This window comes from Dama dama, chromosome 2 (assembly GCF_033118175.1).
Source record: "Dama dama isolate Ldn47 chromosome 2, ASM3311817v1, whole genome shotgun sequence".
NCBI classification, from domain to species: domain Eukaryota; kingdom Metazoa; phylum Chordata; class Mammalia; order Artiodactyla; family Cervidae; genus Dama; species Dama dama.
The window spans coordinates 42,406,524-42,550,702 of NC_083682.1; the positions used below are offsets into that span (position 1 = coordinate 42,406,524).

The following is a 144,179-nucleotide window of genomic DNA, read 5'->3' on the forward strand; positions in this document are numbered from 1 at the left end:
TTCATTCTTTCTGCAGTTATTTCTCTACTCTCCATTCTTTCTGGAGTTATTTCAAGAGACTGACCCAGACTTGCCCACGAGTGGCCAGGAGTCTCCGGGGATGTGTGGGCTGGTTGTGGCTTGTGGCAGGGTCAGGGATGCTGAGTGCAGCGGTGTCTGTATGGGGTCTTTTGAAGGAGGTGGCCATTATCTTCATTACCTCCACCTAGTTTGGCCTCAGGTCAAGCAAAAGGGAGGGAACCCTGAGTAGTATAGCAGCAGTGTTTAATCCAGAAAATTGGATTAAAGATATACTGAGCATGGCCCTGCCCATCAGAACAAGACCCAGTTTCCCCCTCAGTCAGTCTCTCCCATCAGGAAGCTTCCATAAGCCGCTTGTCTTTATCCTTCAGAAGGCAGACAGAGTGAAAACCACAGTCACAGAAAACTAACCAATCTGATCACATGGACCACAGCCTTGTCTAACTCTATGAAACTATGAGCCATGCCGTGTAGGGACATCCAAGATGGACGGGTCATGGTGGAGAGTTCTGACAAAACATGGCCCACTGGAGAAGGAAATGGCAAACCACTTCAGTTTTCTTGCCTTGAGAACCCCATGAACAGCCGTAGTTCAGTGCTTGGAATCTTTTGACTGCTCTTCACCTCCACCCTCTGCATGACGGTTACTATGACTCTTCCCATAAACATGAGGTGGAAATAACAGGAGGTCAGGGAATTCCTTAGAGCATCCTCTCGAATGGAAAATCTTGCTCAGCAAATCTCTGCCTCAGTGAGAGGTTTTTACCTGCAGCGCAAGGTCCTATAAATTTCCAGGTGAGAGGCCATACATTTTGGCAGCCCAAACAAAGGAGGAAATGTGAATGTTTACAGGATTCAGTGTGTAAAAGAGGAAGGTAAACCGAAAGCATGAGGAAAAACACACATCAACTGATATTAAAAACCAGAGAACCACTTCTCTGGGACCTCACACAGAGGACGCTGTTTGATTTAATTAACAATGCCCGCAAGAACACCCTGGTTGTAAAGACAGCACTCAACAGAAAGACCATAACCATGAAATCTCGGGACATTCCCACTGGTCATTTGCAAACTAGAAATAGATTTTACAGTGCCTAGAGGAGCAAATCAACTGTATAATTTTCAGACAGTCCTGCATAAGCATCATTTTCTCAAAACCAATTTGATAGGCATGGAGAATCTGTGACTTTGAGAACCATCCCCCTGAGTAGTATAGCTGCAGTATTATATGGTGGCTAAAAATCCAGGTTCTGGACTCATAATTACCCAACTGCTTACTGTCAATTCTATGATCCTGGGAAAGTCACTTGCCCTCCCTGGGCTTCAGTTTTCTTGTCGATAAAAATGGGGATAACAGTAGGATCTATATCATAGAGTTGTTATGAGCAAAAAATAAAATATGTGGAAAACACTTAACTCAATATGGGAGACATGGTAAGCATTTAATAAATGTTAGTTATTAACACATGCTACGAAGGGAAAACATTAACTCTCCTAACACGTCACTTCCTTTAGTTGAGTTTGGCTACATTTCATTGGTTGTATGTCTCTTCATTTCTTTTTAAAATTAATTTTTATTGGATTGTATTTGCTTTACAGAGTTGTGCTGGTTCCTCCTGTGGAGCACAATGAGCCGGTCAGCCGTACATATCCATACACCCCTTTCTTTTGGACTTCCTCCCCGTTCAGGTCACACAGCGCATTGGGTCGAGTTCCCTGTGCTACACAATAGGCTCTCGTTGGTTGATTTCTTTCCAGGGCCTCTGCTAATGTGAGGCAAGGAATCCACTTGATTAGGCAGTTACTCCTGTTATGTGAAAACATGAACCTCACTTCTTGAAAGAAGCATCATCTTTCAGGAACGTTCCTAAACTAACCATGAATCACGCAGCTCAAAGGCCTCCACACAAGCCATACACCTCTTGCAGGAGGAAGCTCCTTTGGTTTCTGCCCAGAGTGTTCCTCTTGGGATTCAGAGTCCAATGTTACTAGCCTCAGGAATGTTCTGTTTCCGGGTTTGCATGGGGCCATTCAGTAATGGTTTATTAAGCACCTACTATGTGCCAGCTACTGCGCTTGCTCCTGAGCCTCTTGTAGTGAACAGACTGCATGCATCCTTGCTCACAGGGCCCCCAGACAGGCTCCTCAGCTCCTACTCCCCACATGCTTCAACGTTTTGTAAAACATAATTTATTTTAAAAGAGCTTTTTGATCTTCCCTTAAAAATGGAACTGCTCTGTCCTACTTGAATCCTCAAATGGATGATAAGCGTTTGGTCCGGTGGTCTGTCCATCTGCCTGTGTGGGTCTCATTCCACTCCAGACCTCTCAGCAGAGCTCCTCTGTGTACAAAATGTGTCCTACCTACAGAACCACTCCATGGCTGATCCAGGAGTGGTTACCACAGGCGTCAATGCATACCTGAAGTCACATCATTTTGTCAGCAAGTCTGGACATAACTGGACACACAGGCTGGACACATGGTTGATGTATCTCCGAGAACCTGGCCTGGCTCACTGCCAGCCAGCACCGAAGCTTGAGCTTGAAGACTAGCCAGTCAATTGCAGAGGGTGCACACGTGCTACCTTCTCCCACCCCAAGGCTGCGTCCTGAGACTGGATGCTCACAGTTTCCTTGGAGGCTCTAGCTGCACTATAATAATCTTGGCAAAAGTAAGCCTTTGTGATTCTATGCAATCAATTAGGTCAACATTGAATCGTGTGGATACTCACTGAGCTCAGCAAATGAACGGAATCCACATCTTCACTTTTAGCTCCTTGGCATGCTACAGCGTCTCTTAAAGTGGCCTATCTCTGAGAGGCAAAGGCAAAAGTTATTCAGAGTGGCCACAAAAGGGAGAAGGCACAGTATCCATTTTCCTACTCTTTATGCAAACATACTTTTGATCAGGTCCACCTTCCTTTCTGTGTCCAAAGAATAGATAAATCCTTGCGTCTCATTAAGAACCACAGATCTCTGGGTATTACACTTGTTGTTATTGTCAGTCGTGTCTGACTCTTTGTGACCCCATGGATTACAGCACGCCAGGCTCCCCTGTCCTTCACTATCTCCCAGAGTTGGCTCAAATTCATGTCTGTTGAGTCAATGATTTGCTATCTAACCATCTCATCCTCTGTCATCCCATTTTCCTTTTGCCTTGAATCTTTCCTAGCATTAGGGTTTTTTCAATGAGTCAGCTCTTCCTATAAAGTGGCCAAAGTATTAGAGCTCCAGCATCAGTCCTTCCAATGAATATTCAGGATTGATTTCCTTTAGGATGGACTGGCTTGATCTCCTTGCAGTCCAAGGGACTCTCAAGAATCTTTTCCAGCAGCACAATTCAAAAGCATCTATTCCTCAGTGCTCAGCCCTCTTTATGGTCCAACTGTCACCTCCATGCGTGACTACTGGAAAAATCACAGCTTTGACTATATGGACCTTTGTTGGGAAAATGATGTATCTGGTTTTTAATGTGCTATCTAGATTTGCCATAGCTTTCCTTCCAAGAAGCAAGCGTCTTTTAATTCAATGGCTGCCGTCATTGTCCGCCGTGATTTTGGAGCCCAAGAAAATAAAATTTGTCACAGCTTCCACTCTTCCCCCTTCTATTTGAAGTGATGGAACCAGATGCCATGATCTTAGTTATTTGAATGTTGAGTTTTAAACCAGTTGTTTCTCCTCTTTCATCCTCATCAAGAGGCTCTTTAGTTCCTCTTCATTTTCTACCATTAAAGTGATGTTATCTGCATATCTGAGGTTGTTGATATTTCTGTTGACAGTCTTGATTCCAGCCTGTGTTTCATCCATTCTAACATTTCACATAATGTGCTCTGCATAGAAGTTAAATAAGCCAGGTGGCTGTGTACAGCCTTGATGTACTCCTTTCCCAATTTTCAACCAGTCAGTTTTTCCTTCTCCAGTTCTAGTTACTGCTTCCAGACCTGCATACAGGAGACAGGTAAGGTGTTCTGGTATGTCTATCTCTTTAAGAATTTTCCACACTTTGTTGTGATCCACACAGTCAAAGGCTTTAGCATAGTCAGCGAAGCAGAAGTAGACGTTTTTTCTGGAATTCTCTTGCTTTCTCTATGATCCAACAAATGTTGGCAATTTGATCTCTTGTTGTTCTGCCTTTTCTAAACCCATTTGGAAGTTCTCAGTTTGTGTCCTGTGGAAACATAGCTTGAAGGATTCTGAGCATAATCTTGCCAGTATGTGAAGTGAGCACAGTTTTACAGTAGTTTGAACATTCTTTGGCATTGCCATTTTTGGGGATCAGAATGAAAAGTCATATTTTCCAGTCTTGTGGCTACTGCTGAGTTTTCCAAATTTGCTGAAATACTGAGTGTAGCACTTTAAAAGCATCATCTTTTAGGATTTCGAATAGCTCTGCTGGAATTCCATCACCTCCACTAGCTTTGTTTATAGTAATGCATCTAAGGCCCACTTAACTTCACGCTCCAGGATGTCTGGCGTGCAGCGAGTGACCACATGATCGTGGTTACCCAGGTCATTAAGACCTTTTTTGTATAGTTCTTCTCTGTATGGTATGACATAGAAAGACTAGTATAATACAGTGTCACTTGTATGTGCAATCTTAAAAGAAAGGGGCATAAATGAACTTACTTACAAAGTGGAAATGGAGTTAACAGATGCAGAAAACAATTATGGTTACCAAGGTGTAAGGGGGCAAGGAAGGGATAAATTGGGAGGCTGGAATTGATACATAAACACTACTGTGTGGGGTTTCCCTCATGGCTCAGACAGTAAAGAACCCGCCTGCATTGCTGGAGACCCAGGTTCAATCCCTGTATCGGGAAGATCTCCTGGAGAAGGGAATGGCAACCCATTCTAATATTCTTGCCTGGAGAATTCCATGGACAGAGGAGCCTGGCAGGCTATATAGTCCATGGGGTCTCAAAAACTTGGACACAACTGAGTGACTAACACTTAACACTACTATATATAAAATAGATAACTAATAAGTACATACTGCATCACACAGGGAGCTCTACTCAGTACGCTGTAATAACAGAATACTTACAGAAAAGAATAAAAAAACATGGATCTATGTATATGTACCGCTGATTCACTTTGCTACACACTTCACACGAATGCAACATTGCAAATCAACTATAATCTAATTTAAAATTTTTTTTAAATCTCTGGGTCTTGTTAAGATTATTCAGACTTCTACTTCCATCTACCTTATAGATAGATTCGTGACATTGTACAAGATAGGTTCATGACATTGTACAGGAGGCAGTGATCAAGATCATCCCCAAGAAAAAGAAACACAAAAAGGCAAAATGGTTGTCTGACTAGGCCTTAGAAATAGTTGAGAAAAGAAAAGAAGCTAAAGGCAAAGGAGAAAAGGAAAGATATACCCACTTGAATGCAGAGTTACAAAGAATAGCAAGGAGAGATAAGAAAGTTTTCCTCAGTGATCAGTGCAAAGAAATAGAGGGGAACAACAGAATGGGAAAGACTAGAGATCTCTTCAAGAAAATTAGAGATACCAAGGGAGCATTTCATGCAAAGATGGTCTCAATAAAGGACAGAAATGGTAGGGACCTAACAGAAGCAGAAGATATTAAGAAGAGGTGGCAAGAAAACACAGAAGAGCTATACAAAAAATATCTTCATGGCCCAGATAACCACGATGGTGTGATCACTCACCTAGAGCCAGACATCCTGGAACATGAAGTCAAGTGGGCCTTAGGAAGCATCACTATGAACAAAGCTAGTGGAGGTGATGGAATTCCAGTTAGGCTATTTCAAATCCTAAAAGATGATGATGTGAAAGTGCTGCACTCAATATGCCAGCAAATTTGGAAAACTCAGCAGTGGCCACAGGACTGGAAAAGGTCAGTTTTCATTCCAATCTCAAAGAAAGGCAATGCCAAAGAATGTTCAAACTACTGCATAATTGCACTCATCTCACACACTAGCAAAGTAATGTTCAAAATTCTCCAAGCTAGGCTTCAACAGTATGTGAACAGTGAACCTCCAGATGTTGAAGCTGGATTTAGAAAAGGCAGAGGAACCAGAGATCAAATTGCCAACATCTGTTGGATCATTGAAAAAGCAAGAGAATTTCAGAAAAACATCTACTTTTGCTTTATTAACTATGCCAAAGCCTTTGACTGTGTGGATCGCAAAAAACTGTGGACAATTCTTCAAGAGATGGGAATACCAGACCACCTGACCTGTTTCTTGAGAAATCTGTATGCAGGTCAAGAAGCAACAGTTAGAACCAGACATGGAACAACAGACTGGTTCCAAATTGGGAAAGGAGTATGTCAAGGTTGTATATTTTCACCCTGCTTATTTAACTTATATGCAGAGCACATCATGCAAAATGCCAGCCTGGCTGAATGAAGCACAAGCTGGAATCAAGATTGCTGGGAGAAATATAAATAACCTCAGATATGCAGGTGACACCACCCTTATGGCAGAAAGCAAAGAAGAGCTAAAGAGCCTCTTGATGAAAGTGAAAGAGGAGAGTGAAAAACTTGGCTTAAAACTGAACATTCCAAAAACTAAAATCATGGCATCATGTCCCATCACTTCATGGCAAATAGATGGGGAAACAATACAAACAGTGTCAGACTTTATTTTTTTGGGCTCCAAAATCACTGCAGATGGTGACTGCAGCCATGAAATTAAAAGATGCTTGCTCCTTGGAAGAAAAGCTATGACCAACCTAGACAGCATATTGAAAAGCAGAGACATTACTTTGTCAACAAAGGTCCATCTAGTCAAGGTTATGGTTTTTCCAGTAGTCACATATTGATGTGAGAGTTGGACTATAAAGAAAGCTGAGTGCCAAAGATGCTTTTGAACTGTGGTGTTGGAAAAGACTCTTGAGAGTCCCTTGGACTGCAAGGAGATCCAACCAGTCCATGCTAAAGGAAATCAGTCCTGAATATTCATTGGAAGGACTGATGCTGAAGCTGACACTCCAATACTTTGGCTGCCTGATGTACTCATTGGAAATGACCCTGATGCTGGGAAAGACTGAAGGTGGTAAGAGAAAGGGATGACGGAGGATGAGACGGTTGGATGGTGTCACTGACGCGATGGACGTGGGTTTGAGTAGGCTCTGGGAGTTGGTGACGGACAAGGAAGCCTGGCAAGCTGCAGTCCATTGGATCACAAGAGTCGGACATGACTGAGTGGCTGAACTGAAGTACCTTTCTGCATCTAGATTCTTGTAACACTGTATGTCAGACAGAACAAGAAAGTACAGAGAAGTCAAGCATCTTGTTCAAATCCACAAAGCAGGAGAACAACTGAGTTGGGACTGGAACTTAGCTCTGACTCCAAAGCCATATTTTCTGTTATATCAGGGTTTCTCAAACTTGGCACTATCAGTGCTTGGCAGCCAGATAATCCTCTGCTAGTCTGTATGTCCTACATCCTATATTTCAGAATGTTAGCAGCAACTTGGACCTGTACCAACCAGCTGCCGGGAGCAGTCTCCGTTTGTGGCAGCCAAAATTCTCTCTAGACACAGCCAAATATCCCTGCATTAAAAACCGCTGCCCATGATAGAGAGAAGTCATTTATCCAACCTAAGTGGGCCTTCCTCCTGAAAAATCATTGGAAGAACAAATTACATAAGGCACTCTGTTAGGGACTGTACCACTGCAAAGAAACATGAAGCATTTACCTTTTAGGAACTTAAGAAAAAGACTCTAGAATCAGGGAAAAGAGGTTGGGATTGCTTGTGGGGATAGTAATTTGTGTGGGGATAGTAATTTGTTTTATCAAGGGAGGGAACTATTAAAGAATTGTTGTTTATTCATCGATCTGTCCAACATTATCAATACCCTATAATGATGTGACGGTAACATGAATTGTAATAATCACAGTTACAACAACAAACTTGCTAATACTGCAAATGAGGAAGCTGAAACTGAGGGAAATGAAGTGGCCTGCTTCAGATCAGGCAGCTGTGAAGAGGAAAGGCCAGCACAGACATCCATTTCTGTCTGGTTCACACCAGCATTTATGGGATCACCAAGGGTGGACAGTCAGAGATGCTGCAAAAGACCCAAGTGCAAGCAGTTGGCAGAAGCTTCAGAAGGGAAGTGAAAATAGCAAATTAAGCATGAGTTGCAGTGCCGAGTAAAATAAGAATATTAATCATACATATTTGGAAAAAGCATCCCAGATGTCTAGAGACATTAGCCTGTTTGTATATCGTAAATGAAGACATTGCTTTGTTTAATAATCATTTAAGAATTAAATTGCAATATGTGTTTGCCTTAAAAAGAGGACTGCATTTAACTGGTAACATATTTAACTAAGGCAAATTAGAAACATTGGGGCGATGGAAAGACTTTTTCTTTACATAAACTTAATTGAAAAAAAAAATTCAAATGATATCACATTTTTTATCCTAGCTTGTTAGCAAACTGAAGCCTCGCTGGCGGTGTTTCTGCCCTTTGTGCCTGTGAGGCACTTCTGCAGGCTCCAGAGAACCGCTCTGAACGGTCCAGCGCAGGTGAGGCCTGCCTTCCTCTCCTGTGATGACTGGCAGTGCAAGGAAGACCTGCCAGGCCTCTGCGCCGGGCGCCCAGCGGGCGCCGCAAGGAGATGTCGGTGAGAGGAAGCGAGCGGGCGCACCCTGCTTCCACCTTCCTGTGACAGCGTGTCTCATCTCAGAGACTGTGCGTCCACTCCATCCAGTCCACTCTGAAACACGGCCTTCCTGGGGGGGAATTTATTTTAGTATAGGGGAAAATCTTTTTTAATTGTTTCAAGAGCTGTCATAAAAAATGCTTAATGTACTGGGAAAAAATGACATGAAAGGATGTAACAAAGTTGGGAAATATTTCTAATAGGTATGACAGGAAAGGACCTATGGTTTTTCATATACAAAGAGCTTTCATAAATCAAGAAGATGGAGATGATTAACTCAATAGAAACAAACAAAAAAAAGTACACAGGAAGACATTTCATGTGAAGAAATGCATTGGCCAATAAATATAAGAAAACCATGTTCACCAACACAAATTTTAAAAATTAAAATGAGATGTGTTATTTACTTATTATCTTGATATATATGATGTATATATTTCAAAACATATATATAATGTATACATATATATATATGACAAAACAGGGTCAATTTTGCTGTTCTAGAATTTTTTTTCTTTTCAAATTCTCACCACCTTGGAATTGTCAGATAAATTTATATTTGAATAGCAACATTTTAAAGAGGAGAAAAGTTCAATAAATAATGTATAGTAAAAAATTTTTAATGAAATAGATTTGGCAATCCAATACTAAATTTGCAGTGCTTCAATCAAATCTGTTTTGTAGTTACTTCTGTAAATCTCGTCTCTCCAGAAGCATCTCTGAGCTCCTTATGGAAGGTGGTAGCACTTGTTTTCCCTGAAAAGCAGCTGTTTAACATAACTGCTCTTAATTAACTTGAGTAAGACAAAAAGACAACATAGGAGAAGAAATGGACTAAGAATTCAGAGACTGTTTTCTAGTGCCAGATTTTACACTAAAAAGGTTGGTGATCTTCAGCAAGTCCCTGAAATCCTCTGGCTTGCATTTGCCTCACCTGTTAAATAAGTGTTAGACAAATTAAAATTTTACAACCTCACACATAATTGATTTCCCCTAATTCTACATGGCCACCTGATGCAAAAAGCTGACTCACTAGAAAAGACTCTGATGCTGGGAAAGATTGAAGGCAGGAGGAGAAGGGGACAACAGAGGATGAGATGGTTGAATGGCATCACCGACTCAATGGACATGAGTTTGAGCAAGATCCTAGACAGAGAAGCCTGGCATGCTACAGTCCATGAGGTCGCAAAGACACAACTGAGCTGAACTGAAATTTAACTAAAGTCTAACATCTAGGATTTGACCAGCTTCTGTGACTTCATTGTCCTTCTATTACTGTAGACTTCAGTTCAGCTCAGTCGTGTCCGACTCTTTGTGACCTCATGGACTGCAGCACACCAGGCTTCTCTGTCTAGGAGCTTGCTCAAACTCATGTCCATTGATTCGGTGATGCCATCCAGCCATCTCATCCTCTGTTGTCCCCTTCTCCTCCTGCCTTCAATCTTTCCCAGCATCAGAGTCTTTTCCAATGAGTCATTTCTCATCAGGTGGCCAAAGTATTGGAGTTTCAATTTCAGCATCAGTCCTTCCAATGAATATTCAGGACTGATTTCCTTTAGGACGGACTTGTTGGACCTCCTTGCAGTCCAAGGGACTCTCAAGAGTCTTCTCCAACACCATAGTTCAAAAGCATCAATTCTTCGGCACTCAGCTTTCTTTATGGTAGCTCTCATATGCATACATGACTACTGGAAAAACCATAGCCTTGACTAGACAGACCTTTGTCAGCCAAGTAATGTCTCTTATCTAACTCCCAATTCCCTCAGCAGTTATATGGTGAGAATAATAGTACCTAACTCATAGGGTTGCCACGTGACTTAAAGACTGTCACCTACAATATGCTCAATAAATGTCAGCTAGTTGCAGCAGTAATAGTGATAGTGCTATTAAATAGCTTTTAATGTGACAACCTTGAACTTTATCATGTTTTAATATTTTCCTTCCTCCCTCATTATGGGATCATAAGAGGAAAGATAGTTTCAGTGCAAAAGCAAGAAGGAGGAATTACTACTTCCGTGTACATTAGTCCTAAGAAATGTGGAAAAGTGCCCATATTGACTCTCTAGCAGGATCTTTGTATCAGACAAGTTTCTTATGAAGTGGACTCCAAAGGCTTTTTTGCTTTCAGATATTTGGGTTCAGCAAGAAAATAAGCATGCCTTTATGAAACACCTACTGTATATTTTGGCTTCCCAGGTGGTGCAGTGGTAGAGTCACAGGAGACGTGGATTCAATTTGATCCCTGGTTAGAGAAGAGCCCCTGGCTTAGGAAATGGCAACCTGCTCCAGTATTCTTGCCTGGAAAATGCCATAGACAGAGACGCCTGGTGGACTACAGTTCATGACCTCACAAAGAGTGGGACACAACTGAGCGGCTGAGTACACACACACTCACACACACACACTCACACACACACACTCTCACACACACATTCTCTCTCTCACACACACACACACACACACTCTCACACACCCACTCACACACACATGCACTCTCACACACGCACTCACACACACTCACCCGCACACTCACACATACTCACTCTCACACACACACTCATACACACTCACTCACACACTCTCACACACACACACTCACTCACATGTACACACACACACTCTCTCACACACACACACACTCACACACACACACTCTCTCTCACACACACACACTTTCTCACACACACACTGTATATTTAACACTGTTGTAGATGCTAACACAAGATGGAAAAGAAAAGAAAGAGGTGGTTTCTGACCTATGTTGTAAACACTGAAGAGATAGAGAACAAAAATAAATAATGGAAGTATAATCCTTTTGCTATGAAGAGAGAAAAAGCTCTGAAATATAGAGTTTCTGGGAGGACTCACTGAAATAAGTCCATTTAGTGATAATCCAATATGTTCAAAAAACCATGCATTTTAAGCATTTAGAGCAGATGACTATGGGATTTTGACAGGTGTTGCCTGAAAAAGAAAAATTTGTATTCAAGTAACTTGAAGGAACTGTGGTTAAACCTTAAACAGATTCTTTTATTGAAGTGCTTATCAGAGCTTTTATTTACTGACGCACAATGATAGTTTTCACAGGAAAACTATAGAGCGCACCGCCTTCCAATCTTACTTAACTACAGAACCATATTTTCACAAATCACCCTTAGTAGAACAAAGATGACTTGTGCACATATTCTGGGAACTGCAACTTAGAAAGATTATACAAAATTGAAAAAAAATTAAGTTATACTAAATGATTTTCTAAGAATATTTTTGAAAAATTCTGAAAATTTTTATATGTAATATAGATATACTTGCTGTGAAGAATATTTCCATCTAGTATTTTTGTCTCGTTAATCTGGAATGCCCCGTACTTTACACCCCTAGAGAACCTGAACATATTTATTTTCTCAGTCTTCTTAGTATGCAAACAAGTTGACCTTGACCTGGGTCAGTGCAGCCACAGAAACAAATATAGACAGCAGAGTAGAACAACAAGTGTTTCCAAGTTTAGTGGGGAAAGAATAGAATATTTGATTATGGGAGAAAATGGGTAACTAAAAATGCCTGAATGTAGCAGGGGTGGGGCGGGGGATAAATTAGGAGTTTGAGATTAGCAGACACAAACTTCTATCTATATAAGAGGTGAACAGCACAGCCCTACTGTATAACACAGGGAACTGTATTTAACATCATTTAATAAGGGAAAATAATGTGAAAATAATACATATATAACTGAATCACTTTGCTGTACACCAGAATCTAATGTAACATTGCAAATCAACTACACTTCAAATAAATAAATAGGACTGAGTCTTGAGTCTCACACTCAAAATTGTGTGATGTGTATCTTTGGGAAAATCAACACAGCCAGCTAACACATTTTATTAATTCATGGGTGGGTATATTAATAGTGAAGCCCAGATGGGTGGGGTAAGGAGGGGCAGGAAGGGGATATATGTGTACATGTGGCTGATTCCCTTTGTTGTACAACACTGTAAAGCAACTATATACCAATTTTTTTAAATAAACAAATTAAAAAAAAAATAGTGAGGCCTCATAGGATTGCCATGAGGATTGAATGGATGTATGAAGTTAAGAGTGGGTTTTGCCAGAACTGAAAGAGACACGTGTACCCCAATGTTCATCGCAGCACTGTTTACAATAACCAGGATATGGAAGCAACCTAGATGTCCATTAACAGATGAATGGATAAGAAAGCTGTGGTACATATACACAATGGAATATTACTCAGACATTAAAAAGAATACACTTGAATCAGTTCTAATGAGGTGGATGAAACTAGAGCCCATTATACGAAGTGAAGTAAGTCAGAAAGAAAAACACCAATACAGTATACTAACGCATATATATGGAATTTAGAAAGATGGTAATGATAACCCTATATGCAAGACAAAAAAAGAATCACAGATGTATAGAACAGACTTTTGGACTCTGTGGGAGAAGCTGAGGGTGGGATGATCTGAGAGGATAGCATTGAAACATGTATATTACCAATTGTGAAACAGATCGCCAGTCCAGGTTGGATGCATGAGACAAGTGCTCAGGGCTGGTGACTGGGATGACCCAGAGGGATGGGATGGGGAGGGAGGTGGGAGGGGGGATCGGGATGGGGAACACATGTAAATCCATGGCTGATTCATATCAATGTGTGGCAAAAACCATTACAATATTGTAAAGTAATTAGCCTCCAAAAAAAAAAAAAAAAGACTGGGTTTTGGAGAGTGAACCACAAAGGTTATATAGCACAATAAGACATTTCTCAGTTTACATCCATCATGATACAAAGAGAAAAACACCTCTTTGATTTCATCACGTGTCCTTAAGAAAACTTATATTTCAGGTTAGTTTTCTGTATCTTTTTCTGGGCATTTTAATGAGAAGTTTGGAGAAGTATCAAGTAAGGTGATTGTAAATTTATAAACTGCTGCCTCATTTACAGAAGAAATAACCCTGAAGTGACCTCAGCCCTGCACAGTCATGGCAGACTGCTTTGTTCTATAATCACCGAAGCACTCAGGGACTTCTGCTGACATTTCTGATTTGGAAATTTAAACACACAGTTTCTAACAGATGGTGAGATAATAGGTTCACCTGATTGCTAAAGCTCCATCTTAGACACACTCCCAACTCCTCGCTGGCTCTCTGCATGTGGACGCGGCAACATCTTTCATATCAGAGGACTTACTGAGTTATCATTTGAATATGTTGCCTGAGATTATCGCAGCCAAAATATTACTCTCAAAATAGTTGGAAATGCATGCTGATGAGGGAGAGGAAGTGATTCCACTGGATAAATCCTGGGTCTCAGCCTCCTACCTAAACATTTTGAAACAAGTATGTTTTCTTTCTAGAGTTTCGTGTAACTCATATCCCCAGTAAGAAGTCAGGATGTTTGTATGTAATACTATAAAAGCATGTAATATCAAAAAAAACCACAAAACAAAAGCATGTTGCTCTTAGTCTATGTGACATGGTTACTAAGGATAAAATAGTACAGTTTGAATTGCAGAACATGGGAGGATGTGGCAGGCTCCCAGCAGGAAGTGGGGCCTGGTGGTCAAGTGTACAGGCTGTGCCCTTAAACACACCTGGATTTGGCCTCTGTACAGTCAGTCACCAGTAAACGTGAACTGGAAGAAATGACCTGAACATTCAGGTTCTTGGTTTTCTCATCTGGAAAGTAGTTATCAAAATTTCTCTTCTGTAGGATATTTTTAAGAAGCTTAATTTTTCCTCTCAATTTTTCATTCCAGTATGAACTGTCTTCTATGATAGAGCCATATTTGATGTGTACAGTTTATGAGTTTTTCAAACGTGTACCAGCTTTCTTCAAGATATAGCACATTTTTTTGGAGAATCAAACGTAGAGAACAGATTTATGGAGTGGGGTGGGGGAGGAAGGAGAGGGTGGGATGTATGAAGAGAGTAACCTGGGAACTTACATCACCATATGTAAAATTTACAGCCAATGAGAGTTTGCTGCATGACTCAGGACACTCAAACAGGGGCTCTGTATCAACCTACAAGGGTGGGGTGGGGAGGGAGACAGCAGGGAGGTTCAAAAGGGAGGGATATATGCATACCTATGGCTCATTCATGTTGGTATTCGGCAGAAAACAAGAAAATTCTGTAAAGCAATTATTCTTCAATTTAAAAAAAATTTTTTAATAAAATAAATTAAAATTTAAAAATATATACAGCACATTTTTATTACCTCAGAAAGTTCTTTTGGGTCCTTTTCAGTTAATTCCTGTCTATCTCACCCAAAAAGCAATGACTGTATCGATATTTTTATTACAAATTAATTTTTCCTTTAGGATGACAAAATGTGAAATAATGTATATAAAGTGTTTAAGCTATTTGGGGGTATCTGATAAGCATTCAAAAAATTGAGCCAATTATTATTACTAGTATTTCTCTCTACAAAGTGATGGCTAGGATGACACACATAGAAAATGCTAGAAGAGAAAGTTCCAAATTGACAGGGGATGAATTGTATCTAAAAATCAAGAAAAGAGAAGGCGAAAACTTGGAACGAATATCTAAAAACAGGGTATCTTTTAACATTCGTTGAATGCCTTCTAGATACTATGCCAAGAGTTTGTCATTTTAATTTTCACAAAAGACAGCACTTCTCCTTTCCCTGCCCCATGGAGAAATAGAAACTCAAGGAAGTTAGGTAGCTTCCTAGCATCACAACGCACTGCTAAGTTAACAGGGCTGGAAATCAAGTGTCTGTCCAACTCTAGAGCTGCAGTTGTTCTTCTAGAACACCTTGATTGCTATATTAAAGACGTCTAAAGGGAAAGGAAAACGGCATTGAGTCTTAAAATGGCAACATATTAACCTTCATACTTTTCACATACTATATCATCTAATCCCCAGAGAGTATTTCTGCCCTCTCCCCCACTTTACTTTTGAGGAATCAGAGTTAAAATTTTAATCTGGCTTTAAATGCAGTATCTCCCCACTGTTTATCAAAAGAGGGAAGACTTTCTTTTAAATTAGGTCCCAAATCTCCCAAAACACTCAACAAAAGGGCCGAATTAAATCTCAGTATTTTAGATGGAAGGTTAAAGAATGTGATACAATACTAAAGTTGGAGAATACGGTGATGTCAGATCAAGACAGATAAACCCTTACTCATTGTATACACATTTTAAGCCCTGGGTGAGTGTGCATAAAATATCTAGGCGTTGCTGAGTCATACTTACTTTGGATAACACATCGTCTATACTTCTGCGTGTTTTGTACTATTTTTAAAAATTTTGTTAGCTTTTATATGTGGAGGCATTGTCTGATCTTGTGAACTAGAAATAAAACAATCAATATCTGAAGAACTGTTAGAACCTTCAGGAATCTCATATGAAAACAGTAAATTTGAAAGCTAGGATGCAAACTAGGACTGAAACAGAAAATTAGGGATTTCCAGATCCTCGGAACTGTCATTGTATTTAAGGCTTAAGTTATTTCCTTTTCCTTTTTTATAACAACTATTTATTTTTGACTGTGCTGGATCTTTGTTGCTGCCATGGCATTCCTCTAGTTGCAGATAGGACTACTGTCTAGTGGGGGCGCAAGGCTTCTAACTGCAGTGGTTTCTCGTCACAGAGGATGGGCTCTAGGGCACATGGGTTTCAGTGTCTGCGTCTCCCGGGTCCTAGAGCACAGGCTCAATAGCTGTGGTGCAAGGCACACGGTCTGCAGCAGGTGGGAATCTACCAGGACCAGAGACTGATCCTGTGTATCCTGCCACCACCGGCAGGTGGAGTCACTGAGCCACCAAGGAAGCCCTCTTCCTTTTTCATTTAACTGATATTTGAACAAAACCAAACACAGTGACACTTTTTATATTAAAAGTCAAGAATTTTTCTAAAGCTATTCTAGAAATACATTGACCCAAATCAGCACTTTATGTTATTATAAAGTGAAAGTGAAAGTTGCTCAGTGGTGTCTGACTCTTTGCCAAGCCATGGGCTATACAGTGCATGGACTTCTCCAGGCCAGAATCCTGGAGTGGGTAGCCGTTCCCTTCTCCAGGGGATCTTCTCAACCCAGGGATTGAACCCAAGTCTCCTGCATTGCAGACGGATTATTTACCAGCTGAACCACAAGGGAAGCCCAAGAATACTGGAGTGGGTAGTCTATCCCTTCTCCAGGGGATCTGCCCGACCCAGGAATTATATTAGTATAAGCTTCCCCTAAAATGGCAAGTCAACCTTTTCAATCAGGCTGTGCTAAACGAAGTATTGCTGTTTGTATCAAGGAATTATAAAATCAATATATTGAGGACACCAGTTGAAGTCAAAGCATCTTAACTCTGGCACCAATTCATTCTATTGTTGATGAAAATAAATACACTGAGGCAGTTTCCTCAGTTCACAGATCTCTTGAGTAGGGCACTAGGAGGCAACATGGACCCGACCAACTTGAAAAAACTTTTCCAGAAATTAAAAGTATGACTGTCCTCCTGATGACAGGTAATACTTTCTTAAGTTTTAGTATCGCCCAAGAAAAAGAGAGAGAGGGAGAAAATTTAAAAAATAAAAATAAAAACACTGAAGACTGAGATCAAGAATGATATACTAGTCATCTCTGCTTACCAGACTTCAGGATATCAAGATGAGTAAAATGGGCTTCCCAGGTGGCGCTAGTGGTAAAGAACCCGCCTGCCAATGCAGGAGACAGAAGAGATGCAGGTTTGCTCCCTGGGTCAGGAAGATCCCCTGGAGGAGGGCATGGCAACCCACTCCAGTGTTCTCGCCTGGAGAATCCCAGGGACAGAGGAGACTGGAGGGCTACAGTCCATAGGGTCACAAAGAGTCAGACGTGACTGAAGCAATTTAGGAAGCACACGCCAAGCACATTAGACAAAAATTCCACTTTCACTCTGAATGGAGAAAGCTGAAAAAGAATGTTCCTTTCACCACCACCATCCCTCACCAAAAAAAAAAAAAAAAAAAAAAACCGGGGTGGGGAGGGGAAGCAATATACAAAATTACAGCTTCTCTTGAGCCCATCAGATAGCTGAAGTTTCAAGACAGTAAGACCTGGATTGAATTTCAAAGAGTGATAAGCTCCTTCAAGGAGAGACAGGACAGGTGAACTGTGTCAGTGTTTCTAGAACAAGGGAGGAAGAAGTGGATGCTGTAAAACTGGTAAGAAAATGTCAACTAAATTTTAAATGAATTTTTTTTAAAGGCTGAATATGGACTAGCGTGAAAAGTTTAGAACAACTGGGAGCCCAAAAGACTCAGGAGGAGTTCCCAAGGACACATTTAGAATTCTCACAGGCCTTGACTAAATACTCAAAAGAAAGAAGGAACTTAGGGCAAGGGAGTGGAAACAGTTGGTGATGGACAGGGAGGCCTGGCGTGCTGCAGTCCATGGGGTCGCAAAGAGTCAGACGTGACTGAGCGACTGAACTGAATTAACTGAAACAGCCCTGCGCAGTGGTGAAGACATGCAAGGCACAATTGATCCAGGCCCCTGGAGGATAAGCACAAGACCTCTCCTGTCTTCCGGGACACATTCCCCATAGAAGGCAAAAACCTGGCATCATTGGGAGGGGGTAGGACAGACTTCTCATCCAGACACACATACGTATACACATAGCCCACCTGGACTCGGGCAGAGAGATATTATTCCTCAGAGAGGGATGGAAGCAAAAATCCACTTGTTCACAGTGGAGGGATGGAAAACCCTCTCCTGCACAGAATCTGCCAAGATGTGCTGCTCCTGATGCAGTGGCAGAAGAAAAAACCATCTAACCTTGGGAAAGGGCAGGGAATTCTCTATGGCTGAGGATCCTGTGCCAACAGAGAGCAGATCTCTGCTACCCCTGCAGGAGCCGCAGGAAATCTTCTGCACCTAAGACAAGCCACAAATGAATGAGTCCTAGGAAATGAAGTGTATCATTAGGAAAGTAATTGTGAATGACGCAACAGGCAGTTCATACTGTCAAACTGGTTCCCGTGTGAGGTAGTTTGGCTTAGTGGTTGAGAAAAAATTCAGTCTTGAATCTGTTTCTCTTTCAATAGCTACATGACCTCTCAGTGTCTCAGTTTGTAAAATGGGGATAATTGGTCCACATCAAGGGGTATTGCTGAGGACATTAAAAGAGATTATGTACGGAAAGTTCTTAGAATGCTTCCAGGTATGTATAAATGTCAACAAAAATGGTAACTATTCCAGCAAATACAGATGAAAACAAAATGTTGGTTTGTAAAAACAACTGAAAAGTCACTATAGTAATCATCCAAACCCTGAATCTCTGGCTCAGTTTTCCGCAAGTTTATCCTGAGAGCTTGAAATATAGGCATTTTACCTGTTGAATTTGACTTCAGTGGTTTAGACTTGCATTTTTTAAAGTGATTGATTTATTTTACTTTTGGCTATGCTGGGCGTTCACTGGCACTTGTGGGCTCAGCAGAGGCTACTCCCCTGCAGAGCACCGGCTCTAGGGTGCGTGGGCTTCAGTGCTTGGGGCTCAAAGGCTCCAGAGCGCAGGTTCAGTAGCGGTGGCCCACAGACTTGGGTCACCCCGCAGTGTATGGAGTCTTCCTGGACCAGGGACCGAATCCATGTCCCCTGCATTGGCATATAGGTTCTTTACCACTGGACCACCAGGCAAGTCCTAGACTTGCGTTTTGAGGTGCAGTCATCTAGCTAAGGGTGGGGCAGTACTCTTGACAAAAGAAACTAGAAAGAAAAACAATAAAATATAGAAAATAGCTGTTAGAGAGTAGCAGAAAGCTTCTGATGCAACTGGAACTGCAGGGACTGAAACTCTGGAAGGAAAAAACCCCACTCACCTCTGTCCCTTCCTTCACCCTGAGAGACACCGTTGCTTCTGGGCACAGACTGGAAGCTCACAATTCAGGCTTTCAGTCTGCACAGGACACAGAAAAACTGGCAAAGTATTTTGAGGACACTTGAGGGGCTTCAAACCCATTTCTGGCTTTCCCCTTGAGACTTGTGCTGAATCCCAGGCTACACGGGGCTGGAGCCAAGACCCTCATGGAAAGATTCTGAAGAGCTGAGCAGGGACTTCTATAGCCTCAAACACAGAGATGACATCTCTGTACTCACAAGGAGAGGGGGTAAGGAATATATCAGCTCCCAGTTGAAAATCCGAGGGGAGTAGGGAGAGGCAGGGATAAGTTATTCACCCTTATAGCAACTGCAAAAACCTAGCCTTTCCTCAGAACGGGCCATTATTGGGTTAAGGCCCCCACCCTAACTGCCTAGAAAGAAAAGGGTGAAAGATAACATCATCTGAAGTCTCTGTATTTTTAATAAGCAATCAAAATTCTTTAAAAATTAATAAGACCAACAAAGGACAGTCTGCATAACTAAAAACAATGGAATAATTAAATCAGCAGAAGCTGCTGGAGTGCAGTAATGAGAACTCACAATGATAAACATGACTGAGCAAGAGAAAACGAATGACGGAGAGATTAAAAATTTAGCTAAAAACTGATCTTATGGAAGATATTCAAATGAAAATTCTGCAATTGAAAAGTATAATATCTGAAATTAAACTGATTGGATTAGACTGAAATGTTGAACATAGGCCTAAGAAGACCTCTTCCCTCTCATTTGTATGCAGTGAGATCCTGACGCTGGGTGTAGAGTGAATGATGATGCACTGACCTTTTCCCCCGTCGCTGTCCTTCCTCCCAGACTCTGCCAGTCAGGCTCTGTTATTAATTCAAAAATAAATATGACAGTCTGTGCCGTATACAGAATGCCCAAGCTGGGTGACCGCAGGTGGAAAGAGCAGCTGAGAGTTCAAGAGGAAAGATTGCTAAGGCCTGGTCTGCACCCTCAGAGGGGACCACTGCATAATGAAGAACCTGAGGATACACGTTAGAAATGCAAGAGAGTGGCTTCTTGTCCGAGCTTCTTATTCACTAGCTGTGAGACCTTAGGAAAGACTGTTTTCTCTAGACTTCAGTTTCATTCTGTGTAGAACAGGAGAGTGGCCCAAATATCTATGTCTGAGATTCCTTCCAGTTCTGAGATTTAAAGCAAGCTGAGCCAGTCAGACAACCTTCAGAAACCTCCAGATTAAGCATAGGAGAGTCTATTCATGGCTTTCCTAAAGATGTTATAAAATCAGGTTTCTTGAGGTATAACTTAAATAAAACACATTTCATCCATTTTAAGTGTAATGTTTCATACTTCTTGACAAATATACATATCGTTATGTAACTGCGACTGCAGTCGAGATATAGAACATCTCCCAACAACCCCAGAAGTCTTTGTAGGCAATGTCAGCCTCCGGTAACCACTGATCTGATTCATGTCAGTGTGGTTTCACATTTTCTTAAATATCATGTAAATAGAATCATTACAGTGTGGAGTCCTTTTTGCCTGGATCCCTCCCTTCAACATAATGATTTTCAAATATATTCATGTTGATGCATTTATCAACATGTCAGGAAGCATTTAACAGGAGGCTTCCTGTGTGCTGTTTTGGATCTGTCAGGAATCCTCTGGTCCTTATTAATTCCTGAATATTCAGGAATTAAGAGGAGAGGCATGCCTTTCCTTTCCCCGGGGCTGAGGAATCCAGGCATTTCTCTACGGTGATAAGTACCCTCTTCCTTTTTATGAACCATATGGTAAAAAGTGATTGTTTGCAACTCTCTCTTTGATAGGGATCATCTTTTGTTTTGTAAGTCTGGAATTTTAATCTTTATCTTTGCTGAGAATAACCACCTTGTAAGACAGTATATATGCCCACGCCCTGTTGATTAAAACACCTTTGCTCGGTCAGAGCTTGGGTCCCCGTGTCTGTCTTTCCTTCTCTCTCTCTTTCTGGCTAATTCCTTGGAGCGCTGAGGCCCGCTGAGCTCACTTTCTTGCCCGGGCTTCTAAGACCCTCTCAAGAAGGCGCACTGTGCCTCCACCCACTCGAGAGGGCGCCTGGTGCCTACGTGCAGCAGCGCGGGCCCTAAGAACAGGGCTTTATTGGCTCTCCGCGTAAACCAGGGGATATCAGCCTCTTTCTCTCTCTTACTTTCTTATTGTCGACTCTTTCCTTCTTTCACTCTCTTATCGTCGACTCTGGGCCACCAGGTTCCGGTCCATTAAAGGACCAACATCAACAGTCCACTCATTTTGTCCATTGCTGAGTAGTATTTCATTCTATTAACGTACTATGCTTTGCTTATCACTTTGTCAGTAGACAGATAATTGTGTTCCCAATCCTCAATGGAGTTATCATGCATAAAGTGACTATGGCCATTAGTGCACAATTTTTTTACCTAGACATGTTGTTTTCAATTGAGGTAAATACACTCCAGTACTCTTGCCTGGAAAATCCCATAGACGGAGGAACCTGGTAGGCTACAGTCCATGGGGTCGCAAAGAGTCGGACATGACTGAGCAACTTCACTTCACCCTGATGTAAGATATCTGGTTCACATAACAGCTGTAATTTTTGCTTTATGAAAAATCTACTAAACTGCTTTCCAAAGTAGCTGTACCATTTTGCATCTCAACCAGCACCAAAGGAGAGTTCCTGTTGCTACATAGCCTCTCCAACACGTTCATGGGGTTTTAATTAGCATTTTCTTAATTGCTACTGATGGTCACTATCTGTTCATGTCCTTACATGCCATGTGAAACCTTTGGTGAGATAAATGACTGTTAAAATCCTTTTGTTCAGTTTTCTAATTTTTAATTGAAATTTGTACTGAGATCTTTATAGATTCACATAGAGCTGTAAGAGATCATGTAGAGTGATCCCTTGTACAAGAGTAACTTGCAAAGCTAAAGTGAATATTACAACCAGCATATTGACAGTGATATATCCACCAATATTTCCAGATTTCCCATGTTTTAGTGTGTATGTGTGTGTGTGCATTTGTGTGAAATTCTATACAGTCCCATCACTGGTGTAGGTTTGTGTGTCTGTCACTCATGTTAAGGTACTCAACAGCTCCAACACCACAAGGATCTCTCCCGATGCCCTTTCATAATCACGCCTGCCTCTCCCACCTCCTCCTCTCCCATGCCTGTACTTGGCAATCCCTAATCTGTCCTCCATTCCTAAAATAACTTTCTAAAAGTTATATGATTGGAATCACATCATGAGTAACCTTTTGTGATTGACTTTTTCACCTAGCATGTTCGCTGAAGATTCATGCAAGCTGTTGTGTGGTTCAATGGTTTGCTCTTTTTTATTGCTGAATAGTATTCCATAGTATGGCTAACCCACAGATTGGTTAAACGCTCACCTAAATGGCATCTGGCTTGATTCTAGATTTTGACTATTGCATATACGGCTGCTGTGAACATTCATGTATTTAGGAGCACAGGGAGAAGAATCCCACTCCACTCTCCCATCAGGAGACACCAGGTGACCTTGCCTGATGAAACCCCTTCCACCTCCACAGGCAACATCATCAGGGTTTCTGTCATCTATGTACAGCACTACATCTTATGGAATGGTTGCTTTTAATTGTCTATTGTAGCAAAGACATTTTTTAAAATCACAAACTCGCCTTGCTTCCTCTCCACTCTTGCTTCACAACCTTGGCAAAAAATTACCTTGAAACAGAACATGGTCTAAAAGTAAAAGCTAAAACTCTAAGTAAACATAGAAAAGCATCTTTATGAACTTGGGTTATGCAAACATTACTTAGGCTACAAAACACATGAAACATAAAAGAAAAAATTATAAGTTGGTCTTCAAATAAAATGAAAACTTTTACTCTTCCCCAAACACTGAAAACAAGGTGAAAAGGCAAGCTTTATATTAGGTGAAAATATTTGCAATTCATAAACGTGATAAAGGACTTGTGTTCAGAGTATTTCAAGCATTCTTATGACTCCAAAGTCAGAATACAATTAAATATCGGGCCAAGTTAGGGCTGGCAAGAAGAAGAAGTAAAAAGAAACAGTTACAGCAAGGACCCAATCCAGGAGGTCTCTTATCCTTGACCCAATGCTGTCCTTTCCTGCTCAGAGAAAACATCTCCGTTTTGAAAGGGACAGGCAAGCACTGGAACTTGAGCTTGTTCCACTAATCCCACTGATGTATCCAAGTGGCATATAGGCAACCTGGGGTCCATTTTCTCCCATATTCAGCTGTCTCCTGGGCTGGTGCTCTCTGTAACCCCCTAACCCAGAGGGAGGTAGGGAATGTGGAGAGGTACTTACAAAGTGCTCCCTTTCCTAATCCGTTAACTCCTTTTTTCTCTTCTTCCAACATTTCCCTGCAACAGCATCCCCTTAAGCCACAAGAGGGAGGTGGCCTCTGATGGCATGGAGTCTGGTTATGCAATGAGTACCAGCCCTAGGGGTCATCCTCAGTGGGGGCTTAGGCTCTCAGGCTAAATCCAAGTGCTGGCATAGTCTTTTCAACAACTGATGCTTGAACAACTGAAATCCACATGCAATAGAATGAAGCTGGATGGCATCCTCATATCATACTCAAAAATTAACTAAAAATATATGATAGATCTAGACATAAGAGCTAAAAGTATAAACACTGTGGAAAAAAAATATAGGAATAAATTGTCAGGACCCTGCATTAGGCAAAGCCTTGTTAGTTATGAGATCAATCACACAGGAGAGAAAAGAAACAATGAACAAATCAGATATCATCAAAAGAAAAACCTTTTATACTTCAAAGGATGCCATCAAGAAAGTAAACAGATAACCCATAGGAGAAAATGTTTATAAATCTGATATGAGATTTTTATATAGAATTATATAAAGAACTCTTTTACAATTAAATAATAAAAGGACGGTAGCTCAGACAGTAAAGAATCTTCCTGCAGTGTGGGAGACCTGTGTTTGATCCCTGGGTCGGGAAGGTCTCCTGGAGAAGGGAATGGCAACCCACTCCAGTATTTTTGCCTGGAGAATTCCATGGACAGAAGAGCCTGGTGGGCTACAGTACATGGGTTCCAGAAGAGTCAGACACCACTGAGCGACCAACACTTTCAATAAAGAGACAAGGGGACAAGTGAACATGGGCAGACAATCAGAATAGATATTTATTTAAGGAAGATATACAAATGGCCAATAAAAAACATGAAAAGATACTTTTTATCCTTAGAAATCAGTTAAATGCAGACCAAAACCACAACAAGTTACCACTTCACACCCACTAGGGGAGCTATAATCAAAAAAGGGAGACAATAATAATTGTTGATAAGGATTTTGAGAAATTGGAAGTCTCATATATTCCTGGTGGGGATGTAAAGTGATACAGCCATGTTGGAAGAGAATTTGGCAGTACCTCAAAAAGTTAAACATAAAGTCAATGTATGAGCCAGAAATTCCACTCCTAGGGTATATATCCAAGAGAACTGGAAACATATGTCCACAGAAAAACTTGTACATAAAGTGAAGAAGCCAGTCATGAAAGATTGCATATTCTATGATTCAATTTATTAAAAAATAAATGTCTAGAATAGGCAAATCCAGGAATTTTCCCAGTGGCTCTGTAGTAAATTATTCCCTGAATCCCTCGGTTGGGAAGATTCCCTGCAGAAAGAAAATGGCAACCCACTCCAGTGTTCTTGCCTGGGAAATCCCATGGAGCAGGAGCCTGGTGGGCTACAGTCCTTGAGGTTGCAAAAGAGTCGGACAGAACCTAAGCGACTCAACAACAATGGAGATGGAAAGTAGATTAGTGATTGCTAGCGAATGGGGAGGGAGTATCAGTTGAGAGTAACTGCTCATGGTTATGGGGTTTCTCTCAAGGTGTAATGACAATGTTTTTTTTTTTTTCTTTTTTTGGGGGGGGTATCTGTTCGCTCATTTTTATTTTTATTTTTTATTTTTATTTTTTTATTAGTTGGAGGCCAAGCACTTCACAACATTTCAGTGGGTTTTGTCATACATTGATATGAATCAGCCATGGATTTACACGTATTCCCCATCCCGATCCCCGCTCCCACCTCCCTCTCCACCTGATTCCCCCGGGTCTTCCCAGTGCACCAGGCCGGAGCACTTGTCTCATGCATCCCACCTGGGCTGGTGATCTGTTTCACCATAGATAGTATACATGCTGTTCTTTTGAAACATCCCACCCTCGCCTTCTCCCACAGAGTTCAAAAGTCTGTTCTGTATTTCTGTGCCTCTTTTTCTGTTTTGCATATAGGGTTATTGTTACCATCTTTCTAAATTCCATATACATGTGTCAGTATGCTGTAATGTTCTTTATCTTTCTGGCTTACTTCACTCTGTATAATGAGCTCCAGTTTCATCCATCTCATTAGAACTGATTGAAATGAATTCTTTTTAATGGCTGAGTAATATTCCATGGTGTATATGTACCACAGCTTCCTTATCCATTCGTCTGCTGATGGGCATCTAGGTTGCTTCCATGTCCTGGCTATTATAAACAGTGCCATGATGAACATTGGGGTGCACGTGTCTCTTTCAGATCTGGTTTCCTCAGTGTGTATGCCCAGAAGTGGGATTACTGGGTCATATGGCAGTTCTATTTCCAGTTTTTTAAGAAATCTCCACACTGTTTTCCATAGCGGCTGTACTAGTTAGCATTCCCACCAAAAGTGTAAGAGGGTTCCCTTTTCTCCACACCCTCTCCAGCATTTATTGCTTGTAGACTTTTGGATAGCAGCCATCCTGACTGGTGTGTAATGGTACCTCATTGTGGTTTTGATTTGCATTTCTCTAATAATGAGTGATGTTGAGCATCTTTTCACGTGTTTGTTAGCCATCTGTATGTCTTCTTTGGAGAAATGTCTGTTTAGTTCTTTGGCCCATTTTTTGATTGGGTCATTTATTTTTCTGGAATTGAGCTGCAGGAGTTGCTTGTATATTTTTGAGATTAATCCTTTGTCTGTTTCTTCATTTGCTATTATTTTCTCCCAATCTGAGGGCTGTCTTTTCACCTTACTTATAGTTTCCTTTGTAGTGCAAAAGCTTTTAAGTTTCATTAGGTCCCATTTGTTTAGTTTTGCTTTTATTTCCAATATTCTGGGAGGTGGGTCATAGAGGATCTTGCTGTGATTTATGTCGGAGAGTGTTTTGCCTATGTTCTCCTCTAGGAGTTTTATAGTTTCTGGTCTTACATTTAGATCTTTAATCCATTTTGAGTTTATTTTTGTGTATGGTGTTAGAAAGTGTTCTAGTTTCATTCTTTTACAAGTGGTTGACCAGTTTTCCCAGCACCACTTGTTAAAGAGGTTGTCTTTTTTCCATTGTATATCCTTGCCTCCTTTGTCAAAGATAAGGTGTCCATAGGTTCATGGATTTATCTCTGGGCTTTCTATTCTGTTCCATTGATCTATATTTCTGTCTTTGTGCCAGTACCATACTGTCTTGATGACTGTGGCTTTGTAGTAGAGTCTGAAGTCAGGCAGGTTGATTCCTCCAGTTCCATTCTTCTTTCTCAAGATTACTTTGGCTATTCGAGGTTTTTTGTATTTCCATACAAATTGTGAAATTCTTTGGTCTAGTTCTGTGAAAAATACCGTTGGTAGCTTGATAGGGATTGCATTGAATCTATAGACTGCTTTGGGTAGAATAGCCATTTTGACAATATTGATTCTTCCAATCCATGAACACGGTATGTTCCTCCATCTGTTTGTGTCCTCTTTGATTTCTTTCATCAGTGTTTTATAGTTTTCTATGTATAGGTCTTTTGTTTCTTTAGGTAGATATACTCCTAAGTATTTTATTCTTTTTGTTGCAATGGTGAATGGTATTGTTTCCTTAATTTCTCTTTCTGTTTTTTCATTGTTAGTATATAGGAATGCAAGGGATTTCTGTGTGTTAATTTTATATCCTGCAACTTTACTATATTCATTGATTAGCTCTAGTAATTTTCTGGTAGAGTCTTTAGGGTTTTCTATGTAGAGGATCATGTCATCTGCAAACAGTGAGAGTTTCACTTCTTCTTTTCCTATCTGGATTCCTTTTGCTTCTTTTTCTGCTCTGATTGCTGTGGCCAGAACTTCCAACACTATGTTGAATAGTAGTGGTGAGAGTGGGCACCCTTGTCTTGTTCCTGATTTCAGGGGAAATGCTTTCAATTTTTCACCATTGAGGGTGATGCTTGCTGTGGGTTTGAATGACAATGTTTTAAAGCTGATTGTAGTCATTGTCAAAAGACTTTGTGGATATACTGAAAGACATTTAAAGATACGGTTTAAAAAATGTCAGCTGCACTGTTATACATTCACAGCCATTGTTCTTGCTGATTGAAACCCTTGCCAACTCTTACTTGGATTATTATAACAGCATCCTAATTTTTTTTCCACCTCCAGGGCTGATTTCAACCCATCCTCCAAACAACTGTCAGAAGTTTTGCAAAATCTAGACCTGATGGTTACTCCTTTCTTTAAAACCAACGGTGACTCCAACCGTTTACAACATGAGGCATCCTTAGCATGGCTTCAGCTTGTGTTTCAGACCCAACTCAACAGCTTCTGTTAATATACTATTTGCAGAGTAAGTAAGTGCCCTGCCGGTTAACTCTTCCCTCACAACTCACTTCATTTTTGTACACTTTCTGTCTCTGCCAGATGCCCTAACCGCTTTATCTGTCTTGAAAGATGTATTTATCTTTCAAAGGACTCCCAGCTACCTTATCTGAGACGGTTTCTCCAACTCCAACTCCCTGCACTCTTTCATTACTGTTGCCACAGCTGGTTGATCACACAGAACACAGCCTTAATGATCTGTTTTCTGGCTCTTCCACTGGTTAGGAGCCTGGGGAAGCAGACTCTTTCTTTCATACATGTTTGCATCTCCACTCCCTGAGACAGTATAGACTGGGTGTGTGAGTGAATGAATGAAGAGCCAGCTTGAGTGTTTATCCAACACTCTCCCCCATTCCTGGAGAGACACCAACTTCCAAAAACTACTCTCTTCCTTTGTATTTAAAGATTTTATCCTGTGACTCACCATGACTTTCTAATTCCACCTGTGTGGTAATACTTTTTGTGATTTAAATAGACACACGGGTAAATTTTCTAATAGCATGGACTTCATCTTCTTTAGGGGCTTCCCCCAGGGCTCAGTGGTTAAGAATATGCTTGTAATGCAGGAGATGCAGGTTCAATCGCTGGGTCAGGAAGTTCCCCTGGAGAAGGAAATCGCAATCCACTCCAGTATTCTTGCCTGGAAAATCCTATGGACAGAGGAGCCTGGCAGGCTACAGTCCACGGGGTTGCAAAAAGCCGGACAGGACGGAGTGCACACACAGGTGGGCATACCTTTAATACTAGCTTCTTACTGTGCCTCAACTCCTCATGTCTTCCCTTTCCCCCTTACCCACTGAAACGCCACTGCTAGTTACTGTATGAACTCTCACATGCACTCTGATTTCCATTGTCCCTCTTTTCCAAAGTTTACTTTTGCATTAAATTACAACGCAGGTTGAATCCAAGTCACTTCCTACTCTCACTGAACCTGCGTGGGATGTGCGGCTGGGGAAAAGAAGCACAAGATGAGCTGGCTGACCTCATTTTAAATTCACAACCATCAGCTTCAAATGAGTTCTTTGTGCCGGCAGGCTATTATATTTTTTTAATCAAGTCATCCTCCTCCCTTCTTTGATCATTTCACACCTTTTCATTTCTTCTCAAACCTTCCTTCACTGCCACCCTGATTGAAGCCAGCATCATCCCTCCCTTGGATTATCACCACAGTGATCTCCTACCTGGTCTCTCTGCTGTTGCCTCTGATTCTATAACCTCTTCTCCATTCAGACCTCAGAGAGCTCTTCTTAAGACCTAACTAGATCATGCCACTCCTCTTCTCAATATTGTCTAGTCACTCCCTATCTTATTCCAATCAAAAGGCAAGGTAAAAAGCACTGTATCATCTTCTCCCTTCCCACTTCTTTCTTATCTCCTATGCTACTCTTCTCCCTTTGCTCAATATCTTCAATTCACACTGGCCTTTTTGAGGTTGGACACTCCAAATATGCACAAATTTCAGTGCTTCTGCATTTCCTATTCTTTCCATCTGGAATTTTCTTCTCTCAGACATTTTCATGGTTTAGTTTTGCTTTGAAACTCTGCTTAAGTCTCTGCTCAATGGTTGCTGCATCATAGAAGACTTCTTTGACTATTTTATGCAAACAGGACCCCAAGAAAACATTCTTTCTCCCTTTTATGTGTCCTTATTTTTCTCTGTGAAACTCATTAACATTGAACATCCCATATATTTATTTGCACATTGTTCACTGTTAACCATTAGGGTACAACCTCTAGAGAACAAAAGAAAAAAAATGATCCACAGCAACTCAAAACTGCTGGCAACATGTTGAATAAATAAATTGTGCTTGAAGAAAGAATTCTATTACAATAACAGTAATGAAATAAAGAAAGAAAGTGAGGATAAAGTGAAGGAAGGAAGCAAGATTTTCTTTTAAATCTGTTTTTTTTTTAAATAGGTTCTGTACAGAGAATAAATTATCTTATTTAGGGTAACATTCTGTAAATAACTTGATTGATACCACATTTTAAAAGAACTGCCATATGACCCAGCAATCACACTGCTGGGCATACACACCAAGGAAACCAGATCTGAAAGAGACACGTGTACCCCAATGTTCATCGCAGCACTGTTTATAATAGCCAGGACATGGAAGCAACCTAGATGCCCATCAGCAGACAAATGGATAAGGAAGCTGTGGTACATATACACAATGGAATATTACTCAGCCATTAAAAAGAATTCATTTGAATCAGTTCTAATGAGATGGATGAAACAGGAGCCTATTATACAGAGTGAAGTAAGTCAGAAAGAAAAACACCAATACAGTATACTAACGCATATATATGGAATTTAGAAAGATGGTAACAATAACCCTATATGCAAGACAGAAAAAGAGACACAGATGTATAGAACAGACTTTTGGACTCTGTGGGAGAAGCTGAGGGTGGGATGATCTGAGAGAATAGCATTGAAACATGTATATTATCAAGTGTGAAACAGATCACCAGTCCAGGTTCGATGCGTGATACAGGGTGCTTGGGGCTGGTGTACTGGGATGACCCAGAGGGATGGGATGGGGAGGGAGGTGGGAGGGGGGTTCAGGATGGGGACATATGTAGATCCATGGCTGATTCATGTCAATGTATGGCAAAAACCACTACAATATTGTAAAGTAATTAGCCTCCAACTAACATAAATAAATGAAAAAAAAAAAAAAAGAAAAAATATTTTTAAAGAAAAGAAAACATGTATACATAGAAAATAGTTTAGAAATATATATATCCTAAAATATCACCAGAGTGTATCTTTCAGCAGTATGAATGTGGTGAAAATGGTTTTTTATTTCGCTTGTTGGAGAGGGGTCTATTCTTTTGTCTGTTATTCTGTCTTTTTAAAAGAAAAAGCCGAATTTATACCTGTGAAAATTTTTAAACAGAAAAAATTCTTAAGAATAAAATACAAGAAAGAAAAAGGAAATCAGGATCCCCATATTTTAGAAATTCATTGTCTACACAGAAACCTCAAATCCTGGACAATCTAAGTCGAGATGGACTTGGTTTTACACATAAAGCAGGCTTTTCTTTCCATCTCTTTTCCCATGGGCTCCCAGTTTGCCCTTCAATACCCACCATGAAGTGGCTGTCTTTCTGGAGGGGTCAGAGTGTTTCCGGTCCAGTTCGAGAAGCACAGCTTCTGCAGACTCAATCAGACAGCGCACGTTCAGCACCTCTCTGGCTGAGCTGGGAACGGAAGAAACACACCACTCCATCCGTGCCCCAGAGAGTTTGTCAGCTTTGGGGGGAAAACACTGAGTCTGAATTTGGAAAGAAAAGCAATCTTTTATTGTGAGTAACGTATGTGCCTCGTTCTGCGGGAATACAGGGAAACGTGTGACCAAGGGTGGAGATGCAGCCCTCCGCAGGCGCAGCCGGGATGCGCTGGGGCTGCTGCGACCTCGCAGGGCTGCGGGCGGCAGGGCAGCCTCGGCTCTGTCTCTCAAAGGGTGTGGCGGGGAGGTGATGAACACACCAGGACCGAATGTGTTAAATCCTACACACGGCATCGGAGTTCCTTCATGCTTTCATCCCTCTGTTGGCTCTGCATTCGCATAGCCAACCTCCATGTCCAAACCTGAAAAAATTCCTACACTAAGAGAAGCCTGGGTAGTTAGAAAAGGACCGATGAGGTTTCTGAAGGTGGAGGGTAAGTTCTGATTATGTTTCTGAATAGCTGATATCTTAATTATATTCAAATATCAGAGCCTCAGTTTTCTTATCAGTAAAATAAGTGGTTGTCATACAATTCAGCAATTCCACTTCCTAGAATATAGCCTAAGGAAATGAAACACTAACTGGAAAAGATATCTGCACTTTCATTTCAATAGCAACATTATTCATAATAGCCAAGACATGGACACAGTCTAAGTGTCCACTGATGGATGAATGAATAAAGAAGTTGTGGCATATATGTATATATGTGTGTATGTGTGTATATATACATAATATATATTATTACTATATAATAATAATTATTGGAGGAAGGAAGTCAAAAGTATAAACTTCCAGATATTGGAAGGAAGGTAGTCAAAAGTACAAACTTCCAGATATAAGACAAGGAAGTACTAGAGATACAATGTACAGCGTAGATGACTATAGTTAATACTGTAATGTGATGTAAAGGAAAGCTGTTAAGAGGGTAGATCCTAACTTTTCTCATCAGAGGGAAATTTTTTTCTCTTCTATTGTATCTATATAAGATGCTGGATGTTAATTAAACTCTCATGGTCATCAGATATATATATATATTTAATGTAAATATATATACATTTATTTATAAATAAATAAATAAATATATATAAATAAATGTATATATAATAAATGGAATATTTTTCAACTATTTAAGAGGCAAGGGAGTCCTACCATTTGAAACAACATGAAAGGATCTTGAATCTTACCATTTGCAATACTAATCCTACCATTTACAACAACATGAATGGGCCTTTGATGCAAAATGAAATATATCAAACAGGGAAAGACAAATACCATACAATTTCATTTATAGATGAAATCTAAAAAACAAGAAAAAACCAAAAACCCCACCAAACTCATAGAAAAAGAGATCAAATTAATGGCTACCAGAGCTGGGGGGTGGGGGGAGGGAAAGTAGGAGGAAGGTAGTCAAAAGTACAAACTTCCAGATATAAGACAAACAAGTACTAGAGATACAATGTACAGTGTAGATGACTATAGTTAATACTGTAATGTGATGTAAAGGAAAGTTGTTAAGAGGGTAGATCCTAACTTTTCTCATCACAGGGCAAGTTTTCCTCTTTTATTGTATCTATATAAGATGCTGGATGTTAACTTAACTCTTGTGGTCATCATTTCACAACATATTAAATCAAACTGTTATGCTGTACCCCTTAAACTTATTCAATGATATATGTCAATTCAGTGATATATGTCAATGTCTCAATAAGACTGGCAAAAAAACAAACAAGCAAAAATATTTTAAATATGTTAAAACATTATTAAGCCTTCTAAATGATAATACGTAAGATTGTTAACTTTAAGATGTTAAGATGCTGGTATTTTGAATACTATTGTGCTGAAATTGATTCTGTTGTTATTTATGTAATTTATGTATTTATGTATTTATGTATTTATGTAACTCATTTATATAATGAGTTATTTATGTAAAAAAAGAAATATTTGTTTGTGGACATTGACTATAGTAAAGATCCAAAACACATTGAACAAACACAGTGTCACTTTATCAATATTCCACTGCTCAGGACTCTTTTGCAAAGTCAGCCCCCCTACATAGCCATCAACTTGCCTTTCTTTTGCTGTATCAAGGAGAATGGCTAAGCACCTTTGGCATTTGCCCAGAGCCCGCTCTGAGCCAGTACAGACCAGCAATGTTAGAGATGCAGACAATACACATTACTCTATAATATATGTTTTTTATGTATGTATTTTTTAAATATATAGGTATCACATATACTCATATTTGCAGGGCCTGCCTGACTTCTTATCAGAAATTTGGTACAAACCAGGCAGAAGCACAATGAAAGATGCTTCAGCAGCTAGAGAGAGCAGGATGGAATAGAGAGGCTGTTGTGAAGGAGATAGGGCAGTGTACCAGAAAGACACCCCTTGAGTCAGAACTGGATTTGAACCCATTTTTACTTTTGTGTGACCTTATGCAATGTATCACCCTCTCTAAGCCTCGTTTCCTGTATTTGTCAAACATAAATTTAAATCTACATTGCAAATTTGTGATGCCAGTTAAGTAAACTAATGTGAGTGGAATGACCTGTACCCAATAGACACTCAGTGGCAGGAAATATTACTAGAGAAATGGTGGAGATGTAGTTTTTAGCCATTATTCTGTATCTTACCTTGTTGCATGACCTCATATATGTCTCTGACCTCTCTGAACTTCAATTTCGTTTGTAAAATGAATGGCTTGGGTAAAACCCTAAAGACATCGCCACTCTATGTTTTTAAAGCAACTTAGCTTTGGGGGAAGATATAGAAAGAAAGTTATAGTTTGTGCTTTTGCTAATGTCTTATAAAAGCACCTCTGGGATGCAACGGAAGAGTCAAACCCAAGGCCAGTGCTATTAGCGTATATTTCAGCTGACCTCAGTAGGCTGCTCCTATTAGAAGTCTGATTTAACAGTTAATGACTAAGGACATCTTATGCATTATATTTATTCCTGACATCCCCATAATGTCCTAAAGAGAAGAACAGACCCCTACATTGTGTATAAACAGTCCATCTTCAATTTGTGTCTTCTTAACAGGCATGAAACTTAAAAAAAAATGTAATAAAATAGATTCTTTGTTGAGAAGCTAGTTCTATCCTGAATATTTTCATTGTTTTTGTTTTTAACTGAGCATAGAATGGAACAATAGAAATGAAAATCCTTCCCTACTTGTTTGTTTCAAATAAAGCTCTTTAATCATTTTTATTTGTTTTAATGATTATTAAAAGCCAAATAGAATTATAGCTGATCTAAAAAATCAAATGCAATCTCAATAGAATAAGAAATTTGTCTATGTAATTTTCTCCTATGCAAACTGATTATGTGTAATATATTAAAATGCTATAAAATGAAAAATAGACTGGGATTAAAACAAAATCTGGTTTGTTATTAACTATTCAGTGACTTTTATGCTCCAGAGTTCAAGGAAACCCTCTTCCTTGTTATATAATTTTGCTTTTCAGTTTTCACAGAATTCATTCCCTCCTCTTGGGTCTCTCAAGTGGTTGTGTGTGTGTGTGTGTGTGTGTGTGACATTTCAGAAATCACATGAAGGGAAGGAGATAGAGAACTTCAAATTGACACAGGAAATTCTGTTTAAATCATATTAACATTCCATTGCCTTCAGTGAGAATTGTCTAAGGAGAGGAAATGAAGCCAAAGTGTAAGCATAGCTAAATTAAAACACAGTACAGGGGCCCATGGGCATGTACACACACACACACACACACACACACACACACACACACACACACACCCCTCACAAACTCGGAGCTGCCAGCTAGGAGGTTAATCAACGGGATCACGTGGAAAGGTATGCCAGGTGAGTCTCCCCCAGCATTTGCAGTGCTTGACATCCTCTTAGAATAGGAGTGTTGGGCTCTAATCTCTCTAAATCTAAATACATGTTTGCCACAGAAGAGACCCTTGAACATAGTATCCAGTTATGACTTTTGCCTCATGACCACTTGAATTTTAATTCGTATCAGAATAATAATAGCTAACATGTCCTTAGTTTAAGATTTCAGACACTCTTCTTCAAGTGTGTGTATGCTCAGTTGCTTAGTAATGTCCAACTCTTTGCAACCCTAGGGACCATAGCCCTCCAGGCTCCTCTGTCCATGAGGATATTCCAAACAAGAATACTAGAATGGGGTTGCCATGCCCTCCTCCAGGGGATCTTCTCAACCCAGAGATGGAACCCAGGTCTCCCACATTGCGGGAAGATTCTTTACCATCTGAGCCACCAGGGAAGCCCCTGCTTCAAGTAAATCCTCTCCTTTAATCCAGTCAGAAACTCCATGATTAGGAATTTTATTCTTGCTGTTTTATTAGAAAGTATTTAATCCTGGCAATTTAATCCTGATGGCCTCCCTTAACAATAAATCACACACGCCCCCTCCTCCTCACACACAGACACAAATAAAAGAACTCACCCCATCCTCTATCCCAAATCCTCAAGAATGAGGATAGCATAGTCTCACAGATGTCGTAAACTCTGAATTAAGGTCAAAGTAAATTGAGAAGCATTTGCAGAATGACTGTTTTCTAGGAGGCTAACGTTCTTCTGGGGCTTCTGTGGTGGCTCAGTAAAGAATCTGCCTGCCAATTCAGGAGACTCAGGCTCAGTCCTTGAGTTGGAAAGATCCCCTGGAAAAGGAAATGGCAACCCACTCCTGTATTCTTGCCTGGGAAATCCCATGGGCAGAGGAGACTGGCGGGCTACATTCCAAGGGGTTGCAAAAAGGTTGGACACGACTTAGCAACTAAATACAACACAAGCATTCTTTTGAGGGAACAAAAGAAATGAAAGGGAATGGTGAGATGATGCATAACCTGGAAAAAAAACCAAGAGATAGCATAAGAAAATACTTTAAAATGGCATGTTAAAATTACAATGCATATCCCACTAACCCGTGATGTTTCATATTTTATGTCCCACTAATCTATCAAAGAACCTGGTTCCCTTTTTAATCAAAATAGAAGACTGAATATACTGAGGGGAAAACTGTCATGTCTGTATATATCCTGTTTTTAGAATTCTAGTTTATGCCAAGTGAATGCATGAACAACCTCAGTAGTTTCAGTTCAGTTCAGTTCAGTCGCTCAGTTGTGTCCAATTCTTTGAGACCCCATGGATCGCAGTACACCAGGCCTCCCTGTCTATCACCAACTCCCAGAGTCTACCCAAACTCATGTTCATTGGGTCGGTGATGCCAGCCAACCATCTCATCCTCTGTTGTCCCCTTCTCCTCCTGCTTTCAATCTTTCCCAGCATCAGGGTCTTTTCCAATGAGTCAGCTCTTCGCATCAGGTGGCCAAAGTATTGGAGCTTCAGCTTCAGCATCAGTCCTTCCAATGAATATTCAGGACTGATTTCCTTTAGGATGGAATGGTTGGATCTCCTTGCAGTCCAAGAGACTCTCAAGAGTCTTCTCCAACACCACAGTTCAAAAGCATCGTTGGCACTCAGCTTTCTTTATAGTCCAACTCTTACACCCATAACATGACTACTGGAAAAACCATAGCCTTGACTAGATGGACCTTTGTTGACAAAGTAATGTCTCTCCTTTTCAATATGCTATCTAGGTTGGTCATAACTTTCCTTCCAAGGAGTAAGCTTCTTATAATTTCATGGCTGCAATCACCATCTGCAGTGATTTTGGAGCCCCCAAAATAAAGTCAGCCACTGTTTCCACTGTCTCCCCATCTATTTGCCATGAAGTGATGGGACTGGATGCCATGATCTTAGTTTTCTGAATGTTGAGCTTTAAGCCAACTTTTTCACTCTCCTCTTTCACTTTCATCAAGAAGCTCTTGAGTTCTTCACTTTCTGCCATTAGTTTGGGGAAGTATATTCTATTGCCATGGATTTAGAACAAACTAAAATAATTCAGCAGTCCAAATTGTAATGGCACTTTTAGTAGCATAGATGTGCTATAATACTGACTATAAAACACAATGACAACTTATTAATTTTAGTAATATTATGGGCAAGCAGGTTTTGCAAGAGCCTGCAGGTTTCAGCTATTAAGTAGACAAAATACTTCTTAGTAAACCCTGTTTTCTCTTAAATTTATTTTTATTTACTGCCATAATACTTTGACTGTTAGAGAGCAAACTTTCTTTCTCAGGGGTATTGCAGGAGAGGGGGAGAGAAGAGACTCACATCTGAATTTAATCTGATCTCCAATGGAAAGTGACATTGCTGTAATCTGACATCATGTTTTTAGTGTCAGCAAAGCCTTCTCTTCTATTCATATATTTACTACCCTTCCCCCAAACACATTGGAAGACCTTCTGCAGGGGATCTGCTGTGCTTTTGAGTATAAATAGGAGCTATAATCACATCTTATTGTGCTCTTTGGCTATTTCAAAATATCACTGATGAGAGTAGAAATTGGTACACACTTTCCAAAAGCAATTATAAGATTGCTTTAAAATTTTGCTTAACTTTTGATTCAGCAATTTCACTACTAGGAATTTATTCTAAGGAATTGATCATGGGTATGCATGAAAATTTGTCTTTGTAGCACTATTTAAAGACATCAATCAGTTCAGTCACTCAGCCCTGTCCAACTCTTTGTGACCCCCATGGACTGCAGAACGTCGGGCTTCCCTGTCTATCACCAACTCCTGGAGTTTGCTTAAACTCATGTCCATCTAGCCGGTGATGTCATCCAAGCATCTCATCCTCTGTCGTCCCCTTCTACTCCCGCCTTCAATCTTTCGCCTCATCAGGGTCCTTTTCAATGAGTCAGTTCTTCGCATCAGGTGGCCAAAGTATTGGATCTTCAGCTTCAACATCAGTTCTTTCAATGAATATTCAGGGTTGATTTCTTTTAGGATGGACTTGTTGGATCTCCTTGCAGTCTGAGGGACTCTCAAGAGTCTTCTCCAACACCACAGTTCAAAAGCATCAATTCTTTAGTGTGCAGCTTTCTTTATGGTCCAACTCTCACATCCATACATGATCACTGGAAAAGCCATAGCTTTGACTAGACAGACCTTTGTTGGCAAAGTAATGTCTCTGCTTTGTACTGTGCTGTCTCCATTGGTCATAGCTTTTCTTTCAAGGAGCAAGCAACTTTTAATTTCACAACTCCAGTCACCATATGCAGTGATTTTGGGGCCCAAGAAAGTAAAGTCTGTCACTGTTTCCATTGTTTCCACATCTATTTGCCATGAAGTGATGGACCAGATGTCATTATCTTAGATTTTTGAATGTTGAGTTTTAAGCCAGGCTTTTCACTCTCTTCTTTGACTTTCCTCAAGAGACTCTTTAGTTCCTCTTCACTTTCTGCCGTAAGGGTGGTGTCACTTTCATATCTGAGGTTATTAATATTTCTCCTGGCAAGCTTGTGCAAACTGAATATGAATATTCAGTTCAGTTCAGTCACTCAGTCGTATCCAACTCTTTGTGACCCCATGGACTGCAGCCTGCCAGGCCTCCCTGTCCATCACCAACTCCCAGACTCATGTCCATTGAGTTGGTGATGGACACAGACATTCAGACAATAGCAGGTGGCAACTAGCAGTCTCTGCCACAGAGATGTTAAGTAGATTCTTCAAGGGCACGTGAATATTGAGTCATAAGGCTGGAATCTGAATGTAGGTAATATCATTTCGGTGAGAAGGGGAAGAAGGAGAAGGGGACAACAGAGGATGAGTTGGTTGGATGGCATCACCGACTCAGTGGACATGAATTTGAGCAAACTCTGGGACATAATGAAGGACAGGGAAGCCTGGCATGCTGCAATTCATTGGATCGCAAGAGTCAAACATGACTGAGTGACCGAACAACAAATATCATTTCGGAACGAAAGCACTCAAACTTCATGCTCTTGAACTTCAAGTGTACCAGTTAAGCCAAATGGGTGTGATGATGCTCCTTAGGTAGGCACCTGATGAGCATTTAGGGCACTATTTCTCCAGCTTCCTGAGCTCATGACTGCTCAATCATGTTACATTATCCCTCTCTTCTCTTTCCTTCTTTTAGTCTCACAAACACACATCAGATTCTGATACATCCTTCTCCCAGTACCCTCTCTACCTTCTAGGTATCACTCCCATCTTCCAGTCCTTACCATTGCAAGTCTACAAGGATTTTTAAATCTTCTGAGATGCCTATCATAAAAATATTAGACATTTTATTTTTCCAAATATAAAACTATTAGATGAAGTATTTTTCCCATTATCACCATCTTTTTGAGGTTTTAATGCCTTACCCATTCTCTCTTCTACCCTTGATGATGACTGATTTAGAGAATCTAATATTTACTGAATATCTAAGTATGTATTGAATACTAAACAGCAGGATCTAAGTTGTATTGATCATGCTGTTTAGTGCTTTATATAATATTTCTTTAAATCTCATCACATTATTATCAGATAAATATCATTATCTTATATGATACATAAGTTCATTAAGACTCTGAGAGGCGTAGCAACTTACACAAGGTTACCGCTAATAAGACAGAGCAAGCATTTGTCATCTCATTTGGCAGAGACAAGCCAAATGTTCACTCTCCATTGTTTTTTTCTCTAGTTCATTCCCAGCTGCTCTTACAGATAGATGGCGTCTTCTAAGTTACAGTCAGTCCACTCTAGGCAAATGTGATATAACAATGTACAGGATTGTCTTGAAAGCATGGTCCTCAGTCTCGTATGTTTTCTTCTTCCCATTTGCAGAAACAAAAGATGGAGCTCCAGATGGAGCTCCAGAAGGGAAGAAGTTGAACTAGCTGAATTTCTGCTTATAGAAGAATAACCTTGTAGAGTCTCTTGATCATGATTTCAATGTCATGATCATTATTATTGTGAAATTGACTTCTTAGAGTTCTTTGGTCTCACAGTTATCATGACTGACCCTAATTAATACACTGTGCCCATTATCAATGTATTGCCTTGGTCCTCCAAATCCACCCTCTTTCCCAAGTTTTTTGATTCTAGATCTGGATGTTGTAAACATTTCCCCTTTTCACAGGCAGCACAGTATATGACTTTGTCAGTGGAGGGTGCTAGAGGAATACTGGAGGAAGAATGGGATTCTGTGCCTGGAATCAGCGCTTTTATTCTTGCTTGTATGGTGCACTGCCAGAGGGCACCTTCCTCACCAGCAGACAGGTTTTTTTCTTTTTTTGCCAGAAAGCATTGGCAGCGATGGAGAGCAGGTAGTGGATGCCCTCTGTGAGTTTCAGTGGTACCCCAGCAGACAAGTTCCCGGGGACCTGATTCTTGTTCACCAGCTCTGGCATGAGCACCTCAGTGAACATCACCATCCTATAGGTCTCAGCAGTACCTTCTCCATCAAGGTCTGGATCAGAGCCGGAGTCAAGAGGCGGAGAGTGGGGAGAAGGCCAAGTGTTTTCCTTCTTTGGAAGCTCTTCCTAAGCCACAGAAGTGATAGCTTTACCCTGCCCCTTTGACTTCAGTATTCTGGTGGGTTCTTTTTAATTTTTTTTTAATTAACCTCTTTCACTAATAATTCCTTATATTAGATATTCTTTGTTCAGTTACTGTATTAGTCGCTCAGTCATGTCTGACTCTTTTCAACCTCATGGATTATAGCTTCTGTCCATGGAATTCTCATCTCTTTGCTGAACATTCACAAAATAAATAAACAACTTAAAAATTGGTGCCATCTAAACTATGGTGGTATGAAAATATGGTCACATCAGCCAGTCTTAAGCTTGACTGTTGGCTCTGTCACTTGCTAGCTGTGTGACTTGGGGCGAGTTTTTAAATATCTCTAACCTCTAAAGTTGGGTTGACTCTCATTTGTAAAATTGGGTTAATAATGATGATCTTGTGGTATTATTATGAAGATATAGTAGCATATATACACTAGTGGGCACAATGTAGTTACTAAATAAGCAGCATTTTAAATAATAATTTACTATGGTAGCTTTTTTACTTATTTATTTTTGGGGGGCTCCAAAATCACTGCACATGGTGACTGCAGCCATGAAATTGAAAGATGCTTGCTCCTTGGAAGAAAAGTTATGACCAACCTGGATAGCATATTAAAAAGCAGAGACATTACTTTACCAACAAAGGTCTGTCTAGTCAAAGCTATGGTTTTGCCAGTACTCATATATGGATGTGAGAGCTGGACTATAAATAAAGCTGAGCACTGAAGAATTGATGCTTTTGAACTGTGGTGTTGGAGAAGACTCTTGAGAGTCCCTTGGACTGCAAGGAGATCCAACCAGTCAGTCCTAAAGGAAATCAGTCTTGATTATTTACTGGAAGAACTGATGCTGAAGCTGAAACTCCAATACTTTGGCCACCTGATATGAAGAACCAACTCATTTCAAAAGTCCCTGATGCTGGAAAAGATTGAAGGTGGGAGGAGAAGGGGACGACAGAGGATGAGGTAGTTGGATGGCATCACCGACTCAATGGACATGAATTTGAGTAGGCTCTGGGATGGACAGGGTGTTGGTGATGGACAGGGAATCCTGGCGTGCTGCAGTCCATGGGGTCACAAAGAGTCAGACATGACTGAGCGACTGGACTGGACTGATGGTAGTTTTTCAGTTCCTGTGATTTAGCATTAATTTATTTGTCATAGTCAAGTGATTGTGTTCCCCCATAAACTCCCTGTGGTTCTTTGTGTGCTATGTCCAAACAAAGCATTTCTGAATGTAACTTAATCTTTGTCCTCTCATTTTTTTCCTTTGCTAAAGGGGATAACTGAATATCACTTTTATTGAAGTTAACCAGAATTTGAGTCATTTATCAAATTCCTTCTCATGCTTCTTTGGGGAGGGTCCATGATCCCACACTATTTTGCACTTTCACAACATTTTTATTTTCCATGTTTTTTGGACTCCTCTCAGTGATCTCTTTCTTTCTCTCTCTGTAAAATAGAGATTCCCAGAACTTATTTTATGGAATTTCAGTAATAACTGTCTCCTGATTCTTGATTTGCAAACACCATCTGGTTAAAGCATTTTTTAATTTCATGTTTTATTGAAGTGAACATAGTTGATTTACAGTGTTTCAGGTATACAGCAAAGTGATTCAGTTATGTGTATACATACATAATAAATATATAATATATATTCATTCTTAGGTTATATATCTCATTCATTTTAGGTTATTTCAAGATATTGAATATAGTTCACTGTGTTATATAGTAAGTCCTTGTTAGTGTCCTTGTTAGTACCATGTATCTGTTAATCCCAAATTCCAATTTAAATTAGAATTTTTTAAAAAGCATTTTTATATTACTTTCAAAATATTAATTTAAATACTACAAGTGGTAGTATTAGAACTTCATCTACAGTAATTTCACAATGGCATCTATTCCCAAAAAGCATTTGCATGCTTTATTTTTAATCTATAAGCCCCTTGTCACTATTTACCTATTTACTTTGGGGATACTGACTATTTAGTTACTATTAACATAAAACATTGTTCTTCCATCAGTCATGACTCTACCTATTTCCCTACTAGTAGAATATTTGAAGTAAAGCCTCCAATGCTTATAAAAATCTCCTATTTAAGTGAGAGCTATTATTTTAAGAAAACTTTAGACACCTGAAGGAATCCTCATCTAATTTTGCTGGGAATGTAAATTGGTGCAGCTAGTATGGAAAACAGTATGAAGATTCCTCAAAAAATTAAGAATAGAACTGCTATGTGATTCTGGGTATTTATCCAGAGAATGTCAGAACACTAATTTAAAAAGTTATCTTCTCCCCTCTGCTCATCATTGCATTATTTACTGTGACTAAGATATAGAAACTGCCTAAGTGCCCATCAATGGGTGAATGAATAAAGATGTGGTATGCATATATATATGTATAAAATATAATACGAATCATCTACAAAAAAGAAGAAATCTTGCCGTTTGCAACAGTATGGATAGACCTTGAGGTTATTGCACTAAGTGAAATAAATCAGGTGGAGAAATAAGAATACAGTATGAGTTCACTCATTTGTGAAACTTAAAATAATTAAAGAAACACAACGAACACATAGATACAAAGAACAGAATAGTGATTATCAGAGGAGAAGGGGGATAGCGGGATGGCATGGGTAAGGGGATCAGCTGTTTGATGACAAATGGAATCTAAACTTTTGGTAATGAACATGCTATAGTGTTGGAGAAGGCAACGGCACCCCACTCCAGTACTCTGGCCTGGAAAATCCTGTGGACGGAGGAGCCTGGTGGGCTGCAGTCCATGAGGTCGCTAGGGGTTGGACACGACTGAGCGACTTCACTTTCACTTTTCACTTTCATGCATTGGAGAAGGAAATGGCAACCCACTCCAGTGTTCTTGCCTGGAGAATCCCAGGGACGGGGGAGCTTGGTGGGCTGCCGTCTGTGGGGTCGCACGGAGTCGGACAGGACTGAAGTGACTTAGCAGCAGCAGCAGCATGCTATAGTGTAGAAGTACAACTATAATACTATATTCATAAAACTTATATAATGTCATAAACCAATAAAATGAGTTAAAAAAAACAAAACAAAACATGGACCGGTACACAAATACGTGAGTACAAAACCAGTTTTAATTGTGTGGTTGTATTTTCAGCAGAGTCTGAGTTTCAAGTGGCAAAAGAGCAATTCAAAATGCCTCAAACAGATGAACAGAGAAACCAAAGAGGATTTTACTGCTTCGCGTGAACTGGCAAGTTAAAGTTTAAATCAAGGGTCATACACAGCTGGACCAAGTGCTATCACTTCTGCCTGCCCTCGTCTCTCAAGCTGGCCTCCTCATCTCTCTGCGTGTTGGAATGAAAAAAAGTGTGAGTCGCTCAGTCGTGTCCGACTCTTGTGGCCCCATGGTCTGTAGCCCGCCAGGCTTCCCTGTCCACGGGATTCTCCAAGCAAGAACACTAGAATACTGGAGAGGGTATCCACGCCCTTCTCCAGGGCATCTTCCCGACCCAGGGATTGAACCCATGTCTCCTGCACTGCAGGTGGATTCTGTACCATCTGAGCCACTGAGGCTCATCTAACTGTCATCTGTCACATGTCACATGGCGTGAGAAAATGACGGCAATTTCCTGTGACCCCCTTTCCTAAAGCACTGATGGGAAGTGGCGGGAGGCACAGCAGAGGACTCTGCGGGTCGGTTGGGTCACAGGCTTATCTCTAGATCTGCCACTTTAGCCAGGAGGGATGAGGGCCTTTGCTTTGGAGGACATAAAGGAAGGTGTGTTGACTAGAAATCCTGCCAGAATCACGTAATATATGTGGATATTATTTCTTATCATTCTCTTTTCTTATCCATAAAATGTGAAATCACTCTCCCCCAATAGGGTGGTAGTGATGATGAAATGACATTATGTTTGAAAGTTACAGTATAGAACTGAGCAATAGATAATAACTATTAATAATTATTATAATAGTGAAATAAAAATGAGGACTCTTTATGCAATGGAAACAGAAACCATCTTCATTTCTTGATCTGTAATGGTATCTTTTGCCTGTCCCATTACTCTCCCCAAGGAAAGAGCAAATTTAAAGAGCAGGGACCCATGACTTTTATTCCTCATGTTTCCATGACAACAGCTATCACAGAAAAAGGAAAGAAACTAACATATATTAAGCACTCTGCATTTTAGTAAAGACCTTAACATGTGATCTACTTAAATGCACAGCAACTTCCTCAAGCAGTCATATAATGGTTCAATGAATGCAAATTGATTGATGTTACACATCTGGCATAAGGTAGCTTCTTAAAAGTTCAGTTGAGGATGAAACATACACATTGTATTGTATTAGAAGTAATAGCAACTCTTTGATATTTCACATTAAAATAAAACTTTCATCAGGTTTCTCTAAGCTCTTTTGAAACAAAATTTTGTCCTAATAGAAAGCATAATCTGGGCCAGCTGGAGTTATGAATTTCAGCATTTTATGTCTACCATTACAGTTTCAGTGAGCATATCACACTTGAATGCCATGTGCTCATTCGTGTCTGACTTTTTGCTCCTCCTCTGTCCATGGAATTTCCCAGGCAATAATACTAGAGTGGGTTGCCATTTTCTCCTCCAGGGGATCTTCCTGGCCCAGGGATCGAACCAGCATTTCCTATGTGTCCTGAATTGCAGGTGGATTCTTTACCCACTGAGCCATTGGGGAAGTAGGTATATACTAAAGCCTGTGCCTGAATATTAACATTCTGAGAAGCTATCAGTCAGTTAGTTCAGTCACTCAGTCGTGTCTGACTCTTTGCGACCCCATGGACTGCAGCACGCCAGGCTTCCCTGTGCATTACCAATGCTTGGAGTTTACTCAAACTCATGTCTGTTGAGTCAGTGATGCCATCCAACCATCTCATCCTTTGTCGTCCCCTTCTTCTCCTGCCTTCAGTTTTTCCCAGCATCAGGGTCTTTTCAAATGAGTCAGTTCTTTACAACAGGTGGCCAAACTATTGGAGCTTCAGCTTCAGCATCAGTCTTTCCAATGAATATTCAGGACTGATTTCCTTTAGGATGGACTGGTTGGAGGTACTCTCAAGAGTCTTCTCCAACACCACAGTTTAAAAGCATCAATTCTTTGGTGCTCAGCTTTCTTTATAGTCCAACTCTCAGATTCATACATGACCACTGGAAAAACCATAGCCTTGACCAGACGGACCTTTGTTGGCAAGGTAATGTCTCTGTTTTTTTAATATGCTGTCTAGGTTGGTCATAACTTTTCTTCCAAGGAGTAAGCATCTTTTAATTTGAGAAACTATCAGATTGAACAAAATAAGTGGGTTTGTTGAAATGGAAAATTTCACTTGTCAATGCAGTGAAATACTGTTCATTTGCTCCTCAGAGGCATTTGCCTTCGTCTTTGACAGTTACTGTGACCAGTCTGTCAGCACTTCAGACCTGTTTATTGGGATTTCTCGTGCTCTCTTCTCTTACAGTACTGGGGAGTTGTGTGGTGCTTGGGGATCCCAGAAAGCCAAGAATATTTTCAGACAGAAAAAACTGAGAGGCATCTAAGTTTAAACCCATGTATAATGCTAGTTCCAACATCTGAACATGAGTCATGGATGGAGAAGTGATGAAAAAATAGGTAGATGACAATAGTGGTATAAAGGATTCCTAGGATTTCTTCCTGTAGAAAAACACCAGGACTACGCTCCGTGGTGCCACTAATATATTGCAGTGGGGGAAACAATAATCTCATACTGCTTTCTCCCATGGTCCTAATTTTTTTCTTGTCACAGTTTTATTCCTGTGTGTTTGCACACTACACGTTTCGCCCATTTAAAGTATGCTGGAATTAGGCTGCTGGTTCGGAGTCCTTGCGTTGCCAGTTGGTTTTTGTGTGAGTTTTGGCAAATTGTTCAATATCTGTGTACTTCAATTTCTTCATATATAAAACGAGGAGATGAATACTTTTGTGTAGCGTTGCTATGGGAATTGAATGGCATAATAAAGTTGCACATCATTGATTGTCCTATAGTATGTGTTCTATAAATAACAGTTGATACAGCACTATAATGCAGTATATGAGTGTTTGATGATAGCATCAATCAAGAGCGGTGCAAATTGTAAGAAAATTGGCATCATTTACAGAGACAGACAGGCTTCCCAGGTGGCGCTAGTGGTAAAGAACCCACCTGCCAATGCAGGAGACATAAGAGACCCAGGTTCAATCCTTGGGTAGGGAATGACAGGAGGGCATGGCAACCCACTCCAGTATTCACGCCTGGAGAATCCCTTGGACAGAGGAGGCTGGTGGGCTATGGTCCATTGGGCCACAAAATGTTGGACACAACTGACTCGACTTATCATGCACCCACAGAGATAGATCAGACTAAAAGGCTCTGTCACAGTGCTCATCTTTAAGGAATGGCAGGATTTCCAGGCAAAGAAAGGAAAAGAATATTGCAGGCAGCAGGAAAAGCTAGCTGAACAAAGCAGTCTTAAGTGGCTAGATTCCAGTGTCCCAGGAAGCATGTATGTAGGCACATATATTCTGTTTCCTTAAATACATTTGGAGCTGCAGCCTCTGCATTTAGAAACAAATCATGTTTTCAGAAGAGATGTCTTGGTTTGGACATCTGACTTCTCTCTTGACTCATGGTGAATTATTCACATGTTTGTGTCTCCTAGGTGATCATAATAGTTTCAGATCTGAGACCATGACTTAGTTATTCACATGTCCAGAACAGTGCCCCACCAAGTGTGGGAATACAGTTATTGTTCAATGAATATTCGTCAAGGGAGAGAAGGAACCCATGAATATTCATTTTGCAAACAGTATACGTAACAATTTTCTGTGATGAATGAGGGTTATTATACTTGGTTCTGCTCTTACCATACATATCTTAGACATCACATTTCAGTGCATGTTTAGCTGCAAAAGCGGTGGACTAGCGATTGCGTGGTAATAAGGGCTATTGTCTCGATGTTCAGACATGTTAAGAGCCACCAGCAACTGTAACTCAATCAAACATGAAAATCTCTGAACTGGGAGGTGATCTTTGGGAGCACTGATAGAAGAGCAGTGAGACTGGGAAGGAAAGGAAAAAAAGGGGTGTGATAATGCACAGGTTGCCCCTGAGTAAAACTTGACTCAGCTACGCTGAGGGTCTCTGAGTGAATATAGCGAGGCTCAGGTGTATCCCGCCTGAGAGGTGAGGAAGCTGAAGTACTTATCTACCCGTTTATATTAGTCTCAGATGAGGCTGCTCCTGAAGGCATTAACTCTGTAGCACTCGCATCTGTCCAGCGTGCGAGACAAATATGCTTCATGCACCTAAAGAACGTGTTAAGGTAGAATCGCGGGGGATGTCAGGGGATTGCAATGGATTGTTCACTTCCTCTGCTACTGCTGTTGTTGTTATTCTGTCGCTCAGTCCTGTCTGACTCTCTGCGACCCCATGGACTGCAGCACACAGGCTTCCCTGTCCTTCACCACCTCCCGGAGTTTGCTCAAACTCAAGTCCTTTGGATCCATGAGGCCATTCAGTCATCTCATCCTCTGTCGCCCCCTTCACCTCCTGCCCTCAGTCTTTCCTCTTCTATGGTCTACCATAGCCCACTGCACGCATTACCCAGATTCACTCATGTTGCAGGTCAAGTTCATTCTGTCTTCTCACTGATTTTTTTTTTTTTTTAAGATCACTTGTTATAGTTCCAAAAGAGAGACCAAGAAAGAGCGAACTTAAAACAGGAGGCCTGTAGTCTCCTGCTGTGGCTAATCTTGAAGCCATAACTGATATTCATCATTTCCCTCCTTTATCACTTCCATGCCCTAGACCAAGCTGCTTCTCGTCTGGGTTCATCATGTGGTGCAGTAACTCAGTCTTCGAGCCCTTAGAGGATGAGTCCCTGGTTGCTTGTCCTCATCAAGATGTTGTAGCGGCGATTGCCCTCTCGTTTCTCACCAGGGATGCATCAAGACGCAGGCCGGTGAGTCCCATGATTTCCAGACATACTCCTTCCTGCTCCATTATTTAGCAACAACTCTATGGCCTCGTCACGATCAGGATGAATTACCCTTGTCCACACAGTAACTGCCTTCTCTGACTGCTGGCCCCGGGGCATAAGAGCCAAGAATGATCAGGCTGCAGCCGAAGTTGTAGATTTACTGTGTCCCCTGGTAGAAGTATCAAGAGTTCTAACCCAGCAGAACCTGAAGTTATAAGAAGGGGAAGGACACTTTTCTTTTTCTTTTTCAATTTATTATTTTATTGGAGCATAGTTGATTTCCAATGTTGTGTTAATTTCTGCTATTCAGCACCGTGATTCAGTTATAAACATATATATATATATATATATTATTTTTCATATTCTTTTCCATTATGACTAATCACAGGATATTGAATATAGCTCCCTGGGCTACACAGTAGGACAGGAAGCCCACTTTCTTAGGTGGATTATTTAAAGGGATAGTGGAAGGCTTTGTGCTCCCTTTGATGCTAGCTATCTAGGACTCAGCACTACATATACCATATCACTTGGTAGTAACCACATTTTGAACCATGCAGGGTATCATTCCTAGCAAACCACAAGAGCATATTTACAGTCTCAAGTCTGGTCTATGGGGAACAGGCACTACTGCCCCTGTCACTGAAGTTGGCATCCCTCTTTAGGGGATTGTTGGTTTTTTGGGACTTCCCTGGTGGCTCAGTGGTAAAGAACCCACCTGCAATGCAGGAGATGTGGGTTTGATTCCTGGGTGGGGGAGATCCCCTGGAGAAGGAAACAGCAACCCACTCCAGTCTTCTTGCTGGGAAATCCTATGGACAAAGGAGCCTGGCAGGCTACAGTCCATGGGGTCACAAAAGAATTGGGCGTGACTTTAGTGACTAAACAACCTTATTGTTCTAGTGAAGCGAATGTCGTCTTGGCTCTCCCAGGGAACATAATCAGCTGATAGTTTCTTTGACATTACAAAATAAACACATTATAACATGCCCACCTCTCTGAGACCTTGGAACTCTTCTCCAATGCTTTGCCAAGGTGGTTCTGGCATAACCACATCATTTGTTTTAGGCCAACCTCATTTCCAAGCTTTTAAGGGCTATTCCAGTAGCACGTCGGGACCAGCTCCAGGTGTACTTGCCAGAATGTTAAAAATTAACTCACATAAGAGTGCTCTCCAACAAAGAGATTGTTATGCGATCTTAAGTTCTGTCCTCTCTGATCCAGTGTCTCAAGACCAGTTCCTCAGAATATTCTCCTGATTCCTAGTAGCAATCATGAGCCAGGTTCAATAGTTCATTTCATTAATAATCCGTCTCATCTTGAAACATGGATCATACTTTCCCACTCAAGTCATACTGAGATTTGATCCTAAGTATTTGTCTAGAAGCAATGAAGGGAGATGGGAGCAGAGCTTGAGAAGGGAAACATCACGTTATAAAACGTCCTGCTGAGGTGGGGTTTTAACGTGGTCACCAGCCATTCTCCACAGAAAGGGGTAAGGGCCTCTTTATCTGGAGCAGAATTTCAGAAGACTCTCTGGGTTCAAGACTCTTAAGAGCATCTACCCGAATGTTTCCTCCCATGCTTCGTGTCTCTTTCCCTACAAAGACCCTGATTTTAGTGGAAAAGCCTTGCTAGCCCTGTGAACTTGGCCTCCTTTGTATTTTTCCTTCTCCTAAAATCACATCTTAGGCCTGATTTTCAGCACAGTCTATCCTGTAGCTGAAGGAAGTAAGGGTCACTTTGATTGCTGGTTGCAAGTCTTTAAACTTTTACACCAAATCTCGAGTCAAGTGTTGACTGACACAAGCCTGTAATTTTTTTTTCCCTATAGAGTTTCATGGAAGTTAATGAACTCTGCTATTGCATGTCTTTCCAACACAAGAGCAGTGTAAGATTTTACTTCTGACTGTATTCTATCTCAATCCACCTGATGAGAGTCTTAGTAATTATGGTACTATAGCTGGCCAGGGATCGGCTCCCCCATATTATCCACCAGTAAGGGGGTCCTTGCTACCACCTAGGTAGTGAGTCATTCAATTCAAAAGCTGGTGTCAAGCCCCAGCTTCCTAAATCACTTCTGTCCCAAGTAACTTGGGCAGGTTTTGGTTTCTACCATAAGACCCTGAAACAAGGATTTGAGTGAAAGTAGCTTATCTAGAAAGTGACCCAGGAAGCCCTTATAGAAGAGTGAGGCGGTGAGGAAAGGAGAAAATGAAGCTCATAAGTATGAAAGCCAGTAAGCGTGAAATGAAGACCATAAAGGATGAGGCATGTGGGAAGGTCTCCCCTATGGGAACCAAGGGCTATTAACCCCACTGGGGGTGTCTAAGAGACTGCAGAGAGCATGCTCAGAACTGGTCTTCCTGAAAGAAAAAGAACCTAAGGTATTTATCCCCCAATCTCTGCTGTCATTGGTTGAGGGATGCTCTGAAGATATTAACTCACTGGCCTGCCTGCCTCATGGGTCAAGAGTTCCAGGGGCTAGAGAATGCCCTTAGGGAAAGGATCACAAACACGAATAATAGGAAGCGGTGTGGTTGGTATTTATGGAGACAATGAATGCCTAGATAATATGGGTAGGACACCCAAAAAAACATCTGTTACCAAGTTCCGATCTATTATCAACATCAATGAAAACTAATGCCCTTCAAAAGCAGTGGCTACCTGCAGCATACCTGCACCACAGCCAGCGTGTAAAGCAAGATATCAACATGCATGTTTTAATTGTTTCTCTGTATGTTGGTTGGTTTGGCAGCTTTCCTGACCAGAATATGAAAATACATTCCTCTGCTTAACCAGAAATTGTGTAGATACACTGCTTACACTCCTGGCCTACATGCCAATATGAACTGTAGGTACAGATGAGATGCATGACTCATCTCAGTTTTAACAGTATCCTTCAAGTGCGTCTCTCACATCTCTTTTTTGAAATCAAATTTTAGAAATGGGTCGAGAGAACAATGGACACCTGGTCCAAAAAAAAAAAAAAAGTTCAGAATACTAAGAAACTTGAAGCACTTGCAGAAATAAGGAAACAGCATCTTTTCATGTTTTATTTTTCACTTGTGAAAATATATATAATATATATTACACATACAGAAGAGTCCCACAGCTCGGGTTAGAGAAAGCTAACAGAAAGGCACATACCAGGGGAGGTCTTTTCATAAAAGTTTTCAGTGAAACCAACATTCAGGGCACGGCAAGTGACAATAAAAGCAAGAAAAGCACAGGAAGCCTGTGTCCATGACTCTGAAGAGCTAAATCAGAGACAACTCCAGGTCTGTTGAGAATGGAGGTCATCTCTGGAGAAAGGACGGCTTCTACTTAATAGGCCTGTCAGAGCAGCAGAGGATGTACTGACGTCTGGACAAAGACTCCAGGGGCAAAGTCAAAGCCAGTGCTTAACTTGACAGCTAGTCTGTTCTTGTCCCCTTTCTCTTTCAGACCTGAGGCCCTGGCTGACCCAAAGATGCAAATAATAGGGCCAACTCTGTTTGTGCAGAATTACAGTCACCTACAAGACAGAATGTTGTAACAGACTAAATATTTTAAAAGCTTGTAAACACTGTGCTGATGCTGTGGGGGGGGGGGGGAACATAAAAAGGAACATTTGCTATTTCTCTTGGAGGAAAGAAAGATACAGGCATAGGTCTTTGGCTTGCCCCAGCTGTATCCCCATCCTGACATTTATCCAAGATGGTAGGATTTGAGACGCAATTCATGAGATGATTGGATTCCTCCCACCATATTCCAGCACAAGAGCCCACTAGGATTTGGAGCAGCTGGAGCAGCTGACGACCCTGGTCGATGTGAGATGCGGCTTCACGATGTCAGGCTGAATGGACTCCATCAGGTCACACTCATTGGCAAGTATATGTTTCACCAGGCATCTGGAGGCTTCATCGATGTTGATATTTTCCTAAGGGGAGAAAACAGCTTTTAGTATTCAGTATTCTAGAATAACACTAGAGCAGAGATTTATACGAGACAAAGGGCAGTATTTAAATATCTCTTTCTAAACCCTATCCCATGCATCCTCTTTCTATTTATTCCCCTCGCTCTTGTTTATTCCTTCTAAGAACTTTACACTTTAGTCTTTCACAAAAGTAAGTATATGGATTTGTTCTGTAACTATTCATTAGCATGTTTTCGATCATTCAAGCTCAACCCTGAGTTCCCTTGCTATGAAAGCTTACAGTAACTTTTCGAGTTCTACAAACAACAAACCTCTCCCATTTAACAGAGCCTTAATAAAAATTCCTCTGAGGGTTTCTAAATCTAAAACAAGGTGAAGTTCTGGTTGTTTTTTTGTTTGTTTGTGATGTTGTTGTTGTTATTACTGGTTTTTATACCAGAATTCATTCACACCCCCAAATCAGTGGCTTAAAGCAACAAAGTCATAACTGTCACTCATCCTACGTGCATCACAGGATACCTGGCTTTTCAGCCATCAACCTAGGCCAAGAGAAGTTCTATCTCTGTGCTTGTCATGCTTGCAGAAGCAGGGAGAAAAGAACATGGTGAATTGCACATTGGCTCTTATTGCTTCTGGAGAAAAGTAAAAGGGAGACACAGCATTTATCCTCCCATTTCATTGTCCTATGAAAGTCATGTGATCATGCCTAACTTCAGAGCGGCCGGAGCATTGCAGTCCTGCCATTGGACTGGAAGGCAGAGAGCCAGAATTCATGTCTCTGGGCTTCCCTTTCCTCATCTATGTGACAGTCTTGATGATAAAGCACGTGCTGCGTGCTTAGTCGCAAATATCAAATGTGGGATATCATATCTGTTCACAGGTAAGACAACTTAAATTTAGAGAGATTAAGAGACTCCTCCCAGAGCCAAGATCATACAGCAGAAGGGTTTGAGGGCCAGAATTCACAACCAGATGTCGCTGACATCAAAGCCTGGCTCTTACCAAGTGTTATTCCTTTTCAAGTTTTCAAAATCAAGAGCAATAACACAAGTTCTTACTACAATGTTAGGACCAGTGGGTGCAAAATAAATCTTAGATCCTTTCTCTTTCATAAAGCAAGTTTTAAGCATTAAAAAGGGCCCTCCTGCATAAGCAATATAAGTTAGATTTGACAGTAGTATTTTTTAAACCTCCACTCCTATATTAACTTGCCAGTAAAATAGGGTTCTTTCATTTTAATGTGTAAATTGGCAAAATCTACTAATGAAGAGAGTGAAGTGTGGACAAATGATGAAAATCCATCATCCTCATGAGAAAAACAACTAAAACTTAAGCCCAATTAGTGGCAGCCTTGTAGAAAAAGACAAGATGATGCCAGTGAAATTGTGACCTTTAACACATTAGCTGGTGTCAGGACTAAGATGTGAGATTACAGAGGATGGGGCTGTCAACTAAGGAAATCATTCAGAGCCAAGGAGTGACTGTGCCTACTTTTATTTATTTATTTATTTTTTCAGGTTTTATTTTATTTTTTTCATTTATTTTTATTAGTTGGAAGCTAATTACTTTACAATATTGTAGTGGGTTTTTTCATACATTGACATGAATCAGCCATGGATTTACATGTATTCCCCATCCCGATCCCCCCTCCCACCTCCCTCTCTACCCAATCCCTCTGAGTCGGAACAGGGTAGCAGTTCATGATGACTCACAGTCATTCAATCTATATTCTTTAGATTCCTCCTAAGTACGAGGCATACAAAGACAACAGTAAAGTCTGTCCTTATAAGAACTTACACTAGCAAGGTAAATAGCAGAGGTATAATAAGATTGAAAAGGGCATCTGGGACCAGACTACTATGAGCCTTGAATGAGAACTTGGCCAGACAGAGCCACTGAGATTACTTTTCAAGTGAAGTGTCGAAAAACACAATCCAATACAAATCATTACTAGACAAAACTATATAGACCCACGGGTGGTGGTGGTTAATCATCCAGTCATGTCCAACTCTTGCAGCCCTATTAACTGTAGCCCACCGGGCTTCTGTGTCCATGGAAATTCTCCAGGCAAGAATAACAAAGTGGGTTGCCATTTCCTTCTCCAGAGTATCTTCCCGACCAAGAGATCGAACCCGAGTCTCCTGAATTGACAGGTGGATTCTTTACCACTAAGCGAACAGGGAAGCTCTGGACCCTTAGTACTCTTTTTAATTCCGTAATTTATCAGCGAGCACTTGGGAAATACTTACTATGTGTATCATGGTTGCCATGGCATGTCTATTTCAGATTGGAACCTCTCAGAGGAAGCCAGGAAGCACTATAATGAGCACATGCATTCTACAAACAAGCACAGTATATAGTACTCAGAGCACAAGCCTGAAGCCACCCTCTTATCTCAGCTCCCACTTTCTGGTGGTGTGACCTTGGGAAAACTGGTCACCACTCCTCACCTTAGTTTCCTCATCTGTAAAGGGAATCTACTTTACAGATGATAGTAAGTTAACACATGCTAATACTTACAACATGCAAGACACTTAGAACAGAGAAGAGGATATAGCATACATTTAATAAATGTTATCTACATCTCAGCTCAGTCACTCAGTCATGCCCAACTCTTTACAACCCCATGGACTGCAGCACACCAGGCTTCCCTGTCCATCACCAACTCCCAGAGCTTACTCAGACTCATGTCCATTGAGTCAGTGATGGACTTCAGTTTGGCATCAGTCCTTCCCATGAATATTCAGGACTGATTTCCTTTAGAAATGACTAGTATGATCTCCCTGCAGTCCAAGGGACTCTCAAGAGTCTTCTCCAACACCACAGTTCAAAAGCATTGATTCTTTGGCGCTCAGCTTTCTTCATAGTCCAACTCTCACATCCATACTTGACTACTGGCTTTGACGAGTCAGACCTCTGTTGGCAAAGTAATGTCTCCACTTTTTATTATGCTGTCTAGGTTGGTCATAGTTTTTCTTCTAAGAAGCAGTTCAGTTCAGTTGCTCAGTTGTGTCTGACTCTTTGCGATGCCATGGACTGCAGCATGCCAGGCTTCCCTGTCCATCACCAACTCCCAGAACCTACTCAAATTCATGTCCATCAGGTCAGTGATGCCATCCGACCATCTCATTCTCTGTCGCCCCCTTCTCCTCCTGCCTTCAATTTTTCCCAGCATCAGTGTCGTTTCCAATGAGTCGGTTCTTCACATCAGGTGGCCAAAGTATTGGAGCTTCAGCTTCAGCATCTGTCCTTCCAATGAATATTCAGGACTGATTTTGTTTAGGATTGACTGGTTGGATCTCCTTGCAGTCCAAGGGACTCTCAAGAGTCTTCTCCAACACCACAGTTCAAAAGGATCAATTCTTCGGCACCCAGCTTTCTTTATAGTCCAAATCTCACATCCATACATGACTATTGGAAAAACCATAGCTTTGAGTAGATGGACCTTTGTTGGCAAAGTAATGTTTCTGCTTTTCAATATGTTATCTTGGTTGGTCATAACTTTTCTTCCAAGGAGCAAGCATCTTTTAATTTCATGGCTGCAGTCACCATCTGCAGTGATTGTGGCACCAAAAAAATAAAGTCTGTCACTGTTTCCATTGTTTCCCTGTTTTTTGCCATGAAGTAATGGGACCGGATGCCATGATCTTAGTTTTCTGAATGTTGAGTTTTAAACCAACTTTTTCACTGTCCTCTTTCACTTTCATTAAGAGGTTCTTTAGTTCCTCTTGACTTTCTGCCATAAGGGTGATGTCATCTGCATATCTGAGGACTGATATTTCTCCCAGAAATCTTGATTCCAGCTTGTGCTTCCTCCAGCCCAGCATTTCTCATGATGTACTCTGCATATAAGTTAAACAGGCAGGGTGACAATATACAGTCTTGACATACTCCTTTCCCAATGTGGAACCAGTCTGTTGTTCCACATCTAGTTCTAACTATTGCTTCTTGACCTGCATACAAATTTCTCAGGAGGCAGATAAGTTGGTCTGATATTCCCATCTCTTGAAGAATTTTCCACAGTTTGTTGTGGTCCACATAGTCAAAGGCTTTGGCATAATTAATAAAGCAGAAGTAGATGTTTTTCTGGAATTCTCTTGCTTTTTCTGTGATCCAGTGGATGTTGGCAATTTGATCTCTGGTTCCTCTGCCTTTTCTAAATCCAGCTTGAACATCTGGAAGTTCATGGTTCACATACTGTTGAAGCATGGCTTGGAGACTTTTGAGCATTACTTTGCTAGCATGTGAGATAAGTTCAATTGTGTGATAGTTTGGGTAGTTTGAACATCCTTTGGCATTGCCCTTCTCTGGGATTGGAATGAAAATTGACCTTTTCCAGTCCTGTGGCCACTGCTGAGTTTTCCAAATGTCCTGGCATATTGAGTGCAGCACTTTCACAGCATCAACTTTTAGGATTTGAAATAGTTCAACTGGAATTCCATCACCTCCACTGGCTTTATTTGTAGTGATGCTTCCTAAGGCCCACTTGACTTCTCTTTGCAGTATGTCTGGCTCTAGGTGGGTGATCACACTGTCGTGGTTATCTGGGTCATGAAAATCTTTTTTGTATAGTTCTGTGTATTCTTGCAACCTCCTCATAATATCTTCTGCTTCTGTTAGGTCCATCCCATTTCTGTCCTTTATTGAGCCCATCTTTGCATGAAATGTTCCCTTGGTATCTCAAATTTTTTGATGAGATCTCTAGTTTTTCCTGTTCTATTGTTTTCCTTCATTTCTTGGCATTGATCACTGAGGAAGGCTTCCTTATCTCTCCTTGCTATTCTTTGGGACTCTGCATTCAAATGGGTGAAAGTAAAATTGCTCAGTCATGTCCAACTCTTTGCGACCCCATAAACTATACAGTCCATGGAATTCTCCAGGCCAGGATACTGAAGTGGGTAGCCTTTCCCTTCTCCAGGGGATCTTCCCAACCCAGGGATCGAACCCAGGTCTCCCTCATTGCAGGCAAATTCACAAGGGTATATCTTTCCTTTGCTCCTTTGCCTTTAGCTTCTCTTCTTTTCTCAGCTATTTATCTACATATTCTCCTTATTTAATCATCAGGAGAACATGATAATGTGTATGTTCTATTCCTTTACTTTGTAGCTGAGGAAACTGTGATTAAGAAGGGGTAGGTGGCTGGCCCAGAGCCAGATGTCAGTCTAAGGAGAATAGTAAAGACTAATATTTGCCATGATCTTTACAATATACTAACTGCAAAAAGGCAAGATGTATAGGATTTAGGGCACAGCCTTATCTCAAGTCCCCCTAAGTATTTTCCCCAAACAAATAAAGGAGCGCAGTATAAACAGGGCATGCATTTCCAGCCTTAAAAGGGCAAGAAGTTGTAGTCAGGCCTCAGTCTGCTCTGCACTGGCTGTCCTTCTGTCTTTCTGTACACTCTAAAAGTCACAGCTAAAGTCTAGACTAGCAGAAGGGAGAGCAATACAGAACTAACCTCCCTCTCCCTTTTCTGTGAAACATGGGCATCAATAATCAAACCCTGCCTGATAAAACTAAGGGTTTGGACCTTTGGGGCAATTATATTGCGATATAACTGACTGTGCTTCTTGGCAGCCAAGTAGACACAGCCAGGCCCACATTTACTAGGTGGTTGTTAAGAAGCAACTGTTGGTTTAAGTGCAAAATACTACCTGGGAATTTTTATTGACATTTATTCCAGAGAGTTTTAACAATACTTCCTGGAGCATCTTTCACGGTAAAGGTAACTTATCCATCATATGACTTCCAAGACACATACCCTTAGAGTGAATCTGGCTGTGGTTTCCTTACGTGTTTGCAGTATGACAAAGTGGTCTATCGTGCTGACTACTTTAGTCTGACGTGTGCTCATCTTCACATCTCTGCTCAGCATCTTTTCACTTATACCAATAAGCATGCCCCAAGAAGTAGGCTTAAAATGCCCAATAAAGCATTTTAGTAAAAATAAATGGTAGTAACTACCATAGTATTATTGAATGTCTACTCCTTGCTGGGCATATAGCAGGTGCTTTACTCATGGACACATTGTTCACATCCAATCCTCACAAAAGTCTATTAAAGAACTAATAGCCATATTTTAAAGGTAAGGAAACATTAACCTTTACCAAGGTTAAGTAACTTAACTAGAACAAAGAGCTTGGTCAATCTGTCATTCCAACCAAATAGGCCTAATTCCATTTTCTATCATGCTCCCATATATGACATGACCATATCTCCAAGATTTGAACAGATATTAAAGTAGTTTTATTTCTCAAGCAGCAGTATGTAATCCCGGCTACATATTCATTCAGCGAGTTCAAGAAAATTTGTTGCCAGGGCCCTCCTTCCAGACATTGGTCTGGGATGAGGCCCAGCATGGGTATTTTTTTTGTTTTTAAGATTTTCCACTTCTTTGAAATTGCCTTCAGATTTGAGACACACTCATAACATTAAGAGACACATATCATATCATTAAGAATGTCTTTAAAGATGCTCCTTTCATTTCAATCATGAACTCTCTGGAAATAACATTTAGTGCAGCGATTTTAAGCTGCAGTGATTTTGATCTTCCCAGAGAGAAAGGCATATAAATCTAACTATCTGAGGTCTTGGGTACGTGTCAGTTTTTTTAATTAGCTCTTTAGAACATCTGTCTGGTGGCAAATTATTTAATCTCTGACCCCCTGGTGCCAGAGAGCAAAAACATCCTAGCAGAAAGCCTTCACTTCTGCCTCGTTAGAAGCTGGCAGAGAATTCATCCTCCTCTAATCTTTCCAAATACATCACCCTCCAACAAAACACCAAGTGTACCAGGCGCTCTGAGGTTAGGGTACTAAATTCCTCAGCTCCGTGAAATTTTAATTAGAGCAGATGGCCCACCAGATAATAACGCCAGTGCAAGAAGTCTTACGCGGAACAAATGCTTTGAAAATACTTTCTCTAAGGAGATCCAGCGCTTGTTTATGGAGCACATAAGTGCCAAACCTTCTGGAGCTCCCACTGACTGTAGGTCCAGTCTAATGTGGGGCAAGCACAGTGGACACCTCTGTTTCTGTCTGTACAACGTATTTTCTTCCCTCACCCCCAGATCACTCCTCCTTCCTTTGGGCAACGACTTCCTCCCACTGGCAGTCATGAGCTTCTCCTGAGACTCCTCTAAACTGAGCCCTACATCTCAGACCTTGTTCTCAGAAGCTGGAATTTCATGTAATCTTCACAACAAAGCCGAGATGGGGGGTATTGACCTTACTTGATAGAACAGGAAAGTGAAGTTCAGAGTGGCTAAAATGACATTGTCAAGGTCTCAGAGACAGTAAGGGGCAAAATCTGGCTTCCAATCTGATCCTCAAAGGTTCTATACCGTCTCTTCTTCTCCTTGTTGATGTCTTATAGTTCCTGGCCAACAGTTTTAAGGGCCCAAGCGAGGGTCTACCTCAATCCAGAGCCCATGGTTTTGCATTTTGCCACATGTTCTCCATGAAAGGAAGACAGATCTGAAAGTTACCAGACTTTAGTCTACCTAATGGGCACTGGGAAGGGTGGGTGGAGACATATTGTCACTGATTTCAACACAGGAGAGAGTCCCATTGTCAGCAGGGACATGTGGGGGAGGAAGAGAAAGTTCACAGATAAGATCAGCTCCAAAGACCGTGTCCCTCTGACAATAACTCTCCTATCCCCACCGTCACCGAAGTTCAGCCCCTGTCCTTCACACACTAGATGTCAAAGTCCATCTCACACCCTCATTCTCCCCACTTTCCTACAGTCCCAGGGCCTCCTACCTTATAGCCCTTTCTCCTTATCTCCCTCCCATCCCTCTCACAGCACCTAGAGCCCCACTCCAGCCATGGAACATCTCCAAGCTTACAGAGAAATACCCAGTGTTAAAGAGAGAGGGAAATTAGACATCACTAATTCAGCCTGACTTTGATGCATTAGGAAATTAAGGCAACAGAGGAGGGAAGTGACTTGGCTGGCATCACACAGGCTACCTCTTAGTTCTCCAAGCAGTGCCACTGGTAAAAAATCCACCTGCCAATGCAAGAGACTTAAGTGACACAGGTTTGATCCCTGGATTGGGAAGATTTCCTGGAAATGGCACCCCACTCCTGTATTCTTATCTGGAAAATTCCCTGGGCAGAGGAGCCTGGTGGGCCAGCTATAGTCCATTGGGTTGCAAAGAGTCGGACAGGACTGAGCGACCAACCTCTTAGCTTGACAATAGTAAAGAATTTGCCTGCCACGCAGGAAACACGTGTTCAATCCCTAGGGCAGGAAGATGCCCTGGAGAAGGAAATGACAACCCACTCCCGGTATTCTTGCCTGGAGAATCCCATGGACAGAGGAGCCTGGCAGGCTACAGTCCATGGGCTCACAAAGAGTCAGACATTTCTACCATGATTAAAGTTTTCCATCCTGACATTTCTATGTGCCAAGTCAAAGAACTGAGACTAGAACATTGTTGTCCCGGGAAGTAATGGAAAGAGAATGAGGCTTGGAGTCAAACTTGGCAACTTGGTTGCCATTTACTGCAGGGCCAGGGAAAGTCCAAACCCTGAGCCTCCCTTGCTTAGTGTGAAAAATGTAGCTAACGACAACTGTAGTTCATAACATACTGTTAGGATTAAATGATGGAAAAGGCAATGGCAACCCACTCCCGTACTCTTGCCTGGAAAATCCCAAGGACAGAGGAACCTGGCAGGCTGCAGTCCATGGGGTCGCTAAGAGTCAGACATGACTGAAGTGACTTAGCAGCAGCAGCAGCAGGATTAAATGATATACACACAGATGAAGCACCCAGACATCACATATATGCCCTCGGATGAATACATGTCCCGTTTTTGTATCTGCCTCTCTGCACCTTCTCCCTGTAAGTCATTCTCCAGTGATCACTTTTCATAAGAAGTTGCCTCTAACTCCCCCAGGCTGAGACAGTACCCCTCTCTTTGGGCACCTATCGCGAGTCACTATGATGGCTGGTTTGTCTGTATTTTCACCACACAGGAGGCTCCTGGGGGCTTACCGCTGTAGCCTAATGTGCCCACAAGTAGTAGGCAGCTGGAGGATATTGGGTAAGTGAATGAACGAATGAATGCATGGACCAATCAAGAGGGCCCTCAGAAGAGCAACAAGTTCAGGTTTCAACCTGGAAATAATTTCAGATGTGAGTTATTTCTGCAGGGGGTAAAAAGGAAAACATATGTACAACAGAACTTACTTCACAAGTCAAACTGCCTGTTCTTACCTTGCGTTCCAGCTACGATTTGACACGATTCTTTTTAGGTAAAATGAAGGAAGACTGACTGAACCAGTTTATAAAAATTGAGCTGAACTGCTAAAGGCTTTGCAGTAGAGTGGACCTATGTCAGAGTACTGACTTTTCTCTCTTAAAAATAACTCTTCATATCTCGTTGCTTCAAAAACTGTTTCAGGTGACCTATGCTATTTAATAAATAGGTGAACTTAGACAAATACTTAATTTTTCTGGATCTTACCTACAATTTAGAGAGAATAACACCCACTTGACAGAATTAGCATGATTAGAAATATCTTATTTGGGGCAAAAGTAGAAGGTGGGTAACATTATGTATTTTAATGACTCTATATTATACACAATTATTTTAATATTATCCTCTCTTCTTAAGAGCTTTTATGAAACTGAATGGAAGGTCAATTCTAGCTTAAAAATTTATTTAGTTTATCTTTCTTTACATATGCTCCTTTTGTCCAGCCCTTAACTCACTTTTTATTAGAGAGTTTGAAATCCTTGCTTTTTCATAAAGTATTGTTAGAATGAAAAGTTCAGAGTTGAGAAAACTGAAAAATTGTAAAGTTGAGAATTTTGTTGTGTTTGCAGGCCAAGCTGAGGACTTAAACCCAGGACATTGCTGGGTTTAAGCTCTTGACAGCTCTGATAGCTCCGAAGACAAAAGGGAGGAGCCTGGATACATAGGAGGTTTTGCAACAATAATCAGGTAGTCAGAACATCAAAAAAGTACTGTTAACTAAAGAAAACCAGATATCTCAAGTGAAGGAATTTAGCGTTTTTCTATGTATGGGAAAATGCAAGGGTCTGGGCTCAATGAAATTATTCCTTTGATATGCACATCAGCTGTCTGGGGCCAATATCCTGGGCTTTTTCACTCTGAGTCTCCTCAAGGGTGGCTGCAGCACCTGACTGCTAAATGGAGGGCATCTTATTTCTACCCTGATATCCCTCAGGGCTCACGGTGCAGGTGGCTGTAATGTGGCGGTTTGATGGCTGCAACATCCTTTGTTTAAAAAAATGTTCTCTTATAGAAAACATAAAGAAACAAGTGAAAACATACAGAAACAAGTGTGTGCATGCTAAGTCGCTTCAGTCACGTCCGACTCTTTGTGACCCTACGGACTGTAGCCCGCCAGGCTCCTTTGTCCATGAGATTCTCCAGGCAAGAATACAGGAGTGGGTTGCCATGCCTTCCTCCAGGAGGGCACGGAGGAGCTTTTAAACATCCTCTGTTTAGAATAATACTCTCTTGGGAGAAAACATACAGAGAAAAGAACTATGAATAAAAGTGAATGAGTAAAAAGTGAATCCATCTATCCATCACCTTTTTATATCGGGAAAGTCATGATACTAGCTAGCTACCTGAACTGTGGCCCCAACCCTAGAATCTATGTCTACTCTTTGCCACTAACCCCTGATGTCTAACTCCTAAATTCCTCAATCAGATATCAAGTCATTCTTAGCCTGGGCAACCACGCTGAGGCAGTACTTTGCATGTGCTATATAATTTTTTCTCTTCCTGATGTGGAATAACATTATCCTTTTCTTCCTTCTACACACTTGTAATAGGGAAAAAAAAAAAAAAAAGAAGAAGTGATACATCAATTTGAAGTTCCTATCATGTAATATTGAAAGATCATGTAACTAAATGAAATAACTCATTTTCCAGCAAATAATCATTGAGCACTCTCCAGGGACTGGGCACTATTCATCAAAGTCTTTACACTCTGTGCTTTCTTACACTACAGAGTCAGCCAGGCTGTGACTGTCTCATTAGCCCAGGCCTCTTCCATCCCTGCTTTGAGATGAGGACAGTGATATGCTCCTTTCTCACCCTCAGACTCTGACATTTCGGCCTGAGTCAGCCCTGTGTAATCACCTCTCTTCTCTGATCACAGGCCTTCGTTTTCTTCCCAAGGCAAGTGTCCTCCATGTTCCTGGCAGATTGTCTCCTGACCACTCTCATTAAAGTGCAGCGATGGTCATGCCTCCACCCCATTCCCAGCTCAGAAACTCTGGGTTGGCTCCCATCGCCTGCTCAGAGTCAGCGCAGACCTTGACAGTGAGAGCCAGCCAGCTCAGCCACCACTCGACTGCTGTCTCCTCGCCTCTGGTTCTCCTCACTTGGCTAAGTTCCAGCTGAGCTAAGCCATAGGCCATTCGCTCCCTGTGTTTTGCCTGGATTATTCTTACTCCATCTCTATCTGCCAAACACAATTCATTTGGAAGAATATAGCTGCTGCTGTCTACTTGATTCACAAGGATTCCATTGGGTTCTGCTTTGAATTTTTGGATGAAATTCAAGTACGCTACCCAGTTTTAGAATCTTTTAGTTATTTTCGATGTTTATTACTTGTTCATGTATTTACTGAAGAGGAACAGTGCGGTAGACAGACTCACGGTATACTAGTTATGTCAATGCTAGCTGGATAACCTCAGAGCAGTCACCATAACCCCACTCTCCTCATTCTGAGCCTCAATTACTTTACCTATAATCTGTGATTAAAATAATGCCAATTTCACAAGGTTGTTGTGACTATGTATAAGATGAGATGAGATGTTTGAAAGAACTCAGGAATAGTTTAGGCATGCAAGAGCCCCTGAGAAGAAAATACAAGACTTTGGAAACAATCCAACATTGCATAGTAAGTTTTATATGAGAATGTTTGAAGGGGCAAACATACTTCTTTGTCAGAGGAAGATATCTTAAAGCAGGCTCTGCAGTTTTGTAAGGTGGTACAGGCAGGAAAAAAGCATCTATGGTTAAATAATTTTAGGCATGTTAAGTTAAAAATAATTCAAAATATTTATCACAGGATTCCTCAGGCAGATTCAAGTTGGGAGGGGAGGCTTGGAAAGAAGCAAGCTGTTCCTCTTCCCTCCTCCCATCTCCAAGCAGAGAATGAGTGTGCAGGATTTTGTGAACTTATCTGATCACAGAACACTGATCTCAAGCTCTGTCTCACAGGGCTGGTGTTCCTCTTTGCACAATTTGGCCACTTTTGATTGAGAGCAGTGATAGAATAAATGGGAGTGTCTGTGGATGGCTGCTGAAGGGCTGGGTGGACAGAGACACTTATTAACTGATTTTGTGCTATACTGGTGGCTTTTTTTTAACCCTTTCCTAGGTAGTGTTACCTCCATTTTTGCCTTTTTCCATTTTTCTGAGCCTCACCTGAAAAGAAGTACATGCTTTTGTTTGTTTGTTATTTGTTTTTTTCGACTGGGCCAGTTCTTAGTTGCAACACTCCAGTATCTTTAAATGTGGCACGCAAACTCTTAGCTGCAGCAAGCAGGATCTAGTTCCCTGACCGGGAATTGAACTCAGGCCCCTTGCATTGGAGTGTGGAGTCTTAGCCAATGGACCACTATAGAAATTCTGATGTGTTTTCTTTTGTTTATTTGTTTCTGCTTTTTGTTTTAACATGACTTTAACAGAGGAGGGTGACTTCACACTCGTAAAAAATTGTAAGCCATGGGCCTGGTTTGGAATGAAAGTCCTCAGATTATTCCCTCTGGTAAGTCTTCTCTGACCAACACCTCACCCTACCCTGAGCAAGGTAGAGCTGGGTAGTTTTCTTAGGTGCATCCATAGCAGTTCCCTATTGCAATTCTAATCATGCACAATTGCACTGACTTCTGGAAATTTACCTTCTCACCAGATAGGAAAATTCTTAAGAGAGAAACTGGCCCTTTATGCACTTGGGAGTGTTACCAGCACCTAACAGAGGGCCTGTTGGCACGTACGTGCTCAGCAAGTATCTTAAGGATGGACTGGCCAGGGAAAGGGAAAGAAAAATGGACTGATACCAATTAAAAATCACAAAAAATACTGTGAGCTGCTCTATGTTGAAATCTATTATAGTAAAGTTCCCCTTAAACTCAGGATAGCTTTAGACAAGAGAATTAAGGGCCCAGGGTCCTAGCCTTGATGCTGCTACAAATTAGCTCTGTCATTATAAACAGATCAAGCCTCCTCTCTGATGTCAGTTTCATCAGGCACAGGAGGAGGGTATTTATACTCTGCCCTTTTTATGGCAACCCACTCCAGTACCCTTGCCTGGAAAATCCCATGGGCGGAGGAGCCTGGTAGGCTACAGTCCATGGGGTCATCAAGAGTCAGACACGACTGAGCAACTTCACTTTCCTTTTCTTTTCTTTTTTCCAAAAGGACTGAAGATGACTCTTGAGACCATCTCCAGCGCTTGACTGGTGTAGTTAAACTCGTGCGAATCCTAAGAATAATGTTCCCTTAATGGGAAAGATTTCTCAAATTGAAACTCTGAGACGTTCATTTACCCAGTCATTACTAGCATGAGTGTGCTCCATCTACATGATTAGCCAGAAGTTTTTGGTTGCAAAAATCAGAAAGTCACTGAATTGCCTAGGTCCTCTGGAGGCTAGCTCCCAGGGGAAACAGAATTGCTAAAAGATTCGGTCCACAACCAAGACCCTTAGAAAATGACCTTATGCTCTCAAACACTGTCAGGCCAGCTTCTTTTTCTCTGTCCAGCTGTTTTTTTTCCATATAAAGAGGGAGAGAGAAGGGAGTTCCCTGGAGGTCCTGTGATTAAGAACCCGTCTTCAATGCAGATACAGGGGAAAGGGTGTGATCCCAGGTCAGGAACCACAGCCCACAAGCCTTAGGGCAATTAACCTCCCCCTAACCCTTCCCAGCGAGAGAAGCCTGCAAACCTTAACAAAGATCCAGCACTGCCACCAAAAAAAAAAGAGGGAGACAGCTGCCTGCAGCCTCTGGGTTTATATCCATGTAGCTTTGCCACTAAAGAGAAAGAGCCTCCTTCCCTCAAACTCAGTTGGAGGAATCTTGGGGGAGAACGCTGATGAGTTTGGCTTCAGTCTCGAGTTCACACTTGAGACTAATGCACCTCTGAGTCCAGGAGAGAAGGGGTCCTAGGAGTGACCCCCATTTAGGTCATGTGGACACTTCGGGCTAATGACTATGATTTCAGAGACAGAATACATAGGAGACGGAAACCTACATGTGGACAACCTGTAGGGAGAGCTGAAAGGGAACGCCTGGGGTAAAAGCACAAAACACGACTGAAGAGACAGCATGCATGCAAGCATTGGAGAAGGAAATGGCGACCCGCTCCAATGTTCTTGCTTGGAGAATCCTAGGGATGGAGGAGCCTGGTGGGCAGCCGTCTGTGGGGTCGCACAGAGTCGGACACGACTGAAGTGAACTAGCAGCAGCAGCAGCATAGACAATGGAATATTACTCAGCCATAAAAAAGAAGACATTTGAGTCAGTTCTGATGAAGTGGATGAACCTAGAACCTATAATACAGAGTGAAGTAAGTCAGAAAGAGAAAGATAATTATAGTAGTCTAATGCACATATACGGAATCTAGAAAAATGGTACTGAAGTATTTATTTAAGAAAGAAGAAAGTAAAGTCACTCAGTCGTGTCCAACTCTTTGCGACCCTGTGGACTGTAGCCTACCAGGCTCCTCTGTCCATGGGATTCTCCAGGCAAGAATACTGGAGTGGTTACCATTTCCTTCTCCAGGGGATCTTCCCGACCCAGGAATCAAACCCGGGTCTCTTGCATTGGAGGCAGACGCTTTAACCTCTGAGTCACCAGGGAAGCCAGAAGTATTTATTTACAGGGCAGGAATGGAGAAAAAGAGAATAGACTTATGCACATGGGGAGAGGGTGAGATGTATGGAAAGAGTAACATGGAAACTTACATCACCATATGTAAAATAGAGAGCGAACGGGAATGTGCTGTGTGGCTCATGAAACTCAAACAGGGGCTCTGTGTCAACCTAGAGGGGTGGGGTGGGGAGGGAGATGGGAGGGAGGGTCAAAAGGGAGGAGGTATATGTATACCCATGGCTGATTTATGTTGAGGTTTGACAAAAACAACAAAGTTCTATAAAGCAATTATCCTTTAATAAAAAATAAATAATTTTTTTTTTTTAAAAGCACAAAACTGGCCACAAAAGAATCACTGCAAAAGTCAGGAAACCTTCAGTGGTATTTATTAATACTATATTGTCTGATGGACATTTGCAATCATCTATAGCAATGCAGATATATGCATGGATCTTTTAAACAGATACAAGCAATGTATAATTTGTAAAAGAAATAGAAAATTATTTTTCCACAAAGTTGTGCATTGTCAGATACATATTTAGTGGCATCTGATAACTTCAACATATGCAGAATAAGTGGGAAATTGAGGTTCCCATATTGGACATACAAAAAGAGAAAAACAAAGTTGAAGCATAAATGACCTGACAAGAAGTACCTCTTCAGAAAGGCATAAGTAGTTACTGAGTAATTTTTTCTGGAACTAAAAAGAAAGAGAACAAAAGAGGCTACTTGGAGCTTAAAACAACCTCAGTTCTGATTTTCTGTCTCTTTTTTTAATAGAAATCTACTTAATTAAATAGATTCAAAAGGACAATAACTTTTCCATATACAGGATGCTTCTGCTTCAAAGGTAAACTTTAAATTATTGACTTTTTCCCTGAGAACCACTTAAGATGTATTACATGCTTTCTTGCATCAGAAAATATTGTTCAGAAAACAATTTAACTTTTTTTGCTGATCCTGGGTACCTTCTTTTTTTCTTCCTCCTCCCGCTGGTATTGTATATATGTAACTATAAGTCTGTAGCTAATTAGCCAGTTCTATGGATTGACAGTTGTGGATAAATATTACTTAAAAGAGATAGGATGGAATTCTTTTTAATATATACAAATTTCTGACTAGAAAGAAAACAGACCAAATCTTAACACTGAAATCTGTTGGTAGTTTGATTACAAATCATTTTAATCTTCTATTTTATAACTCTAGCTGTTTTCTAAGTTCTTCATAAAGAGGATATATTTTTGAATACTCACATCCAAAGGTGTAGCACAAATAAAATAAGAGTGATTAATTTTGAACCATGAATAGTGTAGGAAGGCCTAATATCTTTATTTCACCCCTGAATCCCATACAGCAGGGAGGAAAGAGTACATCTATAAATATTTCATGAACTTTAAAATAGAAATAGATGAGAATGAACAGAAAATTATGTAGGTTTTCCTCACAGATGGAAAACTATCCATAGGATTGAGTCTAGAAAAAAATAAGATCAGGACGCTCAGAAACAGGAGTTCCAAGTATACGATCACAGGTGACTCAGTGAAGAAGAGAAAGAAGAGAGGTCTCTAAAAGGACCAGCTGACTGCAGGAATATCTCAGGGAAGATCAGGTTTAAAAATACCACCTACGAAAGACAGAAGGGAAGTGAACTCAGAACAGATTCAAGGGTGGTCTGAACTCATCCAAACTGGGTCAGGAAGCTCAAACTGAGACTAAGAACATGCCTGGAGGAAGTGCTAAAGGCAGAAAAAGACAGTATTGGGGTTTATTCAGAGCAAAGTAGTATCACAAAGGGGCAGGCTAAGGCTTGAAGAATATGGCATAAGGCAAATAGATGACACAGAGAAGGCAGAGCTAACACACAAAAAAATTAATTTTGTTTTTTTCTGTAATAAAGATTTCAGATTGAATGATCAGAAGACTGCCTTCTGCATTATGTTTAGTATAACACCCACCATAATGTCCTATGGACGAGGTGGCCGTAGGTTGGAGGCAAAGTGAACTGGGTAAATTTAATTGTCTCAAATGGTGCCTGAGGACTACTAATTATTTAATTACACTAAACAAGAATAGTTTTTCAGGTAATGACACAAAGCTCAAACCTCTGATCTCATAAAGAATTAACCTCATTTTTTTATTAGAAGTTTTGAAGAAGTCATAAAAGACATACTTAGCAATTTTTTTTTTTAGATACAAAGGTAAAAAGCATACTGACATGATGATGAAATTGGGATTTTAGAGTGTTTTCATAGAAATACGAAAACATCTATCCATTGTTGGCAAGTATAAATTAGCTTAACATTTTGGAAAGTAGGTATGAAATTATGTAATAAGATCCATAAAATGTCCATTCCCTTTGACTCAATAATTCTACTAAATTCTACTTTACTGACAAAGGTCCATATAGTCAAAAGTTATGGTTTTTCCCGTACTCATGTACAGATGTGAGAGTTGTACCATAAAGAAAGCTGAGCACCGAAGAATTGATGCTCTTGAACTGTGGTGCTGGAGAAGACTCTTGAGAGTCCCTTGGACTGCAAGGAGATCCAACCAGTCCATCCTAAAAGAAATCAACCTTGAATATTCATTGTAAGGACTGATGCTGAAGCTGGAGCTCCAATACTGTGCCCATCTAATGCAAACAGCTGACTCATTGGAAAAGATCCAGATGCTGGGAAAGATTGAGGGCAGGAGGAGAAGGGGACGACAGAGGGTGAGATGGTTGGATGACATCACTGACACAATGGACTTGAGTTTGAGTAGGCTCCAGGAGATGGTGATGGACAGGGAGGCCTGGTGTGCTGCAGTTCATGGGTCACAAAGAGTTGTACATGACTTAGTGACTGAACAAGACTAAAAGTCTAATAAAATAATCTTAAATGTATAAAATATTTTACATAAAAAGTACTGATCATGACATTATTTATAATAGTGAAAGCTACCCAAATGTAGGGTTTTTCCAGTAGTCATGTACAGATGTAATAGTTATAAAGAAAGCTGAGCACCAAAGAACTGATGAGAATTAATTATGAGCTATTACAGTGTATCCTTATGGTGGAACATTATTCAGTTATTAAATTATATTTGCAAAGAGTTTATCATAAAAAATGTTCATAATTTAAGTTGCATATAATACGATGTAGTTAAGAAATATGATAATGTTAACAGTGATTAATCCTGTGTGGGAGCTTTTTTGTGAGGTTTTTTTCATTATTAGCTTCCATTTTTCCTAAACTAGACAAGATTTGTTTTCTCCATTTGGCATTTCCATTCATGCCCTGGCTATTGTATTTATGCAACATGCAACATCTCCTCTTCCTTTCTGATAGAATCCTAATTACAAGTAGATAGAAAAACTTGATTTCCCTGGTTTCCTTGTGCTAAGGGTAGTTGTGGGTAATGACATATAAGCAGAAGTCACCTGGGTGGAGCTTCCAGTAAAACTTGCTTTTTGAACATCAAAAAAGGTGGAGAGGGCACTCAGTTGTTATGTGCCATTTGCTCTTAAACTTTCCAGAAAACTTGTGTTTGCCTGGAAACCACTATGACAGGCAGAAAATCGAAGAGAATCATGAGAGTTCTACCTCCTGGGACACAAGACCACTGAGTGTAGACTGGACCTGTAAATATGGTGGAATAGTCAGCCCCTTGGTTACGTTGCTTTATATAAGCCTCTGTCATAGCCAACTGGAAAGAGATTCTTCTTCTGCCGTGTTGTGAGAAGGCTGTGGCTAGGAACCCCAGTCAGCCTCTAGAACCTAAGAGCAACCACGGCCAACTGCCAACTGTCACTGATTTTAGAGTCTCTTTCAAAGGTAGAAGGACATGACCCTAAGGGAAACTGACATTTGACTTTGATAAGCAAAGTAGTAGATTAAAAATGAAACTGGAATCATAGATTGAAGCCTCAGAATAAGATCTAGTAGACATTAATATAAAATACTACCAGATGTGTGTGTTAGTCACTTAGTCACGTCTGAGGCTTTGTGACCCTGCGGACTGTAGCTGGCCAGACTCCTCTGTCCATGGGATTCTCCAGGACTGGATTGCCATTTCCTTCTCCAGGGCATCTTCCTTACCCAGGTATTGAACCCGGGTCTCCTGCATTGCAGGCAGATTCTTTACCATCTGAGCTATAAGGAAGTCCTATGACTAAAATGCTACACTTTGGTTCAAATTATCAATAGCTTAAATGCATAAGACCTTATTTGACAGTCTATTATTTGCAGAAAAAAAAGAGCAGGGACATTTAGATGATCATGAGTACAACATGTGTCGACTGTTTGATCCAGCTGTTAAAAGAAATTAGCACAGGATGATACTATCTAAAATAGAAATGTGACTTAGGCAAGGTAAGTTAAAGTTTCATTATCCTATGCTTCTATGTCTGGTATGTTGATAATAGATCTGGTCACTACATTAATAAAAGGAAAAAGGCATATGGACAGATTAGAGAATATCCAGGTAGGAAAAGCAGAATGGTAAGTGTTCTTAAAGCCATTTCACATCGACTACAGGCAGGAGTTTAACAAAGAGAAGTCTTACAAAGAGTGAAAAAATCTTTTTGTGCTGGGGATTTGTAGCCAGCCAAATACATAAATAGATGCTGGAGGCATTCTAAATTTTAAAGTACTATACAAATGTTAAATATCATTATTTTGAACTTTCTTGGCAAATAACAAAAGAAGACTTTTGATCTACATAATGAACGTAATTTACAAGGTTTCTGAATATTTTGGCCCTTTCAAGACCTGAAACAAATTTGAATAAGTACTCTTAAAGTTAGATTTAAATATCTCCAGCCAGCCAAACACCTAGCAGAAGGCATGCTTCAATCATATCCTAGACACCTCTGACCTATGTTAGAACTACTGGCAACTTAAAAGAAAGTGCATGGTTGTTGGCAGAGAGGGACACCATCACTTAGTCATCTTACTTGTCTGCTTTGATTTTCAGACCCACTACCTAGCAGAGACACAATGAATAAGTCTAATTTTTGGTGATTTAGAAAGAGCGGGAGAGCACCAATGCTGTGCAATCTGCTTTGTGTTTTGTTTTTCTCTCGTCCAACATCTTCCCACTGTACTACTGAGAGGAGCCGCACAGAAAAGAAGATGAAAGCCCAGGCTACCTAAATGTAATCTTATTAGGACTGTGCCCTGAAAAATCCACTGTTTTCCAATCTTAGCTCTTCTGCGAAACACACAGTTCCTCTATCTCTTCCTCTCTCTGCGGCCTCATTTTCTTGTCAAAATGTTGGGAGTACCCAGAGATCAGCCCTTGGCCCTCTTATCTGCAGCCTAGATGTTCCTCTTGAACTCCAGAATCATACACAACTGCCTACTTGACAGGTGCTCTTAGATGTCTCCTAGATTTTCACACACACAAAACGGAATCCTTATAGGTCTCCCTACGGCCTCAGGACCTCCGGCTCAGACAGTGGCAGCTAGACTTCTCCAGCTGCTCAGAACAAAAACTGGGGAGCCATCCCCAAATGTCCTCTTTCTCTCATAGGCTTCATCCAACTCATCAGTTAATCCTGTCTGCTCTATATTCAGAAATGCATGTAGGCCCTTGCTTGGTGATCCGGTGGTTAAGACTTCAGAGCTCCACTGCAGGGGGCGTGGGTTTGATCCCTGGTTAGGGAACTAAGTTCCTGCACACGTGGCCAAAAAGTTAAAAATAAAATATATTTTTTAAAGCATGTAGAGTTTGGTTATTCTTCAGAATTTTTCTTCCCTAGATAACGCAATAGAGTCCTAGCTGACTTCCTGCTTCCAACCTTTCCTACTATAATCCAAGCTCAACGTAACCACCAGAACAATGGTCTAAATAAAAATCATAGCACTGATCAAAGCAGATGTCTTCTCATCTCACTCAGAGCAAAACCCAAAGTTGTCACAAAGCTTTAAAGACTGGCCACATCACCTCTTACCTCATTTCTGTCAGCCTAGCAAAGCCCAGCTACCGGGTCCTGCCGTAGTGGCTCTGCCCATGCTAAACCCTCTTCCATGACCATTCCCCTCCCAGAAATCTAAACAATTCAATGCTGGCCCTCTTCTAAAAATGCCTAGTGAAATCTCCCCTAGTCACCTGTCTAAAACTGCTTTCCTCTCTGAATCCCCATGCATACCTGTGACTCTAGGCTCCTTTTCTGTACAAAGGAACCCCCTAGCACTTAGCTCTACCAGACAAACTTATTTATTTATCTTTTATCTTTTAATTACACTGCAATGCAGGCTCTCAGAAGACAAGGATTTGATCTGTTTTGCCCAGGCCTAATCCTGCAGCCTAAAACAGTGTCCATCACGTGGAGGAGAGGTACTCAGATTCTCTAAAGAATGAATAAAGGAAACTATAAAATAAGGAGTTAGATGACAAGATGATTTTGAAGTACTCTCCAAATCTAATTTTTCCTGGGTTTCCATGCAATGGTAGAAGACACAATGATGTGATAATGGGGGTCTGAGGATGGGTTTCTATTACCGTGGTAACACAAGACCCCTTGAGACTTTGATAATTTAAATTTACTGCCCATGTCTGGCCTTCTTTACAAAAATCTGAAACATGGAACTATACTTATAACCACAGGAAACAATGATACTTCTCTTTCCCAAGAAACCCTTCCTTTTCAAAGGGACTCACCAGGGAGACCTGCCACGTGAGCCTGCTGAGGCAGCAGGTAAAACCGGAATTTTATACAATGTTTCAGAAACATACTATGCAAGCACAGCTAGGCACCCACTGTGGCCACCCCTCTCTTTCATTTCGGGAGAGAACATGAAAGCTAAATGACTTGCCTCACGATTCACAAAGATCATGCTTACATTAGAGAATTCAAAGTGACCCAAGAATTAGAAAAGGTCTCAATAGAATTTCCTTCCCTTGAAGCAACCTGTGACAGGCAAATTTATTCTCAAAAGATGGCTCCACTTCATTTAGTTCAAGGACGTGGATTTACAGCTCTCGATCTTTCTGTCCATGGCTTTGCTATATTATTCCAGGAACAATCTCATCCCTTGAGATCACCCTTGGACACCCCAGGCTAACCTCATCTTTGAACAGCACTCTGCAAGTTAGGTCAGTGAGCAGGCTGACTAAGAAGCAGCTGCTGTTGCTTCCCGCTTCTGTCTAATGGACTATTGATCTCCCCCTCCATCCCCTGTCCCAGCAGGTTCTCCCAAGAAATCAATACCTCACTAGTCAGCGAAGCAGAGATGGAACAAGGCCGTGGGGGGGCAACGCTGCCGCTCATGAATCTAAGGGTCCTTCAAGGATGGCAAAGGACCACAAAACGGGAACAGACCAAATCAACACAAAAAAGCGGGGAACACACGGAGGAAGAAAGCAGACATGTCTCCGCCACAAACCCCCTTGTGAAACAAGGAAGCAACCCCTTCCAGAGGTTTCTGACAATGGTTTGGAGAGAGGAGACAGAGCCTTGCCCACGCTTCTAAGAGTAGAAAGGTGGGAAGGAAGGCACCAGGTAGATCCAGAATCAACCAGACCAAGTTTAAATCCTAGCTCTGATGCTCCTTTGGGCGAGAGTCTTAAATCCTGCTGGACTTTAGTTTCCACGTGTCTCTATTATTCTTTAGCTTTTTATTTTCTCCCAGAGTGTAGCTGATTAATAATGTTGTGACAGTTTGGAGTGTGCAGCAGTGATTCAGTTAAACGTGTATACATGCATCTACTCTTTCTTAAATTCTTTACTCACTTAGCTTGTTACATAGTATCGAGCAGAGTTCCCTGAGCTATACAGTAAGATCTTGTTGGTTATCCATTTTTTATTGTAAAAGTTTATTTTTAATCCGAAAGAGTAGAAATAGGAAGTTTTAAATCCTTCCCAAAGCCTGCCATTTATAAAAGTTTAATGTGCAGTATAACTTTCCAGATTTTCTAAGTATGTATAGATTTCTATTTTTACATAGGGAACATACTAATTTTGAAACTCCTTTTTTTTTTTTTTACTTGACAATATATTGAGGATATAGCAGTGTGCACATGTCAACCCCAAACTCCCTAGCCACCCCTCCCCTGCCCTGCTTCTCCTCTGGCAAGCATAAGTTCATTCTCTAAGTCTATGAGTCCATTTTGTAAATAAGTTTATTGGTATCATTTCTTTTTAGATTCTGCATATAGGGGATGTCATACCACTATTTTTAATAGTAAGTCTCCATGGTCTTGTATTGACAATTTTCTGATGGCTGATAAAGCTAGGTAACTGCAGTAGTGACACATTCTAACTTAGATATTTGAGGGTAAAGATAATATTTGTCTTTGTCTTGACTTACTTAGCATGATGATGTCTAAGTCTATCTGTGTTGCTGCAAATGGCATTATTTCATTATTTTTATGGCTAATATTCCATTGTGTATATAAACACCACATCTTCCTTACCCATTCATGTGTCAATGGACATTTTAGGTTGCTTCCATGTCTTGGCTATTGTAAATAGTGCAACATTGTAAATCAAGTATATTTCAACAGCAATTTTTTTTTTTAAAGATGAGAAACTCTCCTTGCTTTTTAAAACACCCAGGGATTCCTAAAAGCGGTTTCCTTATGCCCCTCTGCACAGACCTGTTAAAAAGACGCTCCTCCCGGCAGTCTCCTTGGATCTTCCTTTGGGGACTTATCCTTGCTCCTGCTAAGTCACTTCAGTCGTGTCCAACTCTGTGCGACCCCATAGACAGCAGCCCATCAGGCTCCCCCGTCCCTGGGATTCTCCAGGCAAGAACACTGGGGTGGGTTGCCATTTCCTTCTCCAATGCATGAAAGGGAAAAGTGAAAGTGAAGTCGCTCAGTCGTGTCCGACTCTGTTCGACCCCATGGACTGCAGCCCACCAGGCTCCCCCGTCCATGGGATTCTCCAGGCAAGAGTACTGGAGTGGGGTGCCATTGCCTTCTCCCTTATCCTTGCTAACTCAGAACAAATACCAAGTAAGCTGCCTCATTCGCAGGCAGCGGTAACACCTTCTCCTTCAAGCGCTCTCACAGCCCTGCAGAGTCCACTGGTATTTCTGGAACTTCCTACTATATTGTAATTATTCATGAGTTTTCTTCCAGGAAACTGAGAACGTCTTAATGGGAAGAAACTGTGCCCTTCATCACCAGGGCCTCAGTGCTTAGCAAAGTGCATGATGTACAACAGGTCTTCAAGGAATATATCAGGAATAAATGAAAGAGTGAGCGGGCAAGTATAAAACAGCATGTGCATATCAAAATCACCAAAGGACTGTTTTCCAAAAACACACATTCTCTGCCTCTCCGGGTATTTCTGAGATTAGGGCCAAGGCACCTGCAGTGTATTTCAACAAGCTCCTCGGGTGTTCCTAATGTACGACTCTATTCAGGAATCACATCACTGGAGAGAGTTCTAGCCTAGATCTGAAGTCTAGGCCTCGTTTCTTCAATGAAAATTGCTAAAAATCCTCTCTGCAACTCTGTTTATTAGTTAAAAAATAAAAGACAAATACAATAGTGTGTGTGGCTCAAATGACAATAGCTGAAACCAGTGAGAGGTACATGAGAGTTTCAATGAGGACGAAACTTCTCGATGCTGGTTCTGGGGTATGAAGGAGGAATATGCTGACTAATAAAATCCACAGGCTGATGGTAGATTCTTGGGCAACGCTAGTGGAATCACCAAGCGAAAAAGTCTACAGTTGCTAGTCTGGGCCCAAGGCACTGGGGGGGACGGCCTCCCTCGACTTCGGTTTTCTCCTCTATCCCCCCTTCACGCTGTGGGACCCTGCAATCTCCCTGCCATACAAAGTGTCTAGGGAACTTTCTGGATGAAAGGAGTTACATAATGTGGTATGCTCCTGGGAAATACAGCAGTAAATTAATTTTTCTGCTTCTTCTTCACAGTTCTCTATGGACAGAAATACCACCACAACAGGCTGGAGAAAGAATAATACAGAAAAAAAAAAAAAAAAAAAAAGAATCTTCTGAATAAGTGCTTGAAAAGCACTGCAGCAAAAAAAATTCTGTTCCAGCCAATAAACACTGACCAAGTGATCAGTGTTCACTTGGATGGGTAACTAGGAGGATTTCACAGTGCAGTGTGGGAGACAGGTCCATAGAGAAAGAAGTTCAACATAATGGTAAGAGATAGGAGAGACTATCTGAGAGTCAGTAGCAGATGATGCTTGAGCTGAGTCCTGCAGGAAGAGTGGAGGACAGGTCAATTAACTGTAGGAAGCATGTTCCAGGAAGAAGGAATTCCAAAATGTGAACAGGGGACTTGATGCATCTCAGTATCACTAGGGGATAAACAGAGGTAGGAAGTAGCCAGGGATAGACTCAGAGAGGCAGAGAAGAGCATCACGATGGGTTTTGGGGTTTTTTTTTTTTTTGCTCAGGAATTTGGGCTTTCTGAAGGATAAGTAACCTGGTTCTATGGGTGTATGGATCAAATATCTGGGTGAATGTGAGGTCTCCCATGAAGATGATCTAATTTGCAGAAGAGCTAATAAATTTCATTTCCAACACGTTGGATTTGAAGAGTCGTCGAGGTAAGATCCAAGCAGAGATCCAGAGGGACCTGGAAGTCTGCGGTTTGGAAAGAAGCCATGTTGGAGGTAGACATCCAGGAAGAAAGCTGATTTCAGAAGCAGAGTCTGGTTGTATTTAATCATTCTTTGAGTCAGGGAATGGCAGCCATGGTTTACTAGTGAAAATCAGAGACCAAATAGGACATATCTGTCATGGTCTGCACCCAGGCAATATTTTCAACCCCAAAGGTACTGGATTCTACTTGCTTTTCCCATCCTGCTTCACCTACACTTTTCCATACCTCTCACCTCTGCTGCAGATTAAGTTCCAGAGAGGGTAGAACCTTAGGAGTATCCTTCCTCCTGGAAATCCTGAAAGACAGGCCTTTTTCCTTTAAAAGATTTTTACAGAAATCATTATGATGGACAGATAGGATAGGGTTTTTAAAGGTGAAAACGTGGAAATCCGACAAAGATTTCAGATTCTCCCTGCCTTGAATTTTGGCGCCCTGTCCTGGCACCAGGAAACCCACCAAGTCCTTCTGAACTCTTCTACTGTCCTTTAGAACAGAGCTGACACGTCCTTCCTTCAGCCTCCACTCTTCCTTGAATCAAGCCCTTCATTTGCCAGCTTCCAGGTCCTGCCTCCACACCATGAAGAAGCGCAACACACTCCCAGGGACAACACCTCTCAATACAAGCAGAGATCCTCAAAGGGGGTGGGTTGACAGTAACGTACTGTCGACAGAGGGGTTGTGCAAAAATCCGAGGGGAGAGTTTCGTTTGACAAAGCTCCCTGTTCCCTTTCTGGGTCTGATACTCTATCCCAACATAAAATTCCTGCCCCAGCTGAATAGAACTTTTTCTCCAGAAGTCCTCTGATCCTAACACATTTTTCTAAAGATATCATTAGAGAGGAATTAAGCAATTGAAGGTTCCACAGGCTGCTTCTAGAACAAGCATCCTGAAGAAGCCTCTGAAACTGGGAGCGATTTTTGCACACATGTGTATTTTTTTTTTTTAAGAGAGAGACCAGCCATTTGTTGCATACTAATCTTCCAGGCATTTTGCACTTACTATCATTGATTGACAACTCCATTTTTCATATGAGAAATAGAGGCTCAGCGTGATTAAGTGTTTGGCCCAAAACCACACACCTCTGGGTCCAAGGCAAGAGCCTGACCCCTACCTGCATGGCATCCATGCCCACACTCACCATACTCTGCCCAAATGCCCCTCTGTGCCTCTCAGAGTCCTTTCTCAGGTTCAGAAATCCACGGTGATCCTACAGCCTGGATCCAGCTGAGGAAAAGGTGGTTTTTCTGGGCTCCGAGAGACATGGCCTCTCAGAGACTCGTAGCCTGCCTCAGCTCTGTAGGCAACACCCATCGTCCGGAGGGAGGGCTGAGCCCATGGTGTGAGCTGGCCCAGCAGAGGGCCACATCTCAGTGGCAGACACGTAGGTGGCAGAGATGGGGTCCCTTAAGGAAACATCTGTAGAGGCTGTACGGTGTGGGTAGGAAGGGAACAAAGACGTGGAATGTCTGGAACTACCCAAGACAAAGACCAGAGAAGGACATCTGAAGCAGAAGGAATTGCATGAAAAAGCATGGAGATGAATACTGGGAATACTAAAATTCAGATATTAAAGTAGTAGGTGGGTGGGAAACAGAGAAGGCAAAACTCCACCATGTGTCAGACCATGTCCCTTAGCATCAACCCCTCAGGCAGAGAATCCTTAAAAGGCTACAGAAGCCTCAATAGTTTCTTTTTTTAAATTTGATTATATCGTTATTTATAAATTTATCTTTGTCATTATAAAAGCAACATAATCACACTAAAAGATGAAAACCAGAAACATGAAAACAAGATCACCCACAATCCCACAATCCCACAACTGTTATCATTTGGAAAGAATTATCTCCTAATTTTTTTCATACAACTGCCTACCTGGTAAACACACAAAACTCAAAAGTCCACCTACTTGATTTTCCTTAAGAGAAAACTGCCAACCAACAGTAACTTGTATTCAATTAGTGCCTTTTTCTTAGAGGACTTAGAAAATTCTAATATAAAGCATGGTATGTGGGGTTTCTCAGGCTCAGGGCTATTGAAATTTGGGGCCAAATCATTCTTTTGGGGAGTGTGTTTGAGGGTGTGAACTGTGCACTGTAGGATGTCTATAAGACAGTGTGGAAAAACCCAAACAAACTTCTTGGCCAATCCAATACTTATCTATGTGTCCCAGTCTCTAGTCAACCACGTATCAGTTGCTCCATAAACAGTTATTATATAATAAGGCTAGATTGGAAAAGACTATAAGATTGTGCAGGGTGGTGGCTGGCTGTACAGTTAGCAGATCTGGTTTGAAATCCCAACTTTACAACCTACCAACAGTGAGGTCTTTAGCAAGTCATTTATGTTCTCCAGTTTAAACTTGAATCCCTTCATCCATAAAACAAGAATAATAAAGGGACTTACAAGACTCTTTTAAGGATGAGCTATTGCATGTAAAGCCACAAGCACAAAGAGAAGCAGCTGCTGTTGTGAGACATGAGGAGTGGAGGGTTAGATCAGATGATAAATAGTTCAGGCTTTGAAAGCCACAGGCTACTGTTGCAACTACTCAAGTCTGCAGGTGTTAGGAGGAAAGCGGCCACAGGTGACAAGGGCACCGGTGAGCAAGGCTGGGCTCTGATACCCCTGCATTTACTATGGAGGGGCAGCCACATCTGGCCCGCAGGTCATCGCTGGCTGACACTGGCTTTCAGGTGTCCAAGTGTGAATCAAGAAGTACAGCCTATGGAAGATTCTTGAACTGGACTATGAAAAAATCAAAGTGATTCCTTGGGTAGGTTGAATTTTTAGCATCATGCTGTATAGCCTACCTCAAGCGAGGTCTGGAGTCTATAGCACTTGTCTAAGCATGAGGCAGGCAGGGCCTGTACTCTAGGTAATACAAATGGGAACCCGGCAGGAGAGGGTGACAGATGCAACTCCTCGCCTCCCGCACACCCAGCTGTGGTCATAAGCTCTGTCTGTCTTTATTTTCCTACAGTGTCTTAGTCTTAGTTGGATTTCATATTACCTAGCAAATGGTTAGCATAGACCTAGAAAACCTCAGGAGAACTAATTAGCTACAGTTAAAAATTAAAATGTTATTCTTAATTTATACTGACTCCTAAACAGACAAGTTGCTTGAATTTGAGACTCATACTTAAGCTACTCTCAGTTTCAAGCAATGATTCCATTTTTCATGCAGGGCATTAAGAATCTGTCAGAAATGATAATTCAAACAGTTGTGCTACAGACTAGTGGTCACTGTATGAAATGATCATGACTCTTAACCATTGCCATCATTTCCTGTAAATGATACCTTCTAACTTTGCTCTGGTTTTGGATTTTCAGATTGGGTCCTTCCTTTTATGCTCGTAAGTACAACCAGCTTTAAGCAGATTGGCTAAAAATGCTGGGTTAAACATGCTGTACCCCCAACCAACTCAGGGGAGGCACAGCCTACAACTCCAAATAGTCTTTGGAGACTGATGCCTAAAATGTGGCTTATCTACTTCCCATAGGAAATTCTGACAGTTTAAGAACAGGCACCTAAAAGCATGCTCTGAGCCCAGAAAAGGTTTAATACACATTGTTCACAGCACAGACTTGAACAGTCATTCATTCGATACAAATTGTGTCGAATCAATGAATGCACCAGTGACTATCAAGAATTTTTTCATGGATTGACATTTAAAAATTTCAACTAAGCCAGAGATGGCTTGCTTACTACTCAATTGAAAAATAAAAGGATTTAAAAAAAATAATGTCCTATACTCAGTTCATTAAAAAATGAATTAGACTAACCATCTACCCATACCCAAGCTCAACGATGCATTTCCGGTTTGTATAAATGCATTGTATTTCTAATTACATATTTTCTAAACGCCTATAAAAATAAATGATGTGTGATCCTACTCTTTAAGCACTTTCTAGAAAATGAGCCACTTAACTGCTGCTTATTTCAGCTTTCAGAGCAATTAAACAATAATAATGATAATGATTAAAAGCTTACTAAACAATGAAATACAGGATGTCCCTGGCAGTCCAGTGGTTATGACTTGGCCTTCCAATGCAGGAGGTGAGGTCTTGATCCCTGGTCAGGGAGCTAAGATTCCACATGACTCAAGGCCAAAAAACCAAAAGGTAAAACAGAAGCAATATTGTAACAAATTCAAAAAAGTTTAAAAAAAATACAACAATGAAATACAGAAAACTTTCCCTTTACAAGAGAATTCTAGGCCAGCATTTCCTTACTGCTGTTGCTCAGTCGTGTCTGACTCTGTGACCGCACGGACGACAGCACGTTAGGCTCCTCCATCCTCCACTATCTCCCGGAGTCTGCTCAAATCCATGTCCGTTGAGTTGGTGATGCTGTCCAACCACCTCATTCTCTGCTGCCCTCTTCTCCTTTTGCCTTCCGTCTTTCCCTTTCACAGCATTTCCTTAACGTGTTCTATTAGTTTGCGAAGTGTTCTATATGACCAAAAATCATTCATAGACTGATGCCTGAGACAGTCCCCTTTTGGAGGAGATAATATAAAAAAAAAAAAAAAAAAAATGCCACTACACGTGTGACACGCCATCATTTTAGAAATCCACACTGACTAGAGACATATCTTGGTTTTGAAATCCTAATATACAGAGTAACAAAAAGTGTCTGTTAGAATCAAAGAAATAAGGTAATAACTATATAGCTTTAGAGAAATCGCCTAGGTCTCATCTCAATGTTTTTTTTATAATTGTAGTAACATTAATACTTACTCTGTAGGATCATGCCAGGATTGAATGAGTCCATACACATAAAAAATTCTACACAAAGTTAACACACAGCAGACAGGAAGAACCTAGACATTGTTATTACTAGAGATTCAGAATGCACATAAGATATCAAAGGCCTGAGAAATCCAATAGCAAAGGGGACAGTGAAGTTGGTTTTCTCAAATCCATTTGATCATGTTCATTAATTCGAATTTTCAAGACTCAGAAGTCAATGCTAGCTAAACATGAAATCATTTATTCAAGGCTTGTTGGGTTGCTTGCAGAATTATTCCATATGCTACAGAAACAGTAGTCTAGAAAAACCAGATTGAGCCTAAACTTCCAGAAACTCAGATCCCATTCAGAACAAGTGAGATGAGAGCACTGCTACCAGCCACCACTGAACACCGGGTCCTGGAATCTGCAAAGCTCTGAGGAACTCAGCTTGAATGCAATTGTTCCTGGGACCGGATCTTGATTCTGCATCCAGCATAGGACTCAGCAAACCACACTCTCCCCCAAGAATGGAAGTCTGTTCTGACACCACCCTCCCCAGAGTGGGGAAAAACGGGTTCCGCATTGCACCTCCATCCTCTAGTTGCTCACTCATGAATCAGTCTGTAGATGGAATCTAGGTCATATGTCTGTTTTCTAGCTGCAAAGAAAGCAGGAGAAGAAAGTTTTATGGGCTCTTCTCTGGGGAGGTGAGCCTTCCCTAGTGAGAAACTCCCCAAAGATAACAAATGTGTTTTCAGCAGTTACTGGAAAATGCAGGAAACGCAGCAGTTTCCAAAACGCAGGGAAAATAGGTGTTTCGCTGCACCATGAAACCGCTATTTGTTGTTCAGTTGCTAAGTTGTGTCTGACTCTTTGTGACCCCATGAACCGCAGCATGCCAGGCTTCCCTGTCCTTCACCATTACCTAAAGTTTGTTCAAACTTATGTCTGTTGGGTTTGTGATGCCATCCAACCATCTCAGCCTCTGTCATCCCCTTCTCCTCCTGCCCTCAGTCTTTCCCAGCATCAGGGTCTTTTCCATTAAGTCGGCTCTTTGCACCAGGTGGCCCGAGTATTGGAGTTCCAGCTTCAGCATCAGTCCTTCCAGTGAGCATTCCTTTGAATACTCAATTTTCTTTAGGGTTGATTTCCTTTAGGATTGACTGGTTTGATGTCCTTGTTGGCCAATGAACTCTCAAGAGTCTTCTCTTCCCTCTAAACACTACTAATGTCTTACAGATAATAGTAATGGGTATATTCCTTCCCTTAGCAGGCCACACATCAACATTTCGATTTTTAGTTTTAGGGAAGAGACTAACATTCAATAGAGTTTAATGTTAGAAAAGTTTCTTCTAGGGTACCCATTGATCTTAGAATATTCTGAGATCGAGGGTGGGCCTAAAGGTCACTATACATAGGATAGAAACAGACAAGGAAATCTGGCAGAACTAGAGCATGCCGTGGAGGCTGCATGAACAGAAGACACTGCAGTTCTTCCTGAGGTTGTTCTTGTCGCCACTCGGGTAGATCCCACCCGCCCCATTATTTCCCATCTACATGGCATTTTCCTGGTGTCCTGTTTCTGAACACAACCTCATGGGAACCACCACGGCATAAGAGCAAGATGGAGCAGCCTGGGAGGACTCAGATGTAGAAAGAGACCCTCCTGAGTGCAGCTTTTGTGAGCATCAGAGTCAGCGACAGATGATGACACCACGTGGGCAGGTGGGCTGTGGGGACAAGTGATTGGGACAAGGCGGGGTATGTGTGTGGTGAGATCAGACACAAAACATCCAGGGACCCCTGGGTCATTTAATCTTACAGGAACTCTAAAAGGTAATTGGATCTGGCCATAGAGTGAAGCCAAAGGAAGTAGCTTTGGGGATTCAGGCAAAAAGCATCAAGAAGGCTCCAGGTAATCAGCCATTGATACAGGCCCAGAATATAGGATTCTCAATCTTGGGAATGCTCTAGCAAAAGCAGGCCATGGCCCTCATTCTAAACAGACAAATCTACCAAAGCATATTATAAACACCGGGCTTGGACACAAAAATGCATAAGAGCCATTATTATAAAGTATGATGTGGACAGTGAGATGCATCAGGGCTCCTGACCTACAGGTTGACCAAGTAAATTAAATTACAGACCAGAAACGGAGGTGTTAAAAATAATTGTGCTAGGACCCCAGGCATATTTCAGGAATGTTTCAGAAAATGGGACATATGATCACCCCAGTTATATGTTACCTGGCTGTGGTGAATCGGTGAATCCCCAGGCAGAATTCAACTAAACATGGCTAGGAAAAGAAGAGAATGCAAAGGTTGTATACTAAAGAAAACCTGACTTAGGAGACTGCTTTTCTTTCTTTCCTTTGCTTTTGGTATTTGGAGAGATGGTGTGAAAAACCAAAGATGCTAGCATACATTTATTTTTAATTTTTTTTCCCTCTCTTAATTCACAGCCAGAGGGTACCATGCTTATTCCAGCAATAGCACACGACATGAAAATTCTTGCAGAAAGTTTCTTGAGAAGATTGAAGAGCAAGAGAGTAAATTTACTTTGGCAGTGGGGTCAGCAGCAGAAAGCAGACTTGTCTAGAGAACAAGCTCCTCTAACATCCTGCCAGTTTCAGCTTCGGGCATGGTCAAACTGCTGGTGATGCCCACAGGATTTGTGCAAGAGGCGGGCAGGAGAACAAAGCCAGAGGCTGTGGACGTTAGCTCATTAGAAGTTTTGGAAACATTAAAAAAATGAAAATCAGATGTTTATCACCAGACTGATAATGATGTCACCCAAGAGGACTCACATTGTTAGGAGAGACACTTTTCTAAGACAAAGATCTTTATGGGAAATGTTCCCGGATCCCAAAGGTAATCAAAGAATGGATTGGTGGCTGCCTCCAAATGCTGCCATCTTAGCTTCAGGCAGACGGTCTGAGCTGGGTCTCTGTTTTGTAAACGCTGAAATACTATGCTCAGAAAGGAAGCAGAGCTTTATTAGAGATCTTAAAAATAAAAAGACTTTGGGGAACAACTTGACTAATCAAGGCTGCAGTACTGTTTCTGCTGCAGGATTGTTTCTGCACATCTCGGTGTCAACTCTGAAAACTAGCCTGGCTCTGGGAAGCCATCGTCATTATTAAGACATTCGGAAAGACGGTTTCAGCAGCAGTATGCTTGGAGCCGAGAGAAGTATAGGCTCCACCTTCTACAGTGAGGCCTTGTATCCTCTTGGTCATATTAGCAGTTTAGTGCCCTTTAGCCTTGGGAAACTCCCTCCGCCCTCTCTCTGCACAAAGCTTCTCTTCAAAGTTTACACTTTCAGGGATTTGGAGGATTAGAAATACAGCACTGAAGTGCATGGTGGGTCAGCCAGGCCTTAAGTTAATTAACATCATGCCCTTAAGTAGAGTTTGACACTGCAATCATTGTGCAAGGAATGTCAGCGTGAAGTGAAAGAAAGTCCTTGTCCCACAAGACATTTCAGCCCTCCCCACAAATTCATAGGCCTCTTCCTTCCTTTTCTCTTATTTTTCTGTTGGTACTTATTGGCTACCCAATATATATTAGATATATCCATATATTTTTACTTAGGTTTTGTTGTTATTGTTATACATGAAGCCAGGATCCTGTTTCATAAATTTCTCTGTTCCCAGTGTCTGGTATATGACGGGTGTTCCATAACATTTGCTGAATGAAAGAATGATGGATCTAAATATATCCTTATATAATATGAGTCATTCAATATAGATTGCCCTCCAGGTATAAGGTAATTAATTGAGAAAACGGGTTCTCCAAAATTCTGGTCTTTTACCCCTGTGCCTGGAGGCTTCTGGACTGGAGACTCTTAGGAAAGAAAGGAATTTGAAGGAATATTCAAGGATCTGTGGAATGAAGTTGAGTATGGGGCTAAGGAATGGGTAAATGGATGCATTCACCCACATTTTGGAATTTTTTAAAAAGTCAGACTAACACCCAATAACCAGGCTATTAAAAATGTACGATTTCTGGGACTTCCCTGGAGGTCCAGCAGTTAAAACTCTGCTTTTAAGACTCTGCTCCCAATGCAGGCAGCACAGTTTCGATCCCTGGTCAGGGAACCGAGATTCCATGTGACATTTGGTGTGGGGGGCGGGGCAGGAGACAGTGTTCCTTAAATGTCCATCACTTAATCATATCCATGAGTATTACTTGGCTGACCTCTCTTTACAACAATAAATTCTTGAAACAAACAAACCGACAAGGTTCAATAAGAGCCAGGAAATAGAAAACAGGTACTGTGTCCCAAATCTAAGGAAAAAAATCCTAAAAAAAAATAAGGAAAGCAAAGGGCTTTAAAAGGAAAGAAGGGGAAGCACATACAAGCACGCTGAGGCCTCAAGAAGGAAAACAAGGAACCAAGAAGTAAAACTTTCTCAACATAAGGCCAAGTTAGAGACAGCACTGGGAGAAGGCGGGCACTGAGACCCTCCACCAAAGACTGAAACAAGAGGTCAGACAGAGGCATCACCGCCTCGACCTCCCGCTCCAGCGCCTCCCACCCCAAGCAGCTGTTTAGTCTTCCTGCTCATGTTTTCACTGTAGTGATAGTCTCACATCAGGTTTTTCTCTGTAATCTCTCAGCCATGACCTTAGCTCAAGGCTTTGTCGTTTTCTCATAAGAATGCAATAACTACCTTGTCAATCTACCATGTCTTTCCGAGTCCCCAAGGGCAAACCTGACCACTCTTCCCTCTGGTGTAAAATCCTGCAGAGGCTCCTCCTCAGCCTATTTCCTAGTGGCTCAGATGGTAAAGCGTCTGCCTACCATGCGGGAGACCTGGGTTCAATCCCTGGGTCAGGAAGATTTCCTGGAGAAGGAAATGGCAACCCACTCCAGTATTCTTGCCTGGAAAATCCCATGGATGGAGGAACCTGGTAGGCTACAGTCCATGGGGTCCTGAAGAGTCGGACACGACTGAGCAACTTCACTTTCTTTCTTTCAGCCTATTTAAATGATGTCTATTCAAGCTGTATTTCCAAACCATGCGCTCAAAGGTTCACAGCAAGGCCTAAGTGTTAATTTCCCTCAGTGCAGAGATGATGCCTATCTTACTCAAAGATGAATCCCAAACAATTAGCAAAGTGCCTGTACTCCACAAGTATACAGTATGTGTATTTCACAAATAAATAAGTGGAAAAATTGTGATTTCCAGCTATGCAGAATGCAACCTTGGTAATGTAAAACATATATATATATATTTATATATATCTGCACATAGGACATATCAGAAAAAATATTTTGAACCATTTACTTTTAATTTATGATTTTTAAAATTTTTTCCAAAATGTATGATGAAACTATTTTCTCTCTGATACTGAGACGCAGAGACGAAGGGAGCAGATTAAAAGTTGTGCCCCTGACACATCAGATAACAGTGTGGGGTGCAGAGGGGAGGGTCAGCCTCTCACCAGCTCACACTGGATTCTGCGTCTTCCGGCCCTGGCTCGGCCCACACTTCCTGCTACTCGCTGCCACCAGGAGTGTGAGCAGCGCCAAGCCACAATATGTTCCTTACAGGCGTATTTGCCACCCACTCTCTCACCCCACTATTCCAATATTCCCAATGTGCCAGTTCTGTGTTTTGGCCATCTTTTCATTTCTAGGGCAAAGCACAGTTCCTGATACACAGTGAAACATATTAAGTGTTGATGGAGTCAACTAGTACTTGAATAAAGCACTGATACTGAAGGTGAAGCCTGTTTCTTTCATTGACTAAAATCATCCTTACCTACCAGGGCTGCTGTGAGGCCTAAATGAGAAAACACACAAAAATCCCACTGACATAGCATATGCACTCCATACACGAACACAGCTATTGAATACTGTCAGTGTGATCATACACAAGTTGCTTTGCTGGCTTAGCCTCAAACACCTTAAATCGTGTCACAGGTGTACCCATCCCCTTGAAATGAGAAAGAGCTTAAGGCAGTTTGAGAACTACGAATCGCTAAACAAACATACACTCTTATTATGATAATAACGATGATGATTATATGCCATTTTCTTTGTGAATCCTGCCTACAATAAGTTAATCCTTTAAGGTCACATTACCTTTGCTGATGTTTCAAACCATCCCACGAAACCATGCTCCTTGCAGAACTGGTCCATCTTGAGGCCATTGTTCAGTAGCACATCCTTCCCCTGGTCACATTTGTTGGCCAACAAAACCACTGAAACTGGTTTGCCGTTAGGGAGACTTAACTTTGAGTCCAAGTCATTCTTCCACTTTGTCACTGCTTCAAAGGTAGCTGGTCTGGTGACATCGAAGACGATAAATGCACCCATAGCTTCTCGGTAATAGACCCGTGTCATGTTTCCAAATCTTTCTTGACCTAACACCAAAAAGAAATAGAAATAAAAATTCATTTCTGTTGTAAACTGAATCATATATTGGACCCTAATAAGGCTTCCAGAATGAGCAGATCACTCCGTAAAGTGTTTCATTGCTTATCTATAAAAAATGTGCTAAATATACAACCAGGAAGCTCCTGTTTGTTTTTTTTTTTTAATCCCAAGGGGATTCATGGATGTAACAAGTAATTATTGAAATATCCTTGAACCATGCAACATTCCAGAACTGTGCTAATACAGTATACCCCTAGCACATATGCCTACTTTGGTTTAATTAAAATGAAACAAAATTTAAAATTCAGTTCCTCAGTCACATTTCAAGTGTTTGATAACCACATGTGGTTGTGGCTACAGTATTAAACACCCCGATAGAGAACATTTTCATTATCATAGAAGGCTCTACTGGACAGTACTGTTCTAAATATTTGGAATACAATGATTAAAACATGAAAATACCTCCCAACATGGAGTTTACATTTTAGTGGGACAATTAGTACTAATTAGATGAGTATGTTACAGAGGCATCCACAGTTAACTCCTGTTAAGGATAATAGTAATAGCTAGCATTTATTGTACATTCACTAACCATCAGAAATGTGATTTCCATAAATAATCATGAAGGTACAATTATTATTCCCATTTTAAAGTGAGACCAAAAGAGGCTAAGTATCTTCTTCAGATTATACAGATGCAAGCTTAAGAAGTTACAATCCAAAGTTGAGCTTTTTGAATCCAAAGCTCATAGTTATTTACCAACAATGAATACCCTCAGTTAATAAACCATGGTCTTGTACTATCTCTCCCCTGGGTTTATGTACCAGGAGTGTCCCATTCAACTCAGCTGAACAGAACACTTGTTTATCCATTGATGCCAGTTTCTGAGCTACCTGCTAGGAATATGACAGTGAATTAGATGACCTATACCCTTAACTAGTCTGTAATCTATTGGATAAGGAAAGCCTTCTAACGTATAAATATGTAAATAAATAAATGGATTGGTCTTATTTAGACCAATCAGCTAGAATCAGTTTTGCTCTGATTCTTAATTTTCTAAATGAAATATAAGCAAGTTTCTTAAACACAATAAGTTTAGCCTTCCTCATCTGCAAAACAGAAATAATAATATGCACTTCACAGGACTGTTATGAGGATGAAATGAATTGATGTGTGTAAAGCACCCAGCACTGTCCCTTGCAACTAGCTGGAACTTGAGTTTTTCCTCCCTTTCTCTAGCATGTTAAAAATTATAACAGACAACATGACAAATGTAGTGAAATCAGAGTTCTAGACCAGAGTTTGTGAAAGCCTATCACAGGAATCTGAGCTGATCAACAAATATGAAAAAAATCCTATTGCTTGTAACTCTGTCCACAGGTAACTACTGCTGAAGATGGGAGACACTGAAGACTGGGTTTATGTTTTCTGAACCCCAAATTCCAGAAGTGTATGACCAGGCAGTTATTTTATTGTGATTTGGGAATCTGTCCATGTTCAGAGTTTTATGAAGTCTCGGAAATTAAAACAAAGTCAAGTGTGTATAGAATAAGCCAACTTCTCTTTAAAAAAAAATGCTGACCCTGGCATGTATCTGTAGGTCAACATACCTCTAAGGACACTTAGCATTTGAGTTCAAGGTTTTGTGACGGTGAGTTTTAATTCAAGTTACCAAATTCTTTCATAGGTCATGTTCACACTGGCATTAGCACTGCAGATTGTAAGAGGAACTGACCCATAAGCACTTAATGAAAACACATGAAGGTCAAGGCTTCCTCACCTAGCGTGTGAGCCTGTGTCCTCAAGCACGTATCACTGGAAAGAAGAGCACTTTGCCAGGGCCACCACATGACCGTCCTAAAATATTCCTTACTTGGGTTATACCAGCACTCTAAAAAATTCCCCACAATCATCTAGTCAATGAAACAGAGTGGTATAATACTCCTCATATGACCCAAAGCCCACAGATGAACTTTCATTTTCCCCAAATGAGTTCTAAATTTCTTTTATTTCCTTTCTCTGCTGTTTTAGATCCTCATGCATACAGTGATTTCCTTTGATACTGATCAGGGAGGCCATGACATTTCAGGAAGACAGGGGAAAAAGGCCTTCTGTGATCGCTCGGAACTCTGAAGGCCTCTGGGCTTTTTCAGGATGTCTTATGATCCCTTTCAGAGAAATAATCAGATGAAGGGCAAAGTCATGGGTTATTCAATAATCTGCTTGTCCAGGGTTTTCATAGTACAGTAAGGCAGCCTTTAAGAAGAAAGATTTTACATTTCAAATATATGGCAAAGGGTCCATACAAAAAAAAAAGAAAAGGAAGCACACACTACATAGACTTAACACCTGCGTAGGGATTGTGTGTGTGTGTATGTTTGAGTTTGTGAGGGTATGTGTGTCAGATCAGAAACCAGAAGAAAAAGGCTTGTTTCTAGAAAGAAAAGACCTTTGTATATGGAGGTCACTGGGCCAGGAGACTTGGCAAGTTTGTATTTTTGGCATTCCAGCAAGAGGTCACATTCAGACCAAGGGCTTTCCAGCACTCATTTTACCGTGCCTTTGTCAGCTGACAGCCCTCTCCGCTGTTTCTTAAGAAAAGAATGAGAACCATGTGATGCTTAGTGAGTGCCTACATGTGGACCAAGTAGAGACCTGATGAATCCATCACAGGTGATTTACTTTTTAAACAAAGAATATAGTTCAAAAAAAAAAAAAATGCCACTGGGGTCAAATCACTCATTTGACACACATTTATTGAATAGATGATATGGTCCAGGTTCTGTGATTTGTGCTGCAGATACAGAAGTTTTGTCCTCAAGGAACTTCTAAGCCAAGCAGTGTCATACTGGAGGCCCAGATTGAAAATCAGTTGGTTCTCCACGTAGGTCCCCATTTCTTGTCAAACATAAACACACACTCCATAGCCATGTAGGCATGGCTCATGATTCAGTTTTCAGCTGCAAGGGATATTAAATGATAAAGCAATCAGCCAAATCACAAAGGTTAGTACAATGGATGTGGTAAGAGTCTGGATACCCTCCCACATAAATCACTAAGTCGAAGGGTCAGAAGATGGCAGGCGGGAGTGGGGCGGGGGGAGGAGGTTTCATTTTAATCCCCTGTTACCTGTGCAGCCTTATACAACTATATTTCTCTCCGAGACTCAGTTTTCTCATCTGTAAAATGAAGTTGTTCTGGCCAATCTCTAAGTCTGCTTGCTGTTTTCATGCCCGCTAGCCCTATGTTGGGCTTCCCAGGTGGTGCTAGTGGTAAAGAGCCCGCCTGCCAATGCAGGAGACATAAGAGATGCGCGTTCGATCCCTGGGTTGGGCAGACCCTCTGGAGGAGGGCATGGCAACTCACTCCAGTATTCTTGCCTGGAGACTCCCATGGACAGAGGAGCCTGGCGGGCTACAGTCCATCGGGTCACAGAGTCAGACATGACTGAAGAGGCTTAGCACACATGCACAAAGCCCCATGATAACACCATGAAATCAAGGCCTGGTTCCCTCTTCCAACGGCCTGCAATGGCCTGTTTGCTGTCATGGATCCAGATAAAAACATACACCAGCAACACTACTATAGTGTGTATTTAATAACATTTTTCACCTGGTAACTATTTAATCGTGGTATCTAGATGCTCTCAGCATAACCAAGCAGTGAATCTTCTAGACAGGTATAAAAATAACAAGAGGATTTTCTAATACCCAACTAGCTGTGTGACCTCAAATTAGTCACTCCATCATTCAGAGTCTCAGTTACCTCACGGGTAAAACAAGGAACTGAATTAAACACCCAAATTAAGTTCATTATTGCCTCTGGCCAACCCCGTTTGATCAGCCTCCCCAACATGAAGACATCCAGTTACCTGCCTCCCACCTTCCCTGTGTTCCGTGTGCTGGCTCCCAGAAACACCATCCACACCGCCACCAGAGTGGTCCCTAAAGTCATCTTCCAGCTGCTTCCTCAAGCCCACATCCCACCCACACTTCTAGTTCAAAAGGGGCTCTTGGCTTTGCCCCTCTGCTCCACCAGCACTCTCACTGCTCCAGTTCAAGCCCTCATCTGGACCCCTGAAAGTTCCTGAGGTTCTCGGCATCTCATTATCACCCCCATTTCCCCTTAAAATAAATATAAATATAACTAACACAGGTCTTCAGACAGTTGCTGTTCTGGCAGCACAAGAAATCCCCTGATGGGTATATATAAAGGAGATGAAATCACTACCTTGAACAGGCACACTCATGTCCATTGACAGAACAATGGACAAAGAAAATGTGGTGTGGTCATCCCTCAGTACACACAGAACATTGGTTCCAGGACCCACTAAACATATGAAAATCCGCAGGTGCTCAGGTCCCTTATAAAATGCACTCTGTCCTTTATAATCTGTGGATGTGGAATTTGCAGATACAGAGGACCAACTATATACATGTACAATAGAATATTACTCAGTCATAAAAGAGAAGGAAATCCTGTCTTTTGCAATAACATTAGTATTATGTTAGAGAAACAAGTCAGACAGAGGGAGGAAAGCGCCATTTGATCTCACTTATATGCAGAAACTAAAAACTCCATAACAGCCAAAAATTCATAAAAACAGAATAAAATGGTGGTTGTCAGGGGCTAGGGGGTGGGAGAATTGGGGAGATGTTGGTTAAAGGTACACATTTCCAGTTATAAGATGAATAAATTCTGGAGATCTCAGGTACAGCACGGTGACTATAGTCAACAATACTTTATTACATAATGGAAGGTTGCTAAAAGAGTAAGTCTCAAATGTTCTCAGCAAACACAAGAAGGTCATTTGGTGAGGTGTGTGTGTTCTGTCGTTTCAGTCGTGTCTGACTCTTTGCGACCTGTGGACTGTAGCCCGCCAGGCTCCTCTGTCCATCAGATTCTGCAGGCAAGAACACTGGAGTGGGTTGTTGTGCTCTCCTCTAGGGGATCTTCCCAAACCAGGAATCGAACTCCAGCATCTCCTGTATTGCAGGCAGATTCTTTACCCAGTGAGCCAGCTAGGAGGCCCTCTGTGAGGTGATAGAGACGTTACCCATCTCACTGTGGTAATGATTTCACAGTGTACACATATATGAAATCATCACGTCATACACCTTAAACTTACTCAAAATGAGTAAGCTTATATCTCAATAGAGGATTCCCTGGTGGCTCAGATGGTAGACAATCTGCCGCAGTGCAAGGGACTTGATTTGATCCCTAGGTAGGGAAGATCCCCTGGAGAAGGCAATAACTACCCACTCCAGTATTCTTGCCTGGAAAATTCCATGGCCAGAGGAGCCTAGAGGGTTACAGTCCATAGGGTCACAAAGAGTCGGACATGACTGGGCAACTAACACATATCCCATTAGGGCTGGGGGGACAAAAGAAATCACCCAAAGTATTTACAGAACAACTGTCCCCAGGGCATCCTCCTCGGAGATTCTTATTGTATTGCTTTTGTGTGGGGCCTAGGAAACTGTTTGTTTTTTCTTTAAGCCCTCCCTAGCTAAAGTCTTGGGAGAAGGCAATGGCAACCCACTCCAGTACTCTTGCCTGAAAAATCCCATGGACGGAGGAGCCTAGTAGGCTGTGGTCCATGGGGTCGCTAGGAGTCGAACACGACTGAACAACTTCACTTTCACTTTTCCCTTTCATGCATTGGAGAAGGAAATGGCAACCCACTCCAGCATTCTTGCCTGGAGAATCCCAGGGATGGGGGAGCCTGATGGGCTGCCGTCCATGGGGTTGCACAGAGTCAGACACGACTGAAGTGACTTAGCAGAAGCAGCAGCTTAAGTCTTAAAACTTCTATTTCTATCAGAATCATTTTCAAAATACAAATATTACCATTATTCTCTGCCATTGTAGCCCTTCAGTGACTCTTCCATGCTTTAAAAAAGACACTCAAATGAAGACTACACATTTGGAGACTGTCTCCAACTACCATTCCAATCTCTTCTCCTGTCCCTTCCTTCCAAACTCCACAGCCAAGCCATGCCGGATGAGCTGTCCTTCCCAGAACACATCCTTCACTACTCTCTGGCTTTCCTGGCCTTTTTTCATTGCAGCTCTGTTCCCAAAGTCTGAATTCCTTCCACATCTCCCCTCTCACCTTCAATCACATCCTGTGTATCCTATCGCTGTGCCCTGAGACCTCACACAACCCGCCGGCTGGAACTCTGGCTCCCTTTGTCATGACCCCACGGCATTTTCTTTGTCCTGGTCCATTCACACTTACCATGATGTGTCTTCATGCTTCTGTCTCCAACTTGGCATTTCAAAAACCTGGAGAGCAGGCTGGTCACATTTTATGCTGTAAATTTGAAGTTTATTTCTCCACTATTTGGATATAGTAAGAGCTCCAAGTATGGTGGTAGAAATAAACTGAAATTAAAATTCTTCCTGCCTCTAAAATACAGCATTATCTCATATTCATGAGCCAGTGCCACCTACTAATATACTTACTCTATATTCTACTCTTGTTTTCAGTAAATAATCAATAGATGTTCATCGATGGAGAAAATTAACATTATTCCAACTGGGTTATGTGCGTATCTTTGCAATGAATTTCAGACTGGAATGTTGTGCTTTCACAGTAATTCTCATCTTAAGAAATAATCTCATCTTAAGAAATAATCCTTTGGAATCAATTTATTCCAAATATATATTTTGGGGGTCATGGCAAAATCAGAAGGGTTAAAACTATACCACACCAAGGTATACTCTTTATTTCTAGAGAGAAATGGTATGAAAAGCAGGTAGATAAAACCAAAAGTAAACATGAACTTTGAAGAAGGATCTGGAGAAAGGGAAAAAAAAAAAACCTATCCAGTTGCTACGCAGATTAAATGGCCACTGAATTGACTGTGGTATAAGCAGGTTTTGAAGGCACAGGGAAGCCCGCCGACAAGGACCAGAGTCAGACTATTGCTGGAGAGCATGGTTTCATCATCTTTCAAGAGCCCATCTGACCCCCTGGCAGCGGTTCTGAAACTTTTTCATCATCTCTCCTCACTCCTTTGCTCCACCGAACCAGTGACAGAAAAGTGTCAATCAATCACCATTTTCCCAAGTCACTTAGGCTTCTATTCTAGAATTAACCTTGGATAATTATCCCCTGCAAAAGTGCCAACCTCTTTCCCTGGCCAGAGCCAAGTTTCTGCAGCCCCCTGACACACACTGACCTGTGCACCTAGTAGGTGGTCAGCAAGATCTCCCTGCTGAGTGAAGAAATAACCCCTGACTCTTCACTTTCTCCCAGTGATTACTTTCAGGCTTACCAAATCTTTAACAATCATCCTCTGTCATGTCATTGGCAATTATCACTTTCTTTCCACTCCCACTGAAATTACTTTATTTAAGTTGTGTCCTATCATTTTACTATTTTCATTCATCTAACAAAAATTTCTGAATGCCAATGAATTTCCAGGCACTAGAAACATGCAATGAAAAAAATCAGCAACTAAGGGGGAAAAAAACCATTAAAACTTGTTGCCTTCCTGGCGGTGGGTTCTTCACCACTGAGCCACCAGGGAAGCCCTTATGAAGTTTACATTCTAGTAAAAAGAGATCCACAGTAAACAAAAACAGTAAGATACACATAATATTACACTATCTGGGGAAAAGTGCTAGGGAGAAAAGCAGGGACTTCCTGGTGGTCCGTGGTTAAGAATCCACCTTGCAATGCAGAGGACATATGTGGGTTCCATCCCTAGTCAGGGAACTAAGATCCCACATGCCGCGCAGGTCACCTAAGCCCACGTGCCCCAACTACGGAGCCTGCACTCTGCAACTAAGACCCAATGCAGTCAAATAAGTAATAAATAAAGCAGCAAAGGAGAATTGAGTATGCTAGTGAAAGTTGCTCCATCACGTCCAGCTCTTTGCAACCCCATGGACTATACTGTCCATGGAATTCTCCAGGCCAGAATACTGGAGTGGGGGTAGCCTTTCCCTTCTCCAGGGGATCTTCCCAACTCAGGGATCGAACCCAGGTCTCCTGCATTGCAGGCGAATTCTTTACCAGCTGAGCCACTTGAGGCCAGGGTAAAGTAAAGCAAGATGGAAAAGGAAGGCTCGGTGAGAAGGTATCATTTGGGTAAAGACCAAAAAGAAGTAAAGGAGCAAGCCGTTAGGATGTTGAGGAGAAAAGGGCTTCAGACAGGAGGAGCAGCAAGTACAAAGATGCTGAGGCTCAGAAGGGTCTGGCAAGCGTGTGGAGAACACGAGGAGACTGTTGGCTGGAGAGAGCTGAGAAAGGAGGAGAGGAATGTGTGACGAGGCAGGCGGATCACAGGATCCAGACTGTTGACAGTTTCAGGCCATTATCCTGAGGCTACCTGCTCTTCTGGATGAAAGAGGAAAGTACTAAAAGACTGCACAGATGGGAACCATGAACCGATAGAAGTAAATGGATACCTATGGATGCTGCATTGAGGGATGACACACAGGAGTCAAGGCTGGAAGTGGGGAAACCACAGTCCAGGCAAGAGAAAATGATGCTGACCACAGGGGCAGCGGTGAAGATGGTCTAGACTGGCCGTTTTACAGATAAGTTTGGAGGTAGAGAAGACAGGTGAACTATAACTTATGAGATGACCCAGGCAGGACTACCAAGCTTTTGACCTCAATTACTGAAAGTGTGGAGCTGCCATTAGCTGAAATGCAGCAGGTTTTGGGAGGCACAGGTTTTACGGAAGTCGACTGGGACTTTGACATGTTAGGTTTGAGATGTCTGCTATGCAGATGTGGTGAGTAGGCAGCTGGATACGTGAATCCGAAGTTGCAGGGCCGAGGTGGTCAGGATTGGAGATTTACTTGTATTTTAATTTCTGTTCACCTCCGCCAGAGTTACCATCCAAAGCCCTGTTGTCACTCTATAATTTGCTTAATTAAATCTACTGCTACCCAAAACAGGTGCCAAAATGGGAGATTGGGCTGCTCACATGTTATGTGACCCACACAAGATTTAAAGCAATTTGAACAATTTCCCAACAGTTACAAATTGGAAGATAAATACAAATATTGGAATGTCTTGAAAACTCAGAATATGCAGAAATCTGTGGTCAATATTTTATGAATTACTATGTCGAGTTCATTTGAGCTGATCAGTACCAAGCACTCAGTCTTTTTTATCTGTTTATTTTTTATCATTACTGAGACTTAAATTTTTGAAAACAGTTTTAGGGTCACAGCAAAATTGAGTGAAAGGTATAGAGATTTCCCATATACTCTCTGCCCCGATATATGTATAGCTTCCCTTGTTATCAGTATCACCCACCAGAGCGATACACTAACAGTTATAATTGGTGAACTGACATATCACAATCCCTCAAATTCAATGGTTTACTTTAGGGTGAATTTTTAGTGTTGTATAGTCTATGTCACTGGACAAAGGTTTAATGACATGTATTCATCATTACAGTACCATCCAGGGTACTTTCATCTCCCTGAACATCCTCTGTGCTCCATTATTTCACCCCTCTCCCCACCTCAACTCTGGCGACCACTATTCTTTTTACTGTCTCCATAGCATTGCCTTTCTCAGAATGTGATGGAGTTGGAATCACATACTGTACGGCCTTTTCAAATTGGCTTCTTTCACTTAGTAGTATACATTCCGGTTCCCTCCATGTCTTCTCATGGCTTCATAGCTCACATCTTTTTAGTGCTGAATCACATTCCATTATCCGGATGTATCAGTTGAACCATTCACCTGTGTGTGCGTTCAGTCGCCTCTGACTCTTCTGTGACCCTGTGGACTGTAGCCCACCAGGCTCCTCTGTCCATGGGATTTACCAGGCAAGAATACTGCAGTGAGTTGCCGTTTCCTTCTCCAGGGGATCTTCCTGACTCAGAGATCGAACCCGAGTCTCCTGCATTGGCTGGCAGATTCTTTACAGCTCAGCCACTGGGGGGGCTCCGACCATTCACCTTCTGAAGGACATCTCTGTGGCTCCCACCTTTTGGCAGTTAGGAATACAGCTGCTATAAACATCTGTGTGTAGTTTTTGTGTGGACATAATTTTTCAACTCCTTTGGGTAAATACCAAGGAGCACAATTGCTGGATTATATGGTTAGCATATATTTAGTTTTGTAAGTAACTGCCATAGCCAAGCACTCAATCTTAACGTTAAAAAAAAAAAAAAAAGGTGGCTAAGATACTATTCCTTTCACATTGTTAGATAAAACTGCCTTAAATTTAAATGTATGTATCTATATCCATTTTATTCAAATAATTATAACAAACTATTTGGAATTCAATGAAATTTATATAATTTTATTTTAAAGTAAATCATTGCTATTGATCCACTTTTTTAAAGTCTCTTTTACATGCTTACATAGGATCCCATGATTGTTTCTTTGCCTCAAAATACTCTTTAACACACAGCCTCATTTTTATACAACCATCCAGCTGTACGTGAAATTTTGCAGAGAAACAAAATGGGAGCCAGGATTCAGGGGAATTTTTATGCCCATTTCCTAGGGAAACAGGGAGCAGAAGCATGAGTGGTCCAGAAGTGAGAACCAGTTTTTTCAGAGATGACCTTAGGAAAGATGAACATGTGATTGCCAGGCAGAGAAAAGAGTCCATTTACTTTCCCCCTTGGGCTCCTGTGGGATTTCTAAGGTTGCACAGCTTGATCTACAAGTCAAAGGCTAATCCTCAGACCAAGGCCAGGGTCCTGCCCCAAACTATGCCTTGCTGGGCTCACTAAGTTCTGCCTCTTCCTTTCATTCACCATTCCATGGCCTTCCCATCCTCACTGGAACATACACCATCTCTGACTCTCTGCCTAACTAAATCCTACCTGTTCTTCAAGGTTGTACCAAACCCTACCTCCTTGGAGCTTTTTCTGACTACTTGGCCCCAGGCTCAGCTCTTTCCTCCGCAATATCAGACAGCGCTGACAATGCACCACTGGCTTGCCCGTCCAATCAGGCGTGCCGCAAACTCTGCAGACTGTGTCCCCAGTTACACTGTAGTCTCCTCAAGCCTGCTGTAGAATTCCTCTAATACTGATCCCTACTGATGCTTTAGAATCATGGTGCTGGGGAAGACTCCCGAGAGTCCCTTGGACAGCAAGGAGATCAAGCCAGTCAATCTTAAAGGAAATCAACCCTGAATATTAATTGGAAGAACTGAGGCTGAAGCTGAAACTCCAATATTTTGGCCACCTGATGTGACAAGCTAACTTACTGGAAAAGTCTCTGATGCTGGGAAACATTGAGGGCAGGAGGAGAAGCGGATGACAGAGGATGAGATGGTTGGATGGCATCACTGGCTCAATGGACACGAGTTTGAGCAAACTCTGGGAGATAGTGAAGGCCATGCAAGCCTGGCACGCTGCAGTCCATGGGGTTGCAGAGTTGGACATGGCAACTTAACGACAACCATCTCTCCCTCGCACGTGTACTCTGAGAAACTCTTGGTCTGTGTTCACAATGGACTTGCGAAACAGAATGGAGTTGGTAACACAAGTATTCCTTACACAATAAAGTAAGGATTAATAATGATTTCTTATTTGAGAGAGGGAGCCCCGTCAGAGAGAGGGCTGAATAAAGCAAGAGCTCTAATCCAATTCATTGACTTTCCATGACTACTAAACTCCTGCTCACTCTCAAAATCCACTCTGAAAAAATATCTGTCCCCAGTTCAGAACCGCCTCTCCACAGTTTCTTTAAAGATGCTTTTATAAATAACTCACAAGGGACCCTGGACTCTAAGGGTTTCACTCTTAAATAATTCACAGATTCCTTCCTAGGTAAAATTCCCAAATGTGTGCCAAAGTGCTCTGGGGGGCCTCAGTGAACTCACAGGGGTGCAACTGGAAAATTTTAAATTTCAAGGCAAGCAGTGGTGCTCAAGATCAAACAGACACCTCAGGAACTACTAGCTAGAGGCAGTTCACAATTTCAACATTAGATTGTGCTACATTCCCTTTGATGTGCTCATATCTTTTTGAAGCAGGCATTTTTGCAGTTTGTGTGATAAAAAGCAAGATCATGTGAAAATCAATAAGAAGCAGGAAATAAGGGTGGTGGTGACCACTCTGACTCAGTTTTGAGATGCTCTTCTATGGCCCAAAGCAACACATGTCCCTATGGTAAATAATTATAGCTACTAAAAATGAAACAAAAATCATTTTCTTTTCACTGTGTCCTCCATTTTTCCCAAAGGACTATTATATTATTAGGCTATAATACTTATTAAATTGTTTGGTGCTAATTACTTAACAAACTATAGTCAATATCTTATAAGTTTAATGGAAAATAATTTATAAAATAACATATGTGTATATGTATAATTGAGTCACTTTACTATGCACCTGAAACATTGTAAGTCAACTAGACTTCAATAAAATATATATTACAAAAATAATAAAAAATAAAAATTGATGAATATATATAAAAAATCTTTTAAAAAAAAACAGAGCTTTTAAGTATTTCTGTTGGCCTAAAAACATCATGAAAAAATTATTTGTACTTTGATACTAAAGGTTCTATGAGCTGAGGAGTTTGAGAAACTCTGTTGTAGCTTCTTAAGTCTAGTCTAGAGGATTCTTTTATTAAGTTTAAAATGCACAGACACACACACACACCCTTCTACCACCATCAAGACTTAATTTTTGTTCCAATACCATCAAGCATCAGTTACTCTTATCTTTATTTTTCAAACTAGAGTCTATGTCCCTTAAGCACTGTGGTTTTCCTGTCTAAATATAGCATATTTAGATATTTCTTATTAAGTCAAACCAACCCCATGATCTAAGCAATGATGTATGCAAAGAATTCAGCTCATTCAATTCTTAGCTCTATCCAAAGTAGAAAGGTTAAAAATATTCCTTTAAAATAAATACTATGCATTTTCAAAATGCAACTTAATCCTTGATATGTGAAAACTATCACACTGTCATAGTACCCCACAGGAAATAGTAGAGCAGAGCAGTTAGAAAATAGCTGCTGCTTCGTAACCAGGAAAATCTCAGTTCATATCCCAGCACTACTTCTTACCTTCTACGTAGCTTTTGAAGACTTTTGTGTGTTTTTCTGTTTTTTAGCCCTTGTAAGCCTAGATCTCTATGATTAGGTTAGTAACAGAACCTATAAGATCAGTTCCTTGTGAGCAGTAAATAAAATAATGCATAAAAAATGCACAGCACCATGCCTGACACCCAATAAATGGTGGTATTAATAATACCTTATATTATAAGGGGAAAACAGTCCTGTCAACAAGTAATTTAAATCATTTGTTGTCAAACTTCACCCTATAAATTAGGTTGAAATGTGTTTGAATCCCTCACATAATAGATAATTTCTTGATCTCCAATAGGCAGAGGTAGTATACAAGAAGCTAAGTTGTCCATTGTCCTTCCTGAGAGAGCACATTTACACAAGGCTGATGAGGAAGAAAGATTAAATAATGAATCAGGATAACACAAGACTACAAAACATAATAGTTCAGAGCAAAAAGTAATAATCCCGATTTCTCCCAGACATTTGAAATGATTGACTATCCTCTTCCTGAACTCGCTTGCCTTGGCATCCAAAACCTGCTTCTGCTTCATTCTCCTTCACGGTACTTTCTCTTTCTCCACATCTTGGCTAACTCCACAGTGATTTCATTAAATCATGAGACAAATCATTGCAGCAAGCTCTTCTGAAAACCAGAATGGATATCTGGAGAGGTACAATAGAACTCTAATAAGTTGCTAAAAAGAGACAAGACAGGAGGGAGTGGAGCTGTGTTGATTCAAGGAAGGATGATTGACCACTGGAAGGAGAATTAGGGAAGTGTTTGCACAGGTCCCTTTCAGGCGGGTGTTAAATATCAGATAGGGTTTGGGTATGTGGAGATAAAGGGAAGGGCACATGAATTAGTAAGAAGAACAGGAGGAGAGGTACGGAGGCGATAAATACAGAGTGTGATAAGGAAGAGGAAGGAGTCCATAAACATATTGAGCCTATAATGGAGCACTGGGGAAATTAAATCAGGCATGTCTTTCGAATCCAAACTGTGGGTGCATTTGGTTTATCTCAACGCCATACCACCATCTTCTCTTCTTTATCTCTTTATTGTGAACTCTCAAAGCTGAGTACCTACTAAATTCATTTATTCATGTGCCCCAGGACTAAGACAACGCCAAAACATCTGGTGTTTAAAAAGAATTTTTTAATTCCTCACATCTCATCCCTAATAAACCAAAGAAGCCAGCATTCTTGTTCCATTTCTACCTCTGGCTAGCTCTCTGAGCCTGAGAAATCAATAGGAACCCCCTTTCAGAGCACAGCTTCCTCAACTGTAAAATGCAGGATTTGTTTTGATGACCCACAGGTTTTAACTCTGTGAAAATTACCTTTATTACTTCAATTAATCTATCCAAAAATCATAAAGGGAAAATACAGCTTTGTCATTTGACCTCCAAATGTATGACGTTTCACTTTGAGTTAGGAAGGTTTTGTTGAATGAAGAAGCACAGTTCTTAGGAAAGCTCTTTAAGGTCTCTCCCTAGTTTTTATGGTGAAAAATAAAATGGAATGCCACCTTAAGAAAAATGATTGCTGTATTTATTAATTCTAGAAGGCAAGCATTTTTCTGTTAGTGTTCAGAAAATTAAAGTCTTTGAAGCATGAAAAACTTTTGTTTGTAAACAAAAACTTTCTTTTGTTTATTGAAGAAATGTTTAGAGCAATGATGAAATAGTGACTGAAACTTTTTATTGAATAAAACTCACTAAACACAGACTAGAACCAAGCTCTAGGTTTACAATTGGGAAGAAAAAGCATCTCAATGTAGTGTTAGAGGACTTCTAATCTGGGGTAAGCATGGGATATTATGGGAGCAGATAAACAGTATCTTCCTCAGTCACCTGGACTCAAAAGAGACTTCCTGAAGGAAGTGAGACGGGTGAATGACAAGAGGCCTATAGGAGCTCTTTAAGAAAAGAAAGGGGAAAGTGTAGTTAGCCAGAGATGACTGTACGGGCCACAGTATAAGGGGAACGGTGGTTGAGCTGAAGCCACAGTAAGATATCTAGAATGGTCAAGAATCACAGGGACAGGAGATGGGACTTGGATGGGTAACAGAGACCAGATCAAGAAAGGCCTTGAACTTCATGCTAAAATGCTAAGTCTCTCATTCGGAAAGTGATGAGGACCCACTGAAGGATGCCACACTGGAAAACCCCTCACTGGAACCAGACACCGGGTTAAGAAGCTTCACCTCTGTGGACTGCAAGCTGATGGGTGGGAAAGCTGGAGGAAGGCATGAGCTTTAGTGCAACGCTGCAGTGGTTCAGACGAGTTGTGAGGAAGACATGGCTACTGAAAGGAGGGGTAAGAGAGAGCTATTTTCTAAGAAAGAAAAGATAGGACAGGATTAATACCTGAGAATAGAGAACTAAAGGGAGTGGGGAATGGTGAAGTTTAAACCCTGAGGTATTTTCAGAGAGTAATTTAAGATCATATAACTGCTCAAGCAAGCTCTCAAACAACTGGAAAAAGTTAGTGGAATTCAATAATTTGGACTTCCAGGCTAGAGTCTCAGACTTGACCTTGTCAAGTTGATGGAGACTACTCTAGTATCCCCACCTAGAAGATGAGGATCTTCCCTTCACAGAATAAACCTATTTCCACCCAAGGAGCAGTAGGGCCACCATATCCATCTGGGAAGGTCCATCCCAGAATCAAAGAGAATGCAATGTTAAAAAGATTATCAATGGGTTGAAAGCTTTGCAGGGTTTTCCAAAGTTAATTCTCAAGAAGAGGGAGCAACCAAGTCTAAACATACCACAAGACAATTCTTCTCAAAATTTTTCAGTTGAGCAACGACTGTAGTATCAACCTCACTGGCCATTTAACACCAAACCCACTTTTACTGAGCGCCTACAGCATACCAGGTACATGTTCTACTTACCCTCGGCCCAGGCTCCTCACCTGTAAAACTGGAAATAAAATGACCTATTTGCCAGAATCATGGTGCTGTTTAAACTGCAAAGATTTACTCTGATAAACTGATAAATGTACAGAATGATCACTCTTAACCACTGGCAGAGCAAATGCACCCTTTCATAATTTGTCTGCTGTTGCCTCTCACCACCTCCCTCCTACCCACAGCCCTCTCCTCCAACCATGGCAATGGCAGGGGCCATGATTTGACTTTCTTTGGCACCTGGCATTTCTCCTTCAGAGACTTATCAGAACAGTCAGTAACCATCTCCATGATTATATTTAAATAACTTTATGTCCCCTGTGGAATATCAGATTCCATACCAATGCCTATTTCATTCCCTCCTAAAAACCCTGTGCTTATCAAATGAATGAACAAATTTTCCCAGGCAGGATCTTATACTTCTCAAATTCTCATATTGTAAAATGACTTTTAAAGTAAACACATTAAAATAAAACAAAATACTTAAGTATCATTTTGACCCTCACAGAGGGTAATTGTGTTCTGACAGTGAGACAGATCCCAGGTTTCCTTTTGATCAGGTCAGGCCTCAAGGACTCCACTCACTTCTGACCCCATGAACTTCTCCCTCAACAGCTCTAAATTTAGAATCTGTCCTCTTTCTAGTCATCATCTTTCCAATCATCTCATCCCAAGGACTTTAGTTCCTTTCACCATGATGTTTATAATCTGCAGGCAATGAAGACCCACAAAGCGATATTCTGGGAAGATAAACTTGACCTTAGTCCACACAAGAGCCGGAGGCGGGGGAGGCTAGAACTAGCCAGGCAGTTATGATAGCAGGACAGGCAGTAACAGCGCTGGCCCTGGAGAGGCATAATCACCATCTGACCTGGAGAGGGAGAGCATATAAAGCTCAGAAGAGAAGGAGAAAAGATGGCAGGGGCCTCAGGTCTTAGTGACTGAGTGAAAAGCAGTATAGTTCAGTACACTAAGAAGATCAGTATGTGGAGAGATATATCTGGTTAAGATTTACAAAGACATCATTTACTACTTTCATTAAGAGGGGTGACATCTATATTCTTTGCTGTTGTATCATTTTTTCTTTTATACTTTCCATATTTGCTACACTGAGCATATATTACTTTATTACTAGAGAAAACAAGCCATCTTGCCTTTTTATGCAACTTGGCTATGACATATTGATCTTGCAATATATATGAGATATCATAAAGGCAATGTCCAGTAGGAAGATGAAACTGTAGGTCTGAAGCTCATGAGAAGGCAAGGTTATAAGCACAGTTTGGGAGTCATTAGCAAAGAGTTTAAAGCCACAGGAATGCATGAGCTCCTCAGGAGACAGAATTAAAAAAGGGCCAGAGGATGAACTTTTGTCTCAAGGTGTGTGGCCTTGAAGTCCCTCCCAGGGAGTCACTGGTGCTTGGAAAGAGCTCAGGAAATCACCCTCGCCAGAGGCTTTGTTTAGTCTGATCAGGCTTAAACTCAGAGCAAGGAAGGAAGTGGCGAGGACAGGACCCCTTCTGTATCACCAGAGAATGGAGTCATGTTTACCAACACAATTTACCCACCATTACAGTGTATTTGCTCTCACGCTATTGTGCCCACTAAACCATGAACTTGTTAAGGTCTTGTTCAAGTCTTTATTCTTGTTTCCCCACCCAGCACAGTGCCTAACACACACACGTGTGTGTGTGTGTGTGTGCATGTGTGTGTGTATTATTCTGACTCTTTTTGACCCCATGTACTAGAGCCCGCCAGGCTCCTCTGTCCATGGGATTCTCCAGGCAAGAATACTGGAGTGGGTTGCCATGCCCTCCTCCAGGGGGTCTTCCTGACCCAGGGATGGAACTCGGATCTCCTGCATTGCAGGCAGATTCTTCACTGTCTGTACCACCAGGGAAGCACCAAGCATTTAGTAGACATGTTCGCTGAAGAAATCAAACACACACGTAAGAGATGCTCCCCACATTCTCTCCTCTCAAGCATTTTAGCTCTCCTCGGTCAGGCTGCCCTGTGCCCACTGTCAGAACCAGCCCTCTAAAGCCTAGATTAGAGAACGTGTCCCACAGGCCTAACGCCCATGTGTCTGTGATACCCAGAGAGTCTGACGACCTCCTTGTAAGAAGCCCTGAGGTGTGTTCCCCACCCAGCCCTCACCTCACGTCTTAAGTTCACTGTTCTGTTCAGTGTACATATTATTTACTTGTAAGCACATACCACGTGAACCCACATGGTATTTAGAAACTCTGTAATTAGCCAGGCTAGAAACAAGACAATAATTGCCCACTAGAACATGGCCCAGACTTGCCATGCATTTTTATTTTTTTGCCTGACACGGTGGTTGCCAAATTTAGCACTCTCTACATTTTCAGATCCATCACATTAATATTTAAGACACTTCTTCTAAAACTTCCTGGAGAATTTGTCTTTTAGAAAGAGATATAAAAGGGCTTCCCTGGTGGCTCAGTGGTAAAGAATCCACTTGCCAATGTAGGAGCCACGGGTTCAATCCCTGATCCGGGAAGATCCCACATGTCGCAGGACCACTAGGCCTGGGGGCCACAGATATTGAGGCTGAGCTCCAGGCCCCGGGGCCACAACCACTAAAGCCCTGTGTCCTGGAGCCTGGCCCCACAAGAGAGGCCACCACGGCGGCCCATGCCCTGCAAGCAGAGTGTAGCCTCTGCTCACCACAACTAGCGAAGAGCCCACACAGCAGCCAATAAATAATTTAAAATAAACATATTGAAGAGAAAGTGAACTCACTCAGTCACGTCTAACTCTTTGTGACCCCATGGACTGTAGCCCACCAGGCTCCTCTGTCCATGGGATTCTCCAGGCAAGAATACTGGAGTGGGTTGCCATTTCCTTCTCCAGGAGATCTTCCCAACCCAGGAATTGAACCGGGATCTCCCACATTGCTGGCAGACGCTTTACCATCTGAGCCACCAGGGAAGTCTCAGTTGAAGTCTCTGTTGAAGAGAGGTCAAGTCCCAAACCCTTCCCTCAGTTGAATTTTACAATGTGGAAGCACTTCGCAGACACTTAAATGAGAGGGCACGGTGACCCAGACGACTCTCAGGGCCACCGGGGCTCTGGGCTCCGGCCTCTAGACCGGGGCTACCTCCCGCTACCCCTCTGCCTGTCGGAGAGTTCGTGTCCTCCAGGGCTCCATCACATGGCTTAGGTGGACAGATGTGCCCTGCGGGGAAATATTTTTCCTACGTGTTGGATTTTAACTATTTAGGGGAATGTATTACTTAGGAGAGTCTTGCCGTGAAACTTTCACATGGGAGAGAAGGATTCTCTACATCACCTGCCAACTTTATTTTCTACTGTATTTGTTAAATCTGGAATAGAGTTTTCTGGTGACCCACAGATCTGGTCATTTTTCTCAAATATATGCATCAAAGATGGAGTTAAACAGACCTGCTGCTCCTGCTCTCCTCTGCTACATGAGAGCTCTTGTGATCTTGGGTCTCTGACTCTTGATCTAATATAAAATAGGTTTGATACCACCTGCTCTGTCTATACCCTCAGCAGCTCTGAGATCAAGCAGGAAAATGTATGTGAAAGAAGTTTGCAGTAACAGTTAAAAAAACGAGAGTAATAGCTAACATTCAGAACATGTCAGGCACAGCTTTATATGAATTAACCCATCTCATTCTTTTAATTCTAAGATGCAGGGTCTGCCGTTGTCCCCAAGTTTTAGACAGGAAACCAAGGCACAGAAATTAAGTAACTTGCACAAGTCACAAAGCTAGTAAGTAAAGTTGGAATAAGCTGTTACATACTAACTGGGCATGTTAATACTGGAGTGGGTTGCCATGCCCTCCTTCAAGAAATCTTCCCAACCCAGGGATCAAACCCACCAGGGATCAAACCCAGGTCTCACGCATTGCAGGTGGATTCTTTACCATCTGAGCCACCAAGAAAGCCCATGAATACTGGAGTAGATAGCCTATCCCTGCTCCAGGGGATCTTCCTGACTCAGGAATTGAACCAGGGTCTCCTGCATTGCAGGCAGATTCTTTACCAGCTGAGCTACCAGGGAAGCAGCTGGGCACAGTGAGACCATATCAGAGCTGAAAGAGCAAGAGACGCCGCGTGCAGGAGACATTACAGGAAAACAATTGTCATTTTAAAGATGGGGACTGAGGTCCAGCAAGGTTTCATGATTTGCCCAATGTCAAGTATTACAGTTTTAGAATATCCATAATTTATATTTATTAGACTACATCTGAAGCATTCTATTTCTGAACTGCAGGAAGTAGAGTAAAACTATTAGGAACCTAGGTGCTAGATTCAATGACCAAGTTTTAAGTTCCAGCACTACCACTTAACCAGCTATTTTACTGGGAAATTAAAAATTACAGATGCACAGATAATTGTAAGAATAAGTGTCTAAAAGATGTTAGCTACTATTACTATCACTGTCCTAAGTCCAGTACCTGGTTCCCAAAGCACAGCAAGACTTGTAGACAAAATTGTGTTGTTCTCGTTGAAAGTGCTAATGGAGTCATCAAAGTGATCAATACAATACTTCAGATGTGTTCTAACAAATATATCATTAATTATGGGCTGTAAATTATGGATATTCTAAAGGTGTAATTCTTGACATTGGGCAAATCGTGAAGCATTGCTGGATCTCAGCTGCCCATCTTTCCACTGGCAATTGTTTGCTTTTCCTGTGATACCACATGTTCACACGATGGTGCCTCTTGCAGCCTCTATCTGCTCTAACACGGTCTCTCTGTGCCCACTCAGTACCGATCAGCTTATTCCCAGTTTGCTTACTAGCTTTGAGACTTGTGCAAATTACTTAATGGAATAGTCAAAGCATCAGGTTTTGGAGAGGAGTAGCAAAGGAGAGTCTCAAGGGTGAACGTTTTCTTTTTTTTTATTATAAAATGAGAAAACCCTATAACTAAGAATCAAATTTTCAGAAATAGATTTTCTTTCATTTTTTGAAACTAGTGCTTTTGTAACTGGGTGGAAATTCTGACTCTGAGTGTGTGTGTGTTTTTATTCATTTGTACTTATTTATTTATTTATGACTGTGTTTGTCATAAATTTGTCATTTGTTCCCGCTTGGGCTTCCCTCTAGCTTTCATGAGCGAGGGCTTCTCACTATGGCGTCTTCTCTTGTTGCAGAGCCTGGGCTCCAGGGCGCGTGGGCTTCAGTATCTGGGGCACAAGGCCTCAGCAGCTGTGGCTCTGGGCTCCAGAGCACAGGCTCAGTCGTCCAGCACACAGGCTTGAGCTCCACCACATGTGGGATCTTCTCAGATCAGGGATCGAATCCATGTCTCGGGAGGATTGCAGGCTGATTCTTTACCACTGAGCCATCAGGGAAGCCCAGAAATAGATTTCTATTCCATTTCTTTCCATTCTCTGCACTGTGGTACCATCCAAAAACATATTAGCAATACGGGAAAGAAGGCAAGGATGATCTATCTACTAAATAAGCCATGCCCTTAAAGAGGAATTGGGTATAACCCCAGTGGGTCAACTGTGCACCAGGCCCTCACAGGACTATGGTTATAAAGAGCATGGCTTGATTCTAAATCAAACAGACCTGAGTCAAATTCAGCTCTTCCACTTACTAGCTGGGTGGCCTTGGGCAAAATTACTTAATTTCCCTGACTCTATCAAGAGTTTCCAAACCCAGAGCTAACTCAGATGCTCTTCTATGGTGGAATCACTGGGATTCAGAGTCCTCTATGGGGTTTGTGGGATTCATCTCAGTGATTTCAAGGTCTACTTCGCAAATTCCTAAAAGGTACTTTCTGCAGTCTTTTTCAGAAGCAGACTGGCCAGTCTAAGTGACCACAAGACAAAGATCACGGGAATTAGTTGAACAAATAGGACCCGACTTGGCCCTGAACCAAATGGATATTAAAAGTCTAATTGAGCAAAAGATTCCTTTGAGAGCAGATTCCTCTGATATCCTGTCAGGACAGGGCATGTCCTCTATCTCATCAACACCTGTAGCAAGCTCAAAGTGAGTATCACTACCCGTGCCTATAAGACACATGCCAGAAGTGAGCAGCAAGGAGACAGCATTCCCCACGGTTGGACCGACAGGCAGATCTAAAGACGCTCTAAGATACACTTAGCTGATGGGGTCTGACTGGGCCGCTGAGGCTGGCTTCCATATGCACTCACTCTTCACAGGACTAGCTATGGAGCTTGAAACATGTCCATTCTACACTCCAATCATCCTTCTCCACAAGGGCCCAGCTCCCCCCCAACCAGCTTTGCCTGCTGCTCAACTTCAAAGCCGGCTTCCTGGGTAGCTCAGTTGGTTAAAGAGTCTGCCTGCAATGTACAGGGCCCCAGTTTGATCGTTGGGTCAGGAAAATCCCATGCAGAAGGAAACGGCTACCTACTTCAGTATTCTTGCCTGGTCCCATGGACAAATGAGCCTGCTGGGCTATGGTCCATGGCATTGCAAAGAGTCGGACACGACTGAGTGACTAAACCACCACCACCAAGAACTTCAAACCCAGCCCACACGGCTCTTTGGGCTGGAGGCTGACAATGACAGGTTAGCATTAAACATCAAAGCTCTGGGAAAAATAAACTTCCCTACAGAGATGGTGCACACCACCATATCTATAGAACTGACTTTCTGAGGCTCCTTGGATTTCTTATATACACAGACTTCTGTGACTATAGACTCCATGGCAACTTCAGAACTGAAGGAGGTATTTCTAAGCCTGGGAATGGAATTGCTCAAGACAGCATGTTGTAATATGGATAAAGCTGGGAAATGGTGCTGGGTGTTTTAGAACAGGTTATATTCGTTCATCAGGAATTATCATTTAATAAGATCTAATTAGCACATTTATATCATGTCCTTCTTGCCTAGCATTTACACATATTCAAAAAACAAAAAGTAGCTACTATAGCAACAATTCCTGCAGTTCTCCTAGGGAGTAAGTACTAATGGGTTCAGTCAGCATTTGTTGGTTTTCATCTCATTTTTTCCTTTGTTGGGAGACAGCATTCTATTTACAGATAAGGAACAGAGACTAGGAAGTTAGGAAACTTACTTAAAATTGCTCAAGACATACAGGGTAAAACAGGGATTCAGATGGAAGCATTTGGACTGGAATTTAGGCTCTTCATCTCTATACCCTAGCATACTCAGGACACTGAGACCCACAGACATTATGTAACACGTCTGAGGTCACATCCTTATTTGCTTTTCACATTAAAAACTAAACTACAGCTACACCCTTGTTCAAAGAGTAAGCTAATTCTAAACCTGGGTCCTAGAGATGTCAATGCAACACCAGAGCTCTTGGACACTGAACGCAGCAGAGCAAAGTGCCCAGACTCAGATGATTTTCTAGGTATAGAGCCCAATCAGATGGTGGCCAATGGCATCTTCTGGTCTCTGTTAATCCCTGAGCTACCAGAGCAGTTAACAAGGACACTAAAGGCATGAAGCTGTTCACCTGCGAAGACTTTTATCATCAGGCCTGACAGCTCCTGATTAAAGAGGCACTGGAATCCCCAGAATGAGAAATGCCCTTCGCAAAACTTCCCACATGTGTTGTCGCTTCAAGCCATGATAAAGCTTCCAGTCAAAAGCACCTGCTAAAATGAACCTATTTTCTGGAAGAGAAGTGGCCGGTTTGGGTCCAGCACTTGTAAAGGTTCCTAGTGACACAGACTATGAAATAGACCAAGGTGAAGTGCTTTGATTGTTTGAAGGGGTTCACAAGGAATCCCGGGGGCCTGAAAATTTCTGAGCAGGAGGGTCCCCAAGTTGTCATGGTCTGACTGCTTGTCAACTTAATGGGGAAGCGGCTGAGCTGAAGGGGCTTGTGGGGAGCAGGTTGGTGAGCAGCGAGCCGGGATCCGCAGTGAGGGGTTGGACACGCCACAGTCTGGGTCCAGGGATTCTTTGCACCTCCACCTTAGACTGACGCCCCAACTCCTGGTACAAACCCTGGGAATCAAATTCTGATTTCAAACATTGTAAGAGGCTCCTCATAGACCTCTCAGTGAAAACTTTAGGAACAGATCAAGAACTCTGTGGCGAATGTCATAGAAAGGGGCTGCCCTGGTGCCTCACACGGTAAGAAATCCGCCCGCAATGCAAGAGACCTGCCTTCCATCCCTGTGTTGGGAAGATCCCCTGGAGAAGGGAATGGTTACCCGCCCCTGTATTCTTGCCTGGAGAATTCTATGGACAGAAGAGCCTGGCGGGCTAGAGTCCATGGGGTCGCAAAGAATTGACCCTTAGACAAAAGTGACCCTAACAGAAATATATATACTCGATCTCCTTTTCATAGACGAGAGAGACAGAAGGACAAGCAGAAATAGTGAGAGATTCACCCGCAATGCAGACACAGAAAGGTCCTTGGCTTTCTCAAAGCAGAGAACCTCCAGCTTTCTTGACTGAACGGTAGAAAAGGGGGTGTCGAAAGTTGGAATAAAGGGAGCAGTTAGCAACAGGAATTGGGAAATGGCTCTAGTCCGGAACTCTCCGGGTTCCCGCTGTGAGCCGGTCTAGGGGCTTCCCCTCGGGGGTCCCGGCACCGGGCTGGGAAGGGCGGGAGGTATGCTTCGGGCGGCATCACCCGCAGGACTGCCCGTGCCCGGAAAGTGAGCTGGGGACCCAGAACCGAGTGCAATTCCGGAGGGTCTCCCTCTGGGTCCCGGGGAGGCCCGCGCTGAGCCCAGAGATCCCAGGGGAGGCTGTGGGAGGGAGAGAAAGCAGCCGCCGCAAAGCGCCAGGGAACGCACGTGAAGTTGCCGCGCTAGAAAGAAACTTTTTTTGTTTCTTCTGAAACGCAAGTTTGCAGTCCACCCCGAAAAGTCTCTCGCGGCGCAGCGCCGGGGAGATAGACCCGGGTCTCCGCGGGGCCGCGAGCCGCTGCCCTGGCCCGGGAGATGGTCTGCGAGGTGCCCCCGCCCCAGTTCCCGGCCCCGGGGCTCACCGGCGATGTCCCAGAGCTGCAGGCGCACCACGGTCTCCGGGTCCCAGTGGAGCACCTTGAGCGCGAAGTCCACGCCGATGGTGGCCCGGTAGTGCGAGGAGAAGTTCTGGTGCACGTAGCGCTTGATGATGCTGGTCTTGCCCACGCCCAGGTCGCCGATCACCAGCAGCTTGTAGAGGTGCTCCTTGTGCGGGACCTGCATGGTGGCGGCCCGCCCGCCGCGCGCTGCCTTGCTGCGGACCCGGGAAGCGCCGCCGGGGGCCGGGCCGCAGAGACTCCCGGAGCGCGAGTGCGGGCGCGAGGCGGCGGCGGGGCGGGACGCGGGCGAGGGCGGAACTCCTCCCCGGCCGCTGCAGAAACGCCCAGACGCGAGCCCCGCGGGCTGACCCTCCTGCCCACCCCCGCCCGCGCGGCTCGGGGGGAGACCCGAGCGATTCCTGGGCCAGGGAGACTGGGGAGGCTTACGCGCAGATGCCGTTTTGCAGAGGTTATTCGTTACAGCCCCTGACAGTTTCCGAAGTACTTTCTCGCCTGTGATCTTGCCACAAAAGCTGGAGGTGTGGGTTTCAGTTTTCAGGTTTGGCAAGTCAGAGTGTCTAAAAAGTTAAGTGAATTGCGGGGAGACGGTCGGTAACCGGTCTGGCTGAACACAGCACTCTTGAGGTCGTGGGCTGCGCCACGGCCCCGCAGGGTAGAGAGTTTGGAGGCGAGGCAACGAGTAAAACAGTTTCAAGAGGCCAGCCAGCTGGGTTTGGGTCCGGCACTCCTGGTTTTCCAGGTGAGTGACCTCACACTAGTCATCTGAGCTGCCCCAGCCTCTTCCCAGTGACCTGGTAATGGTAATCCTTTGATGCACCAGCTTGGGAGTGTGAATGCTGAGCGCCTTCACACCTATTCAACTATTAATGGTCTGAAATGAAGTGAAAGTCGCTTAGTCGTGTCCAGCTCTGTGCAACCCCATGGCCAGAATGCTGGAGTGGGTAGCCTTTCACTTCTCCAGGGGATCTTCCCAACCCAGGGATTGAACCCAGGTCTACCCACATTGCAGGCAGATTCGTCACCAGCTGAGCCACAGGGGAAGCCCAATTAATGGTCTAACCAGGAGGATAGTTGGGCTGTAAGTGCTGAGGGCATCCATGGCTTAGTTTCCTCCTCTCCTCTACTAAAAGCTCTGAGCAGCATTGAAAGACAATTCAGACAACTGGTCAGATTATGTTACATGATAATAAGAGCAAGCATCGATCCAGCACTTGGTATGTGCCAGGTTTTATACACATGTCATCTAATCATCCCAGCAGTCCTAAAAATAGATATGACTATTCTTCCCATTTTACAAATGAGGAAAACAAGACCTAGACATTTTGGGTGTGTACTCAACAGTCCTATAGACTAGCTCACATATCCTGAAATGTTCAGGTCAAGTCTCAGTGTCTTGTGATACCTTCCAAAAATAATATCAGCTACAGTGATTACTCTTCTTTTTTCTTATCTCATGGCACATTAACTAAATAATAAAGAACATATTATAGTACCGTAACCTCTAATATATATATATATTTCTATTCCAGTAAAGGGCCTAGACATTTTAAGTAACGTAGGTAGGGGCAAACAGCTTGTGATGAAAAAGCCAAATTCAAACTTAAGTCTTCCAGTACTAATTTGAGAATAGACATTAAAAAAAAAAGTGAATGAAAATATATCATGAACAGATCTATGTGAATAAATTAAAAAATTTAAGCAACATGGGCAAATTCCTTGAAAAACACAATTAACAAAATTGACGCCCCCCCCCCCCCCAAAAAAAAAGGAAAAGCTAAATCATTCACTCTATGTGGATTAGAGATTGGGTCTGCATTTAAAAATTAATTTAAAACAGTAAAGCTTTCATATGTTAAACTTTAAAAAAAGAGTAGGAGCTAATGGTGGAAGAAGCAAGGAGGGGGTGGCAGTCTGAGCCATCACGTGGGCCAGGCTGATCCAGCATCACAGGCCCCAGCGTGTTCTCCCAGCCAGGTCTGGCTGAATCATCCTCACCTGGTCTCCTTTGCTCACCCGGGCCTGTCGGAGCATCAGATTTACTGTGTGTAGCAGGCTGACCAAGATTCAGGTTCTGGAGTTTATACACTTGAGGGGAAGAGGGCTGTTTACATCTGAGAATGCAAAATTGAGGACTAGGTCCTGAGGTTTCGACTTTCCTTCGCTGCCTCTCTGAGGACAGTGGCCAGTCACGGTGAGCAAGCTCCTTGGCTAGGCAGGAAGTATTGCAGTTTGTTTCCAGAGTCAGTTAGGTCTCATGACAGTTCTTCACAGCAGGAAGAAATGACTCTCAGTTTACAATTATTAAATCTTTTAGGCTTTAGTGGCTTGAAGGGCTTCCCTGATAGTTCAGTTGGTAAAGAATCCACCTGCAATGTAGGAGACCTGGGTTCGATCCCTGGATTGGGAAGATCCCCTGGAGACGGGAAAGGCTACCCACTCCAGTATTCTGGCCTGGAGAATTCCCTGGACTGTATAGTCCATGGGGGTCGCAAAGAGTCAGACTGAGCAACTTTCACTTTTCCCTTTCACAGTGGCTTGATGAACACTACAGTTTAGCAGTTCACAGGCTAGAATTCTGAAAGACCCTGTGTCAAATGACCGAGTTGGGTTGCAAGATCTCTGCAGAGTACCTCTGACTCTAAAATAGTATTCTGGGTCTTCTGGATGTATTCCGGCAAGTGACAGCCCAGGTTTCTCACCACCCTCAGCACAGCACCCGAGAGGTGGTTCAGAAAGGCTGTGCAAAGGCCTTTTCAAACCAAACCTTATGCCGTAGTTCTCTCCTAGTTTTGGGGCTGTGGCTCTGTAAGCTGCTCAGCTGCTGTATATTTCTCCCCCAAGACAGGCACTCTCCAAGCACATTTTTTGGAGGGCAAATGTGTCTGTGCTCCCTTGCTTTCCTTTGAACTTATTTCCTTTGCTTAGAAGTAGGTTGCAAACAGGGACCCAGGTAAGTGCGGATAGAATACAAACTAGTCAGGCTAGAGCTTCTTTAGATTGCAAGGGCAGACCACCCTTGTCTCCCATCCTCCCTCTCCCCGCAGACCACCAGACTTCCTGAGACCCCCGTCTGCCTCAGACTGTCCACAAGATGCCCAGCTTTACCCTGACAAGCCATTCTCCCTCCAGAAAGAAGGCTCTGCCGCTGTGCCACGCGTAGCCTCCTCCCAGCAGCCGCGGGGCACCGTGGAAACCCGCTTTCCGCAGTAAATCTCAGAGCATCTTTGGGGATGTTTTCACACTCTGACTACCCTCAGATTGCTAAACCACAGCTTACCCTCTCCTGAAAAACAGAAAAGCAGGTGACTCAAGTCTGTAGAAGGTGTAGGAAACCACAATGGGCTTGGAATTCAAGGATGAATGGTGTCGAACACGGCACAGAGTCAGATTTCTCTAAGACGCTGCTCCCTTGCTGTCCAGTGTGGGAACAAATTATTGCACATATTAATTGGAAAAACTAATTTAACCAATCGGAAATGGCTTTGCAAACACAAACTTGAAACCTTCATGCTTCCCTCCCAGGCCTGCCATATTAGGTGAGCCCCCCTATGAAGTTACTTTATTTGCTTTGAACAGTAAGAGAGCCATAGGAGTTATTCATTACCTTATGTGGTTTTTAATTGCTGCTCTGAAGAAATATGTAAATGATTGTAAGGTAGGATGCCAAATATTCTGTTGTAGGACAGATAAAGTGATTTTTCTTAGATTAACACAATCTTCAAAGACATGGACTTTATTCCAAAAGGCCTGTTAGAGGAGACCATAAATTTTTATCATCCAAACTGGGACTCTTGAGAGTGAAAGGGGTCACTATTAAGAATTACACCAAACCACAGGAACAAGCCAGGGCTGTCCTAAAGAAAGTCCATTCCTGATGCAGAGGGTTAGAGTTCTCAAATGAGATATACAACTGAGAGTGGCATTTGAAAAAAATTTCCTAAGTCACTATTTTAATAAATAGTTTTGCCAACTTAAAGCTGCAGTTCATTTCTCTATTGTTTTCAAAGAATTTGCTTTTAATCTACTAGGCTGGTCTAAAACCTGTGTTAACTTGCAATGGGAGTTATGTCCCGTATTGATTCAGGGGTGCAGCAGTTGTCTAGAAGTATGCAACACTATTTGGGCTTCCCAGGTGGCACTAGTGGTAAAGAATCCACCTGCAAAGTAGGAGACACAAGAGATGTGGGTTCGATCTCTGGGTGGGGAAGATTCCATGGAGAAGGAAATGACAACCCACTCCAGTATTTCTTCCTGGAAAGATCCATGGACAGAGGAATCTTGCAGGCTACAGTCCATGGGGTTATAAAGAGTCAGATACACCTATGCACACACACCCTATTCAGATTGCAAAGAAAGAGGGCTGACTGTATACTTTACAAAGTCCTAAGAATGCAGGGAAATATCTAATAGAAGAGGGGGAAAGTGCCTGCTTCAAAGGTAAAAGGATATTATCTCATACTCATTCAACAACTCGAGCAAAGAGGCAACACAAGTGAAAACGGCATGCTATGTGTTTGTGGGAGTGATCCTACCCAGCATGTGTAGCGAGGATAAACCTAGCAGTGTACCTCTGTTCCTCCTAGAGACGTGAAGAGCTCATCCTCCTATGAATGAGCCCCTCGTTCATAACAAGTGGGGACCCAGGGACTGGGAGGGTCTGACTCAGAGGGTAACTCAAGAAAGTTGCTGACACAGCATCAGGGTCAAATCAAGATATATTTTTGTGTAAAACACTGTGACAGAATTTTTGAGAGTCAGGTTGAGGAGTCGGGTCTCACATATCTAGGAGAATATTTAGAACATAAGCCCCTGTCATCAAACTGTGAGCATCTTGGTTGCAGTGTCAGTTGCACACACACACGGCCCTCTGCTTCCTTCTCAGACCCCTTGGCTGGCTTCTCCCCTTCTCTGCTGCCCACCACTCCAGAGGGCAATTCTCCACCCTCAGGACCCAGACTTTGCTTGCTTGAGGACACTCCCGTGATAAAAGAGCAAAACTGGCTAGAGATTAAACTCAGCCATCAGACTGTCTTCTTTCATTTTCCAGCCAAGGTCTAGTACCAACCAGGTGTAGTACCTGAGTAAAGTCATCTAACTTCTGTAGGCTTGTCCCCTCGTGTATAACATGAGAAGAGGGACTTCCCTGGTGATTGAGTGGTTAATAATCTGCCTTTCAAAGCAGGGGACATGGGTTCAATCCCTGGTGAGGGAACTAAGATCCCACACACCCAAGGGGCAACTAAGCCCAAGGGCCACAGAGAGAGTAGCCCTTGGGCTACAACTGAAGACCTGCACAGTTAAAAATTAAATAAATATTTACTTAAGAAATAAATTAATTAAATAAAATGAGGATAATAATTTCTCCCTCCTACAGGAAGAAGCCTAAAGGAAATAATACAGTAAAATGCTCAGCACATTGTTTGACCCAGGAGATGCGCTGAAAATGCTGCTCAACTATCAAGTGCCTGCTGATGGTCTCTGTGTTTGTGCTAAAATCCCCAACCCCACTCCTGCCTTCTGCACCCTTGTTCCAACTGCATTTTGGGCGTTTCTGCCAGGCTTTCTGGAAGACATGTTCTGAAGACATCTCAAATGCAACATGTGCAGGGCTGGTCATTATCTACCCCAACAGACTTGTTCCTTTTCCTGTATTCCTGGTTTTAGTCATTGGTTCCACCCTCCCCAAAGCCTACCAAGCCTGGACACAGCCACACTTGACTCCTCCCTCTTTATTGCCACACATCCTAGCACCCAAGTCCTCCAATTCTATCTCAGGTCCATAGAGGTGCTGTTGGAACATAGAGGTGAAGACCTATTCAATATTATTGCGGTCAAAGGATTATGCAAAAGGAAGAAATCAAGAGGAAAAACATTTTGCAAATGCAAAACAGGGAAGATTTCTGCCTGCCTTAAATGTCTGACATTTAAGGCAGGCAAAAAGGGAATACACTTTATATTTTATATATAAAGAGCTCTTGTAAATTGTTTTAAAATAGCCAAATAGATAAAGAACAGGAATACAAATAAACAACTGAAGACAACTGACCACACAAAAAGTCAATAATAATGTAAATAATAATGTAAAAAATTATTTTCACAGTAATAGGAATAGAAAAACAATAACAAGAAACCATTTTTCACTTTTCACACTGACATATATTCTTTAATACTAAAAATATCTAATACCAGTGAGGATGCAAAGAATGGACATTAGCATGATCCTGGTGGGATTATAATTTTTAAAAAAAGCTATTAGAGAAAAATTGGGTTATATGTATCAAAAACATTAAAAATGCATGTGCCTCTTTACCTAAAAATTCTATTTATAAGAATTTATGAAAATCTATCATTAGAGAAGTTTATAAAAATTTAACTCCATTGGATACATTGTTTATCATAGAAAACAACTGGCATTCTCTAAATGTGCATCAGGTGAAATATTACAATGTTATAAATATGTGATGATATATTATACAACATTTATAAATGATGTTTAAGAAAAATAATTATCTGGAAAGATATTCACAATATTTTTCACAGCATTTTAAAATTGGAAGAAAATTACAAAATATATACCCAGTTTGTTCAACTATCAAGTGTCTGCTGATAATCTCTATATTTGTACTATATTTGTACTAAACCCAGTTTGGCATAAAATACATAATTTCCATTATACATACACACAAACACACATAAAGATATAGAAAATCATACACTGATATGTTATCAGAGATGATGTCTAGATGACAAAATTACTGCTTTGCTTTATTATGTATTTTTCTACTTTTCTATATTTCTGTTTTCACAGGAATCATTATTGTTTTCAAAAGAAGAAAACAACATTAAGAAAAAGAAATGAATGTGCCCTGAATGGATCTTAGAGGAGGCTTCCCAGCAATCATCACAATGACTTTTTCTAGGTCTCTCCAGGAAGTAGAGTATCAGCGGTTTAGGTTTCGGTAATTTTCCAGCCAACCTTTTCTCATCTTGATTCCAGTTATCTTATCAGTGCTGAGAGGCGTGCCTTCCCCAGAGAACCAAAGCTCCATTTCCGGGGCAGCGAGGTCCCCACGCCGCCCTGGAGTGACTGCCCGCGGCCGCCCGGCTGGAGGCCAGACGGCGTCGGGAGCCTCCCCGCAAGGTGCGTGGCGCGGAAGGAGACTGAGTCTCCCGCAGGGGCGGCCTCCCAAACCTTGTCGTCTTTCTGCCCCCTTCCTGTTTGTGCCCCCGCTTTTCCACTCTGGGGCTTCCCTGGTGGTCAAGAATCTGCAGTGCGGGAGACCTGGATTCGATCCCTGGGTGGGGGAGACCCCCTGGGAACGGCGACCCACGTCAGTATTCTGACCTGGAGAATCGCAGAGTCGGACACGACTGAGCGACTTCTCTTTTCCACTCTGACTCCGATTCTCTGATGCTCCCCTCCAGACTCGCTCCCATTCACCCTGTCCTTCAGCCCTTCTTGACGTCTCATCAAGGAGCGGTTTCCTAAGGCTGTCTCCCTGACTGCATTTTCCCTGCTTGGACCTGCCACTATTCCCAGATCAATCCTCTTTAAAAATAGATAGGGGGAACCTGCCGTAAAGCACAATAAAGCTCAACTTGGTGCTCTGTGATGACCTGGGGGGTGGGAGAGAGCGCCAAGAGGGAGGGGATATACGTATACCCTGCTGGAGAGCAGAAATGAACGACACTGTTAGGCAATTATCCTCCAGAGAAAATACATATGTAAGTAAACAAATAGATTCCTTCAGTGGGGCATTCTTCCACTCACAATCTCTGAACTTATCTAATGTGTGAGAGGCAAACATTCTATCTTATTTAACCCTTTGTTGAGTTGTGTTTTCTGTCCTACGCAGCCAAAGAAAATTGCAAATGATAAGCCTCCTCGAGTCAGACAGGACAAGGTCATCTCCCTCCCAAGCATGCTTATAAAACAGCAGTTTATGTATGTGCCGTCTCAGCATGTCCCATCCGCATTCTTTTTGTAGATTTCTTCCCACTCTATAGCCTACCAGTTCTGTACCCTACCAGCCCCTGGCACAGACCCTGCCTCGCGCCAACTGTCGGCTCAAGACATCTGTCAATCGGGCTATGGTAGGACATTAAATGTCCTGATTGGCTCGGACAGTAAATGTTTTAATGATGATGGAAAACATGAACCATGTGAAACCATCTCTTATGTTACTGCCAGTCACTCTGGCCACTTTGGCCACCTGATGTGAAGAACTGACTCACTGGAAAAGACCCTGATGCTGGGAAAGATTGAAGGTGGGAGAAGAAGGGGATGACAGAGGATGAGACGGTTGGATGGCATCACCGACTCAATGGACATGAGTTTGAGTAAGATCCGGGAGTTGGTGATGGACAGGGAGGCCTGGCGTGCTGCAGTTCATGGGTCGCAAAGAGTCGGACACGACTGAGCGACTGAACTGAACTGAATCACTTAGAGTCCTGGGTGCTATACACTCCCTGTTTTTTCTACAAGGAACTTAAACATTGCTACCAGCTTCTGCAGAAAGCAATGCAAAGGGGACAGGGGCAGGGTGTCCAAAGACTGCTGCTCTGCAATTTTTAAGAACTATGTTCCATTTTTTACTCTGCTACTAACTCCCACTTCATCTCATACCCCTGGAACCTGCTTTGAACGGCTTCACCAAATGGTTCAGACTTTCTCAACAATAACTTCCTGGCCATGTCTGTTAAGAGTCTTAAATATAGGCATAATTATCCAACAAAGAGTAAATGCCATTTAAACATTTATTCCACTTGTAAGAATCCATCCTAAGGAAATAATCAGACAGTCTTTCAAAGATTTTATGCACTAGCTATTTAATGCAGCACTATTTTTAGTAGCCATCTGAGTACCAATCAATAGAAAATTGGTTAAAAAGACAATGTCATATCCATAAAATTTAATATTTACAGCCATTAAACATCATGTTTATGAAGACTATTTAGAGCCATGCAATGTTTAAGATATAATATTATTCTGGAAAAAGCAAGATATAAAATTATATATGAAACATAAATGTGTAGACATTCATATATACATATGTATACTTAACCCTATTTTGCAAACATATGTGCGTGATTATACATATAGCTGGAAGGAAACTTAAAATATGAATGATAGACTTATTGGTGATTTTTCATCTTTGTGCTTTTCTAAACTTTCTATAATATACGTATATTGACTTTAAAATTGGTGAAAATGAATGTATGATTATCTTGGAACACTCTTAGGATTTACTATTTATTTTTATTTACTTTTGGCATTTTGAGATTTTACATAATATACCTTTTTTTAAGTCCCTAATAATTTCTGACACCCAGATACTCATGTACTTGATTTTCCAGAAGCATTGTTGCATTATTTCTTAGACAATTTTTTTCTACCTTTTTCTAACTAAACTAACTCTAGACCAGCATTATTAAGACTTTTTAAAATTGCTGTTTTGTTCTTTTTGTCTCATTATTTTACTTTCTGGAAGATTTCCTCAGCTTACTTTTCCAAGTCTTCCACTGAGAGTGTTTTATTAGTTGATTATTTTCTTAGCAGTTACTTGATTTCCAAGAAATGTTTAGATCTATTTATCTACTTTTTAAAGAAATGTAACAGCTTCCTAAAACATAACTATACAACTTGATCAATTAAGTTGATTTTTTTTTAATAACAACCTCATAGCAGCTTCCTAGAAATCATTGGAAAATTTACTGCCTGCCCAGCACTTCTCAACCCCTAGTGCACCACACTGGAAGTGTTTAAATACCACTGGAATTGTAAGTTGCCTATAGATTTGCAAGTCCTAACGTGCCCAAGCCTTAACCGTAACCCAGGTGTTTTGTGAAACAGATAATAGATGGTCGTGGGAAACAGGAATTCTTAAATTGCATTACTGAATGAAGACCCCTTCACTGAGCTGAACTCAATTAGGGGCAAACTGGGAGATAGGATAAAATGACTTGTTTTTGTTGTCCCCCAGTAATCCCTGCCCCACATCCCCTCTGCATCTAATGACCATCTTTATTTCAGAAAGTTGGTTTAGGTAGAACCAAAAGGAAAGACAGTGTCTCAGTGAGGAGAGAGGGGAGTTTACTTTTGTCATTGTTCTTTCCAAAGGAAAAAACAAAACCAAACTCTTAGCTCTGGTCTGTATAGACGAAGTCTACCCACTAAAGGTGTTGGAATACCTTTCTGTCGATCAGGGTTTCAATCCCAGACCTGTGTCAGCAGCAGAGTTCCTGAGTCCACACTGAGTGGTGTGCGCCTCCAAGTCAGCGCTCCTTGGAGAAGAGATGCTCCTCCTGACAGCTGGGATCGTCTTCCCCAGAGAAGGCGTACTATTGCACAAAGCGGCCTGTGCTGCAGGGAACAGAGACACAAGGAGGGTCGGATGCCCCCACACTTGTCCATTAGACTTCCTGAAGCTGATAATCGCATAATAAATTCCCAAAGAAATGGTACCAGGACCTCCAGAAGTCTCAGGAAGATGAGGATCGTGTGAATCTAAAGCTCCAGGCCCCGATAGACAAGTGTTTACGGCAGTGGCAGCTGTCTTGCTGCTACTTCCTCCATCTGATGAAACAATTCTTCAGCCAAGCCTTTACCACTGACTCATTAAAGCCGAGTTCCTCCAAGGTGATTCAATCTGGGCATATGGTCTTGATGAACACACCTTCCAACATGCTCAGCTGTTCTGGAATAAAGTTTGTGCGTCTTCAGTGAGCACACCTTGGCTTTGCTGACTTGAGGTCCTTTGGGAATGCAATAATTCAATCAGCTGAATCCTCTGAACCAGTGACTCATGAGTCACCATTAGCACCTCAGTTTAGGGATCATTGTTGTTGTTTTACAGTTTGTTAATTTTCTTCCAGGTAGGAGAATTTTACATAGCCAGGAACTTTTCATGCATCATTTTTCAAGCAGCTCCCTTGGAAAATACCCATCAGACAAGCAAGGTCCTGAAGCTTCCCCATCTCCAGCCCCACTGGGGTCGTGGCCTCTCTGCCCCATGGCCCAGTCTTCCAGCTCCTGGTATGCAAAGCTGGCATTCTTTCCTGCTAAATCAGACTCCTGAGGCTCAGCCTGGGAGATTAGACAGCCCCTTGCCCTCTGGAGAAAAGGGCCAAATAAATAATAATTGAAGATGAAAGGGATTTTCACAGTTTCAACTAAGGCTAAGAAGATTACATGTATTCTAACCCTAATCACAGTGGTGGCTTTATTGCATCTGGGTTCACGGTGAGGTCACAAGTCACTGGCAGCAAATAGGGGCTTTGGAAGAGTAAGAGTTATGCATCAGTGTGCATTGTCTGCTGTTTGCTAATTATCTAGTGCTGCCTGGTATTTATTATACAAGAGGTTAGCAGAACTAGGAAAAACAAGATTTGCAACACTGGGTTGACAAGCATTATTAAAACGGTTATAATTACAGGTCCTAGCAAAGGAAGGAGTGGTCATTTCGGCTGAGAGAAGGAGACATACATAACAGATCCTTGCTATTGTTGTTCAGTCACTAAGTCGTGTCTGACTCTTTGCAATCCCACGGACTGATCCTTGGGGCATGCTAAATCTGGAGGCCAACAATAACTCTTAATTTTGCATACATGATTCTTCAAATTCCACCAAAAGGATAAATTCCTGGGTCAAGTCTCAGCTCTAAAACTCACTTGGAGTATGACCTTGAACTGTCATTGAATCTCCCCGAGCCTCAGATTCTTTAGCAGTAAAATGTGATGAATATTATCACCCTCCCTGGTTGTAAAAATCAAATCAGATAAATGACTAAGCAACTGTTTAGGAAATTGAAGAGATTACTATACAAAAGTCAGTTATGACTTCTTCCTATTGCCCATACTATAAGAGGAAAAGAGCTCTGCTATAAGACTAAATACTATAAGACTAGCTATGAGGTTTATCCTGTAGGGCTGAAAGAACTCTAGAGCTCATATATAAATCTAAAAGACAAAAAGAACTCAACTTCCCCCAAGAAAGCATCACAGAGCCCTGCCAACTAAAAGTGATCCCCCAGCCCCTCTGAAAGTCTAAAACACATGCTGCTTTTGCATCACGAAGACCTGAGTTTGAAATGTGGCTCCATCACTCTCTACCTGATAATCATGGGGAATCACTGGCGCCAGACTGCCTGCGTTCATTCTGCTGTTGTCGTTTGTTAGCTGTGTGACCGTGGGCCAGACACTCAACCTCTCTGTCCTTCGGTGTATTCCCTGTAAAATGGACATAAAACTAGTACTCCCTAGTAGGGTTGTTCTGCATACTAAGTAGGAGAATGTAAAGTACGTAGAGTAGGTGCTCAAAAATCTAAACTATTATTCCTTAATAAGCAATAGTTTTCTGAACTTCCCTTCACCAATCTGTAACATACTACTGTCCATTTTATGAAGGAACATAATATAATTACCAAGAAGAAAATTTATTTTTGGAGAGTTACTAGTAAGTCATAAATGCTTCTGCTAATACATATATTGAACGTTGAATTTTCATTCACCACTCTGAGACAAATAGTAGTTACATTCCTAAAGGTTCGTTTTCAGGAAGTTTGGCAAGTATCAAAAGTAGAGAAAATAAACCAGCCATAATTTCATCATCTAACACAATTACTGCCAACATTATATTGTGTCATTTTATTATTTATGGTTATTCTTAAAATGTATATTTAATATGTAGGTATATAAATATAGTTATAACAAACTACATATGTACCTTGATTTCTTAATTCTACTTGCTTACATAATGAGGATTTCCCTCATTTCAAACATTACAGAAATAAATTTTTTTCCCAATCATAGATTGTTGTCCTTTAAAAGTGTATCTAAGATGAGGCTTAGCAAATTATCACTTTTCAACCCAAATAGAGCTTGTTAAGTATAACATCACTAGAGTCTTAATGAGTTTCTTCTTGACTTTTATCATATTGTGTAGGAAGTGATATATCACAGGAAATGGCATGTTAGGAAAATATCATTTCCTTTTCAAGAGATAATAAAACATCTGGCTTTTTTAAAAAAAATTAAATAAGTAGTAATAAAAATAGTTTTCTTGGGCTTTATAAAATTACCTTTCATATATTTTGGGAATTCATTCAAAATGTGAATTTCACAAAAAAAATCAATGAGGCCTTTGAACATAATTTTTAGCACGTGCAAATTTTCTACATCTAATTATACTTAGTACTTGGCACTCTTTATCTTGAGTGCATCAAAGCATTTCACACATTTTAATAAAGGCAAAGTTTTTTTAAATTAAAGATTTAATTTGGGAAGATAGACAACAAATAAATTCTACAAAAATATCCTTTTTAAGATGCTACCTGTAATATATGATAATATATGATATAATCAAATTCTAGAGCACTACAATGAATACTCTATTTCAAGATGAAGATATAGCAAATGGAATCAAACAAGCCTATTTATTTTTATTGTTCACCTATTATAATTATTTATTAAAATGAAATAGATCCAAATAATAATTTTTTATCAAGTATGGTCAATTAGATAAATAAGTAACTTTAAAAACTCTACTAAATTCTCATGCTTTTCTGTCTTCCATTAAAATATTTTGTTCTGTCATTATTTTAACTTTTATTTATTATTTTGGATGTCTAGTTGCTGTCTACAGTAACACCTCTGTGACATGTCTAGGAAGTAGCACTAGATATCAACCCAGCTGGACAGTGATATGTTACTTTTGGAGTCAGAATAAAAAAAAACAACAACTATGCAGTATGTAGGAAGGAAAGAAAGTACAGATCTCATAAGTGATATTTTTATTTATAGTCTTGATGAGATACTTACAGGGCATATAATCTGCACTGTTTGTGCTGACGAGTATTTGTTGGAATTTCAGTTTAAACTCAGAGGATGGAAATTTAGCCATTAGCATGTTTAACTGAAAAAGACAGTTAGAAAATTAGGGTGTTGGAAAAGAAGGAGGGAAAACAGAAAATGAGAAAGAGAAGAAGAGAAGGTGAAAGTAGAGGGAAGGTGAGAGAGAGAAAAGAAAGAAGAAAGAGGCAGCATTTATCATGCCCCTACTCTGTGCCAAGCATTTTCACTAACGCTGTATCATTTAGCTATTAATCTAACCTTGAAATAATGGTATTATCCACACTTTTACAACAAAGAAATTGAAGCACAGATAGGAGAGTTTAATTTCATAATTAACACAATTTGTAAGTAATTAAGTTGGAGGTTAAACTCAATAGTATCTAACTTCAACACCTTATTTTCCCCCCGTAATATCATAGCACCATTCTAGAATTTGCCTAAATGCTCTGTGAGCTTTTCTCCTTTCTGATCTGTGGAAGTTGCTCAGTCTAGCTTTTTATCTAGCACAGTGCAGACTGACTGATACTCAGTGGACATTCAGTAAAATATTTGTTGGCTGAATTGATGAATGAATGAATGATTCCCAAAAGCAGAAAAAGGAAATGGGAAAATGAGTTTCTCTTCTTAATAAGGAAATAAAGGGAGGCAGACATCAGTGAGCTTCTCTGCTGACAAAGGAAACAAAAGGAAGCAGACACCACAAAGAGAGAACTATGCTCAGTTTTATTTTGGCCTTGAGAAGTAAGATTGTTTGAATTTAGTTTAAGACCTGAGTTCAGATTGGGTTATTACCAAGAAGTGCGGCTAAGACTCAACTGATCTCTCAGCCGGGAAAAGCAAACAAACAAAAACCTGAAGTCAAGTTTGAACCAGTGACTAAGCTGTGGTTTTTCTTCTGCTCTTGAGAAGTTCAAAGATGTGGGCGTAGATTCTGAGCCCTTGAGATGTCGTATGGACTTCCAGGTGGCTGAGTGGTAAAGAATCTGCCTGGCAAGCAGGAGATGCAGGTTCAATTTCTGAGTCGGGAATTGAGGTCGGGGTTGCTATTTCCTTCTCCTGGAAATGGCAGCTCACTCAAATATTCTTGCTTGGGAAATTCTATGAACAGGGGGGCCTGGTGGGCTACGGTCCATGGGGTCACAAACGAGTTGGACATGACTTAGCAATTAAACCACCACCCATTGAGCATCACACATCATACTTCTAAAATGAGATCAACTCTCAGATAAACATGAATCCCAAGCATTTCTTCAAACCTGGAATTAGCCAGCCTCCAAACTCTCGTGTTACGTATTTTGAAGCCTCATCCCATGGACCATGTTGAATCTCCCAGGATGCAAGCCTGATACATCAGATGCTTCAATGGGAACCCAAACATTAGACATTCTAACTGTGCTTTACACAAATAGATAACAGGGAGGTATCACAGGGTGTTTGGTTTGTTAGTTGATGTTAATGGAAAATTCTTCTGGAAACTGTATTAATTACAATACTTGGCATAGCAAGTCGTTGAAAAGCCCGCTAAAACTCTTCAGCAGTAAAAAGAATGTTAGCTAACATCACTGAAAAACCCAAAGCTATTAATACAATGAACTTGATTGAGTAGCTCAAGGATGTCAAGAAGGATTTCACTTTTCTGATCTTCCTACTCTACCTTCCACAGTTTTTGTTTACGTGCAGAAACTGGTTAGCTGCTCACCAGAGTTTTTAGCTCTTTCTCCTGATGAGGCAGGTGGACTGTATGATTTCCTAGCCTTCCTTACAGTTAGTTTTGGTCATGTGACTGTGTTGTGGCCAAGAAGTGGCATAAATCTAATAGCTTGTGGAAGGAGAAGGCATGCAGAAGCACAGGCTGTGCATGGTCATGAACCGATATTAAAGATATTAAAGATATCTTGACCACACATGCCTCAGACACAGACAGGCTCCAAAATTTCATGAACAGAAAAGAAGTATGAAATCTATGTTCCCCCTGAGAAAGGACTGCTCCTTAGGACAGAATTTCAGCTGTCACCATACCGTAAAAGTGAATAGCCCTGGAACATGTATATTACCATAAGTGAAATAGACTGTCAGTCTAGGTTCGATGCATGAGACAAGTGCTCAGGTTTGGTGCACTGGGATGACCCTGAGGGATGGGATGGGGAGGGAGCTGGGAGGGGGGTTCAGGATGGGAACACATGTACACCCATGGCTGATTCATGTCAGTGTTTGGCAAAAACCACCACAGTATTGTAAAGTAATTAGCCTCCAATTAAAATAAATAAATTTTTTTAAAATATCAGGGATGATAATTAACAAGGAAGTACCTCCCAGAGGAAGGAGCCAGGGCCTGCAGAAAGCAAAAGATGAGAATATTCTTTCCGGAAACTAGAATAAAAGTCTAGTCAAAGGACCTGCCCTATTTGTCAGGGGAGAGGGGCCTCCCCGTGCCTGCTGGCAGAGCATTTATCAATGCTGTGGGCCACAGCAGAATCCCACTCTTTTCCTTTGTCTGAACAGACTCTGCTCTAATACTTTATATTGGGTGAGCATGAGAGGCAAATAATGTATTTTTTTGTTTGTTTGTTTCATATGCTGCAAGATAATGAGAGGTACTATTCAGACTCAATGGAGAAGAGCAAGCATCACTTGAAGGTCATAAATACATGGGTGACTGTCTTCCTTGACACAGAATAAATGTCTTCTATTGTGTGGAAGGAAGAGTAAAATAGGCATTTGGTGTCCATAAAAATGCAACGTGGCAGAAACTGGCTAGACATTCACCAAAACCCATTTCCTTTTTCTGTTTGACTATAATGTCCCATTAGCCTTTCGGTCAGATGTGGCCATGTGATCCATATCTGGCCAGGGAGACGTCACAGACACGAGCAACCCCCCATCAGACCTGACTCATAAAAATTACCCACATGTGATCCTTCGTGCGTTTTCTCTTTCTGCGGCTTGACGGAAAAGAGCAGAGATCCTGCAAGCTTTGTGTTGAGAGCCGAGGAGCCAGGGGCTGTAAGGAGCTGGGGTGCTTCCACTTCTAACTGAGATGGAGTTAAGAGACTAGATTTACCCTCCTTCCCGAAGCAGTCAATGAACAGGACAAGATATTTGAAACAATGGTTTTCAAGGCATTGGTCATAGACGTTAGGCAGTGAAGAACAGTGGTCATTGAGAAACTAAGCAAGATCAGCCCCATCCTTTCAACCCTGGAGAGAGAGGTGCTGGGACACGGCTCAGAGAGTGAGATTTCAGGCAGGGCCCAGCACACTGCCTGGAGGAGGAGGAGTCAGAGACGGGACTCTGGGGGTACCTAGGCAGCTAGAGTTCACAGGATAAAGCATCATAAAGGACAGAACAGACAGAGAGCCCCTGGGGAGTGTGCAGAGGGTACCCCTTGAGTGTTCAGCACAGTACTGATCGGCAAGTGTGAGGAAACTATTTGAGTCTGGAAAAAGGAAGGAACACTACCTGGAACTACGTGGAACTCACACAGGGCTGAAATTAGTGTCTCTTCTCACCAGCAAGGGCTTCCCTGGTGGCTCAGAGGTTAAAGAATCTGCCCACAATGCAGGAGATCTGGACTCACTCCCTGGGTTGGGAAGATCCCCTGGAGAGGAAAACAGCAACCCACTCCAGTACTCCTGCCTGGAAAACTCCATTGGCAGAAGAGCCTGGGGAGCTACAGTCCATGGGGTTGCAAAGAGTCAGACACAACCAAGCGACTAACACATACACTCAGCAGCCAGGCTCAAAACGCTCATAATTCTTACGAGTATTAAGTAGAGTTTTCAGAGGAGTCTTGTCTCAGCAGTGGGACTAAATTAGCCAGAAACTACATGCTCTCTCATTGTTCCTAACAAATATGAAAAGTAAAACCTGAAAGAATAAAACTGTTTCTAACTAACATAAGACCATTCCAGAACAAAGCTCAACAATGTTTATTTGCATGCATGCTCAGTCATGTCTGACTCTTGGCGACCCCATGGACTTTAGCCCACCAGGCACCTCTGTCCTTGGAATTTTCCAGGCAAGAATACTGGAGCAGGTGGCCATTTCCTACTTCAAGGGATCTTTGTGACCCAGGGATTGAACCTGCCTCTCTTGTGTTTTCCTGCATTGGCAGGTGGATTCTTTTACCACCTGGGAAGCCCCAACAATGTTTATAGGAACACAAAAACCTTGTTGCATGCTGGCAATTTTTGATTAGATGTCAGCAATAAAAAACTTAAACGATGTAAGTTAGGAACAAACCTGTATTGTATTTGAGCCATTTCTGTGTGTTTGTATGTTATACCTAATAGAGCTTCCTATTGGGCCTGGTTGCAAGATCTCACGATCCTATGAGAGCAACCTGTATTAACTAAGGGTATCTCTTTCTTATTTACGTCCAATAAGACCGAGTGTCTTTCTCAGTAGCTTCCATAGAGAGAGAATTTTATTTCCCAAATCCTCCATTAACGACCACATTTTATTAGTCTAAGTTGATTCATGGTACAATATCTAAGTGAATGATGGTAGATGCCACCATAGACAACTGTGCATGTTACACCTTGAATGGGGGTACTCAACCAATGGAAAAAAAAGCAGGTTGAAACCAGCTTGTGCTCTGTTTACCAGGCCAGGCAATCTGGTGCTGGGCTGCATTCACCTAGAGAAGGGGCCACCTTTCTCTCGTTCGCACAAAGCTACCACACAGCCTTGTCTTGTAGACCCTGATCCTGGCGATCGAGCAGAGAGACTCTAGGAGGAAAAGGGAAGAAAGCTGCATGCTACCTAGGGATCAGGGGAACCAGAACACGAGACATGGTTGTCAGTATGACTATCATTCATTTATAGATTTCAATATATCTTTTCACATATCCTAAATGAAAGGAATCTCACTTCTCTGAAATCTTATACAATTTTGTCTTATAAAACTCTCTTGGAATGTTCAAGACTTTCTACCTTTAATTATAGTTAATTGCACACATGTAGGGCTTCCCAGGTGACTCAGTGGGTAAAGAATCCACCTGCAATGCAGGAGATGCAGGAGATGTGAGTTTGATCCCTGGGTCTGCAAGATCCCCTGGAGGAGAGCATGGCAACCCACACCAGTATTCTTGCCTGAAGAATCCCTGGACAAAGGAAAGCCCATATGGTCACAAAGAGTTGGACACAACTGAAGTGACTGAACACGCAGGCATGCACACATATACCAAGCCGTGGACAGAACAAAGAGAGCCAAGGATTGGAGGACTCTGTGTCAAACCTCTTGTAGGACCAAAGGAGACAAGGGATTCTTTTGGCCAACACAGGAAAAGCTGGTATAAGGAGAAAGAGTTTGAGCAAGTGTTACATTTTGAGTGGGAAATACTTGGGCGGCAAATGCTACTAAGCCATCTTCCCTTTTCTCGAGACAAGAAATAAAAGTGATTTCTTCAGCATGCAGTGTGTTGTACCCAACAATGACCAAGACTGAGAAAGTGCCTTGATGGATGCCGTACCCAAGCAGGCTTCATAGACACAGCAGTGACGTTTCATTACATCTGGGAGACCAAACACAGAATAAAATAGATCATCTAGCAGCTGGCCCAACCTTTTTTGGCACAAGGGACTGTGCTACCATGCAAGACAATTTTTCCATGGATGGGGTGGGGATGGGGGATGTTTTAGGAATGATTCAAGTGCCTGACATTTATGATGCACTTTATTTCTGTTATTATTATATCAGCCCCACCTCAGATCATCAGACCTTCGATCCCGGGGGTTGGGGACCCCTGCAGAGAAGCAAATTAAAAATTAATTCTGTTCACCGGTTTGTTTTTGGATGTATAATCAGTTTGGTGCTGTGACAGCTGAACGTTGCCGTAGCATCATGCTAACAGGTCCTGTTGAGCTCACACTCTTCTGTGCCTGAATAGTCAGTCCAAGTTGCAAGCAAATACATTGGGCAGGCCATTTGTGTCAACCCACCAATTTATACAAGTTCATTGGCAGTCTGTATGGTTGTAAATATAAAATGAAGAAATATTTGGAATGGTCCTTAAAATTTTCCAGTGTTGTCTTCTATAATGCAACATTAATTTAATTGGCCCACTAAAATCATGTTTTGGTAGTTACAAAAATGTTCTATTAAAAGTTAAATTAAAATGAATGGGATAGTGAATAACAATCAAAAAATAATCTGAGCAGTTCAAAAGAACAAAATTAAATACACAGAAAGTAAAACAGACAGACAGCCAACAAGGACCTACTCTATAGAACAGCAAACTATACTCAATATTATGTAATAACCTGTAAGGGGAAAATATGAAAATGAATAGATATATAAAACTGAATCATGTGCTGTACCCCTGAAACTAACATGACATTGTAAATCAACTATACTTCAAGAAAAAGTAAATAGAAAAAAACACAGAAAGTAAAACAGCAAATGAGAAAGTGCATATTTGTACTATTAAATTAAATATTGGCCTTTAAATTTAAAAGATGACATCACCTCTCCCATTCAATTAATATTTTAATTTTATTAAAATGTTATATTTATATATGCTCTGTTGCTCAACCTTGCTCCATTCTTTGTGACCCTATGGACTGTAGTTTGACAAGCTCTTCTGTCCATGGGATTCTCCAGGCAAGAGCAGGCTACCATTTCCTCCTCCGGGGGATCTTCCCGACCCAGGGATCAAACCTATATCTCTTGCATCTCTTGCATTGCAGGTGGATTCTTTACCACGGAGCCACCTGGGAAGCCCATATGTACATAACTAATCTATAAATGTGTTTTGATATTTTAGTTCTAAAAGAGCTAGTGAGTTTATACCTGTTCTTAAGCATGTTTTATTAATGCTATAATAAAAATAATTTAAGACAACATTAGAAATCCACGAAAAAATTTTCCTTTTAAGGGAGGTTTATAGTTTACTCAACCCACTCCAGTATTCTTGCCTGGAGAACTGCATGGACAGAGGAGCTCGGTGGGTTACAGTCCAAGGGGTCACAAAGAGTTGGACGCAACTGAAGCAACTTAGCATGTACAAAACATTTTAGTCAAATTTGAGAAGCAGTCTTACATAGAATTTTTCCTTAAGTAAACACGTTGCTAGAGGGCTTGCTTTACATTTCTGAAATTCTCAAGCCTGCTGGGAAAAGTACCAGAAGAAAGGGAATTCAGGAGAAAGAGGTAGAAGAGAGTTATGAAATGGAAATATACCATCCAGAAATTCCTCACCCCTCAGGCAATTAATAAGAAACCCTCTGTTAATGAAGACAACTCAGAGGCGTCACTATGACTTTCCTTCTACCCTAGACTTCAGGTGCTTTAAGGAAGCTTTCATATCTGATTCTTCACTACCTTGCAGTCTCTTCTATTTAAAAAATCTGTGCTAATTTAAGTAAATTCCAAAATTAGTCAAAATTAAGGAAGTGGCAGATTAGTTTCTACACCAAACATACTCCAGTTTAACAAAGTTTCTTAATTGTGTACCAAGAGCAGTTACAACGCTAGGTGTCGTGAAAATGAAATAATAAATCCTCATGAAAAAATAAGCACTAATGGAAATAGACATAAATAAATAGTAAAATAGCACGAAAATTTTAAATATGTATGTATACATGTATATGGGATTCCCTGGTGGCCCAGAGGGTAAAGAATCCACCTGCAATGCAGGAGACCTGGGTTCGAACCCTGGGTCAGGAAGACCCCTGGAGAAGGGAATGGCAACCCACTCTGGTGCTCTTGCCTGGAGAATCCCATGGACGGAGGAGCCTGGTGGGCTACAGTCCCTGGGTCACAGAGTCGGACACGACTGACTAGCACTTTCACATACATGTGTGTGTTTTAGATGTACACACACACACACATATATCAGGGGACAGAAAGCCTAACTTCAGAATGGTAGCAAGAGTGTGTGAGAACAACAGGACCTAGGATAGAATTTCAAGGAAAGGAGTGCCCTGGGAAAACGAGCTGATGATCTCCACTTATTTTCCCCGCCAGGGGCATCTGCGCTCTGTGACAGCAAGCTGAGGCCTGGGGTTAGCCCAAACCTATGCCTCTGCCAGGGAAAGAAATCGGAAAGCTTTCAGCAATCACGCAGGGCTGGTGTAAAGCAAACTGGGGGTGTGAGGGCCCTCAGAGGCTGCAGGGATCTTGCCCTCCATCTCCAGTGTGCTGGGAGAATTGCACACAGCACCAATCCTCCGACACCAGCTGGGTGCCCTATTGCTTGCTTGCTAAGTCACTCCAGTCGTGTCTGACTCTTTGCGACCCCATGGACTGCAGCCTGCCAAGCCCCTCTGTCCATGGGATTCTCCACGCAGTGGGTTGCCATGCTCTTCTCCAGGGAGTCCTATAGTTCAACTCAGTCCTGACCTTGTCTACTGGGAGACAGCATCGGATTCCACAGGTTAAGGACTCAATCCCCAACCACCTTAATATCAAACAAATGACCTGATTAAAAAAAAGTCAGAGGGCCTGGATAGACATTTCCAGAGAAGACATACAGATAGTCAACAGGCAGATGGAAAAATGCTTAACATCATTAATCATCAGGGACACGCAAATCAAAATCACAATTCATTATCATCTGACCCCTATCAGAACGGCTATTATCAAAAAGACAAGAAATAACAAGCATTGATGAGGATGTGGAGAAAAGAGAACACTCATACACTGTTGGTTAGTACATGGTACAATCGCTATGGAAAAGAGTATGGTGTTTCCTTAAAAAAACTAAAAACAGAACTGCCTTCTGATCCAGGAATTCCACTTCTGGGTATTTACCTGAAGAAAATGAAACATCAATTTAGAAAGATGTATATACCCCTATTCAGCGCAGCACTATTTACAATAACCGAGATGGAACAACCTAAGTTTCTGTCCATAGATAAACGGTAAAGAAGATGTGCTGTATACATATACAATAGACTATTACTCAACCATAAAAAAGAATGACATCTTGCCATTTGCAGTAACAGGAATGGACCTGGAGGGTACTGTGCTAAGTGAACTAAATCAGAAAGAGGAAACCTAATAGAGTATGATCGCACTTACACGGGAATCTAAAAAACAACACAAACACACAAAACAAATAGGAACAGATGCCTAGAGAACAAGCTAATGGTTGCCAAAGGGAAGGGGGCTGGGGAGCTGGAAGAAATAGGTGAAGGGGATTAAGAGGTACAAACGAATAGCTGTAAAATAAGTAAGCCACGGGGATACATACACACACATATGTATTATAATTGACTACATAGGGAATACAGTCAATAATATTGTCAGAATTGTGTATGGTGACAGATGGCAACTGGTCTTACTGAGATGATCATTTCATAAGGTTTAAAAATATTGAAACACTATTCTGTACACTGGAAACTAATATAATATGGTATGTTAATTATAAATCGATTAAAAATGGGAAACATAGGTTTATTAATAAATAATGTTGTAAAAAATCTGAAGATGATGCCTAATGCACTAAGGTCTAATTCTTCCTCTTTCTTTCCCAGTCAGAATGCAAATGAGTGAGCCATGACTTTCAGACAATCCACTCTGATTTATTTCTTAAAAGCAAATCATTCCTCAGATATTTTGCTTATTATTAAGCCAACAATATGTTAAGCTGATGATTTTCTCAGCAGAGAAACAATGCAATATATGTCAACATTCACTCCCCTAAAATTTCAAAGGAATTCAAACTACGTATGCAGATCTTGCGAACAATGTGACTAAAAGCCACGACCTCCTGAGATGAGGTTGAAGGACGAGAGCAATATTGAAGGAAAACAGTTGAGAATGTTATGTTTTTTCCTCACCACTTGCTCTTCTATAAGGGAAAAGATGTGCTTCTCTTTATTACAGGCAGGTTGTGAAAGGTTTCTAGAAACCACTTAAAGGGACTTCCCTGGTGGTCCAGTGGTTAGGAATCCGCCTTGCAATGCAGGGGACGTAGGTTCCATCCCTGGTTGAGGAACTAAGATTCCACACGCCGCAGAGCCACGACTGCTGAGCCCATAACCAGAGAGTCCATGTGCTGCGGTCATCCCACACGATGCAAGGAATCGCCCCGACCAAGACCCAACGCAGTCAAAGAAATAATTAAAAAAAACAAAAACACTTACACAGCTTGGTCTGCATCCTTTTGGGCTTCCCTTGTGGCTCAGCTGGTAAAGAACCCGCCTGCAATGTGGGAGACCTGGGTTTGATCCCTGGATGTGGAAGATCCCCTGGAGAAGGGATAGGCTACTCACTCCAGTGTTCCTGGCCTTTCCTGGCGGCTCAGCTGGTAAAGAATCCACCTGCAAGGCAGGAGACCTGGGTTCGATCCCTGGGTTGGGAAGATCTGGAGAAAGGAAAGGCTACCCACTCCAGTATTCTGGCCTGGAGAATTCCATGGACTGTATAGTCCATGGGGTCGCAAAGAGTCAGACACAACTGAGTGACTTTCACTTTTATGTTCATGCATCACTTTGAATAGGAACAAGACCCTATGCTCCCTGTCCTTCATGTTCTCTGCCTGCCTTCATCTATGGAAAAATATTAATCAAAGAATAAGTTGAATCAGAGAAGTGAGAACATTCAGAAACAAAAGAAAACAGTCAAAGGAGACCAAATAATAGTAGTTTAGTCATCAAGCAAAGTCAAGAACCTCTAGTTCCTTCTCAAAGGCTGAGCCATATTCTCATATTCTGAGCCATATTCTGTGAGCTTTCTTGTAGATACTGGAACATCCATCAGGCAAAAAAACTAACTACATGATGATCAGGCTATAGCCATGACATACGCTGCCACGATTTTGAGAAATGGCCTCAAGAAAAGGAAACAAACTGATCTTGGACCTGAAGATTAACTGTACCTAATCAAGATAATGTTGATCAGACAACTGCATGACTAATTTCAGGATGACTATCAGAGCTGACTGTGCTGTTTCTGCATGGAGCCCCCTCCCTCAGACTATAAAAGCTCTTGCCCACTGATGGTCAGTGGAGGGGGTCAGACTTTGGACAGGAGTCCACCCTTCCTCAGGCTGCCAGCATCCAAAATAAAGCCAACTTTCCTTTCTACCAGTTTAGCCTCATTCTTGAGCAGCAAGCAGCCGGACCCCACTTTGTGTTACACCTTGGAGTTTGCAAAGAAATGCCTGAGAAATCTAAAATGAACAGGCTGTGGCTATTGTCCTAGTGTCAGAATGAAATGTGTTATCTAGAGTGGGAAGAAGCCTAGTGTCCACTGGTGTCAGAAGATTTGTCAAGAACCCAAGGAAGACTGGAAAATAGGGAACCAGTCTGAAGGGTTCTTTTTTAAAAAAATAAACTGTCCAAGAGTCAGCCTCGTTATGAACATGTTTATTAGAGGCATAAACATAAGGGTAAGGTCAGACCTCCCTGGGGGTCCAGAGTTTTTAAGAATCTCCTTGCCAGCGCAGGGCACACAGGTTCTATCCCTGGTCCAGGAGGATTCTGTATGCCAGGGAGCAACCAAGTCCGTGCATCACAGCTACTAACCCCAAGCACCCTAGAGCCTGTGCTCTGCAACCAGAGACACCGCCACAACGAGAAGCCCACATATTGACCGCTGCAACTAGAGAAGGCCCGTGTGCAGCAAAGGAGGCCCAGCACAGTCAAAAATGAGTGAATAAAGTTAAAAGCAAAACAAAACAGAGAGATAGGGATCATTCAGACAGCCAAGATGGAGATGTTACCAACACCAAGGGTGTGGATATCAAATGTCCTTAACTGGGAAATCTCCAAGGAACTCATAAATGTACTACATGAAGGGGGGAAAAGATTATTAACATCTATCACGCCCAGAGAGCACTAGCTCCAGACTATGAGCATACAGTTAAAACCTGATGTTCCCTGAGTGTATCCTCTTGGTTCTCTCTCTGTGCTGATCCTCGTCTCGGGAATCACCACTAGTGAAGAGAAGCCCATCGTGTTTCCTACCCCATACCTGGCTCCTCACCATGATGGAGATGCAGGATGGAAAGAGGAATACTTTAGTTTCAAATGGATTTCAGAGTCAGGCTGGACATTTCAACTACTAGACTGAGATTGTTCTTGGAACTAAAGTGATGCTTTATTATCTGGGAGTGACTGGAATGGTCAAGACATGATCTAGTTTTCAGGTGGAGCAGGTAAGAAATAGCTTCATAGAAGTCTTGTGGATCGGTACCAGTCAAGGGGAGACTGTTGACGGGTCACAGACAAGCTAGAGGCTGATCAATTCCATTTCCTCTTCCAGGGAACACAAGAAAAGTAATCCCCAGCTTCTGTTGTTGAGTTGAGGCCATGTGACTGGCATCTGGCCAATAAAAATGTGAATGGAGATATACTATTAAGTCATTGTTGTTATTTACTCCCTATGTGTATTTGTCACTCTGTTGTGCCCGATTCCTTTGTGACCCCATGCACTGTAGCCCACCAGGCTCCTCTGTCCATGGGATTTCCCAGCCAAGAATACTGGAGTGGGTAGCCATTCCCTTCTCCACGTCATCTTCCTAACCCAGGGATCAAACCCGGGTCTTCTGCATGGCAGGAAGACTATTTACCATCTGAGCCACCAGGTTTAGTTGCTAAGTGGTATCCAGCTCTTTGCAACCCCATGGACTGCAGTACGCTAGCTTCTTTGTCCTTCACTGTCTCCTGGAGTTTGCTCAAATGCAGATCCATTGAGTCAGTGATGCTATCCACTCACCATCCTTTGTCACCCACTCTCCTCTTGCCCTCCATCTTTCCCAGCATCAAGGTCTTTTGAAATGTGTCAGCTCTTCGCATCAGGTGGCCAGAGAATTAGAACTTCAGCTTCAGCATCAGTCCTTCCAGTGAATATTCAGAGTTGATTTCCTTTAGGACTGATTAGTTCGATCACCTTGCAGTCCAAGGGACTCTCAAGAGTCTTCTTCAGTGCCGCAGTTCAAAAGCACCGATTTTTCAGTACTCTTTCAGCCTTCTTATGGTCCAGCTCTCACATCCATACATGACTACATGGCTTTGACTATAGGGCTCTTTGTCTGCAACATGCTGCCTCTGATTTTTACTACACTGTCCAGGTTTGCCTTAGCTTTCCTTCCAAGCAACAAGCGTCTCTGTACTCCAGGGCTGCAGTGACCTTGCATGTATGCTCAGATGCTTCAGTCCTGTCTGATTCTTTGCGACCTCATGGACTGTAGCCCGCCAGTGTCCTCTGTCCAAGGGATTCTCCAGGCAAGAACACTGGAGTGGGTTGCCGTGCCCTCCTGTAGGGGATCTTCCCTACCCAGGGGTTGAACCCATGTCTCCTGCATATCTTGTATTGCATGCAGGTGGATTCTTTACCCACTGAGCCACCTGGGAAGCCCCTGCAGTCACCGTCTGCAGTGACTATTATGTAACCCTGGCTGTAAACCACTCCAGTGATTGATTCACGGTCTAATGCACCCATGACCGTGTACCAGGCGGGGAATCATGCTTCGTGACGGGAAACCAGTTATCCCTGAGTCACTGCTTGCAAGCCAGCACTTCCTCAAGATCTCCAGCAGATCGCCTGACCCTAGGCAGACTGCAACATGAGCAAAAAATAAACTTTATTTTTTTTAAACCACTGTGATTTGAGTTTGTTTTCCTCAGCAGCTAGAATTAATTACCCTGATGAATACACAGCACAACTATCTTTCCACAAAATTTTGATAATGTCAGTAATTACATGCAGTGTATTCACAACAGATCGTGATTAATCAGTGAGTGGTTAACAGTAAGGAGAAAACGATATTTCCTCGGAGAACCAAGTATCCAAGTCTCTCTCCCTAAAGCCAGATGCGACTCACAAAATCTGTGCTTTGGTGGACAAGGCTAGGACTATGGCACCAGGCTGTCGTGTGCAGAGAGGAGTGTGTGCGTGCTAAGTCCGTTCAGTTGAGTCTGACTCTTTGTGACCCCCCTGAAATGTAGCCCGCCAGGCTCCTCTGTCCATGGGATTCTCCAGGCAAGAACACTGGAGCGGGTAACCGTGCCCTCCTCCGAGGGTCTGCCCGACCCAAGGATCGAGCCCAGGTCTCTCCTGTCTCCTGCACTGGCAGATGGGTTCTTCACCACCGGCCACCTGGGAAGCCCCGGAGAGGGGAGTAGTGTGTACCAATCCGAGGTCCACAGGAGTAGGTAAGACCACCTGAGAAAGTTAAACTCTAATGCCAAAGCTCAGTTATGCTTGGAAAGAACTTAAAGAGCAGCTGGGTGAGCATACTGATTCCAAAGTGAGAGGAACGGCCCTTCTCACAAGAAAGCAGGGTGCTTGCCTGGACAGCCCTGCTGCAGCAGGAACGGAAGCACCGGGAAAGGGCGCGACTCCCGGCGCTGGCAGCTCTCGGTGGCCGCGGAGCAACCAGAGCCGGAAGGATGTCGCAGCTTCCAAGGGCAGCGGGAGGGAAACCGAGGCTGCGGGGGACAGTGGGAGGGAAAACCGAGGCTGCGGGGGACAGCGGGAGGGAAACCGAGGCTGCGGGGGACAGCGGGAGGGAAAACCGAGGCTGCGGGGGACAGCGGGAGGGAAACCGAGGCTGCGGGGGACAGCGGGAGGGAAACCGAGGCTGCGGGGGACAGCGGGAGGGAAAACCGAGGCTGCGGGGGACAGCGGGAGGGAAAACCGAGGCTGCGGGGGACAGCGGGAGGGAAAACCGAGGCTGCGGGGGACAGCGGGAGGGAAAGCGAGGCTGCGGGGGACAGCGGGAGGGAAAACCGAGGCTGCGGGGGACAGCGGGAGGGAAACCGAGGCTGCGGGGGACAGCGGGAGGGAAACCGAGGCTGCGGGGGACAGCGGGAGGGGAAACCGAGGCTGCGGGGGACAGCGGGAGGGAAAGCGAGGCTGCAGGGACACGGGAAAGAAGTGGAAGTTTGCAAGGACAAGGATCGGGAGGCAGCAACAAAACTAACAGATTCCAGAGCAAAGGCCAGAAGCGGCGTTTCAATTAAGCATTCGCACAGTAATTTGAAGTAGAGGATTTATTTGGCAAAAACAGAACTATGTTCAGCAACATGGAGCTGAACATTATTTTTCACCCAAAGTTAAATGCACATTGTATTTCCTTCCTGACCACTTTCCCAGTCCCCATCTCTTCCAGACAGATAAGCTTCATCTAAATTATTTCCTCTGATTGATGATTGTCCTTTATAACTTTATTGCTACTTCTGTCTCAGGTATTCCTTGGAAAAGGTGTATGGATCCGTGACATATTCTAATGTATTGTCTATAGATTATAAGATAGAGTCAAGCAGGTATCTGCTGATACTTTTAAACTGCTACTGTGACTGTTGACCTGTTTTTATACTTAATAATGTCTCTTAATAGTAGGCTTACCTGGTGGCTCAGATAGTAAAGAATCTGCCTGCAATGCAGGAGAACCGTGTTTGATCCCTGGATCAGGAAAATCCCCTGGAGGAAGGCATGACAACCCACTCCAGTATTCTTGCCTGGAGAATTCCATGGACAGAGGAGCCTGTCGGGCTACAGTCCACGGGGTCGCAGAGTCGGACACAACTGAGGGACTATCACTCACAGGCTATCATAAAACAAGATTAACTCCTGGTTTCTCAGTGGGAAGAAGAAAGTAGTAATTGAGAAAAATTTGGTTAAGCACAAATATCAGCTGGGCCTGGAGAGGTGAGTAGGATCTGATGACACAAAGAAGAATAGAGAGTGTATTCCTGGAAAGAAGTGCAGCCCAAAAATGACTGCAGACACAGGATGAGTGTGCTGCTAGGATAGAAAATTGGACTAGTCATTTAACAAGATAGATTCTTATATTTGGACCATGAATATTAAGATCGAAAAAAGATGAAAAGGTATATAGGAGAATTTTTAATAGTGGATTAATAAGATAGCATAACTATTGGATGATTCCCAGGAAAGTACATTGAGAGCTTACTCTGTGCCAGTTACTGTATTAGGTTTATATTTCATCTAATTCTTATAATCCAGTGAGGTATGGCCTTTTATTAGTTCCATTTGATAGATGAGAAAACTGAGGCAGAGGAAAACAAAGTAATTTGACCTCAAATCATAAGCATAGTAAATATAACATCCAGTAATATTCAGACTCAAGTAGGCTGACTCTTGTAAATGCACTTAACCACTATAGTATATTTTTTAAATGAGATAGAATGTTAGA

At 41.9% G+C, this 144,179-nt stretch overlaps 1 protein-coding gene across 1 annotated transcript; it reads right to left on the minus strand.

Annotated features, from left to right (window-relative positions):
- Positions 1-51,825: 51,825 nt before the first annotated feature.
- Positions 51,826-114,460, minus strand: RAB38 (RAB38, member RAS oncogene family). Its single transcript, XM_061120289.1, has 3 exons — positions 114,178-114,460; positions 88,992-89,272; positions 51,826-52,717 (listed from the first exon to the last, which is right to left on the minus strand). Exons 1-3 carry the CDS (start codon positions 114,377-114,379, stop codon positions 52,565-52,567), a joined length of 636 nt encoding a protein of 211 aa, XP_060976272.1. The 5' UTR covers positions 114,380-114,460; the 3' UTR covers positions 51,826-52,564.
- Between the last annotated feature and the right edge of the window lie 29,719 nt (positions 114,461-144,179).

Bases quoted from the DNA above. Each gene is read 5' to 3' on its own strand.
- RAB38 (XM_061120289.1), bottom strand. From the start codon at position 114,379: ATGCAGGTCCCGCACAAGGAGCACCTCTACAAGCTGCTGGTGATCGGC. The intron at 89,273-114,177 runs GTGAGCCCCGGG...TTTTGGTGTTAG, and splicing joins GCAGCTCTGGGACATCGCCG to GTCAAGAAAGATTTGGAAAC. The intron at 52,718-88,991 runs GTAATGTGACCT...TTCTCCCCTTAG, and splicing joins GGTTTGAAACATCAGCAAAG to GAAAATATCAACATCGATGA.